General features: G+C 32.4%; 13 protein-coding genes across 15 annotated transcripts; 8 read left to right on the top strand and 5 right to left on the bottom strand.

The window, feature by feature from the left end:
- Positions 1 to 869: 869 nt before the first annotated feature.
- On the top strand, positions 870 to 29,423 carry LOC115890956 (glycogen phosphorylase). Its single transcript, XM_030911322.1, has 10 exons — positions 870 to 1,257; positions 11,242 to 11,452; positions 14,729 to 15,046; positions 15,676 to 15,902; positions 16,006 to 16,143; positions 17,486 to 17,751; positions 19,557 to 20,079; positions 21,085 to 21,334; positions 24,806 to 25,008; positions 28,899 to 29,423. Exons 1-10 carry the CDS (start codon positions 1,015 to 1,017, stop codon positions 29,067 to 29,069), a joined length of 2,550 nt encoding a protein of 849 aa, XP_030767182.1. The 5' UTR covers positions 870 to 1,014; the 3' UTR covers positions 29,070 to 29,423.
- Positions 29,424 to 33,754: 4,331 nt separating this feature from the next.
- Positions 33,755 to 39,316, top strand: LOC115891028 (mucin-5AC-like). Of its 2 annotated transcripts, XM_030911419.1 has the most exons (4): positions 33,755 to 33,995; positions 37,052 to 37,099; positions 37,455 to 37,505; positions 38,328 to 39,316. In XM_030911419.1, the coding sequence occupies exons 1-4, from the start codon at positions 33,902 to 33,904 to the stop codon at positions 38,837 to 38,839; spliced, it is 705 nt and encodes a 234-aa protein (XP_030767279.1). In that variant the 5' UTR covers positions 33,755 to 33,901; the 3' UTR covers positions 38,840 to 39,316. The 2 variants fall into 2 exon arrangements, with proteins under 2 accessions (XP_030767279.1, XP_030767280.1); XM_030911420.1 differs by lacking the exon at positions 37,052 to 37,099 and having other exon boundaries at positions 33,762 to 33,995.
- On the bottom strand, positions 39,310 to 59,817 carry LOC115891023. The gene is made up of 26 exons (XM_030911414.1): positions 59,579 to 59,817; positions 59,373 to 59,516; positions 57,440 to 57,570; positions 57,166 to 57,371; positions 56,873 to 57,084; positions 56,653 to 56,820; positions 56,480 to 56,592; positions 56,233 to 56,407; positions 55,965 to 56,146; positions 53,486 to 54,338; positions 52,222 to 52,577; positions 51,845 to 52,137; positions 51,183 to 51,790; positions 50,891 to 51,127; positions 49,977 to 50,134; positions 49,104 to 49,350; positions 47,806 to 48,064; positions 45,900 to 46,083; positions 45,628 to 45,838; positions 43,387 to 43,566; positions 43,209 to 43,322; positions 42,879 to 43,096; positions 42,663 to 42,816; positions 39,940 to 40,036; positions 39,731 to 39,877; positions 39,310 to 39,578 (listed from the first exon to the last, which is right to left on the bottom strand). The coding sequence occupies exons 1-26, from the start codon at positions 59,712 to 59,714 to the stop codon at positions 39,413 to 39,415; spliced, it is 5,949 nt and encodes a 1,982-aa protein (XP_030767274.1). The 5' UTR covers positions 59,715 to 59,817; the 3' UTR covers positions 39,310 to 39,412.
- Positions 57,655 to 59,368, top strand: LOC115891027 (RWD domain-containing protein 2A). The gene is made up of 4 exons (XM_030911418.1): positions 57,655 to 58,368; positions 58,634 to 58,808; positions 58,868 to 59,033; positions 59,089 to 59,368. The coding sequence occupies exons 1-4, from the start codon at positions 58,053 to 58,055 to the stop codon at positions 59,281 to 59,283; spliced, it is 852 nt and encodes a 283-aa protein (XP_030767278.1). The 5' UTR covers positions 57,655 to 58,052; the 3' UTR covers positions 59,284 to 59,368.
- Positions 59,818 to 60,157: 340 nt separating the features above from the next.
- LOC115891025 (ESF1 homolog) lies at positions 60,158 to 62,802 on the top strand. The gene is made up of 6 exons (XM_030911416.1): positions 60,158 to 60,896; positions 60,951 to 61,184; positions 61,250 to 61,441; positions 61,518 to 61,790; positions 61,849 to 62,465; positions 62,533 to 62,802. Exons 1-6 carry the CDS (start codon positions 60,452 to 60,454, stop codon positions 62,785 to 62,787), a joined length of 2,016 nt encoding a protein of 671 aa, XP_030767276.1. The 5' UTR covers positions 60,158 to 60,451; the 3' UTR covers positions 62,788 to 62,802.
- On the bottom strand, positions 62,775 to 63,675 carry LOC115891032 (anaphase-promoting complex subunit 10). Its single transcript, XM_030911425.1, has 3 exons — positions 63,407 to 63,675; positions 63,115 to 63,351; positions 62,775 to 63,058 (listed from the first exon to the last, which is right to left on the bottom strand). The coding sequence occupies exons 1-3, from the start codon at positions 63,513 to 63,515 to the stop codon at positions 62,847 to 62,849; spliced, it is 558 nt and encodes a 185-aa protein (XP_030767285.1). The 5' UTR covers positions 63,516 to 63,675; the 3' UTR covers positions 62,775 to 62,846.
- Positions 63,676 to 66,582: 2,907 nt separating this feature from the next.
- LOC115891026 (protein SPT2 homolog) lies at positions 66,583 to 69,082 on the top strand. Its single transcript, XM_030911417.1, has 6 exons — positions 66,583 to 66,788; positions 66,910 to 67,077; positions 67,209 to 68,285; positions 68,429 to 68,537; positions 68,594 to 68,806; positions 68,933 to 69,082. The coding sequence occupies exons 1-6, from the start codon at positions 66,729 to 66,731 to the stop codon at positions 69,016 to 69,018; spliced, it is 1,713 nt and encodes a 570-aa protein (XP_030767277.1). The 5' UTR covers positions 66,583 to 66,728; the 3' UTR covers positions 69,019 to 69,082.
- Positions 69,083 to 69,366: 284 nt separating this feature from the next.
- Positions 69,367 to 70,733, bottom strand: LOC115891030 (RING finger protein 141-like). Of its 2 annotated transcripts, XM_030911422.1 has the most exons (5): positions 70,558 to 70,710; positions 70,269 to 70,496; positions 69,991 to 70,212; positions 69,773 to 69,937; positions 69,367 to 69,720 (listed from the first exon to the last, which is right to left on the bottom strand). In XM_030911422.1, exons 2-5 carry the CDS (start codon positions 70,385 to 70,387, stop codon positions 69,555 to 69,557), a joined length of 672 nt encoding a protein of 223 aa, XP_030767282.1. In that variant the 5' UTR covers positions 70,388 to 70,496; positions 70,558 to 70,710; the 3' UTR covers positions 69,367 to 69,554. The 2 variants fall into 2 exon arrangements, with proteins under 2 accessions (XP_030767282.1, XP_030767281.1); XM_030911421.1 differs by having other exon boundaries at positions 70,269 to 70,733.
- Positions 70,734 to 71,216: 483 nt separating this feature from the next.
- LOC115891033 (40S ribosomal protein S10-like) lies at positions 71,217 to 72,230 on the top strand. Its single transcript, XM_030911426.1, has 4 exons — positions 71,217 to 71,353; positions 71,562 to 71,762; positions 71,820 to 71,999; positions 72,057 to 72,230. The coding sequence occupies exons 2-4, from the start codon at positions 71,563 to 71,565 to the stop codon at positions 72,157 to 72,159; spliced, it is 483 nt and encodes a 160-aa protein (XP_030767286.1). The 5' UTR covers positions 71,217 to 71,353; position 71,562; the 3' UTR covers positions 72,160 to 72,230.
- Positions 72,231 to 73,111: 881 nt separating this feature from the next.
- LOC115891024 (transmembrane protein 131) lies at positions 73,112 to 97,191 on the bottom strand. The gene is made up of 18 exons (XM_030911415.1): positions 96,987 to 97,191; positions 96,872 to 96,930; positions 96,726 to 96,817; positions 96,548 to 96,671; positions 96,378 to 96,491; positions 96,199 to 96,321; positions 95,973 to 96,136; positions 95,564 to 95,856; positions 94,231 to 94,490; positions 92,093 to 92,269; positions 91,805 to 92,029; positions 89,994 to 90,185; positions 89,062 to 89,278; positions 86,671 to 87,551; positions 82,933 to 83,984; positions 77,586 to 78,415; positions 75,159 to 75,376; positions 73,112 to 73,395 (listed from the first exon to the last, which is right to left on the bottom strand). Exons 1-18 carry the CDS (start codon positions 97,078 to 97,080, stop codon positions 73,303 to 73,305), a joined length of 5,208 nt encoding a protein of 1,735 aa, XP_030767275.1. The 5' UTR covers positions 97,081 to 97,191; the 3' UTR covers positions 73,112 to 73,302.
- A 35-nt stretch (positions 97,192 to 97,226) lies between these two features.
- On the top strand, positions 97,227 to 98,010 carry LOC115891034 (28S ribosomal protein S10, mitochondrial). Its single transcript, XM_030911427.1, has 4 exons — positions 97,227 to 97,347; positions 97,406 to 97,599; positions 97,651 to 97,852; positions 97,911 to 98,010. Exons 1-4 carry the CDS (start codon positions 97,345 to 97,347, stop codon positions 97,944 to 97,946), a joined length of 435 nt encoding a protein of 144 aa, XP_030767287.1. The 5' UTR covers positions 97,227 to 97,344; the 3' UTR covers positions 97,947 to 98,010.
- Positions 98,011 to 98,089: 79 nt separating this feature from the next.
- Positions 98,090 to 98,982, bottom strand: LOC115891031 (transcription initiation factor TFIID subunit 12). Its single transcript, XM_030911423.1, has 3 exons — positions 98,695 to 98,982; positions 98,373 to 98,629; positions 98,090 to 98,317 (listed from the first exon to the last, which is right to left on the bottom strand). The coding sequence occupies exons 1-3, from the start codon at positions 98,843 to 98,845 to the stop codon at positions 98,165 to 98,167; spliced, it is 561 nt and encodes a 186-aa protein (XP_030767283.1). The 5' UTR covers positions 98,846 to 98,982; the 3' UTR covers positions 98,090 to 98,164.
- A 300-nt stretch (positions 98,983 to 99,282) lies between these two features.
- LOC115890985 (leucine-zipper-like transcriptional regulator 1) lies at positions 99,283 to 107,650 on the top strand. The gene is made up of 11 exons (XM_030911363.1): positions 99,283 to 99,597; positions 99,650 to 99,802; positions 99,855 to 100,128; positions 100,182 to 100,342; positions 100,399 to 100,573; positions 100,626 to 100,756; positions 100,806 to 101,050; positions 101,143 to 101,299; positions 103,860 to 104,136; positions 106,013 to 106,228; positions 106,363 to 107,650. Exons 1-11 carry the CDS (start codon positions 99,464 to 99,466, stop codon positions 106,750 to 106,752), a joined length of 2,313 nt encoding a protein of 770 aa, XP_030767223.1. The 5' UTR covers positions 99,283 to 99,463; the 3' UTR covers positions 106,753 to 107,650.
- Positions 107,651 to 121,896: the final 14,246 nt, after the last annotated feature.

Here is a 121,896-nt window from a genome sequence, read left to right as displayed (position 1 = left end):
GGCATTTGTTTCGGCAATTTTATGATCATTATAAATTATCACAACATAACACATCGCCCAATTGGGTTCCTTTTCACTTAATTTTAACTACCCAAAACAGCGTTACATCACACAAAATACCTGAGAATTTTATAGTTTCCAATAAATGCACTAGTAAAAACTCTCTACAATTCTTAAACATATAACAAAACCACGATTTTAACATTATTTAAAAGCGATCAACATGAACGGTAACCAAAACTGCGTGAAATACGGAGCTGGAAAGTTCTGATTTCTGCCGCACTGTTGAAGCGCTGTTTTCGAAATTTAAAAAATCAACTGAAATGCACCACCATGAAAGAATGATAATACAGGGTGTCCTAGAAATAAATGCTAGTATTTTAAGGGGTTGTAGATTTCGATAAAAGAAACATATTTTCTCTTTATCGTTTTTCAAATAAGTCCAAAATAACGGAGTTATTTTGCTTTGAAAATTTTCAAAAAAATATATTTTTTGCTAAAATTTTGAGAAGCACTGGATCTTTTCTGGATTTTCTTTCTTGTAAATTTAATCTAATACCTATGTTACCATATTGTCAAGAAATTATGTTTTTTAACTAAAAACTAAAAAAATTTCCAAAAAATTTCGAATTTTCCAATTTTTTATTTCGCGAAAAAATCTCATAGGCGTGTTTCTGGGATTGAACTATATTACCAGTAAAAACACTTGCACTTATTTCTGGGACACCCTGTATTTAACCGTCTCTGCTTTGCTCTAAACATGTTAAGTATGAAATGCCCCTGATATAGGCTGTTTAACGAAATAAAATACATTTTAAGGAATATCTGTCCGCACAAACCGGCAACACCGGACGCAGGCGCCCGTTTCAGCAAATCAAGCGTCTACAAGGTGACCCCTGAAAGTCCAAAACAATTCAGTCTACTTGCCGGGTCGTCTGTAGTACATAACTGTTCCGAACGCCGTCTAGCATTAATAAAATTGTCGTAGATAACTGAGGGTGGCAAAAGAACAACATGGCAACACCCCAATCGGACGTGGAGCGCAGGAAGCAGATCAGCGTGAGGGGTATCGCCGAAATCGACGACGTGAACGAGATCAAAAAGACATTTAACAGGCACGTCCACTACACCCTGGTGAAGGACAGGAATGTGGCCACTTCCAGGGACTACTATTTCGCCCTTGCCCATACAGTGAGGGACCACTTGGTGTCGAGATGGATCCGAACCCAGCAACATTACTACAACATCGATCCCAAGGTATCCACAGACGATATAATTTTCTTTAATACACTGAATAGATGACAAAATATTTATTTACATTTTTCTTTATACTAACATTTTTATGCAATCAAAGTCTTTTAATTTTTAACAAAATAAATAGTGTCAAGAAAGTCAAAACTTAGTTGCAGCCAGGGTTCGGAAGTAGTTAACCCTGGTTGCAGCCGCCAGACTAATATTTTTTTTTAAATATAAATCACCCTGCATATAATACAGGGTCTCCCAGAAATAAGTGCAAGTATTTTAACTGGTAGTATAATTAAACCCCAGAAACAAAAAATTGAAAATTCGGAATTTTTTGAAAATTTTTTTGGATTTTTTTTAGTTTTTAGTTAAAAACATAATTTCTTGATAATATGGCAACATCGGTATTAGATTAAATTTACAAGAAAGAAAATCCAGAAAAGATCCAATGGTTCTCAAAATTTTAGCAAAAAATCATTTTTCTGGAAATTTTCAAAGTAAAATAACTCCGTTATTTTGTACTTATTTGAAAATTTGAAATTGTATTTCTTTTATCGAGATCTACCACCCCTTAAAATACTTACACTTATTTCTGGGACACCCTGTATATACAAGGTAATTTTTAATGTTCCAATAGTTTATACATATGCAGGATGAGTCTTACATAAGTACAAATAGTTTTAGGGGTGGTATATTTCGACCCCAGAAATACATCTACGAGTTTTTTTTCGCGAAAAAATATTTTGAAAATTTTGTATCTTATGAAAAAATTTTTGCAAATATTAAAAAACATAATATTATCTTGATATTGTGCCAAAAAACCTGTGGATTAAAAAAACTTGTGGATAATAAAAGATAGAAATCCAGCGGCTCTCAAAATTTAAATAAAAATATTTTTTTTTAGATTTTCAACGTAAAATAACTCGGTTATTTTGGATTTACTTTTTTCAATGTTGAAGTGGAAATATGTTTCTTTTATCGAGATCTACCAGCCCTGAAAATATTTGCATTTCAGACGCACCCTGTATAAATTATTTGATTTTGTTTTGATATAGACAGGGTGGTTAATAATATTCCAAAAGATCAAAAAATATTTATCAATCAAATATTCAACAAATCAACGCAATTATACCAAAAAAAAATAATGTCAAAAATGTCAGGACCTGGTAACAAGTGAGACTAAAAAAATAACATTAATAATAATTAACAACTAATAAATGCCTAGTGATTCTTCAAATAGTAATCCCTTTTTAGACTATTTTTGTCCCAAGTTCATAAAAATAATAATGTTGATATTTTATAATAATTGTTACTTTCTAAGAGAATAACAATGTATGCTTGAACTTGTTTAATTAAATTATTAAATACTAGAAAACCCAACTCTTATTTAAAAGTTTATAATTTTCAAAAAAATGTCGAGCCAGGTAAAGCCTTGACGCAATGTATTTTTGTCTGTACAAAATAAAAAGGGATTTTCGACCACACCTACCTAATAAAAGGTTTATACCTGGTACCTATAGTTCAATATTCAGGTAGATATAATTTAACTATATTAATCGTACCTGTTTTGTTTATTTAGGTCACTATACTCAAACATAACCTACACAATGATAGAAAATATTCTGCGAAAAAAATGTAGTTATTTATAGGAAAATAAATCAATGTGCTGTTAGAAAGTTTTAAATTAGGATCTGAATGACAGGATTAGTGCATTTTGTCTGTCCCTATATACAGAGTGACAATTTGAAAACGGACAGTATTTAATATTGTTTTATACCTCTACCGATGATAGTATATGAAAATTTGGCGAAACACGTCAATTTACATATCAAGGAGGACAATTTTTGAGGCATTTGTTGTCCTGTTACTTTCAACCCCTTGACCCCCAGGGCACCTACCCCTAAAATTTTAAATGGCGACCCCTATTTCTTTTACCATTTTTGTGTTCCTTATAAAATCCTCAAAAAATAATGCAGTTTATGTAGAATTCTATAAGAGACACAAAATTGGTAAAAGAAATAGGGGTTGCTATTTAAAATTTTAGGGGTAGGTGCCCTGGGGGTCAAGGGGTTGAAAGTAACACGACAACAAATGCCTCATAAATTGTCCCCTTGATATGTAAATTGACGTGTTTCTCGCCAAATTTTCATAGGATCATCGGTAGAGGCAATATTAAATACTGTGCGTTTTCAAATTGTCACCCTCTATGTGTTTCATATACAAACAAGGGGTTTTAGATCTTTGAAGGATGACATTTGAAAATAAAATATTTTCCTTAGTGGAACTTTTGAGAAACCCTGTATAGCGTAAATTTAAAAATAACGGTTCAGAGCATTATGCAGATATCTTGTACATGATTCAACTGTTTGGATTTGCGATAAAAAAATCTACATAACACGAGTTAATTAATGATAAAAAGTTTTTACAAAGCGGCTGAAAGAATTAGATAATCTTAAGATAAATATTATAAAATCACTGACCTTTACGATAAAAAGAAGTAATTATATATTTATATACTTCCTTTATTAATGTAATTTTAATCGGTTATGTAAATATTACTTCTTCTATTGATTGTCCCGATTCAATTGCATTCAAAATATACAAACAAATAATTATAAAAATGACACGTATATAGTAGTAGTTTAAAAATATTTGATTTTATTATTCAACTAGCAAATACAAATGATTTCGCAACATTCAGTTTCTGGCCTTAGTCCAAAAACGCGTTTAAAAAACGTGCAAATTATATTTTATATGTAGATACATCAATGATCTCATTTGGCAACAGGCATATTATACAGTTAGTCCACCTTGTCGTGGACTTGCTGTATTTCTTGCTTGTAAATTCTTCGAGCGAGAGATTCTTAAATTTTCTTGCTTCTAAATTCTTCGAGGCTGTAAAAGCAGTGTACGGCCCAACTAAGAAGGCAAGATGCCCAATCATGGCACAAAATGGCGAACTTCTAAAAGAGAAAGAGCAAATAAGAAACCGCTGGAAAGAGCATTACAGCCATATCCTTAACCAAGAAAACAACCCCAATATAGAAGCACTCAACGCAATACCTCAGTATAACAGCCTCGATATATTAGATATTCCAATAACAGAACAGGAAATAAAGGACCCCATAAAACAGCTTAAAACAATAAATCTGCTGGCTGTGACGCGATTCCGGCGGAAATCTATAAGTGTGCAAGTAAAGAACTTATTGGTCATCTTAAAGCTCTCTTCGATGTCATATGGGAAAGCGGAGAGGTACCTCAGGACTTTTGCAACGCGAATATAGTTAATATATTTAAGAACAAAGGAAGAGCATCAGACTGTGGAAACTACCGAGGAATTTCACTACTGGCTATCGGAGGAAAAATTCTTGGAAAAATTATGTCAAACCGCCTGCACCCACATATAGAAAAAATCCTCCCAGAATCGCAATCGGGTTTGATAATTGCTATTCATGGCAGCGCTCTCCATTATAGTGGACAGCAAACTGCAGGAGAGAGGTTTGGGCATTAGATACAAATACGACGACGGTCTGTTCAACATAAAAAGACTCAGGGCAAAAACACGTACAAGATTCATCACAGAACTTCAGTACGCTGATGATTGTGCTCTAGTTGCAAATACGTTACAGCAATTGCAAGAAATGTTGAACACATATACATGGGCATACGAGGCTTTGGGACTTAAGCTGAACATCAATAAAACTAAAATCATGGGCATCCCCCGGAGGATCACAACAATGCAATAAAGATCGGAGATGAACTATTGGAATATGTAGCGGAATTCAATTATCTCGGCAGTTTGATTTCGGAAAGGGCCAATATCGACTCTGAAATTCAGCACAGGATCAGCGGCGCCTCAAGAACATTCTGGAAATTAAAAGACAGGGTTTTCTACAATCATGACTTGAGCACAAAAACGAAACTTACAGTGTACCGAGCAATAATAATTCCCACCATGTTATATGGAAGCGAAACCTGGGTGCCGTACCGCCGACACATGAACGCATTAAACAAGTTGCAACAAAATCTTAGACACCTCTTAAGAATCCGGTGGTTCCATCATGTCTCAAACGTATCGGTCCTTGAAAAAGCTAACTGCGAGAGTATTGTAGTCATGATTACAAAGTCCCGCTTAAGATGGGCTGGTCACGTATGCAGAATGCAAGAAAACCGCATACCCAAATCTCTACTTTACGGTGAGCTTATAGACGGTAAGAGGAGGCCGGGTGGCCAACTCAAAAGGTATAAGGATGTTTTCCACGAAAACTTAAAGGGGATTAACAAGCAGAATGAGTGGGAAGAAGCAGCTCACAATAGAACGGAATGGAGAAGAGTTGTAAATTCAGTTAACAGCAACAACCAAAAAGTGAGGTGGCAACAGAGCAATGAAATTTTTGAATGTCCAGAGTGCAGTAGACAGATAACATCACGTATCGGGCTTTTCAGTCACAGAAAAGCTCATGAAAGGAAACGCCTTGCATGACCATCTTCTGATGCGTGTCAAATACTCGTCAGCGAGTAATGGCAGTAGTAGTAGGACTTGCTGTATAGTTTCTTGAAAAAAGTCCCGGTTTTTCGTCACTGCAAAAGAAATCTACAAAATAAAAAAATTGTGCGTGCACTATGTGCGCATATTTGCAGTGAAACCTCTTACTAACAGCTATTAAATTGAAGGATTTGAAGGACATGTCATTAAAATAAGACATTTTTATTTTTATTATTTTTTTAATTACTTACGACGCCATTGGGTACACAACTGGTTTATTATACATAACCAGTTATAACATGGTTATAACCATGGTAACCATTGGTTATCAATTTATAATCGATTTAAGTTTTCAGATAGCTTCCATAATAATTAAGATACGATACAAAAAAATAAATACTTTCAATTTATTTTGTTTACTTTAAAAAATTGTTTTTTTAAGTTTGCTAATACAAATGAATAAAATGAGTTACAAAATAATTTAAAAACCCAGTTTTCAATGGAATCTGAAATATGATTTTTATTCGTTTTATGTTTTATTAAGAAATATTTAAAAAAATCCAAATAGTTAGATATTTAAAATTTTCTATGTTTAAAACAATCACTACTAACTTTGAAAAATATGCTCTAAACAACCCAAAAAATATAACACTTTAAATTTGACCAAAAATTTCTCTAAACAAAGTTTTTTTGTATCGTATCTTAATTATTATGGAAGCTATCTGAAAACTTAAATCGATTATTAATTGATAATTGGTTATAATTGGTTATTGATAATAAACCAGTGGCGTCGTTAGTACTTAAAAAACTAATAATAAAAATAAAAATGTCTTATTTTAATAACACACCCTGTATCAATATTTATCAAAATTACAACTTAAGTATTTTCGGTAAGGAGGATTCATTATAATTTATCAGATTTGAAATAAATACTGTCCTAAGGGTAGTTTACTCTTGACTCGAAAAATATAAAACTCGATTAAAACGTACGTCTATGAGATATCGCATTTCTTACCCTGGGAAAAATGTACGTCTTATAACCATACAGCCTCCTGCCAAAAATGAAAAATATCGCTCAACAAACAATCAAGATATTGGCTTGTATCCATCTTAAGTGGGACACCCTGTACATGCTTTGGTTAATTTTTAAGAGCGAAATGAACTAATCACGATCAATTTGCAATTTTTTCAATTATCATTACTTTTTGATGTATTTTTGTAATATGATGAGATGGTTTATACGTCATAATACGCTGCATTGGATACTCTATACTAAATTAAAAAAAAAGTTAAAGACTAACGATACAGCCCGGGTTTTAATAAACATTAATAACGATAACAGAACTAACGATATTAAAAAAACATCTGAAATACTCAAGTATACAAACAGAAAAAAAAAATGTAAAAAATACCCTAATACTTTGTATTGCCTTCCTTAGCTGCTATAACTGCCTGTATAGGTCCGTTCATACTGTCATTGAGGCTGCATATATCATATTGCGTTACGTTTTCCCGTTTTTCTTTAAGGACCAAGCGAAGTTCATTTAATGAAGCACCGCTTCGCGACCTCCTCCTGCCAAGCATTTCCCAAACGTCGAACATGATGGACAGTTCACAGTAGTATATAGTTCACAATAATCACCAAAGCCGCCTTGTCATATTGAAAAATAACTTCAAATAGAAATAATTAAAAAAATTGCAAATTGTTTGAGGCAAATTCATTTGGCTCTTAAAAATTAACGAAGGCATGTATTGAAATGATCCAAAAAACAAAATTCTTAGGAGACATGGCTCTGACCGTAAAATTAAATTTTAGGAAAATTTACGCATGCAATTATTGTACAGGGTATTTTAAAGTTAAGGTAAAAAAACAACCCCTCGATTAACTTTGTATAATATGCCAAATACCTACCGAAGTTTATAAAAAAGTGAGTTTACGAATTAAAGTTGATATAATTATATACAGCTTGCTAAAAAAATCATGAAAATAGGGCTAAAAATAACAAAAATATAACACTTTAAATTTGACCAAAAATTTCTCTGTTGCGTTTTTTGTATGTAGGATTTTATTTTTAAAGGCTCATTTTAGTGACAAAATGGTGACAAAGTTTTCAGTAACAGTTAAATTAGCATTTTTATTTTAAACAAAAAATGTTTTTAAATACAAAATTAGAGATAAAGATAACTAAAATAACTGTGTTGACATGAAATCGTCCATGTTTTTGGGGTTAATAACCTGCGAAAATTTGCGAAATGTTTTTATAGGTCGCACCAGGCAAAATAAAATTCAAGATTAACAGCTTTTTTATTTGATATCTCAGTCTTTTTTAATTCCAAAATAATGAATTTTATTTTGGCTTAAAGATATTAAAATTAATTAGACTTTGAAACCAGACTATTCAAGTCTCTAAATAACTCTAAAACACATAACATTTTTGTAGAAAGTCTGGAATTTTCAAAATTTTATGACTATATCTTTCATTCTCTTTCATAGGTCAACGTGAAAGAGAACGAGTCAACGTATGAACGTATCAGCGTATTGCCGAATCCAGACCAAACAGACAAAACAACGACAAGACAGAAACATTCATGTTTTACGACAAAATTGCGACAAATCCAATACATTTCTGCGACATTTTTGTTTTGTTTCGAAATTCCAAGACTTTTCAATGTCCCGTCTCGAGTCGGTAAAGATCAAAGTGTCTATGTTTTGTTCGTATATTTTACAACAAGTTGTCGGCGCAGTGTGGATGGCGTGTGCTGCCAACAGTAGGAGACCAGTGAAATCACACATGGTTAATAAAACTCATTCGCAACAACTAAACTTTTGACTTTGTTGTATTTTTGTCCTTGCGGTGTAGACAATAATTTGTCTCAAGTTTGTCTTGTCAGAATTCCCCATTTTTTGTCGCCAGTTTGTCTTGTTTTTGTCTCAAAATCGTGTTTACTTTTTGTCGCGTTGGTCTGGACCCGGCATATACCTTAAACCTGTCTCAAATCTCGCAACTGATCAGTGTCGGTTACTCCATTTAATTTACATTGACGCCTCCCATGAAAACAATAATTTTAGTCAACAACATTTTTGACTAAAACTGTCTTGGGAAGGGATTGACGAAGGGATTGTAGACACGAAGGGATTGTAGAACGAAGGGATTGTAGACAGGTCGATAATTTTGGGTGTCGTTACTGTTAATGATCAAAATTTTTCTGCATCAATTTAGGCTAATGTTTTAACAACATAAATAAATAAGATTTTAGTTCGACATTAGAGTTATTGTTTCCAATTACTGAGCCTAATTGGTTAAATTAAGGACAATATTGTACTGGTTTTTATCGCCTTCTTTTACTAATAAAATTTTATTTATAGACATAAGCTGGTTATTTCCTAAACCTTCGTCTTATACAGAGTGCCTCAATTTGTTTTTAATAATAAAAAGTACATACTACATTTTGTTTATCTAAAAAAATATTATATATAAGTGCTCCTCTAAAATTTTCTCCACTGTATACCAGGTGCGTCTCAAACTTGGCTCACACCTATAACTTTTTTATTTTTACAGATAAATAAACGATATTTCGTTTATTCGACGTATTTAATTATTTTTGTGGGCACTTCCTGTTTCACTAGTAATATCTACAACTTTTGATTTTTAAATGACACCTTCGATAAAAAGACATTAAAAAGTGTTAAAATATTAACACCCTATTGCTAAAAAATCCCGATTTGTTCATAAAGTAACTAAGAAATCACTCACTGAAAAAAATAACTTAAAATATGAAATAACGAGTAACGATAAATATGAAATATTTTACGATAGCAACAGAGTTTTTTCAATAATATACATTTACAATAAAGGATTAATTGTCTTATATTTGTTTAAATATTTATGATTTATGATGTAGTATATCGATACCAACAGTAAAACAAACACTTTTCTAATATTAGATATTAAAACATAGAATTAATCATTTGTAATGGTGATGATAAAGCAGAGCAAGAATTTCTATTAACATACAAACTGGATAAAACTTTCTCACATTTATGTCAGCATGAGAAAAAACAATATGGCGATATTATTATATAACTTGGTAATATTTAAGGGGTAGTTTCATATCGTTGGAATTTGACTTTCGAAAAATCCGTTTGCCAAAAATAAGCTTTTTACGTCAAGCAGTTTAAGCAGAATCGTGGTTAATTAATTATCCAACTTTTTGGAACACCCTGTATGATTTTTTAAAAAAATTCAAAATATGTAAAAAAACAAAATAGATTATGCGTGTCCAAGCGTTTTCCAAGTGTTTGTTGTTTTAAATAACAAATATTGTAATATTTGAGGGGCGTTTTCACCCTCTTGGAATTTGAGATTCGAGAAACCCCTCCTTATCGAACCTCTACACCCCACAGTCAATCCGTTTGCCAAAAATCAGCTTTAAACGTCAAGCAGTTTAAGCAGAATCGTGATTACTCAATGGTCATATTTTATGAAACACCCTGTATAAATTTATAAAAAATCTTAAAATATGTAAAACAACAAAATAAAATATACGTGTTTAAGAGTTTTTCCGAAAAACTCACCGGTTTTTAAATAAAAAATATTTTAATATTTGAGGGATAGTTTCACTCCCTAAAGTCAATTCGTTTTCCAAAAATCAGCTTTTTATGTGAAGCACTTTAAGCAGGATCGTGATTAATCAATGACCAGATTTTTCAGAACACCCTGTATACATTTTTAAAAAATCTTAAAATATGTAAAAAACAAAATAAAATATACGTGTTTAAGCGTTTTTTCGGAAACTCGACCTTTTTTAAATAAAAAATATTGTAATATTTGAGGGGTGGTTTCACCCTCTTGGAACTGGAATTTCGAAAAATCCCTTCTTATCGAACCTCTACACCCTAGAATCAACCTGTATGCCAAAATTGAGCTTCTTACGCTGAGTGGTTTGAGCAGGATCGTGATTAATCAGTATGTCAGTCACTTAAGGATTTTATATATTAGTATAGATTATTTCACAAATTTTTGCTAGATTATATAAAATTAAACATGTGCCTGTATTGTAAATTTTATATTGTCATGTTCTTATTTCATGAAGAAATATTTATATTATTTTTATTAAGTATACAATGCTGAAATTATTTGTTAAATGTTTCAAAAAAGTATGCAACAAATATAAATATGAAGCAGTACAAAGTACAATGGAAATTTTTCGAAGATATATTTAAAGTCAAAATTTTGGAATTATTTATCACCATTTCTTGAACTTATTTATAGCATTATCCATTTATTATCAGATAAATAGTAATATAAAAATAAATGTTGTAATATATCTAATTATACAGGGTATTAAAAATACAACTTTAGTTATAAATATATTTGTATCAACCTGATGTATTTTCAGTTTACTTTTCTCTGCATATTTTATAAAAAAAAAATCATTAGAGTAAAAATTATTATAAAATATGATATCTAATATAATAATAAGTCTAATAAAATATTTCTCTTCGATTGTAGAGAGTTTACTACCTTTCTTTGGAATTCTACATGGGCAGAAGTTTGTCCAACACCATGATTAATCTGGGCATCCAGTCTTCCTGTGACGAAGCTTTATACCAGCTGGGACTGGACATCGAAGAGCTGGAAGAACTTGAAGAAGATGCCGGCTTAGGAAATGGAGGCCTGGGAAGATTGGCAGCTTGTTTCCTAGACTCTATGGCAACCTTAGGTAGGCTTTTTACTTTAAATGAGGTATCAAGCGTCAAAACCCTGTTTATCCATTTAAAAAAAATAGCGGACTCTCTATATAAACATAGTCTCAAGTCCCAAACTATAGCAAAAATCGCCTATTCCTATATAAATTTCGCTACAAATTACATTACTACAGCAAAATCCATCTTATCCACTTATATTTGCTTTTTTAAATTATTGTTGCAAATTCCGATTTTTTATAAGCGTTTTACACAAGTATAATATTACTACTGACGTCTTATACATTTCAAATCCTTACCTAATTTTAATAAAATAGCATATCAAATAAATCAAGTCAGGATGCAAATATCTTACTGTAGCAAAACCCGCAATATGCATCATACTGCAACAAAATCCTCCTTATCCGAATTATTTTTCTTTTTTTTTTCTTTTAAAAAATTAAATAGTAATTTTTATTTCTAGAAAAACGAGATATAAAACAATGATTCCACTCAATGGACACGTTTTTTTTTGTAAAATAACGCTTCAAACATTAGCTAAAACAGTTTTTGTATATTATCTCGAAACAGCGTTTTTGGGATAAGACGGGTTTTACAACTAAAATAAATGCATACTTTTAAAATTAAAACATCAAGTTCGAATTTTTTAAGCAACTTATACCAACTACACTAAACTGGAAATATTTTTAAAAGTTATCCCGAAATATCCTTAACTTAGGAGTTTATTACGCTGTACTGTTCGGGTGGCTCTGAGGGATCGGGTAAAGTGGGTGTGTGGCCGAAGGAAATATATATTATATTTCAAAAATCTGCCTAAGACTTAGCCCGATCCTGTTGTGTTAAACCACAGACAAAATTCCAAACACACTTGCTTTGATTAAGGTTTGCAGAGCTTCAGCCAAAGAATATTATAGTTAACACAATAGAAAACCCATCCCGTGTAAAACTTTTGGAACCAAAAAGGAGCCCGGCTTTTTGAGCCGAGATCCATCGAGGCGTCGCAACGTTAAAAAGCGATTCCTTGCTTGTCTATGTTGCCAAATCGTACGCCAAATGCTACCGGTACGCGCGGCGGCCCGACGGCGATCATCAAAGCCTTCCGTATTTCCGTATTCTCCCGGACATCGTTTTGAAGGCTTCGTGGTGTGCTCATTTTTTATTTTCAATTGTGGATTTTGCTTTATTATTTTGAATTAATAAAATTATTTTAAAATATGTCGAGCAATGTATGTCAATATTACGATTGTAGATTGCAGACTATCAAGGAGGGACATCCTAATTTAAAAATGTTTAGGTTTCCATATAAAAATCCAGGTATATGCGAACGTTGGATTTTAAATTCGGATAAGCCTATCAGTTCTTAATTAATCGATTTCAAGTCAACCGAAGCTACATATTTTTTGTACATTAAGTAAGGGAAAATATGGCAAAACATTTAGGTGATACATATCTATAATTTTTATTTATTAAGTTGGAAAATATTACTTTGTGTTTTAAGAGAAGTTTGCAAACGTGTTCAGTACTAGATTTTTTCTATTTTTAAAAAATTAGGAAACTAATAAAGAGGTTTATATAAAATTTAAGGAACTAATTACGGATTTTAAATATGTATGTATATACATAAATTTACTTTTTTTACATAAATAAAAATCTAATTATTTAAAAATAATATCTATACCTTTAGATTTTATATCAAAATATAAATATAAATAATAAATATCGGAAAAAGAATCATAATAATATAAATATAATATAAACAGGAAAATAATCTTTTTTTTTTTAAATAACTATTTTATTTTGTAGATTTTCTCACAGTGCTAGTGGGGAAATACCCAGAAATCTATTAATTAATAATATACATGTGCTTAAGAAAATCTCAGGGCGATTCTAAAACGTTTCAAAAGCCTTAAATTTTATTTCAATAGTTGCAAATTAATAATCTTATTTTTAATGTATTTTTGGTATTTTAATATACCGGGTGTTAATAAAAAGTGGCTTACTCTAGACTGAAATTTAAAATACGATTTTTTAAACAAAAATGTCAAAAGTTGATATAATAATGTATAATAACCAATAACCAAAATTTGACGTCGAGTGTTGATTACCCAATTCAAACAAGCGGCAGATGTTAAAAAGTTAAATAATTCCTTTTTTACCTTATTTATAAAAATTAATATAATATATAGAGTACCTAATTATATTTTTTGAAAGCCAATAGCAAGGCAAATCAAATGAAAAAATAATAAAGTACTAAATAGTGAAAACCTCATTTTTGTACCTCTGCTCATAAAAAATGAGAAACCCTGTAAAACACACGAAAATGGGACACCCTGTACATAACAATAAATATCAAAATGAAAAGTAAAGTACTTTGTTGTAAATGTTTTTCTCCTCTATATGTCAATACATTTAAAATTTCGTTTGATTTAACTAATTTTTAGATTGGTTAATCATTTAATTGATTTAACCTGATTTAACTAATTTTTAGATTGGTTAATCATTTAATTGATTTAACCTGATTTAACTAATTTTTAGATTCGACAAATTTTTATTTTGGTTCTTTGTAAAAATGAGTTTGGGTAGAGTTTGTTATCTATTAAAATATGTTTAGTGTTAGTATTTTTATTTCAAGTTAACCTGTATCGTATTTCCAAAAAAAGTCCAAAGATTAATGTCAAATTCAATATAATGTTCTAACTAAATAGATCTCTTCTAAAATAGAGTTATTGGCAACGTCGCGTCTCGTTCAGGAGGGTTTCCGCACGAAATATTAAAGTTTACGTGTGCATTGATGTCTTTTGGCCGGTTCCAGCCGTCCCATTTACGTGGGTTATCTATTCGTAGTAGAATTATCTTTGCTTCAGCATATGCCATAAAATAGCGAGCAATTTGTTACAAATCCACATAAATTATATATCACTGTAATCACAAAACTTCAATCTATTTCCGTATTGTAACGGAATTTTAAATTATGTCTTTATTTTCGAGAAAATTTAGTCCAAACATAAGGAATATTTTGTTGATGTTTAACCATAAAAATCTTAAAAATAAAGAAGTTCTCTAAATACGGATATAGTATAATCCTTTTTCTTTAATTTCCTTCTTTATTTGTGTAAAAATAGCTAGCCAGTTTTACATAAAACGTTAAATGCCGAACGCTTATTTTGCTACTTTTTCGGACTATTGAAATGGACTCTTAAAACATTCAAACTTGTATCTAATAAGTTATACTTCTTAATAAATTTTGTATGAAATACCCTGAAAAGATTTAAACTGAAATATCTATGATTTAGGTATGGCTGCTTACGGTTATGGTATCCGTTACGAATACGGTATTTTCGCACAAAAGATCGTCAATGGCGAACAACAAGAAGAACCAGACGACTGGCTACGGTTTGGCAACCCATGGGAAAAAGCCCGTCCAGAATATATGCTTCCTGTCAACTTCTATGGCAACGTAATAGACACACCCGAGGGCAAGAAATGGGTAAATACCCAGGTAATATTTGCCCTGCCGTACGACAACCCCATTCCAGGGTACAAGAACAACGTCGTGAACACTTTGAGACTGTGGAGTGCCAAAAGTCCTGTTGATTTCAACTTGAAGTTCTGTAAGTAGTTTTAAAATTTTTATTTTATTGATTTTAACAGTTAATAATCTAATAATCAAATTATAATCATCATTTTCAGCTTATTCAACCATTTCTAATTATGGTGTAGCTTCCCTCACATATTTAGATAGTCTCTTTGTAGATGGCCCATTGTTATCTACAGTTATTCCTGCTAATGTCCTAATATCATGTCACATCTGTGGATGACATCTATTACCTGAGCCTTTTGTCGTATCCACTCTATTCTTTTACGGTCTTTCTTGGTTATTTCCAGCAAATTTCGTTCCATTGAACGTTGTGCAACCTGCTGTTTTCTTATGATGTCCGTTTTAAGTGTCCAGATTTCACATACATAGCTCATGACTGATGGTACACATTGGTCGAATGTTTTCTTCTTTAGATAGAGTGGCATTCTAGATTTGAATATGATTATTGAATTTCTTCCATAAGTATTCCATGCTAACTTAATTCTTCTGTTGATTTCTGGTTGTAGAGATCCCGAGCTGTGTATTAGTTGTCCCAAATATATATAGAGTTGAGATATTCTCCATCTATTTTTAATCCTTTGCAAATAATACCCCTAAATACTAATAATATATGAAAAATATATTTTTTTTTATATATTTCAGTCAACGATGGTGACTATATCCAGGCAGTTATTGACAGAAACCTGGCAGAAAACATATCCAGAGTACTCTATCCCAACGACAATTTCTTCGAAGGCAAAGAACTGCGTTTGAAGCAGGAATACTTTATGGTAGCAGCTACGCTTCAAGATATCATTCGTCGGTTCAAATCTGCCAAATTTGGAACCAGGGCATCCACAAGGAACAGTTTTGAAGAATTTCCTGATAAGGTACTAAAATAATTCTTAAAAAAGTATATGTAACTATATGGAATAGTTGCATTCATAAGGTATGATTGGTATAGATGATTTATATTGTTGTATTTTATTTTAGGTTGCTATTCAATTAAATGACACCCATCCTTCGTTGGCTATTCCCGAACTCATGAGATTACTGGTAGATGTAGAAGGCTTGAGTTGGGACCAAGCATGGGACATTACAACAAGAACTTGTGCCTACACTAACCACACAGTAAGTGATATGAAAAACTGAATTGAAAATATTTATACAGGGTTATTCTCCAACTATTCTCTAGAAATATATTCTGAAAAGTCGATTAGTATTTTAAATTGAGCTCTTTTTCCATGGAAGAAAACTGTATGCAACATGTTCCAAAATTGAGATGGACATCATCAATTTTTTTAATAAATTTACATTTTACTGGATTTATTCAAAGTTAGAGAATCACCCTCTATATCCGCTCTTAAATACATATCAATCAAGTCGGATTAATATGGGAAATCAGCCCCCGCGGCTTTTTGACTCGCACTCAGCGGATCGATTTGTTGTCGAATCAAGATAATTCACCTAAATTTTTAACTCTTTAACTCAAACGGTTTTCGAGATTTTCAAAAAAAACTGTTTTTTTTCAATGTTATCTTTATTTTTATAATCAAACTCAAAATTAATTAATGACAATTTTTTTTCTAATTCTTAGAAGTCTAAGACATGAAAAAATAATATGATCATGATTCTTAAGAAAAAGCCGATTTTTAGCGGAGGAAAGAAAATTAAAATCTTCATTTTTTTAGCCTTCGTGAAATATGTCACTCACTAAAAATTGTCAGAAAATGTTTTTTATACTCCTTTATAGTCAGAAATTTTTTAGAATTTTTTGAAGTGGTGGAACGATATGAAAAAAATTAAAAACTCATTTTTTTTCTAAAATTTTGTCGGACTGATTTTTTTTATAAAAATCTTTATGTTTATTTCTGGCAAGTACGTATTTTTAATGAAAAAAAATATTTTCTACTCACTTTTTTAAACTAAACAAAAATATAAGTTAGTTAAAAACAGAAGATTTTAGAAAATAAATGAGTTTTTAATTTTTTTCATATCGTTCCACAACTTCAAACAATTCTAAAAAATTCTTGAGTGTAAAGGAGTATAAAAGACATTTACTGACGATTTTTAATGAGTGACATATTGCACAAAGGTTAAAAAAACGCAGATTTTAATTTTCTTTTCTCGGCTAAAATCGGCTTTTCATTTAAGAATCATGATCATATTATTTTTTCATGTCTTAGACTTCTAAGAATTAGAAAAAAACATTAATTAATTTTGAATTTTACTGTAAAAATAAAAATAAAATTGAAAAAATAGTTTTTTTTTAAATCTCGAAAACCGTTTGAGTTCAAGAGTTAAAAATGTAGGTGAATTATTTTGATTCGACACCCAATCGATCCCTTAAGTGCGAGTTAAAAAAGCTGCGGGGGCAGATTTCCCATATTAATCCGGCTATACCCTTTGTTCGTAAAAATACTACAGGAAATGTAGAAACCAAGAAACGTATTTTCAAAAAAAATATTTTTAGGTTTTGCCTGAAGCTCTGGAAAGATGGCCTGTTAGTTTGTTCCAGAACATTTTGCCCAGGCACTTGGACATCATCTACAAGATCAACCATATCCATTTGGAAAACGTGTTGAAGAAATGGCCTGGTGATTTGGAGAGGATGAGAGCAATGTCACTGGTGGAGGAAGACGGCGACAAAAGAATCAACATGGCCAATTTGAGTATAGTAGGAAGCCATGCTGTCAACGGTGTCGCCAGGATCCATTCTGAAATTATTAAAGACGATTTGTAAGTTGAAATTTGATTTAAACACAATTATAAAAAAGGTTTAACTAGCTTGTTACTAGAACGGGCCTTATTTTTCAAACAAATAGCGGGTGCGTCTCAAAAGTGGCTCACCCTTATAACTTTATTATTTTTTCAAGTAAAAAACCGAGATTTGGTATATTAGTATATAACATAAATTAGGATTAATTGACGTAAATTGTTTTTGGTCACTTCCTGTTTCACCGGAAATGACTACAACTTTTGATTTTTAAATTGCACCCGCGGTATATTTTTACTTTATTCTATAGAAAATCACACTCTGAATAAATGACATCATATGTCAACTTTTGATATTTTCGCTTAAAAAAATTGTATTTTAAATTTCAACCATGGCTGTATTAAAAATACTAATTTTTAATCAACGAGCCTTGGAAAAATAGATTTGATCGTCTAATGTTTTTCGTGTCTTGTCCTACCCGGTTAAAAGGTGCCCAAATCGTATTTTTAATCATATCTCATTTTTTTCAAATTGGCATATTTGGAAAAAGCATTTTTTTACAAATAATTTGGTACCACACACTTGGTATTTCGAGTCAAATTGTCGTTATGAACCGCATGTTACAATTTCAAATAAACCATATGTGCGAAAAAGTCAAAAGTTGACATATGATATATCGTTCTATTCAGAGTGTCATTCTCTATCGAATAGAGTAAAAAATACCGAGGGTGCCATTTAAAAATCAAAAGTTGTAGTCATTTCCGGTGAAACAGGAAATGATCAATAACAATTGAATACGTCAATTAATCCTAATTTATGTCAGGTACATACCAAATCTCGTTTTTTTTTATTTCAAAAAATAAAAAAGTTATAGGGCTGAGCCATTTTTGAGACGCACCCGATATATGACCACTAGATAAACATTTCTCTAATAAAGAGACTACCATCAATAATTAACTATCACGAGGATCGACTTCACATTTCACATAAGACGATTAATAAAAATAAGTCCATATGATGCGGTCTTTTATTTGTGACACTATACAGGGTGGTCCGAACTGTATTCCGGAAACGTCGGCAGCATATTCTGCTGATAAAAATAAGCAAAAAAGTTCGTAGAAAAGTATGTCCAAAAATGCTTTGTTTCGGAGATACAGGGTGTAGAAGTTTCATTTTTATTTCGACTTTTTCCAAATAATTTCCGAAGTAACGTCAATATTTGGATGAAAATTGGTGTCTGGGAGTTTTTTGACATGAGACATTTGATTTTGATGTCAATATGACTCATACTTGTAGAGGGTGCCATCTATACATTTTTATCTGGTTTGAAGAGTAATAACTTTTCGTTCGTACCTGTATAAAATTAATCAGTAAAAAATATACATTTACAACGTCTCTTGGTAAAAATCGCTACTAGGTAGTAATGGTTTTCAAGATATTTGGAATCGAAATTATCAATACCGGTCATCATTGACTTAAATTAAACATGTTGACTAAATAGTTATGAGACTGATATCATAAATTTGAAATATTTTTCTGCCGAAAGTTCAACAGAAACTGTTTTATCATCATTTTTTCGAAGAAAAATAAAAAGTTCCCAAATTTATAAAAAAGTTTTAGTTCCAAATATTGACGTTACTTCCGAAATTATTTCGAAAAAATCTGGAAATAAAAATGGAATTTCTACACCCTGTATCTCCGAAACTAAACATTTTAGGACATACATTCATAAGAACTTTTTTACTTATTTTTATCTGCAGAATATACTGCCGAAATTTCCGGAATACGGTTCGGACCACCCTGTATATCAAGAATTATTATTTTCTAGGTTTAAAAACTTCTACGAACTCTCGCCCGAAAAATTCCAAAACAAAACGAACGGAATCACGCCCAGAAGGTGGCTGTTGCTGTGCAACCCCGGCCTGAGCGACTTGATCTCGGAGAAAATCGGCGAAAAATGGATAGTCCACCTGGACGAACTGCAAAAACTCAAGGCCTACGCCAAAGAGCCCGCCTTCCAAAGAGCCGTTATGAAAGTCAAGCAAGAGAACAAGCTGAGACTGGCCCAAATCCTCGAAAGGGAGTACGGCGTCAAAGTGAACCCGGCCTCGATGTTCGACATTCACGTTAAACGTATTCACGAGTACAAACGGCAGTTGTTGAACGTTCTCCACATTATCACCCTGTACAACAGGATCAAGAAGAATCCTTCGGCGAAGTTCGCGCCTAGGACTGTGATGATCGGGGGTAAAGCTGCTCCTGGGTATTATACAGCGAAAAAGATCATTAAGTTGATTAACTATGTGGCTAATGTTGTGAATAATGATCCCATAGTTGGAGACAAATTGAAGGTATATTTTTGTTCTTCTACTTAAAATTAGATAGGGGTGGGGGTAAATTTCACTTTTCCGTGCTTTTTTTTAGCCGACTATACCAATAGGTATGGTAGGCTATTAAGATCGGCAAAAAAAAAGTTTTTAATTTCACTCAAAATGAGTTATTTGGGTCATAAATGACCTAAATACAAAATATTTTCATGGTGTCTGTCTGTCTGTCCGTCTGTAACACGATAACTCAAAAACCGCTAAACCGATTTTAACCAAACTTGGCACAAAAATACTATGGCACCCGAGAATCTGGCCATTAATTTTTGGTGGGGGTGGGGGATTGGTAAGGGGGTATGGGAGGGGGTTAAAAATTTTAAAAAATCGTAACTCCAAAATTACAGTAGCTAGCGAAACGCGGTTTTCAATTTAAGATTAGGAGTAATATTTGCAACAAAAAACTAAAAGAACTGCCTACCAACTTTTTATTAACATATTTTAGTATGGGCGGCTATAGCCCTTTTATGTGTAGTTAGTTTGAGATGGGTAGATTAAATGATACTTTAACAGCGAGGATAGGTTAAAAACTTTATTTCTTCTCGCACCTTTTTAATTGCTTCCATTTTTGAAAATTTTTGTATTCCTTTTCATAAGTTATTCGGGATTTAAATGGAAGTGGTTTGGATATGGCGTTTGTCGCCTCAGCCTGAATATCTGTTGGTAATTTACTTACTTCGTTTTGAACCATTTCTGGCTCCAATTCAATCAGCAATCGACACGAAAGGGAATTAAAAAATATTGACTCAAAACTGCCAACTAAAGAGACAGCTTTATTTATTTGTCAAATTGCATAGAAACCAACGCCAACCCAGCACAATATTTTTTCTACTCGTAATAAATTCCTTGAAATAATAATTTCTGGATATTTTTTAAAACGTAACTCGCTAACAATAGTTTTATACACGACGATAAAATTGCATTATCGTCTCCCGAAATTAATTCACAATTATATTTAATTCTACCTCAATTTAGGTGATTTTCCTCGAAAACTACCGAGTAACGTTGGCTGAAAAAATCATTCCCGCTGCGGACTTGAGCGAGCAAATTTCCACGGCGGGTACAGAAGCTTCTGGAACTGGTAACATGAAGTTCCAACTGAATGGAGCTCTAACCATTGGTACACTGGACGGTGCCAATGTGGAAATGGCTGAGGAGATGGGCAGGGAAAATATCTTCATCTTCGGAATGACAGTTGAAGAAGTTGAAGCCCTTAAACAAAAAGGTAAAGAAAAAGTCTAGTCTTAGTAGAAGCATAGATAAATGATACAAGTTTAGATTGGAAAGTGCCCATAAGGACAATGTAAATACTATTTGGCGCTATTCTTGCAACGGTCGCGACCCAAAGCTTGAGAAAATTTCGGAGCGGCTCGGCTTTTTCCGGAATTATGTCGCCAATTATTATTTATTCAAATTTATTATCATTTTCTTTTAATTTTATAAATAAAATACAGTGTGTTGCATACAAGAAACTTTATTTTATATAAGGACATGTCTAAAATACCTATGAAACATTGGAAACCGACTTTATGCCACGATCCACGATGGTTTTTGCAGTTCATAGTTCACAGCACAGCTTTTAAAGATGTTAATGCCACTTTTTCACAATTATCACGGGTTTGAGTAAATAAAACTTAATTAAACTCACAAGGTAGCAATAATTACTTTGAAAATGGACGTTTTAAACACTTCGTAATTTTTTCAATGAGAGCGGTTTAGGTTTTGAAACATTTTATAACTTTTGAAGATTCTGACTTTGACAAGAGAATATTTTTGTTTTTGTTTGCGGTTGTTCATAGCAACGACTATAGCAACGCCAGATCGCGTACAACGGTCGCAACCTTTGAATAAGAAGACTAAGGAAGGAGCATATCAAAAATCTTAGGTACACCGCGATGGGCCTCAAATATGTCCGACTTAAATTCCGGTTTATCAGTGTCGTTCTAATTTTATTTAAAAAATGTAAAACTATGATGTAGGGTAGACGTGGGGTAGACTCAATAATTTGTTGTTTTATTTTACGTTGTGAATAAATGTTGGTAGTTATAAAAATTGTTATAAAAATATATAATTCTAATAAAAATAGATAAGTTATAACTTTGAGTTATAATAAGTATTTATTAACACAAACATCCGATACGCTACTGAAGCAGGTAAGTCAAATTAACGTATCTAAATTCTTTGACATCTAATCTTTGACAAGTAATAAATAAAAACTGAAATGCAAGAAAAATATATAATTTAGTTAATTTAAGTGAATTTCATAAATGATCGGTTTACTACACGTATGTATATTATATAGTCACTTACTAGCGAAAAGTTGTTCCATTATTTCACTCAATTTTTGCCGAGATCTACCGCACGCTACACAACCAACTATTTTAGAGTCTTTTTCGATAAATCGCGATAGTGTCACTGTTAATTTAAGTTCTGCCACAATTTCCATCTAGATTTACTACCTTTATACAACTATCAGTAGTAGAATAAATAATAAATAACATAAAATAAGCTCCGTATAGACTGACAAATCCACAAAATTTCAAATCAAATTCAAATGTGTCAAATGAATCGTCAAACAGAACTGTCAAGGATCCCCACCCTAGAGTGCTTTTTCCGCCCACCATGCATGAATACATGGATAGCATTATGCTCCTTCCTTAGTCTTCTTATTCAAAGTCGCAACCCAAAATTTTGACGGGCATTCTAATCTAAATTTAGAAGTATTGCAACAGTTTTTTGGTACTATACAGGGTGCGTTTACTACGATGTTCTCTATGGGTATCTCGGACACTACTGGAGATAGAGAGTCGGTTAAATAGGGAAAGAATTGCAGTTTTGTGGGGTCATAAATATGCACCTTTCAGATTTTTGAAAAAGTTCATGGTTTACTAGATATTTCGAAAAAAACAAATTTCGGCTATTTTAAAAATTGTCTCTAATTCCATTATAAGCTATTTTAGACAAAAAGTTTTCAGATAAAAGTTGTAGATAATCACATCCTTAATTTAAACATCCGTTTTTTTCTAAAGCCTGGCATTTTTGACATATGACACAAACATATGTTTTTTTAAATAGAAACCATAGTTGGCCATGACTTCATAAAAAGCGCCTTTTTTTAAGCTTTTCAGCGATACGAGCTATAATATGTTTTCTTCGAAAAATTACTGAGTTATAGCCAATTCTTATCATTTTTAAACAATTTCACTTAGCCATGGAAACAAGTTTAATCGTTTTTGCTCTCATAAATGTGAAGCTGTTACATCCAAACTTTGTAAATTAAAATAAAAAAAAATGTAAATACGAATTTTTCAAATGAAGGAAAGCGTGTAGATACTCGTGCATCAATAGAGTGGTTCCAACATGACTTTCATTATGACACACCACCCCCCACCCTTCATAATGAAAGAAATGTTAAAAATTATTTATATCATAATTATACAAACGCAGGGATAGGAAGAGGTGGACTAATTGCATGGGCCTCCTCGATCACGTGACCTATCCATTTTAGATTTTTTAAGCGGTATAGTTAACAATAAGGTTTACAAAAAAACTTATGAATTAAGAGAGGCACTTGAAGTGGCGGTACGAGAAAAGTTTAATTAAGTCGACCGGTTCTTCTGTGAGAATAGGTAGTAATTCAGTTTTAAAAAGATGCTACTCAAAACAATGGCGGATTTTTTGAACCTTTTCTAAAATAACTTAAAGTGTATGTAGTGATATTAATTTTTTAAGTTTTAGTTTGTGTAATGTAAATTGTAAAGAACCGTATAGTAATATATTCTGACTTTTTATAAGTTATAAATCATAACAGAATAAGAATACCATGCAATCTAAGTGAAATTAGTCAAGAAAGATAAGAATTGGCTATAACTAAATTTAACTTTTCTAACATGTCTTGAAAACCGTTCTCTAAAAAACGTAACATTCACCGGTCAACGTATCCTCGAAAATGTATGGTCAAGAAAAGTTGAACCACAGGTTGAACCAATCATCCTACACACTTTTCTTCATTTGAAAAATTCATATTTACAATATTTTTGTTTATTTTAATTTATAGTTTGTATGTGACAGCTTCACATTTCTGAGAGCAACGGCCATTGAACTTGTTTCCATGGCTAAGTAAAATTGTTTAAAAATAATAAGAATTGGCTATAACTCAGTAATTTTTCGAAGAAAAGATATTATAGCTTATATCACTAAAAAGCTTAAAAATGGCGCTTTTTATGAAGTCATGGCCAACTATGGTTTCCATTGAAAAAAACCTATGTTTGTGTCGTATGTCAAAAATGACAGGAGGACACAGTCTCATTAAGGATGTGGTTATCTACAACTTTTATCTGAAAACTTTTTGTCTAAAATAGCTTATAATGGAAATAGGGACAATTTTTAAAATAGCCGAAATTTGTTTTTTCAAAATATCTAGTAAGCCATGAAGTTTTTCAAAAATCTGATAGGCGCATATTTATGACCCCACAAAACTGCAATTCTTTTCCCATTTAACCGACTGTCTATCTCCAGTAGTTTCCGAGATACCCATAGAGAACATCGTAGGAAACTCACACTGTATTATTAATACTAGACATTTTTTCTATAACAAACAGATGATTAAAAGTTATACTTAATTGTAATCATCTCCTGTTTGCTGTTTGTTTTTATTTCAACAATAAAATGTCTAAAATAAATTGATTATTTCCAGGTTACAACGCTTATGATTATTATAATTCTAATCCTGAACTGAAGCAAGTGGTGGACCAAATCCAGAATGGCTTCTTCAGTCCAAATAATTCAGATGAATTCAAAGATCTAGCCGACATTCTGTTGAAGTACGACCGATTTTATTTGCTGGCCGATTATGCCGCTTATATTAAGAAACAAGAGGAAGTCAGTACAACCTATCAGGTAAATTACTATACAAATTCTAGTCTGTTTCCAAAATCACATTGATACAAACATTACTTTGTTTGTTCGAAAATGTGTTTTTCAATTTTCAACATAATCTCCCAAATGTTTCCTCCTTTTGAATCCTTCAAAATAATGTATTTTGCATTTAGAAACACAGTAGGTGTCTGTCAATAGTCAATATACAGTAGGGTGGGCCGAAAATTTGAATTTTGGAAATTTGCTTTGGAATAGTGCGGAAAAGTTGCGTCTTGTTATTCCAATAAAAATGTTTATTACCGGTTTTTCAATTGTAGTGCGTCTTCTACCCCCTACCAGAACTTAAAAATTTCCAAAATTTTGAAAAATTTGTTTACGAAATTTTGATTTGGAATAGGGCGCAAAATTTTTTTATCTGATTCCAACAAAAATATTTATTTCCTGTTTTATTATTACATTACGTCTTCTGCCCCCTACCGGACCGGAAACACACCGGAAACTTTAAGAGAAAATAATAATTCATTTCTTTTATGGAAAAAGGTGTATTCTCTACGTTATAATTTGTACCTTTTAAATTATTAGCCTAAAAATTAGGAAGAACAAATAAGAAACCTCATTATTTAAGGTAATAAAAAAATTATAACAATAAATTTTCCAATCCATCCCTCTTTTTGGAACCAATTACTGATAACGAAGCTGACAATCTTTCCACCGTTTGGGTGTGACAAGGATAATGTGGAAACTCAAAATTTTTGTTCTGTACTTCTTTTATTATTTCTTTTAATTCTTCAACTTCTACGTTACGAAGTAGAGGGGGCGAAGTTATTGTGATGTTTTGCCAGTCTATTAAATTGGTATAATCATCTGCATCCAGATTTAGTTGCGGTATTATAAATGGACGAATTTCTCCTGGATCTTCCCTTTTCTTCGCATTTAAAATACGGCGCATTGCCAGCTCTCTAATGTAGTGGCGGGGGTCACTTATCATACATATTAACATGTTTTCCGGGTGTGCAAAAAAGGCATTGCGTTGTATGACTGGATCTACAATTGCTCGCAAATCATCCCTTAAATATCGTGTTAGTTGAATGGTTTGCCAAACATGTTTTGCACCATTTTCACAAGATGGGTTCGATTTAATTATAAACCACATCGGCGCATAAACTCTCAATATAAAAGTTGTCAAATCTTTTAAATTTGAGTTGGGCTTTTCGGTGGCAATATACAGCCGTAATAGGCCGTTTGCCAAAGTAAGCCATCGGGAATGACTGATTTTTCCTGGATTTTGGTTCGCTAAATCTGCAGAACATTGTCCAGAGGATATTTCACGGCAAATTTTGTACAGATATCTCTGATCCGTACTTAAGTCACAAACATCTAGTTCGGGTAATTTACAGTCAATTACTTCAAATTGAATAACTGGTAAATTTTCACATTGAACTAACAACTTACCCAGTGGCCCTGCAAACGCCTTGTGGTCGGTTGTTCGGCCATCAATATGCTGAAAAAGATGTCGTAATGGTAATTCATTTCCATGAAGCTGGCAGATAAATCGTCGAAAAGGACGTCCTAGCTTCACTTCAAGTAGAGAAATAACCTCGTTTTTTGATCCTGTGTTGACTACTGTTCCATCACACCCCACTGCTAGTATGCCTGACAATTCATGGTCATTTTCTTGTAAGAAGTCAACTATACTTCGAACTAGGTCTTTTGCTGATCCTGAAGAAGGCGTTGTATGGCCTAGAAACACTGAGCCTGGCTCTTGTACCACAATAATATGTTCTTCAACCAAGGTTTTTCTATGAGATCTCTCATCTTTTTTTTTCAATAATCAAAGTTTTGTCTTTCCGACCGTCAAAGTAAATTGCATTTATCGGTTCATATTTTAGGGAACCTTCAAGTTTATTTCTAACATTTTCTCTAGCTCTTCTTAACTTATTTTTGTCTATTACTTGTACTGAACTGTCTTTTGTTACAATTCCAACATCTTGTAAAACAGCGGTAGCTACCGCTGCTGCAGATCTGTCTGATAATCCATATCTGTCACATACTTCAGCAAGTGTAGGTAGTTGAAGTGTATTTTTAGTAGTTTGCATTTTAGTTATGGTGTGTTGAGAAGTAGAAGGTATTTGATAACCTGTATCGAAGTTAGAGAAGGAGGAAGCTGGCATATTAGTCAATATCGTCGAAGAAGTCTTTAACCGTTTTCAGGGCAAAAACTGTTGTATATTTTTTCCCTTTTCTGCATTTGTGTAATTCTACTGGCCCTATTTATAAGTTTTTTTGTCTCCTGTGCATCGATACCTCTTATGGCCATTTTTCTGGAAGTTCTCTGATCCACAAGAAAGGGGCGTTCTTTTGACGGTATCTGTAAAAATATTCTTCTGTTAGATAAGAAAAATGGTTAAACGAAACAAAAACATACCTTTTTTTCTTTGCTACAAGAACATTCCTCAAAGTTTTCACACTTACAGGCACTTATATCGAAAAGTTTTTTGTTACCTGTTTTAAAATTTTCAAGTACTAAAACATAGTTGTGATTCCTTTTAACTTTCGGGTACCACAAAAGCTTGACGTAAATATCATGATGCATTTTTATGAGTTGCAAAACACGTTTACGTGTCACTGTAGGGATTGACGCTTTCTCCCATAAACTTAGGATCTTATCAGCCAGAATGTTTGAAATTTCTGAAACTGTTGGTTCTTTTCCACAATTGGCAGGTTTTAAGCTATACCTTATCCATAAAAAGCACTTAAAACATCTTCTTGTGTAGGAAGAATGTTATCATTTAAATCTGCCGGTGATCCAACCAAAGGACACATGATGTCTTGTCTTGTATAACAGGACTTTGAGAAACTCATTACTTGATTATTTATAAATAACGAACACTAACAAATCACGAAACCACGAAACAAATACACGCCGCTATCATGTTTGTCTAACAACAGTTTGACACAAAGTCAGGGTCGTATTTAGGCCAGAAGTTTTCGTATATTTTAAAATGTTATGATTTAATAAGAGTAGGAGGCAGAAGGCGTAATGTAATAAAAAAACGGTAAATACATATTTTGTTAGGAATAATAAATGAAAAATTTTGAGAGATATTCCAAATCAGAATTCCAAAATTTGATTTTCAAAATTTTCGGAAATTTTCTGGTAGGGGGCAGAAGACGTATTACTATTGAAAAACTCATAATAAACATTTTTATTGGAATAACAAAAGGCAACTTTTCCGCACTATTCCAAATCAAATATCCAAAATTTAAATAAAAAAAAAGGCTTTTTCGACCCACCCTAATATACAGGGTGGTCAGAACTGTATTCCGAAAACTTCGGCAGCATATTCTGCAGATAAAAATATGTAAAAAAGTTCATATAAATGTATGTCCTAAAATGCTTAGTTTCGGAGATACAGGGTGTAGAAGTTTCATTTTTATTTCAATTTTTTCCAAATAATTTCTGAAGTGATGTCAATATTTGTATGAAAATTAGTATCTGGAAGTTTTTTGACGTGAGAAATTTGATTTTGATTATTTGTAGGGGACGCCACTTTGATTTTGTTGTCAATATGTTTCCTACTTGTAGAGGGCGCCATCTACATATTTTTTAACTGGTTTGAAGAGTAATAACTTTTTGTTCATACCTGTATAAAACTACTGAGTGAAAAAATGTACATTTTCGTGATTTTCTACGTAAAAAATGTCTCTTGGTAAAAATCGATACGAGCAACCGTTCTCAAGATATTATTATTTAGAATGGAAATAGTCAATACATGTCATTATTGACTAAAAATAAACATGTTGAGCAGATAGTTATTTGACTGAAATGAGAAATTTGGGAACTTGGGAACTGATTCGTACGGGTTCGTACGAACTAATTTTGGTAATATTCCTTCATAATTTCATTTCAGGATCAATCTAAATGGCTGGAGATGGCCATCAACAACATTGCCACGTCCGGCAAATTCTCCAGTGACCGTACCATCATTGAATATGGCCGAGAAATTTGGGGCGTGGAACCTAGCTACGAACAGCTACCCGACCCCTCAGTACCTAGAGAACTAGCTTTAAAAGACAATTAAACTTCCAACTTAAGTTAAAGACATCTAAATCAATAACGAAATAAGATCTTCGCTTCTTGGAATCTTAAAAGTGATATAATTTTGATAGATTGGGCATAATTTTTTATAAACACGCTGCCTCCTTTATATTATGGTGTCATCGAATGAAAATCGCGTCATAGTAGGCATAGAAATTACATTAAAGTTACTATTTAACACAGCTAAAATGATATTTCTATGTCCGTTGTGACGTTATACTTATTTGATCGATATTTGTAGATAAATATAACAAATTATAAAATTATTTTTCAAAGTTCGCACATATTGTATAAACGCATATAGAAATATTTATAGTATAAAGTTATTTTGTTCATTTATTAATGCATATTAATTAAAGCATCTCTCTTTCTCTCTCTTAGGGCGTTTACACACACGCCGGCAAAATCGGTGCCGGTGCCGGACCTGAAGTCGATTGCAATATAAATAAATTAGCTCTTTCACATATACTCCGATCCGGTAAAATAGTCGGGGACCGGCAAATACAATAGAATTAAATACAACTGTCGTAACGGGTGCATTTTGCCGGTGTGTGTGCAAGCGCTCTTATATAGTTAAAATTTTTACAATATATTTTTATCTAGTAACGTATCCTTTGTAAGGACATTATGTTCATTGTTAGTGTGTTCATTTTGATTTTTAACAGTATAAACACTGTGTTGTTGATTGTTGAACGTATATGAATTCTATCTAAAAATATGTGTTGGTTTGATGTTAAATTAATAGTTATAAAGACGAAGAAATATACGAAATAAAGATATAACAGAAGCCTTTAATTTTAAAGATCTAACTATTACTATTAAAATAGTTTTTTTGTATATTGATTAAGGCACTGCGATATAGAATGTATTTATAAAAATACTCACTAGTTTTCGATGCATGTTTGTTATAGATTTAAAAATTAAATAAAAATATAGAATACCTATTATAAAATAATGTGTTTTAATGTTTTACAGATTATTTAAATTATTTTATTCAAAATGGCTACCATGACGTCTCATCGGTCTTTAATGTATGACCTGTGTGTATGACTAAAATATTTTAATGATACAACATTAACTTTTATGTTTTTGGGCAATTCTATTACACGTAGATATACAGGGTGTTTTAAACATGTGCAAATATGTTTCGGGGTGGTATATTTCGGCTCCAGAATACGCCTATGAGAATTTTGCATTTTTCGATAAACAAATTAATTGGCTTTTTTTAAATTTGTAGTTGAAAACATTATTTAATATCTTGATAATATGGCAACACAGGTAGTTTGAATCAAGAAGAACAAACACCAAAAAAAAATCCAGTGGTGCTCAAAATTTAAGGAAAATAGTAGTGATGGGATAACTCGAGCGAAAATTCGCTCGAGTACTCCATTTTTGAAATAATCGACATCGCTCGATTATGAACGAGCGATGCAAGTGACGAATACCAAGCGACGAACGCAAGCGATCCTAGAATGAAATAAATTGAAATCCGATTTTAATGTGACATATTCGATAAAAAGCCGAGCGAATTTTCTACATACATTGCAGGTATAGTAAACGCCACGAATGTTTGGGAGTGATTCATCGCTTGATGAAGTTAGAATAGACACGCGCGCTATCATTTTTGCATTAAAAACGTAATTTTTTACCGCAGACGTAGGTTTTTAAAGGCCCGGTCTATTCATCTGCCTGCGCTCCTCCTTCTTATTCTAAAATGTTAGCGTGATTGACAAAGACGATACTATATCGCGTTTCTTTGATTGATTCGTTTTTGTGCGTCAGTCCATTGGAGTGCTTGCAGTGCGACCAATGGGGCATTCCATTTTATATTTATAACCAAATATATGTTTTGACAAGACTTTGACAGTTAAAACAACAAATTACAACAGATTATATATTGATCATTATATGACTTGAAACACCACGGCACTGGAATTAAGTTTTATGTGACCTTGATCAGATTAGTTCACATGGTAGCGACCGATGAATCACTCCCAAACATTCGTGGCGTTTACTTTAGCAAATTTATACGACGCCGTATATACCGGGTGCGTCTCAAAAGTGGCTCACCCCTATTACTTTTTTATTTTTTTAGATAAAAAATGAGATTTGGTATGTTAGTATATGACATAAATTAGGATTGATTGACTTATTCAATTGTTTTCTGACACTTCCTGTTTCACCGGAAATGACTACAATTTTTGATTTTTAAATGGCACTCTCGGTATTTTTTTACTTTTTTCGATAGAAAATGACATTCTAAATAGAATGACGTATTATTTGTCAACTTTTGACATATTCGCTTAAAAACAAATTGTATTTTAAATTTCAATCTAGAGTGCCATGGCTGTGTTAAAAACACTAATTTTTAATCAAGGAGCCTTGGAAAAATAGATTTGATCGTCTAATGTTTTTAGTGTCTTGCCCTGGCCGGTTAAAACATGCTCAAATCGTATTTTTGATCATATCTCAATTTTTTTCAAATAGCACGAGGGTGGCTCATTAGCATATTTCGAAAAAGATTTTTTTTGCGAATAATTTGATACCACACACTTTGTACTTCGAGTCAATGAGTCGAGCCGCATGTTATATGTGTCGTTATGAACCGCATGGTACAATTTCAAATAAACCATGTACGAAAATTTTTAAAGCCTTCCATAGCGAAAATGTCAAAAGTTTACATGTGATATGTCATTATATTCAGAGTGTCATTTTCTACCGAGTAAAGTAAAAAAACACCGAGGATGCGATTTAAAAATCCGGTGAAACCGGAAGTGACCGAAAACAATTGAATATGTCAATCAATCCTAATTTATGTCATATACTAACATACCAAATCTCGTTGTTTTATCTGAAAAAATATAAAAGGTATAGGGGGTGAGCCACTTTTGAAACGCACCCGGTATATTTATCCGTTGCGTATATGAGAGACAAAATTTTACGACCTACATCAACAATGCTTCGAAATAAACTAAATCAGGCGATCAAGTAAATCGCTCGCCGCTTACTACTTGCCGTTCATTACCGAAAGAATATGTGCCCTGCACACGCAGCTTACTGCTTGGCGTTAACAAGTACTTACAACATGCGACGGACAAAAACCGTATTTTTACAGTACTGTCCGTTCTGTAGCTACGGGGTATCCGTGAGAGGGGAAACGATATTCTCTCGATGTTTTTCGTAAAAAAATAGACGACGCTTTCCATCAATAAAAATTCAACAAATTTGCAAGTAGCCAATAAAATGAGTGGGCGGAGCGATTTGCGGTGACGCACTCGTCAAATCGACGAAATATATTGCTGTTTATTTAAATGTTTTTTGTCCGCATTCCTTTCATAGACACAGATCCAGCAGATGTACTGTAAATACGAGTGATATTTCGCTCGACTGATCACTCGGTTATTGCAATCGCTTGATACTCGAGTACTCGATTATTGAAATTAATAAAAAAATAATTAATAAATTAATGGGTTTTTCCAATCACATAGTATATTGTTTTATTAGGAGTAAAAATTACACTTTTTGTGGCGAGGTTGTACGTTTGACGTACACAAAAAGGCGAGGCACAAAAAGTCATTTTTACTCTGAACAGAACATGCTATTTTTTTTCAAACGTTACAAATATTTTTTTTTTCAAACGTCACAAAAGTATAATTTTTGCGACGGGATTGACAAGATAAAAAAGTAATTTTAACGCCTAGGCATTAAAGGAAAGCACATTTACGCTAAAAGCACAAAAGTATGATAATATATTATTAAACTGAGATAAGGTGTCAAATTCAACGAGCGTAACCATAGTTTCTCGATATATAATTACTTACAAAGTATTACTTTTAAATCTTTTTATATTATTTAAAAAGTTTAAAATTGTTTAAAAGATTATTTATGACGTTTGACAAAATACCGTATGATCGAAAAAAACGGCGTCCAGTTGGCTTGGAAATGACGATCTATGACATTCCCCATATAATTTTACTTATAAAATGACAAAACGGTGCCCGGTGGCGTAGAGGTACAGGCTCTCGTCTACTAATCTCGAGGTAGTGGGTTCGAATCCCACACTCGGCATTTCATCAGCCGACTATTTTTATTAAAATAAAAATAGTTTGGGTACCTACAGCCTTAAATAAGTACTTGAGATTCACAATCCTGAGGTAATAATAGGCGATTGAAGCGTAGTGCTAGCCACATTACCTTCCTTGTATACCGAACGGCTCTAGTATGACAAGCTGTACCTTGCTACTCCCAAGGCGTCAAACGCTATATACGGGAGCTATTATTATTATTATAAAATGACAGCGATCTTCATTTCATAGCCATCGCTGACGCCATTTTTTTGTACCATGTTCGGAGTAAAAATGACTTTTTGTGCCTTGCCTATTGTAATGTCAAACGTTTGTGTATTTTAGACTCACCCTGTAAACTTAGTGAGACATAAAAAAACTTAAAATTAAATTTTTGAGAAAAACCTTTAATCACTATATCAACCAACCTTGAATGAACTACTGTGCTTTCTATGACTCATTTTAACGCTTCTGGTTTAAAAGAAAGACACTTAAATCTACAATGCATATGTATATGTTATTGAAAAAATAAGGTATTTCCAACGAACCATGGCAGGGACCATTTCTCTTAAAATGACCTCAGTTGTAGCGCTTGTATTATTATAAATACGGTAATCGCTTAATTCCCAATCAGACTAAAATCCAAATCGAGTAAACATCTGCAAACCGCAAATCGTTCAACGAACGCTTATAAAAATAAGAAACAGATAATGTTAGAGCTTAGTTCAAGAGAACAAATAAGATAAAGAAGATGTCTCATAATATGGGAAAGTTGCAAGTGTTGATATTTCTTTTGGTTGTCGTATTTGTCGCGAACGTAAAACATGTTTCTAGTCGCGTATATGGTAAGTACCTATTTTTTATTTAATTCTATGGTCTATAAATATTCGTTTTTATAAATAATATCTATTCCTTTGTAGCAGTTTCATTTTTTTTAATCCTGGATATTTCGCCTCTGAAAGAGAAATCTAAATTAAAAAAAATTGCGTGTACACTATGTGCGCATATATGAAGTGAAACTGCTATTAAAATTGAAGGATTCGAAGGTCATGTTTGAAAAAGTGTAGTTTGAAATGTTGAAAAAGTAATAAATTAAAAATTAATAAATAATTAAATTCACTTTCACAAATTTAATTTATTAATTTATAGTTTGAAAATGATCGGGTGTATTAATATACACTCGGCACGTGGATAATTCCACGTGCTGGATACTCTCTGTATGTTTTGCAAATAATTTTAAAGTGTAGTTTTAGTGGTCGATCGATAATTCCATTACTCAAAATTTCCACAAATCTAATCATTTGGCTACAATGTGCTATTGTGCACAATGTGCAACTCTGTGTCGAATAGCTTGAACAACCCTGTATATATTTTAACTGATAACTAAAGTCAGGCAATTTTTCTACTAAAAAATAATAATGACGAAAGAGATCTTGTTAGTTAGTGGCGCGCGTAAAGAACCTAGAATTGTGTGAAGAATCCTAAAACTGAATTATACAGGGTGCTACAAATTCGAGGTACGAGCATTGGTATCTCGGTAACCGTAATAGATACGAAGATGGTTAAATTGGGACAAAGTTGCGCTTTGGGATGTTCACCAAGATACCATCAAAAAAGTTTTAAAAATTTCAAGGATTGCTGAGTTTTTTGGGAAAAACTGATTTTTTTGAAAATCAAATTTATTTTTTTCTGTCGTTACTTTTTAGAAAATCAAAAAACTAATTGCACATTCTCATAGCCACTTTATTAGGGCTATCTGATAGTATTTTTAGATTTTCAAATTAGCTGATAATTTTTGAGATACAGAGGCGAACTTAATTTTTTTAAATATGGACCTGCATTTTTAATTTCATATTTTGAAAGAAGTCTTCTGAGTACAATGATATGCCCCACTTAATATTTTTTTTGTTTTGACATTTGAACACAATTTATTTAAACTAATTTCAAGTCCGTCTCTGTTTTTTTTAATATATTTAATCTATTCATCGTTACAATATTGATAAGCTTTCAAACTTAACAATGACGTGGTGTAAAACATTGAATACGGAAAATCAAATGGAATAAGATAATTAATATAAATATAATATTATAATATAAACAATCAAATCATTTTCCCGGATGTTGTATTGGAAATGGTAGAGCAGTATAATGTCCAACGAGGTTCCTGGACCTATCGCCAAGGGGCTACATTATTTGACGTCATCTGTAAAAGTGAAATCAATTCATCTCAACATTTACAATAAAGAGTACAAAATGCATTCGGAAGTATAAGAAAAAAGTTTAAAGAGCTATAAATATAATTGAGCGAAAAATAAATTTGTGCAATAGGGAGGGTCGTAGAATGTCTTTCGAACATGTAGAACATTAGAAACTAGTTTGTAGAAGTTGATTTATTTATAATAACTACCATTAATATTATGCATATTATTAGATCTCACTCTGAAATTTCAAATTCACAATAAAAAAAATTAAAAATAATATCTTTAAATTACTGACCTGGATATTATTTAGTTGAATCTTCCAATTGGCTCAATTTTCCTTATTCAATGTTAATTAGTGCTGCTCAATATTGTTGCGATGAATATAATCTGATTAAATAATTTAAGAAACCAGACTCGGACTTGAAGTTATTTTAAATAATAATTAAATATTTTTGTTGCTGTTAAGGTATCCAGAACAAAAAAAGGTATAAAGTGTGGCATATCATTGTATTCAGGAGACAGAGTTCTTTCAAAATCTGAATTAAAAAGGGCAGGTCCGTATTTAAAAAAATTAAGATGGTCTCTGTATCTCACAAATTGTCAGCTAATTTGAAAATCTAAAAATACTGTCAGATTGCCCTAATAAAGTGGCTATGAGAATATGCAATTCGTTTTTTGATTTTCTATAAACTAACGACAGGAAAAAATAAAATTGATTTTCAAAAAAATCAGTTTTATCCAAAAAACTCAGCAATCCTTGAAATTTTTAAATCTTTTTTGGTGGCATCTAGGTGAACATCCCAATACGCAACTTTGCCCCAATTTAACTATGTTCGTATCTATTACGGTTACCGAGATACCAATGCTCGTACCTCGAATTTGTAGCACCCTGTATACAGAATGTCGTATTTAAAATAAGAAAGTTGGTATTAGTCGCTGCTACATGACGGACACTCTATGAAAAGTTTTTGTTGGAATAAATACACCACTAAAACAAAATACCAGTCGACATTTTTTTCCAAAACTTGACTATTTATTTCAAAATTTATTTACTATCCAATTTAATACACACTGTAGGTATATATTTTTCTGTCCAGTCAGTGATTTAAAGAATTTGTTATACTGATCCAAACACATGCTTCTTAAAACATATGATTGACTAAATAAATTCTTGGATTTTAAAAAAAATATTGAGCTTATTTAAAATAAACTAAATATTAGAATTGCCAGTGACTAAATATAAGTAATAAGGTTAGTCATTAAATGAATGAATAATAAACGAAAAACCAACCAGATTAAGTAATTATTTAGATCACTTATATTATTAATGAGCAATTTCCTATTATAGCCTTATTAATGCACTTCTTAATTACACATCTATTATTTTTATTTTTAAAAACATGTGTTCATTGTCTTTTTTTAAATTTAAATACAGCATGTATTTTTGTTTGTGAATAGTAATAAATACATTGTTAAAAAATAACATCTGTGAATAAACCAGTGAAACGTAAAAAATTAACATGTATTTCTAATGAATTTAGATATTATGCTAAATTAGTTTTATATCAACTATATAAACGACGTTCTAAAATAGAATTGACGTCTTAATATACGCAGAAGATATAATTTATCATTATTTTATCACTTATTAATGTTTAAAAAGTAGAATTTAATTCTATGATAAAATTAACTGCTTTTAGGTTTATACAACCCTGGACTAAAATTTGATTCTGACTTTAGTGATAGCGGTAAGTACATTTACATAAAATACGCTGAAAAAAAAACTTTAAACAGATATTAACTTAAATTCTAATAGCCATATATGTATTGTATACTGTAGACAACGGGAGGATCTCTGCTCACAGTGACAGTTGTATCTCTCATTTTAATTCACAGATAAATTGTATTTTCTGTCATTTTTTGGTTGTCGTCTGTCAAAATTTTCACTGAACCTCTGGACCAGACTATATTTACAATTTATCTATTTTCATCAAGTTATAATTTAACACAAAAAGCGCTAATTTTTCTCGGGATATAATATTTGAAAATATAAATTTATTAATATTATATTATTTTGCAAATATAAATTATATTTTTTTATAGATGATGAGTTTTCTGATGAGTTCGATGTCCATAATCACTGGGGTCGATTAGGTAAGTAGTTGATTTTTTTCCTTAAAACTACATAAACTTACAGTACGTCTGCTGGATCTGTGTCTATGAAAGGAATGCGGACAAAAAACATTTAAATAAACAGCAATATATTTTATACGTCGACTTGCCAAGTACGTCACCGCAAATCGCTCCGCCCACTCATTTTATTGGCTACTTGCAAATTTGTCGAATTTTTATTGATGGGACGCGTCGTCTAATTTTTTACGAAAAACATCGAGAGAATATCGTTTTCCCTCTCACGGATAGCCCGTAGCTACAGAACGGACAGACGTACTGTATATGTATAATAAATGATTTTACTTAATAAGTGCAAATATTAATTCTTAAATAAGTGCAAATATTTTCAAGGCTGGTAGATCTGGATAAAAGAAACATATTTTCTCTTTAGCGTTTTTCAAATAAGTTTAAAATAAGCGAGTTATTTTACTTCGAAAATTAAAAAAAATGATTATTTGCTAATATTTTGGGAACCACTGGATCTTCTCTGGGTTTCATTTCTTGTAAATATAATTTACTACTTATATTGTTATATTATAAACAAGTTATGTCTTTTAACTAAAAATTAAAAACAATTCCAAAATTTTTTCAAAAAATTCCAAATTTTCATTTTTTTGCAAAAAAACCTCATAGTCATGTTTCTGGGGTCGAAATATACTACCTCTAAAAATATTTGCATTTATTTAAAACTCACCCTGTATCTGTACTCCAGATGCAAACTATGTTAACTCACAAAACACAGTTTTGAGAAAAACTATTTTACTCTAACGAAGGATTACTTTGACGCGGTTTTTTCTTCAATAGGTTTTCACCACCACCGTCGCATTGACGATGACAGTATAGAATACCCTCCACACAAACATTTTGGGCATGGACACCATCACTTTGGTCATGGATGCAATCGTAGAAAATCGACAACACCAACTCCCTCAGAAACCACAACTCTATCAACAATTTCTACCATATCTACAACTGCATATAAAAAAACCACTGCCTCTTTCTATCCTAGTATAGATCCAAGAGTAACAACAATTACAGCACCAAAGGTAACATCAACTGATAGGAGTATTGTCCCATCCAGTGAAGAGCCAAGAGTATCAACACCTAGAGCACCAAAGACTGAATCAGCCGAAGAAATGACTGTTTCACCCAATGTAGAGCAAAAAGTATCAACACCTAGAGCACCAAAGACAGAATCAGCCGAAGAAATGACTGTTTCACCCAGTGTAGAGCGAAAAGTATCAACATCTAGGACACCTAAAATTGATATTAGAGTTAGAGAAGACCTACCAGATGATACAGTACCAACACAGTAGAATAGAGACAAACTACATAACCAACAAACTTTAATCATGAAACCTAAAAGATAAATCTGCTCTGATTTTTAAATCTTGAATATGTTTTAAATCCATTCATTTACTGTTAACCTTTAAAAATGTTTTTTTTCAAAACGTCACAAAAGTATTAACTTTTGCGTCTTGACTGACAATATAAAAAGTCATTTTAACGCCTAGGCATAAAAGTACGAATCCTCTTTTTATATTATTAGGAACATTAGGAACGTTTAAAATTGTTTAAAGAAATTATTTGTGACGTTTAAAAAAAAATAGCTTGTTCTATTCGGAGTAAAAATAACTTTTTGTGCCTAGCCTGTAATGGCAAACGTACAGCCTCGCCACAAAAGGTATCATTTTTACTCCTAATGAAACAATATACTATTTTTTTTAATTTCACAAAAGAAACAGAGAATATGACTGATGGTGAATATTTATCTAATAAAACAATATTTTTTCAAACAAAAATATATTTATTTCATATAAACATTAACATAAACAAAATGATAAATACAAACATACACTTAATAAGACGTGTGATATATACAATATTTTTTAAACCCTTGCATTACCTTTGACTATAGCTCCTAAAATCGTCATAGCCCTTTTTTGGGGTTCGATCACAAAAACTATGTTTTCATTGGACGAAACGCGTAGTACTGAGTTGGTAGGTAAAGCTACACCTCTTAGTATCATTTTGAAACCTCCCAATCCTTCATATCTAAAAAAATAACAATTAATTGGCCAGATTTTGAGCCAAACAATGATGGAAGCAGACGTGGTGCAAAAAATACCAGACACATTTTTCAAGAATAGTACTAATGTATTATGTAATTTTTACGTGTGAATGCCCAATCTATTCAGTGATATTACCTAAATGTTGGACAAGGTATATTAGAGTCACCAGAAGAAGCCAACAATAATGGTTCAAAGGACACTCCACCTATAAAATGGACATCTAAGGGAGATGTTAATGGAATATGTTGCCATTCTCTAAATTGTCTTGAAGCGGTGTCCAACCTATAAACAGATAATTAACGATATTTTCATAGCAAAATTTAAGTCATTATGCAAACAGGTACCTTTTAACTGATATTCTACCAACGTTAACTGTGCCTTCATTTGAAATGATCGAAAATGCTACAAATGGTACCCCATCTATTATGGCGGTGGCCAAACCTATTAAAACATTATTTAAATATTTGTTCAGATATTTTTTAGAGCGGGTTGTTGTACAGGGTGTCCCAAATTAGATGGTGATCAATGGAATATAAGAAACCATAAAAGACAAAATACAAAATATAAAAAAATGGTTAAGTGTGAGTCGGACTCGCGCACGAAAGGTTTCCGTACCATTCATTGTTTAAAAAAATTATTTGTGACGTTTGAAAAATATAGCTTTTTCTATTCGGAGTAAAAATAACTTTTTGTGCCTCGCCTGTAACGTCAAACGTACAGCCTTGCCACAAAAGGTATTATTTTTACTCCTAATAAAACAATATTTCTATATACAGGGTGGCGCACCTCATTCGCCTCGGTTGATTATAGGAAAACGGAAAGATGTAGAAACAAAATATTTTATGGGTATATGTGGGGAGGCAACGTGTACAATTTAAAATTATTTTGAAATATACAGGGTGTCTGAGAACTAATATCCATACCAAAGTTATATTTTTTTATGGAACACCTGGTATTTTATTTCATTTTTGGATTCTTGGGCCCAAAAAAAGGCATTTATTATAAGGGTTAAATATGTTTAAAATCATTGGTTTTTGAGATATTTAAAGATATTTAAATATGCATGCTACAAGAGAATTGATTATCAACACCCTGTACATTACTTTTCAGAATTAATTCTTGTGATGAGTTTAAATGTAAAGAAATAAACTTTACTGAAAAATGTTATTGTTTCCTTAAATTTATACAGGGGTACCAAAAATTAGTGATTTATTTTAAGGATTTATTTTACATAAAAACTTTATTTCAAATGCAACATGTATTTTTTTAAATAAATCGAAGCAGATTCAAATGCTCTTTCAAACTATATTAAGGTTTCCTATACCTATCTATCTCAGATTTTGAATAAAAAGCGATTTTTAAATAAAATGACAATCAAGATGGCTGGTTTTTTAGTGACAGTTAGTAACTATTTTCAAAATCGACATTAGTGACAGTTAGTAACTATTTTCAAAATCGACATTAGTGTATAGACATTATTATTTAAACAGTTTAATAAAATTTACCCACAATAGTTTAATAAGTAAGTATTCTTTATTTTACGAAGAAAAATAAAGCCATATCTGCAGGTGGAACGAATGGACATTCTAGGAATTTTATTTTCTGAGGAAAATTATTTCTTAGCCTCAAGAGCTAATGCTCAAAGATATCCAAATAGGAATCTTCCTGATAAGCGTTCCTTTGAAAAACTACTTGTCCTATTTCCTATTTCGCAGAATTGGTAGTGTAGTTTATAAAAAACCTATTAGGCAGAAACCTGTCGTTGGAAGTGAAGAAATTGAATTTGCCGTAATTGACTCTTTTATAAAAAATTCATATATCTACAAGTTATCGTAAAATAAAACAAAGAACTACTTCTTCGTTTTTCTTGATAGAATAATAAATACATATTAACAGTAGGTCAATTAAATAAAGGTAGTTAATTGTAGGTCAATTAAATAAAAGTAAACTGGTATAGATTTAAATAAAGTCTATAAACTAATGTCGATTTTGAAAATAGTTACTAACTGTCACCAAAGAATATCTGTCACTAGAAAATTGCCATGACGATACCAGCCATCTTGATTGCCATTTTATTTAAAAATCGCTTTTTACTCAAAATCTGAGATAGATAGGTATAGGAAACCCTAATATAGTCTGAAAGAGCATTTGAATCTGCTTCGATTTATTAAAGTTTATTTCTTTCCCTTTCCTTATTATAAACTTTTTTTTCCGATTTAGCTGAAATTTTGAATGCGCGTATAAGTAATTTAAAAAAAAATGAGGAAACACATTACTAAAAATTGTATTAATCAATAATAAATATGTAAAAAGTAAAAATAAATATGTAAAAATTTGTAAAAATTAAAAAAAAACGATTAAAAAAAACGCCGTGGCTAGGATTCGAACCTGCCTTACTACGGCTCCAACGTCATAGCAGCGTAAAGTCCTAACGCTTTAACCACGCGGCCACCGAAGACTTGAAAGATTCTATGTAAAATTCTTACTTAAAAGATAATGTTTAGTAAAAGTACTTTTATATTTATGAACATTTATTTAATTCTGTTTTTAGTATTTGTTCTTATAGCGGCAACATATTTACATTATCTGTAAAAATATAGCATTTTTTTCTGACTTTTGTGACAGACGGACGGATAGCGAAGTCTTAGTAATAGGGTTCCCGTTTTTACCCTTTGGATACGGAACCCTAAAAATGTAAAATGGTTTTCAATTTTTCATAGGTTTATTTGAAGAGCTATTCAAATATAAATGCCACTCCATCATTGTAAGTTTTTTTTCTCTTTAAGATGTTGCTGTTAATTGTCAAATCCAAAGTTTCGTTTATACAAATTTAAATATAGACTTGTAAGTTTTTATTGGGTAATTTTTTAAAAGCTTATGACCTTCCAAGTGTAATGATGTATTTACCAAACTTACCCAAAATATGTTGCCGACTCTTATACAGATATATTCAAAATGATCCGTGTATTTTCATTAATATACAATTTTTGGGTAAGAAGTGTCTACATCGTTTTATTGATGAAGATTTTCAATGATCACCATTAGATTTGAGACACCCTATACATACTGTTGGTTTCAGCTCCCTCAAAAATAGTTTGTATTTCCACGAAATCATCATTTTCACTTGAACTTTCCAAAACAACAATAGAGGGATCCGTAGTCTGTAATTTATGCCTTGCCAAGATCAAAAACAATGAATTTTCAGTTTCTATACTGGCAGCCTACAAAAAATGATTTGGCAATTATAAAATACAGACAATTTTAAGAAAAACTTCGATTTTACTTTGTATACACCAGGATAATTTAACTTTTTATATAAGTAGTAGGCGTGATATCCACTTTCATCACACAATATTTCCATCCCAATGAGATCCTTGGAAATAAAACCTAAACATGGCTGTTTTGTTTTCGGCAGCGTGAATGATATTAGAGAATTGGTATTTTTATTAAATGTGGCAGCAATTGTCACTGTTGTAGCGTTCCAAAATTGTATAAGTTTACCTAAAAATCAGCAAATAGTAGTCAGAGACGGAAATTGACCCTGTGAAATTATAAATAAGGTAAAAAAAATAATAACGAATGAACATCCTGTATAATCTAATAATATACCAACCATTTCCAAGTTGTTCGTCGACTATAGAATCAGATTCTATATAAAGATAATCAATCCCGTTCAAAGATACATGTTCAACAAAGCTTGGATTTTCATATGATTCAATAAGTACAACTACAAATTTAAAAAATGTATAATTATAATAACGCATTCTCCACCCTTGATTAATAAAAAATGCCTTTTTCGAAAAATTCAGTTTTCTTATTGTCCCATTCGTAGATCTTCATGTAATTAGTACCATTAGCGAACGAGAAAACTACTAATCTTAGTACTTCATCCATACAGCGGATTCCAAACACTCTGTCAACGTTATTCAGGTACATGATTTCTTTAAAATATTTAAAAAAGCCGTTCTGATCTACAAATAAATATTATACTAATATATAATACTATAATACTTTTGTGATATCGTGGCAACATTGAATTTAATTTTAGAAAAATTGCAAGAATGGAACGGCGCGGCGGCTCTAAAAATGTGAAGCTAAATCGGCAACACTGTAATAACATAGGCAGATAGGCAGCGTCTAAATTTCAAAGTTTCTTAAATAGTGATTATTGAACAAATAGTATAACTAAAGACAGAAATATTGCAGCACAAAACGAAGGTGCCAGGATATACAAACCATCAGATGTAAAAAAGGATAGTATGATTAAATGTACTTCAAATTTTTATAGTGCATCTTTATTAGTCATTTTTATCTACTGATTTATAAATATTTATTTGTTTCTGTTATCATTAATTCAAAATAATATCTCAAAAAAATCTTTCTTCAAAAATCATGTACGTCAGTATAATCACAGATTAGGTATCCTATAAGTATACAGATAAAAATCTTGTCCCTAATTCGTGGTACGAAAATTTTTTTTTATGACGATGTGCAAACGAGTAAAATTTCCTGTGCGCTAAAGTAAACTTGCGTAAAATAACAATAAACAGCGTAATAGAGAGATATCGCTAAACCGAATAGCGTGCATGGACGTTAATAAGGCCAGGTGTTATTTCCTTTACGTGAGGTGGTATTAACTATGTTCATTTATAGTTATCGGATCGGAAAGAATTCTGTTCGCGTCGCGTCCGCTATTTAAACCTAACCTAACTTTGAATTTAAAGCTTTGAAATTGTTTTGTTTACTAGGTATTTTCAAACTAAAGGGCTAAAGTGCTTATTTCCAGTGCTGTATTGTTCAGTGTCTGCCAGTGGGTTTAGGGCAACAAGCAACAAATTCTCTTAGAAGGGCTAAGTCGTCATCTGCTGTAAACCTAAGCCTCTTTATAGATTCTTTAATATTGGAAGAGGGGGATCCATATTTTGGGCCATATTTATTTAATTAAAACTAATCCCAACTACTTAAATATCAAATTACCTAATAAAACTAAAGTAATAATTCAAAACAATTCAAACATAACCTAAAATAAAAGATCTCGCCGGCCGGTCCCGGTTGTCAAATACCAGCACATGCCCATTTAAGCAATTTTTAAACGTTATTTAGAAATAGCGCTTGGTGTAATTGATCCACAAATTACGTCAGGCGGTAACGTTATTAGCGGGTGTTGCGTTAAAAATTGAGTCGCGCATATCGTAACCATGATAAGGTACGCGTAAATACTGCATGACGCTATTCGGTTTTCCGATATCTCTCTAATAACTGTGCCGGTCAGGCGCTGTGCACAATTTTAGAGGCCATAAGTGGGCGTGCTATGTGCGCAAACTAGTAACCTAACTAGTGCTCGATTCCGAAAATTGGAACCACAAAAAACAATAAAGAAAAAACAAAGTTTATAATCTGTATAATCTGTGGTATAACGAACCACTAATAAACAATAAAAAGAGTTCCATCACCAGGTAAAAAATGGTATAATACAATTTGATAGACAATTAAATTGTGCATCTGATTCTCCTAAAATATACAGGGTGTTCTATTTAAATTAAACAAGTTATTGCCGTTTAAACCTAGTAATTATTTAATATAAATTTTTAGACACTCTGTATAAGGTATTATTATTTTTATTATTGCAACACAAAATTTAGTAAATAGAAAAACCTCAATACAATATTCGATCGGTTTTAAAAATTTAAATACGCCTAGAGAAATAAAGTTATTAAAAAATTAAAATTATTGATAGTGCATTTTAACAAAATCGCAAATATTTCAAAAACCGTAAGATTAAAGTGCGGTAAACTTTAATCAAATTTACCTTTATTTTAAGTAGAAACTAAAAATGTTATAATATACAGGGTGTTACATTTAAAAAAATACAACTTTGAATTTTTTTCTTTATTTGGAACACTCTGTACCTTTTGAAAATAATTTCAAATTGTAGCTTTAGTAGTACTCGATCGATCTCATCACTCACAATTTCAGAATGTGGTGAATAATCCTGTATTAATACAATTAAGGAAAAAACGAATTATACTTACTTCGTACAGAATTTTCGATTTGTATTCCAGTTTCTAATAGATTTCCAAAATCTTCCCTAAATTTTTCCGCAGCACCAAACTGGGAAATATTCGATAATAATTCAGTAACGTTCACGTTATCGTACATGACATCCACATTAATATTCTCAACCGTAATGTTATTATTAAACGTAACCCTTGAGTTTATTTTATTATTCTTGTTTTTGTTTGCCTAAAAATAATATTTTCCTAGCAATTCACGGATATACATTTTATTATAAATATATATTTACATGATTATTTACTAGGTCTTGTAAATCTACATCATTTACTAATCCTTTTATTTTCAAATTTTTGAATCTTACACCTTCTTTAATTGGAGGAGAAAAACATTTTTTTCCTTTAATATTCTGAGGTCGGTCAAATAACATTACTGTATTTTCGTTAAACTGATTATCGTTTAGAACGCCTCTCAAACTAAAAAAAACAAATGGCCAATTAAACTTTTAATTATGTTAATCGAGGGCGCAATTTTTAAATTCATTGTTGCCAACCATAGACGTACTCGGCGTCGGGCTGACTAACTGGAATTTAAATTTCCCGCTGGGGATTCAGGTGGTAGCTCTGCTGTAGCCAAGCAATGTCAAGTTGCTGCATTTATTTCCTGAGATTGTCATTCGCCGTTTTGACACTTTAGTTTTGTATTACGCGTTTTTGGTTTATGAATGATGTTGATGAATTATGTTGTGATGCTTTAAGCTTAAAATTTTTTATTTAGATGCTTTAAGCTATTATTTTTTAGCAGATCTTGCAGTCGAACAATGTTCTTGTTAGAACCTCTTTTAGTGCGAAGTGTACAAGATAGCTTAATAGGCACTGCAAAAAACTCATCGCAACCTTGTTAGAATATTTTGAAAGGGAAAGCGGTAGTAATGGCCCTTTATGTCCCTTAAGTGCTGTTAAGAAGGTGAGTTCTGTTAATGTAAATAATAACTGCAAAATAAAACACTAAATCACCACATTACACCAAAACACTTTCGCTAAACCATGTTAGCATCATCAGCAGATGATTATAAACTAAAATACAATCTACAATTGGAGCGTTTATATACTCGCTCAGTGGGCACAGAGTGGGCGTGGCAAAATCTAGCCAACCGAGTTAGAACTCACCGAGCGTAACAGTTAGATTTCCGCCACTAGAGTAGTAGGAACAAAGAACTTGAAGGAATTGGACCGTTGTCTCTGTTCATACTATCTTTACATTTATTAATTCTGATGCTTTCATATGCATCTAATTGCCTGTAATTTGAGACTTGTTTAATTAATTTCAAGTTGTTAAGATCTATACAATGTTCTTTATCAACAATATGTTCGGCAACGCAAGATTTATCCGGTCTACCATATCTTATCTGAGCTAAATGTTCTTTAAATCTAGTTAATATTGATCTTCTAGTTTGCCCAACATATTTCTGATTACAATCTTTACAAGAAGTTTCATAAATACCCGACCTTTCCAGTAGAGGTGTTTTATCCTTTGGATTACCTAATAATTGTTGTAATTTATTATTAGCACTATATACAAGTTTATAATTGACATTCTTAAAAATTCCTTTTAGACCACGGGATAACTGTTTATCAAACGGTATTGAAAAATAGTTTATTAGTATCTGCTGATGATGCTAACATGGTTAGCGAAACGCGCATCCAGTGTAAAAGTAAAAGTGTATTGGTGTATTGTGGTGATTTAGTCTTTTATTTTGCTGTGTTAAACCAAAGGTTCCAACCCTCAACTGTAATAAATAATAACTGTTTGTATATTTATAATTGATTTAATTTTTTTCCTAAAATATGTTGATTAAAAGAAAATATGTAAAAGTGGGCAACGCTGTGCCGGTCAAGCTTAATCACGTGACTAAAAGTTTAATTGGTATGAACTATATTTAAAATACACCCTGTATAAGAAGCGGTCAAGGCAGGATGAGTTTAGTTTGTAAGTAATAAATCATGAAGTAGTAGCACTGGGAAATAAATAGTTATTTGTTAGCGTTATTAATATGATTTAAATTGTTATAAATTTATGTAGTCAACTGGTATTCCTGTAAAATCTAGGTGTAAAATGCAGCAAAATTAAAAAATGAAAAATAAAAGTGATGTTTTAAAACCCCACTAGGTTTACTTATTTCTCTGAGACGAAATTACCTTAAATTTTTCTGGAACGTAGCTCTATTAAATACTTTCTTCGCTGGAACTCTGAGACTGCCGTTTTTCAAAATGGCGTTCTCTAACCAGTCCAAAATCTTCACATTCTGAACGTACGAATCGTTACTGATCTTCAGATTGTCGATTTTCAAATTGTTAATGTTTTTCTCGCCTGTTACTATATTATTTCTGTCATACATCATTACATCCCTTGTCAAATCCAGATCGTTGACTAGATATGGACTATCCTGTTCTAAATCTTAAATAAGTAAGATCAAGTAGATTTAAGCATATAGAAAAAATAGTTTAAATAAGAAAAATTAAAAAAAAAATGCAGTAACCCAAGTTTTGAAAACAGCTCTATAATTTCTCTTCTAGCTTCGAGATTTTCGTTTGGGATTTTTATTCAAATATTTTGTATACAATATACCAGCTATACATATATACCGCATACTTTGTATAAAAAATATGAGGTAATGACCCGAAACCAGAAACCTCATAGTCTAAGATCTAGCAACGTTTTCGAGAAAGTATCTTAAGAAAGCTGGCTCTTTGATATACCTTTTACTATGCTCTCTGGAACAGCATGCTGCCCATCTGGCTGCCAATACCCGTTGCGTCCACTATTGCGCATCTGAAAAAGATCCTACATTTTTTTATTTAGTTCTTTAAATTTCAGTATTGAATACAAATCGAACAAGTCTCCATAGCGCAGCGCGTAGAGTTTCCGACTACGAATCGAGGATTCCGACTTCGAGACTAAGTCAGGGCAACAACTTTTTTATTTTAATTTCGTTTATATTCTGATAGTAAAGTATTAAATATTTTTTTTTTGATCACCAGAATTATTTAATACTTTACTATCAGAATATAAACGAAAATAAAATAAAAAAGTTGTTACCCCGACTCGGTCTCGAACTCTGACTCCTCGCTTGATAAGCCGAACCTCTACGCGCTGCGCTATGGAGACTCGTTCGGTTTATATTCAATACTAGAATTTAAAGGACTAATAAAAATATAAGATCTTCTTTCAATGCGCAGTAGGGAACGCAACGTTTACCGGCAGCCAGACGGGCCGCATGCTGTTCCAGAGAGCATAGTAAACGATATATTAAAGAGCCAGCTTTCTTAAAATACTTGTTTTCCTGACGTTGTTAGTTCTCGTACTATCATATAAAGCATGTTCTGAACACTGGGCCACCCTGCGAACAACTAACAGTTTTGGTACACATAACACATGTGATAAAACTAGTATATATATAATTGGCACCTAGTATAGTCACAAATTTGTTTTTTACCTTTTACTAGTACATCTTCGAAATATACCAGACTATCAAAAGTTTGTGTAACATTCTGCAGCAGAATTGTTTTGAGTAGTTGGTCTATATTCACTCCGTTGACTGGTCCGTCAGTTTCCATACGACTAGCGGATATATTCAAAAAAGTGACATTTTCAAAAGATAAATTTGACGAAATTGTTTGAACTTTCGTTTTGCTTAGATAGTTTTGAGAAAGCAGTTTTAAGTTGATCCCATCGATATATTCCTTAAAAAAACAATTTTTAATTAATTCACAATATACAAGGCAAGTCTTAAATAACAAATAGTTTTAGGGTAGTATATTTTGACCCCAGAAACACAAATATGAGTTTTTTTTTCGCAAAAAAATTTTTAAACATTTGGAGTTGAAGTTTTTTTTACTTTTTAGTTAAAAAACATAATTTTTTGATAATATGGCGACATAGATGCAGATTAAATTTACAAGAAAGAAATTCCAGAAAAGACCAAGCAAAAATTTACAAAAATATATTTTTTTTTGGAAATTTTCAAAGTAAAATAACTCGGTTATTTTGGACTTACTTGAAAAACGGCAAAGAAAAAATATGTTTCTTTTATCGAGATCTACCAGCTTTGAAAATATTTACACTTATTTAAGACTCACCCTGTATATACAAGGTGTCCCGTAAATAAGTACAAGAATGTTTAAGGACTCCAGTCACGAGATGCAAAAGACCGACAAAAATAACAGGCTTACGTTATACACGTGCCTAGTAAGCCTGTTATTTTTGTCGGTCTTTTCGGAGACCCAGTTTCGAGACGCGACCATAAATACGGGCCTCCTCGCTTACCGTGACATCGTTTTCACTCTAGAACACTCTGTTTTAGACTTACCTTAACATACAGTTCTTTTTTGAAAGTAGCGTTGTGCGAACGAACTGTTCCAGTTATGTTCACAAATTTATCACTAAACCATACGTTTTCCAGTAAAGAATTGAGACCGATGTCGTTGAATCGTTGTAGTATAGGGCCTTTAGAAAATATAGCATTTCCTGTAAATGAGCAATAAGAAAATATAAAAGTTAAAAAGTAAGATCAATAAGAACAAATTATAGATTTTAAATTCAAATTACACCTCATTGAATTTTATATTGAAACTTATTAAAGACGGAAAAGACGTCATGGTAGCCACTTTGAATTGATTAATTTTTGTGATTTCGTTTCCTATTTACAAATTTAATATTTTGATTTTCTGTGTTTATATTGATTTATTTCTTTCTTTGTTTATTTTATAATTCATTTTATGCAAAGTGAATAAATCTGGAAAATACTGTATTAAGAGTTGCAGTGAAATTATTGTGAATCTTATAGAATAACGGGTTCAAATTGAAGCATTTATAACTACTCGTAAAGAATAAGTAATTAGTAACCACTACTTTATACTTTAATATGTAAAATAATTGACACCACATACTATAACTGATTAACCGGAAATCAAGTCAGCCATATTAAAATCCCTTCGCAGTATACGTATACAGGGTGAGTCTTAATTAAGTGCAAATATTTTCAGGACTTGTAGATCTCAATAAGAGAAACATATTTTCTGTTTTTGCCGTTTTTCTAATAAGCCCAAAATAACAATTATTCTAGTTTGAAAATTAAAAAAAATGATAATTTAAGACTCACCCTGTATACTCCAATATTAGATGGCTCCAATTTCAATGTTTTATTCAATTTATGTTTATTTTATTTTTTCAATCAATCCGATAAATGTAGTTATAATATTTTTATTTAATAATTATTATTACCTTCAATTTTTAAACTTTTTAATTGAGAATCTTCACTAAAACGACAATACTTTTCTAAATCAACCCCATTCAATGTATTCTTCAGATTCAAGGAGCCATTCACAATTACATTTCTATAAAAAGTTTTGTCAGAGATCTCCAAAGGTTTATCGAGATTCTGAATCACCATATTATACAAATCTAAATTTTCTATATCTCCTTCTAAAAACAGAGTGTCTTCCACCAAAATACTTTCATCTGAAACTTGTCTTATTGTTTTATCAAAGTTATTTAAGAATATATATTTTAATACCAATTTCAGCATTTTGGAAATGATGATCTTCGTCGGTTTTAACAGTGTCGTTTGCGATAGAGTCCAGAGATTTACCACTAATTTTGTTATCATTAATGTAAACATCTCCCAAAACTACTATTTCGTTATATATTCCATGTTTGTGAGCAATAAAATCTTCTACTTTGTTAATATTATTGTTCATAACATTTTCAAAGTCTTTTACTGTGAGATTATTCAATGTTTGGATAAAATTAACATTTTTAACGCTTGTATTTTCGAATAATTCTAAATTATCTTCTATTGTAAAGATACCTTTATTGACAGTTTCAAAAAATCTCTTTAGATCACAAGTATCGTTATTAATATTCAGTTCTCCGACATGTATTTCTTTAAAGAATTTTTGGCCATGGATGTTAAATTTGGTGCCTTTTTTGACTAGATTTTTAATGATTTCAGTTATTTTTAACGAATTTAGTAAACCATGCAATTCGATGTTTCTAGCTTTAGTAAAATTGAGTGAGTATGATCCATTAACTACTTCAGTTTTTTGGAAGTTTTGGTTTTGCTTAAACAGAGTGGTCTCGTTCCATAAACTCGATCCAAAATACGTATTTGTGCTTTTTAATCTAAAATAGATAGTTTTAGGATATATTTATATTGCAATAATATTAATCACTTACCCTTCTGCTTCTAGGTATTCTACATTCCATATTCCCTCTATATCTTGGTCAAAATTAACATTTAAAGATTCTTTCTGTAAAGCCTGTACATCTACATCGTTTATCTTTAATGCATCAACGTTGCCAGTGATATTAATATGGTTTAAAAATATTTTTTTACCAGTTATAGTTTGAGAAGAATCTGATTTTTTTAGCAGCCAATTGTGTGGATCAAAACCGTTGATTTTGTCAGCGTAAGTGTCGATCATGTCCAAAGAATAGTTGAAAGTGAGATATGGGACTATACTGGTATCCTATTTTAAATAATATCTTTCAATAATAATTGTTAAAAAAGAATATTTCAGTAGTCTTCAAAATACATAGTCAGAAATACTTACTGTCAACTTTGCACCATTATTCAAAACATTTTTCAGGTTCATTCCTTGTTTTTCTTCAATATTTTCTACTTTGAGCCATTTTTTTACATCAAGTTGGCCTTCGACTATAACATCGCCATCTATTTCGTACGGCCTACCATCCAAACTAACTGGATTCATGTCCTGGATTCGCTTGTTCCTAATTTTGTGCCTCAAAGTCATCGGGTTGAGGAGTGACAACATTTCGAAGGTTTTTTTCGACGTAACCAGCTGAACGTTGGAGGAGTTTTTGAGGAGAACATCTAGATCGCCAGTGTCTTTTAGAACTGTGATATTTTGTAAAGAATTGAGAACCTCCAGCTTGTTCACTGTCAGTCCTAAAAAGTTTATTCAATAAAACTGGGTGTCTGAATATTTCTGAACATTTCTCGCGGAATTCATTAACTCAGTGGAGGTGGAAGATACCCTCGTACAACCGCTAAGTACTTCTACTAATTCTTGTCTGGAGTATACGAGCAATTGAAAAATAAGATTCTTCCTCAAAGAAAAAAATCCATAGGCGCAAAGTCCGGCGGCCCTGACGGCCAACCACTGGGACCTTGGTTAGCTATTCAATTATTTTCGAAATTGGCTGCAAAAAATTGCTGACAATTTCAGCATTGTGAGGCGATGCCTCGACTTGCTGGAATAATATGAGTTCCATTAAGGGAGGATCATTAGTAAGGGATCCAATGCCTATTAGTTAAAAATGGCGAACTTTATTTAAAAATTCTGTATTTCGAAGGGGACTCTAACAAAATATCAAGGGTGCTATATTTTTGGAAAGGTAAATTTAAGTTCTTTTGAATTAAAAATATATACAGGGTGTCCCAAATAAAAAATAAATTTTTCTGTTGATAACTCTTAAATTATTAATTAAAAAATACGTAAACCATTAAATTCTACGTAAAAAAATCCTTTGGAAATGTTTTCAGAAAAAATACAAAATTTTCCATAGCAAAAGAGTTACAGCGATTTATTAAAAATGCACTGCAATTTTTTAAAAACACCCCGTAAAATTGAGCTTCAGACAACGATATTAGTTTTTGTCTATCTCCCAAGTGTTTAATTTAGTCCACCCTGTATAATATACGTGGCAACATTGCTTCGACACCTTGAAAAAGTTTCAGGTGAATAAACCTGCGACACTAAAAAGTTTATTTTTAATTTCTCTACAAAAGATAAAAACACAATTTTTTCTCAAAATAGAACTATTTAGCTTTTTTCGATGTCTCAATAAACTTACCTTTTTCAAAATATACATTTTGGCCCACTGTGTATTCTTCGTCATTAATCAAAACAAAATCTTTTAAAATATTTTTCTCAGATATTTTTCCTCCGACTACCAAATTTTCTACATTCAAAAAATCAATTGATAAATCCTCAGATAATTCCTGGTCTGTTCCAAACTTCTTTAAAGCCTTTTTATATAACACTGGCACGCTAACATTGTTCAAATATCCATGAATTTCCAGATCTTTGACCATCAAAGTGTCTATTTGGCGTATTACATCGTGGTTTGAAGAAATATTTAAATCCAAACCATTTAGGAATTTAGTTGTTATGTTCAAAACCTCTATGTCAGTTAGGTTGAGATCATATAAAAATATTTGATCAATATTGTTTAATAAAATAGTATTGTTATCTACACTAACATCGTTGATAGTGTCAGTTATATTGACACCTTTTTTGAATACTACACTTTCATTTATTATCATATTTTTTACAGACAGATCTTTAGTTATGTCAGTATAGTCTTCCAGTCTTATATCATTTATTGTTTCTGGATGAACGGGGTTTTGTAAATTGACAATGTCAAATTTCATCAGTAAATCTTCCTCTATATGAAAACCATCTTCAATATTTAAAACATTATCTAGTAAACTATCAACTGTAATGTTGTTCAAGTATATTGTCTTTAGTGAATCTATAAAAGTACTGTTGTTAAAAATTATTGTATCTGCACTAATATCATCTTCAAGAATATATTCTTTGTTTCTATAAGATTCGGTTAGTGAAGTTTGTAAAGTATTAATGTCGTTATGTAGTTCGTTAAGGGCACTAGCAAGCCTAGTATCCTCTTGGACTGGTGATATTCTCTAATAAAAAAATATCTGCATTAAACTTTTATACAGGGTGGGTCGTAAATAAGTGCAAATAATTTTAGGGGTAGTATATTTCGACCCCAGAATCACAATTATGATTTTTTTTTCGCGAAAAAATCAATATTGGAAATTTTTTGAAAAATTTTGAGTGAAAAAGAATAGTCTACACTCAATAGGGTGGTGTACAGGGTGGTCCCAACTGGATTCCGGAAACTTCGGCAGCATATTCTGCAGATAAAAATAAGTAAAAAAGTTCCTATAAATGTATGTTCTAAAATGCTTAGTTTCGGAGATACAGGGCCGGTGTAGAAGTTTCCTTTTTATTTCGATTTTTTTCCAAATAATTTCTGAAATAACGTCAATATATGGATGAAAATTGGTTTTTGGGAGTTTTTTGACATGCGAAATTTCATTTTGATGTCAATATGACTCCTACTTGTAGAGGGCGTCACCTACATATTTTTCAACTGGTTTGAAGAGTAATAACTTTTCGTCCGTACCTGTATACAACTACTGAGTAAAAAAATATACATTTACGACGTGTTTTTTACATGTATTGACTATTTCCATTCTAAATATCTTGAGAACGGTTGCTCGTAGCGATTTTTACCAAGAGACATTTTTTACGCAAAAAGTCTCGGAAATGTATGTTTTTTTACTCAGTAGTTTTATACAGGTACGGACGAAAAGTTACTACTTTTCAAAACAGTTAAAACACATGTAGGTGACGCCTCCTACAAATAGGAGTCATATTGTACATTAAAATCGAATTTCTCATGTCAAAAAACTCCTAAACACCAATTTTCATACAAATATTGACGTTACTTCATAAATTATTTAGAAAAAATCGAAATAAAAATGATACTTCTACACCCTGTATCTCCGAAACTAAGCATTTTAGGACATACATTTATAAGAACTTTTTTACTTATTTTTATTTGCAGAATATGGTGCCGAAGTTTCCAGAATACAGTTCGGACCACCCTGTATATGTATAACTAATAAATATTTAATATAAAAACTATATAAATGTTTACCAATAAAAATGTTTATAAACTTATCTGAACATCTACAAATATTTCTTTTTATGTAAAATAAAATATCGCAGTGTTCAAATATAGCGTTCATTATAATAATCATGTCAAAATTAGGCAATAAATGTGGCAATAAATATTTTTTTATACAGGGTGTCCCACAATTAGTTAGTGCAACAAACTGAAAGGGGTTGTAGAGGGCATCAAAACAAGTCATTTGAGTATAGGAACCCATGTCCGGAAATGTGCTGTTTTGGCAGGAGGTGGAGTGAAACGTAAATGTCAAGTCGCATTATTTATTCAAAACACTTAGAAAAACTGCTCAAAGTATCGTCCAGGCGTGTGCATTTGTGTCTTCAACAGAATGGACGGCACTTTGAGCAGTTTTTGTAAATGTTTTGAATAAATAATGCAACTTGAAATTTACGTTTCAGTCTACCTCCTGCCAAAACGGCACATTTCCGGACATGGGTTCCTATATACTCAAATGACTTGTTTTGATGCCCTCTACAACCCCTTTCAGTTTGTCGCACTAATTGTGGGACACCCTGTATAGAAAAATCAGCAAAAATAGATATCAATTTACCTCAGTGAGATCTCCTCTCAAAGACTCAGCAACAAATTCTGATTCCCCTCTAGACTGTATTTCATTTAATTGGTCCTTGCACCAAATAAGCATATCTTTATGTAATTCCCTCATTGGATTCGAATGATTAAATGATACTGAGTATATATACGAGGTGTTCTTGCAATGACCACATACCGTGACTAAAAAAAATTGCTAAAATTAATTATCATCCCCAAACATAAGAGACAAATATAGCAAATTTTGCATTAAAAAATTAAAAACATACCTAAAAATTGACCTGTGCCATTACTAAACACGTGGAGTTTTTTAATATCATTTAGTTGACGAGACAGAGACTCATCTATTGTTATATCATCCATAAAAAATTGCCAACCATCATACTGGACTCCTTTTAGACCATTAGGCGATACTCCTATTAAAGCAGCATGTCCCTGTGTATCCTAAGGTTGAAGAAAAATTTATTGAAAATTACATTTTTGATATTATAATATTATATATATATATATATTTACCTTGAATGGCTGCCATTCCGTAACTTCACTATCGACACTTTGAAATGGAATGAAATATTGATCATCGTACTTATAAATCACAGATTTTGTGATATTTTTTAAGTTATTACGATCTTTAAAGAATTGAATTAATTTTAAATTAATTAAAAAATCAAAAAAACTAAATTTATTACCTGAATATAAAGACGAAGTTGTTATCAAAAAATGGTTTTCCTCATTATGAATTTTTGTATTAAAATATTTTATATCCATACAACATTCAGTTAGTAATCGCTGGTAAATCTTAAATTTCTTCTCGTGAATATCGTATTTAAATACATCAGAAAAGGATTTAATTTCATCTGGAAACAAAGATTCAATAGAATTTATAATAATTCTACAATAAAAATGTACCTTCAATTGGTCTACGTTTTACAGCAACCAAAAATGATGCTCCATGAATTGAAAACTGTGTTATTTTATTTATATTGTATAGTTCCAAGTTTTGTATGGAATCAAAATGTTTTCCCAACCATTTGTATATTTTTAACACAGATTTTTCACCTATTGCTTTTGTAGAATCGGGAGTATGTACAACAGATAGATAAGGAATGTGATCTTGCAACCTGTTAAATTATTAGTTATTTGAGTATATTAATGCATGTTGCAATATTTTATTAAACGAATACTAAAAATTATATTAATACCATATATGAATGTGCTTTGCGTTTTTGATCCTTATATTTTCGATTTTATAAATTTTGTTATTTCTTGGGATGTACCGTAATATTTCGATCTCAGTATTGTCTCCTACTACCACGAGAACAGAATAATCATCCAAAGACAATATTCCTAAATTGGTAGAATATTTTATATTATAAGTTCTTAAACTATCAATTCCATCGCTTCCGCCCTAAAAGACACAGCCGTTTTTAAATAAGAACAAATAAACTCATACCAAAACGACGCGACGGTAGGTACCTCCTCCCGATATCCGAAAAATACCAATTCATTTTTTTGTTGCAACGAGGCTGCTAACTTATAAGAATTATGTTCAAAAAACCTCACATCATCCGAATCTTTAGTAGGAATTTGTTCATGAAGGGCAATGCCTAAAAGATAAGAGATGAGAGAAATAAAGTTTAATAAAATATAAAAATTATAAAAGTTATTTTTTGCGCGCTTTTGAATTTAAAAAAATACTGGAGTGCCATCTCTTACTCGAGCTTTATGTTACTTTCCAAAGTAGTTTCCTATAAAACCATCTCAAAGTAAAAAGTGAAGTTAGTCAAAGTTGACGTAATTTTCAGACCACAGTTTCAGACCAAGGCAGACCAAGGTCAATTTCAGATTTTAGATACAAGAATTTAAACTTGCCAAAAAAAAATAAACAAGTCTGGGTGCAGCAAGAATAATTTAAAGAGAGAATTATCGAAAATATGATAAGGAAAAGTAAACAGGTTTTAGATTATGGGAATAATATTAACTCGATCCATTGGCAAATATATGTTAGATAATTTATCTGTAGTATTTATGTAGTAGCCCGAGCGTGATTTGCAGAAACTCGTTTTCTATTTATAAACAATCTCTGGAAATGGACGAAAAAACATTAAAAGAAAATCTGCAAGTGCAACTGGACGAACTGGAAACACTAGAAGCGATGTTTTACAATCCTGGAGAGATAAAAATCGAAGATCCATTAACTTTGTTGGAAATAAAGGAATATGTTGATGGTAATTCTGTAGATGTGCCACTTTGTCTCGATTATGCAATTAATTTAGTTATCGATGGAGCAAAATTTGAGCTATGTGTGAGTCTAAGTCATGAATATCCTTATATAGAACCAGAATTGTTTGTTCGAAATAATCAATTAAACAGAGACCAGCATATTAGTTTAAATAAAAAAATTGGTAAGTTTAATTTACTACCTTAAAAAATAGTCAAACGTTATTAGAGAATTGCAAGTCATATTTCTTTAAGTTCTATTACATTGTTTTATCAGATATGGAATTTATGTACATACTTCAATACTGAAGTAGATACTTAATTAAGATAAAAATAAGACTCCCTTATATTAAAATATGATTTGTCATGTAAACAGTGATAAATACTAAAAGTATATCAATGTTAAACAATTTTGTTTGGTTATTAATGAGAATGCATATTTTTTTGTAGGTGAATTTGTTTCAGACCTTCCTAAAGGTGAACCCTGCATTTTTACAACAATTTCATGGTTGCAAGATAATGCATCTGAATATGTAGAACTCGACTCAGATGAAACCACGTCACACACTAATGATAAAGATGAAGAACTTGTGCGCTACTGGATTTATTCTCATCATATTTATAGGTGAAGATGAGCGGTTAAGAGTATTTCAGAATGTGTGTAATAAATTAAACTCTCCTTAGTAAAACTAAGAGGAAAGCAATCATTGACTTGGCCAATCAGATGAAGATTACTGGGTTTGTTATGCCCGGTAAACCTGGGATAATATGTGTTGAAGGTGTTAGCTCGGATGTGGTTGAATGGTGGCAAAGTATCAAAAGCATGAATTGGAAGAAAATATTTTGCAAAGTAATTTTTTTTTAAGCTATATCAATTTATTTAATTTATTATTATTTTTTCCTAGACAACAGAAAGTAATAAGGAAGAACTTAAAGCTCAGAATTTTATTAAATTCCATGGTTTTATAGAAAAAGTTTTTGACAATCACGGGCCAAAATATAATCATATGGATATGGGAGAATTTTATAAGTATCTTGAAGAGCACGAATTGGGATATATATTTAAAGACATTTTTGGTGTTGAAGCTAAAACAACTTAAACTTTTCCTGCAAAAGATTATATCTGTTGTGTAAATATTTTATACTTACTATTTTTTTCAATAAAGATATTAAATTGTTATATACTTACGTATTGAAAATTGTGTTACATTATCATCTTTGATACTTCTTTTTTTTCTTGAGTATACAGCCTTTTGTTCTTGAAGAATTAGAGAATATATTTTTTCAAGTTTAGTATCAATAAATATTTTAGAGCTGTTCGAAAGCTGATTATCTAAATTTAAGATTAGGTTTGCAATACAATTACAATGTTACACATACAATAATTAACATTACCTTGCAAAAAAGGATCTTCTTTCAAATTCTCTAAAAATATATCCATAATCTCCAAGGGTTCATTTTTAAAGTTATATTCCACGCTAGTTAGATAATTGAATTGAATAAATAAAATTAGTACAAAACGAAGCCACATGTTGGTATTTATTACTTCAGAAAATGTTCAGGAACGAGTAGTAATATGGAATTATAAGAAAAAGTTATATTTTTTGTTATTTTTTTTTTAATTTGGCGGCTATATTTTCGTATCTACGTTTACATTGATTTTGCTAATAAAATATATTTAATCTATGGTAAATGTTCTTCTCTTCATTTTTTTATGAGCCATAATTGTTTGCTATGAAGCCAGGTAATGTAACTAGCATACAGGCGTGATACAGGTTTGGACCTTCTATATCTCTGGTTTGACCACAAAATTAAAAAGATGAATGTTATATGATAACCTAAAACTAGTATTAATCTGTGGTTATTATTCTTCCTTTTTCTTTTTTATAGGCCACTTGTTCTTATCCCGTATATGGCCATATATATATAGAAGAAAAGATAAATTTCTATTTCTAACTTAACCTAATATTTAGTCGGCCTTGTGGTCGAAATGATTGCGCCGCATTCTAGTAGACGCAAGGTCGCCGGTTCGATTCCGGCCTCGGACATGGGTGTTAAATGTGTGTGTGAGTCTGTATTTGTCCGATTTTAAACGCTAATTAAATATTAAGAAATAAGCTGGCTGAATGTCGTAATAGACAAGTGGCCAAAAATAGAAAAAAAAAAAAAAATTAACCTAATATTTATTTGTCACATTTTCATTTTCATTTTTATAATTACTTTGATTATAAAATAATTATATTATTGTAGTAATTCCACAAAAGAAAAATGGAAGATAAAAGATTTAGCCATATCGCCAAGGATCCAAAATTTCGCAGAATCCCAAAAAATGAAACTAAAGTCAAAATCGACAAACGGTTTCATTCTATGTTTACGGACAAGAAGTTTCAAGTAAAATATACTGTTGATAAAAGAGGCAGACCGGTAAAGCACCACTCTAAAGAAGATTTAAAAAGGTATTACGAAGTGAGTTCAGAAGATGAGGATTCAGATGAAGAGCAGGATTTAAATGAGTCAGGAAAATATGTTCGAGCATCTGAAAATCAGGAAATTAGTGATAGTGAAACAGATGTCAGCAAAGATAATGAGAAACAATTGAATTCAAAGCATATTAATGACAAAAAAGTATCCGATGATGTAAAAGCAAAACTAAGAGACTTGAATATTGATTATGCCAGAGGAGAACAGAACTTATATTCTGATAGTTCATCAGGTATGTATTAGTTTAATACTTTTATGTGTATTTTTTACTTTGGCTGATTTTAAGATGATGAAGAAAGTGATGATGAAGTATCAGAATCAGAAGAAATAGATCATAGATGGGGAGAGTTAGATGCAGATTCTGAAAAAACTGATGAAGTTACTGACAGATTAGCAGCATGTAATTTAGATTGGGATAGAATTAGAGCAGTTGATCTACTAATGCTATTTAATTCATTCCTGCCACCTGGAGGTATCATCCATTCTGTAGCTATCTATCCGTCAGAGTTTGGTAAACAAAGTGAGTTTCGTATTGATAAAAATATATTAGAGGAATATTAAATTAACCCTATAATCTTTTTTTAGGAATGAGTGAAGAGGATATTAAAGGACCTATTGAGTTAGTTGATTCAAAGAAAGAACATTCAGATGAGGAAACAGAAGAAGGTTCCAAATATCATATGGAAAAATTAAGACAGTATCAGTTAAATCGTTTGAAATATTATTATGCTGTTATAACTTTTGACAGTGGTACTTCAGCAAACAAAATTTATACAGGTTATTATAAAAAAATATATTATTGATAATTGTTTTATTTACTATTGTTGGTTATCAATATTCTGTTTAATTCTAGAGTGTGATGGTATGGAATATGAATCAAGTGCTACCAAGATAGATTTGCGTTTTATCCCAAACGACATGACTTTTGAAGATGATCCTAAAGAATTTGTTGATAAATTGCCTGAAAAATATGAACCAAGATTTTTCACTACAACTGCATTGCAACAAGCCAAAGTTGATTTAACTTGGGATGAAACCAATCCGGAGAGGTTAGAATTTACTGATAAACTGAATAGTGGTAAAATTGATGAAATTTCTGAAGATGCTTTACAGAATTTCCTAGGAGGTATTTTGTTTTATAGAAAAAAAAATTATTGATAATCTTAATATTACTTATTTATTAGGTAGTAATAGCGAAGAAGATTCAAATGAGAGTAGTGGAGACGAAAGTGAATCAGAAAATGTCCATTCTGAAGATGCAATACAGAAATATAAAGCTTTACTCCAAGATATTCAAGAAAAAGAAGACGAAAAGAAGAACAAGAAATTTGAGATGGAAATCTCATGGGACATAGATGCTAAAGCAAAAGCAGATAAAATTATTAAAGAAAAAACTGAAAACAGCGAAAATCAAACACCTTTTCAAAAGTATTTAGATAAACGAAAGGAAAAAAGAAAAGAAAAAAGAGAATCCAAAAAGAAATCTCAGGAGACTGAAGATTCAAATGATAGTGATTTTCCTTCCGACATTGATATGAATGATTCATATTTCGCTGAAGAATTTAATAACAAAGAATTTAGTAAAAAATCAAATAAAAAAGGGAAAGAAAAATATGTTGAGGATGAAGAAGATAAACAGAAACAAGCCGAACTCTCGTTACTTTTAATGAACAATGATGAATCAGAGAAAAGTCATTTCAGTCTAAAGAAAATTCAAGACAAAGAAAGTCAAAGCAAAAATAAGAAAAAGAAATATAAAAAGGAGAAAGTTCATGAGCCTCAACCAGAAGATAATTTTGAAGTAATATCTTTGTTTATTATATTAAACCATTTAACACACTATTCTTTTATGTTAATTATTCTTTTAGGTTAATGTGGAGGACAACAGATTTTCAGCCTTGTTCACAAGTCATCATTTTAATATTGATCCTACAGATTCGCATTATAAGAAAACAAAAGGCATGGACAAATTAATCCAAGAGAAACTCAAAAGAAGAAACGAAGATGCTATTGATAAAAATGTATCTAAAAAATTAAAAGTGAAAAATAACACGAAAAACTCAGAGCTAAGAGTATTAGTAAAGAATGTTAAGAGAAAGACTTTAGAATATAATAATAAATGAAATATTTTATTAACACATACTTTTTTCTGACTTATTTACAAAATGAATCTCCAAATATTTCATCTAATTGTTGCAAACTGTTGAAATTCTACAGTTGAGAAATTAGTGAAATTTTCTACACTTAAACCAGGATTTTCTATTGGACTGTGGAGTCTTATTTGCCTCATATGAGTGTCTCTGCCATTCTGATGATTGCTAGTTACAGCTATCTGTATCATAAATACTCTAATTGGTCTGTCACGTATATCTCTAATTGGGACATGCACCCATCCTAAAATGAGTAATTAAATATCTAGAAAATAAGTTAAAATGCTCTAAAAAGCTAACCAGATGGTTCTACTAATGGCACTACTTCAATTTCTTGAATATCATTAAAGTGTGTCCCTACTCTTATTGATATTCTGCTAGGCGTATAACTTTCATCTAGTTTGTAATCAGTATAAATATAAATATCACTTATTGTAGTCTTTTTCTGAAATTGAATATTAACGAGGTGCGGCAGTTGGCCATCTGACTGCCAATATGTATCAGCCCTATTATCTCTCAATTGATCAACGCCAAAGCCTACAAATAAATAATAAAAGTAATAAAACGTATGTACCAAGGAGTATCCTTTTACCTGGTTTACAAGAAGAAAGACTCCAAATTGCATGTGAACCTACTTCTCGTACATTGCCTGCCCTTTCATTTTTGATAGGATCAACGTCTTTCGATGTTCGTAAAGACATAATCTACTCTCTGTATACACAAAAATAAAAAATATTTTTCTTTTTTCAGAATTTGTAAAATTATAAACAATAAATAAACAGTTTGTGAGGTTTAGGGTTAAACCACGGTCGACCACGGCACGACCACGGTTAAACCACGGTTAAACCACGGCATCCACGGCATATAAAATACCCAGAGAATAGGTACATTAAAGAAATGCTAACTTCATGTTAAAAAATGGAAACAGACGCCACCTGGTGTCGCCTGGCAGTACTAGCTAAATTGAGGGGAATTGGAGGGGCGGGGCTTAAAAGAGGGGAAATTTTAAAAAAAAATATTTTTATAAGTATCACTGACTTACTGTTTAAAGTTAATAAACATATTTTTTATTACTTTAATATAATTTAATGTATTAAAAATATGTCTATTAACTTTACACAGCAAATCAATGATATTATTAAAGACTTATTATTTTCAGAGAAAATTCATAGTAAATAAATTACACATTAGTAAACAATATCATTTATTTTTTAGAGCTGCGATTTATATTACAATAATATTGAAATATATATGAGAACGGGGCTTTCTGCCCAGGATCCCTGGGTATGGTACAAAGAAAACAAGGTATGATCCATGGTATAAAGAAAACAAGGTATGATCGATAGCGGCTCCAATTTCGTTCAGTTTGCGCATACCACCTGTGACGTCATACGCCATACAAAAAATATCCATATTGTTCAATTGCCACTAATAAAAAAAGACCTAAAGTGGACCTAAAGTAGAGAAGAATTAGGACATAACCCCAAAAGTTATGTCAAATCATCGAGCTTGACATTTAAAAAATTATTTTCACATTTATTCTGTCATCTGTTTGACAATTTGAAATTGGCGCGCGGAGCCTGCCGACCAATGGTACCGTTTATCACCTGTGACGTAGTGACCAACCTGCGCAATATCATACCTTGTATTCTTTGTATCATGCAGGATCCCAATGTTTAAAATTTCTATAAAATTTGACCTTGAAAACACCATTATGGGTGCCGAGCTGGTGCCGAGTCAGGGGTGCGACCTATGGGTGCGACTTTGTTCAAGTTAGCAACCGATCGTTTAGAAGCGATGTCGAAACCATAGGTCGAAACCAGATCGAGGTAATGGTGTGGATCCGGTGGCTGACCTTGAAAGAGTTTTTGCTGCATATAGTCACAGACACTACGCATGCGCATATCTTCGATGTTGCCAGATTGCAAGTTATTTTGGAATTATTTTCAGTAGAAAACAAATATGTGCTTTTCAGTGTTTTTTTGTCAATATATACCGTATGATCGAAAAAACGGCGTCCAGTTCGATGGGAAATTACGATTGAGGACATTTCCCATATAAAATGACAGCGATCTTCATTTCATAGTCATCGCTGACGCTATTTTTTTCAATCATAGTACGCGGTATATTTATATTATTATTTTAATATTTCGCACAACACGTGAACTCTTTTATTATGTATTTTCATAGTCAATAAAATTAAATAGAAATAAAACTCTAGATTCTTATAATTAATCTAATTGCTCTAGATTATTATGCTACGTTTAAAAAGTGCTTTATTAAAAATTAGGGAAATTAAAAGGGATGTGTCCGAGTTTTTTCTTTTTTTAAATTTTTAAATGCTGTAGCTCCATGTCATGTTCATAATAGGTTTTTTTAACATTCCATCAAAACTATATACGGAGGCCTTAAAAGGCTTTTTAGCCTCCGTAATTAAAATTGTAGAATCAGCTTCAGCAACATTAACAGTTACCTTGTTTAATTCTTCTTATACATATATTGCATTAATTTTTCTGCTACCTTAAGATTTCTTTATTCTTACACCTAATTTATGTGATTTTCTTAGCATAATATGATTTATAAACCATATTTTTCCTAATGGAAGGATGGAATAGGATATGCAAAATTAAGATATTTTAACATTTATTTTCCAGAAAAAGCATAATATAGTATTAAGATTAAGACATAACAAATATTATAAGAAAGCTCTTAATATAAATCACAAACTAAGTCTTAATTTGGTCTTGTATAAACACAGGTATAAAACTAATAAGATCAAAACTCAACCTTCACCATATTGTCAAGATTTGGCATTATAGGAAACAAGAAATTACAGTAAATTAAGAAAAGAATATGAAAGTACACGATATTAAATACTGTAATGTATTCTACGACACAAACCATCTCACTTCTAACGAGAAAAAGATAAAACATAAAGCTTATTTTAGTCTTATCAACACACACTTTTTCGATAAAATATATGTCTAAAATTGCTATTAATCCACTAACTTGATATTTTTAAGAAATTATGATACAAACATTATAATCAAAGTATATTATATTAGTAACATTATAGGTAACATGTTACCTCCATCTCCCATTGACGTGTATTGTTTTATAAGACTCGTCATGGTAGTATTTTAAAACATCAATACATATAATCAAAACTATTTGTTGCCTGTAAATAACTAGAAATTAAATAACTTGAAAGAAATAAAATAATTCTAATAAGTTTAAAACCATTAAGAAAAAATCCATAAATGATAATTTTTAATTCTAATGTAAATATATAAATAAATGTTATTATTATTACAATTTTATATATTCATAATACTTTCATTTCACAATCTTCATTATCCTTCTTATCTTAATTTTGGATATCAAGATAAATTTAAAATTATAAAATTAATTATAGAATTTGTATTGTTATTGATTAACAGTCAAAAAAAAAATTTCAACTGCAAATAATTCGAAAATCAATGTCGAAAATAAACTGCAATGTCGCAATATCGACGATGTGCGCTTGCGTAATATCGATGATCAAATGCAGCAAATATGGGCTTCAAGGTCAGCCACCGGATCCACACCTTTACCTAACCATGATATGAGGACCGCAGTTCGGATTCCGCGTAAACAAAATAGGCCCCGTCCAGATTAGCCCTGGCAGCAAAAAGGAGACGTTAACTTGGTATACTTTTTTATATATTCTTATCTATGGTCATCCATCCATCATATGCAAATCATATGTTACATCTTCTGTCTTCTGTCACTGTCAGTTCAGTTCGCTGTTCGTTTAGTTCGCTAGTAAAGTGAAAGTTTACATAGTTACGTTTGACATTTTGTTAAGTGTGGATATTTTTCATAATTTAATTATAACATTCAACTAGTTTTAATTGAAATTTTCTTTATCAAGAATGGATTTTTGTAAGCTTTTACATACTGCCCAAAAAAACGACAAGAATAGCAGTGGCGGTGTAAGTTTTTCATTTGAACGATTGTGTCCTCAATTGAACCAAAATACAATGCCATTAAAATATGTCATGTATTTTTATATGCCATTAAAGTTTACTTTAAATTTGTATTTTTAATTTTCAGACCCGATATTATAGTACTAAATTTGAGCCACCAAAAAAGATTAAGAAAGAATCTAAACAGCTCTCCCAAAATATTAAAAAGTTTTTAGCCAAAAAAGAAGCTGAGGAACAAAAAAAGAATGAAGAAGCTCAAAAGAAGAAGGAAGAACTTTTGGCACTTCGAGCTCAAGTAAGTTAAATGGTTTTTTTTAACTTAAATACTAAATAAGTGGCGAAATACCTATAAGACTTTTTTGAAGAGATTAATCCTCTATAGAGTATAAACATTTTTTAATATTAAATATGTTATGTATTTTTTAGGACAAAAAAGCTACAAGGCGGGTTAACGTTATGTTAAAGAGAACCAAATCGGCTAATCAATCTGTAATTGAAGATGCAGTTGACAAGACTCATACAGCTGTTACTTTGGCCGGACCTGAACAACCTGATGAAGATGACTATGGGTATGTCTCACAAGAAGCATCAGCCTTTTATGAAAAGATGATGGAAAAATACAGCAAAATGCCTGAGGAGAAGAAATTTGATCCTTTCAAGAAAAAGGTTAGCACCAATTTAAGTTCCACCAAGGATAGAGTCAAAGCAGCTCTTGAGAGAGAAAGAGAGGAAGCTATGCAACCCCATCGAAGAAAGAGGAAGAGGAAGGAAGGTGATGAAGAGAAAAGTGACAGCAACAAACATACTGAAGAAGAAAAAGATGTTCTAGTTGATACAAAAGAGAGTGTTAAGGTGAAACCTAAGCCTAGACCTGCTCCTCCGCCTATGAGTTTTACAGATCTGTTAAAAATTGCAGAAAAGAAGCAGTTTGAGCCAATTGTAATTGAGCAGAAACCAAAGGAGGAAGAGAAGCTATTAACAAAGAGACAAAAAAAGGAGCAGGAAAAGGAAAGAGAATGGAGGGAAAGGCGAGAGGCTAGACAAAAAGAATTAGAAAATAATGAAAAATTAGAGAGAACTAAAGAAAAAGGAAAACATATTAATAAAATTAATAATAGTAGTACTAACGATAATAACAGAGAATCATCTAAGATTTTAGAAAAACAATTAACCAAACCACTCTCAAAGGAAAATAGTGATAGACCAAGAGTTTCCAATAATGGAAAACTACCTTCAGCAGGCCAGGCAGTGCAAAAGTCAAGCAGTGATAATAGCCAATTTAGAAAACCACTTTTGGACAGTAAAGTGACAAAAACAAATAAAGCTAGTGATTATAAATTGCCCAACCCATCTTCCAAGAGTGTATTAAATAAGAATTCAAGTTTGGGTTCTGCTAGTTCAAGTAAATCCAGTCAAAATTCATCTAGAGAGGAGGGTATGAAGAAAGGAGTTTCAGTAGGCAATGAAAAATTAGTTGGAAAATCTAAAGATCTGTTACATAAAGTAAGTAAGGCATTACCTACAATCTAGGCTTAGTAATTTTGAAGCTTATTAATTAATTTTGAAATAAAACATTTTTTATCCTACTGGGTGTGCCAAAAAGTGTACATCATATTTTAAATATCACTAATTGATTTTTTGTGTAGGGAAAACCTAAAGAGTTTCCACCAAGAGATTTGATGCCAAAACCTAAGCAGTTCCCACCTGCAGATGTGCGAGGAATTAAAAGAAAGAAGCCTATCATGCCAAACAAAGGTAAATCATTGTTTAATTTTTTAAAAATTCGTTTCTAAATAATATGATTATATTAGGTCGTATCTTGGACGATTCTGAGGAGGAATATGATTCAGAACTGGACGATTTCATCGATGATGGTCCCGAAGAAGATAATAATTATTCAAGTTACATCAAAGAAATATTTGGTTATGACAAATCGAGGTATAGAGACCGTGACGACGACGTTGATGACATGGAAAGTAGTTTTGCCCAGCAAATGAAAGAAGAAGTTATCAGCACCAAAATTGGTAAGTTTTTATCCAAATTAATATACAGTATGTGCCAAAAAGTTTGGTAATAGATGTAAAAAGGTGGTTTTTTGTGTTAGCTATCTCATATATTTTGTTTCTAATAAATTCTCTTTTTTATTTCAGGCATCATGGAAGATTTAGAAGATATAAAATTGGAGGAAGAGCACAAAAGGCGGAAAGCCATAATGAAGAAGAAAATGAAACGTTAAAATCTCTTTAAAACTAAAACATATTGTGATATAATGTAAAATATATTGTTTATATTTCTTTTTTCTACACAGAGTTTGTTTTTCAGATGAAGAGTATATATATATTGTTTTTTTTTTAATCTCATTTATACCTTATGTAATACATTATTATTATTATGCTAAATTATAGTATGGGTAAATTCTAATAGTAATATATTATATGAAAAAAATAGTAATTTATTAAAATATTCGTTTTTATATTTAATATTAATAATTGTGAAAATATTATCGTTTGGCAATAATCATAAAATATTTCTAAATAATTTTGTGAAACTGCAAAAACATTAGATTTTTAAAAGTGAAAATCAATTTGTTTATACTAGCTTATTTATTAGTGTGAATCATTCATTAAACTAATTAATAGAACATTGTCCAAATAAATACTATATTTAAAGCTTAACTTTTAAAAATAGTGTAAATACTATAATAAACTCTTATTAATATCATTTATAATATAACAAAAAAAATTGTAGATAGGAAATTATAATATGGATGCATTAAGAAGGATTGCATACAGGTGGTTTGTCCTCTGTTAGCTCTAATAGATTCTCCCGTATTTCATTACTAATTTCCTCGACATTGGGTACCTCAGATATAACCCAAGTATCATCTGTACTTTCTAACTTTTCTCTGCATATTGGACATGTATCGTGACTCTCATTCCTGAAACATTGTCAACATAAAACAGATAACATTACACTTTAGTGTAACTGACCATTCTTCAATGCACTGCGTACAGTAACTATGTGCACAAGGTAAGGTAACTTCTTGTTTTCTTTCAAAACATATTATGCATTCGTCACCTGTTTCAGCAGGGAAAGTTGTTAAATCTACATTATCCAAGATAGTAGACAGATTCATTTGACTGAAGCTGTTTGTGCTATAAATATCAAATTCTAAAATAAAATTAATTCCGATTTTATAGATACACACCTTTTTGATTGTTCCGCTGCTAAAACTTGACATTGAAAGGTTTTAAAGACTTTTAAGAATTCACTTAACGACAAAAGTCTATAATTTACAACTTTGCGACTTTGACAATCAATTTTAGCACAAGCTATTTGAATTGTCGCTTTCCAAAAAGCCGTATCGTCAGTATGTTTCTTCACAGCAAAAACTAGCTGATGTCCGTTTGAATCTAAACATTTTTTAGCACTGGAAAAGCAATAATAGATTTTAGTCATCAATCCTAAGATGTTGCTCTAACTTACAATGTATTTAATTCCCATAGTAAAGCTAAGAATTCTTCATAAGTTAAGTTACATATTTCGGATGTTAAGAGTGTATTGGAAGGTTCGTCACTAATAACTTGAGAAAGAACATCTCCCATCCTTAAAACGCTCGATTAATTTTCGTCATAAAATTACATTTTATATGTTTTTAATAGTTTTCGTTATGAATAATTTAACCTCCGGCAAATATTGATTATCGCCAATGACCTTCAACATTTTATCTGATTTTATCAGGAAATAATTATAATTTTAAATCTCTAAAAGTTACCAGAGGATAATACAAGAATTTCATACAATTACTGAAATTTGAGAAAATTATACACAATGATTATGAATTATACAAATTAGATGAAATTTTGTTGTTTATGTAATGAAATTCTGATTTCTGATGAAATTTTAAAAATTCACAAAATCATAAATTCATTCAAATTCCATAAATTCAATGACAGATTGTAGTGTATCTTCCTTGATTAGTTTTAAGCTCAAGCTGCCAGGACTAACCGGCCGCTTAGTATTATAAAAAAATATAGGTAGCAAAGTAGTAGCATGATAGTATATTTGTTTATTGGCAACAGCTACCAGAGCTATCCGGCCGATCATAGTCAAAGTACCTTCTTCTTCTTTATAAATTTTAAGGCCTAAGCTGCCAGAACTATACGGCCGAGTGATAGTTTCTTATACTTTCCAATTTTTCTAGGCTAAGACACAAAATATCTCTCCCTCCAAAAAAGTGTCATATACAGTATATGAGTGGAGGGGTGAAGGCGGATCCTGTCACAGTAACAGCATCGATTAACATCCAACCGAAGGTGGATAACCCTACTAGACCAGAGAGTTGTAGCAGCCTAGGGTTATAAATTAATTAAAAAAAGGGTTATCTAGACCCTTGATCTGGACCAGAGATTTCGCCTCTGGCATAGACTTCATAGACTTAAAACGACTAAAGGAAGACAAGTATGAAGGATGTCAAGTGTCAATGTCAATGGTGACATACAATTGACACTATTGACAATTGACAAACTTTCTTTTTCTCGGTAAACAGCCGTGTAAATTAGGTTTTCCAAGTAGGTTTAATGTTTTTTTAAATTTTTAATTCATCATTGAACCATATTAACCCAAATCTGTAAAATACAGTGAAATTTACATTCCCCAATATATTGTTGTTAATATTGTAGTGCAATTCCGGCGATATTTATTTTAATTTTCAATTATCGATAATTGGAAACACCTAACCTCTTACTGAATTATATGTTTATAAAACTAATTTTGTAGGATGTTGATGCCAAAAAAGAATAGAGTAGCCATCTACGAGTACCTTTTTAAGGAGGGTGCTATGGTAGCTAAAAAGGACTTTCATGCCCCTAAACATCCAGAATTGGAGAACATCCCCAATTTGGAGGTGATCAAAGCCCTACAGTCTTTGAAATCCAAAGGATATGTACGGGAACAATTTGCTTGGAGACACTATTACTGGTTAGTATAAATACTTAGAAACTTAAGAGTTGTGTTATAACTGGTTTGAATTTTAAGGTACTTGACTAACCCTGGCATTGAATATCTACGAAACTTCCTACATTTACCCTCTGAAATCGTTCCCTCAACTCTTAAGAGATTAGTCAGGGTAGAAAGTGCCAGACCAAGGCCTGCAGGATCTCTCAGAACTGAGGGTGGCCCATTGGCAAAGGGCGCAGAAGACAGAGCTGGATACAGGTATTTTTATTGTTTACTATCTTGTGTTTGTTTGTACAAAGGGTGACTTGTGTTTAGGAGAACTCCAGGCGGTCCAGGATCAGACAAAAAAGCTGATGTTGGTCCAGGTACGGGAGATGTGGAATTCCGAGCTGGGTTCGGTAGAGGAAGACCAACATAAGATGGAAATTTTATGTTTTTTAATTTTAAGGATTTTAAAAAACGAATAAACAAATAAATTATTATTTGATATAGTTTGTTTTCCTTTTGTTCTAAAGTGGAATTAAATTTGATTAGACAGTTGTTAGTCCAAGTCATAGATAAATGAAATGTCTATATAAATTTGTTTCTGATTGTTTTCTGAAAAGCTTTTAGAAATGTCTTTGTTAAAATAATACTGTATGATTGAGAAAAACAGCTTCAGTTGGCTTGGAAATGAGAATCGATGACATTCCTCAGATAATTTTACACGTTTTACATATAAAAAATGACAGCAATATTCATTTCATAACCATCGCTGACGCTATTCAAGTAAATGACAAATTGTTTGGATTTGTTCACATCAGAGTTCACATTTTTTTATCAGTTATTAAAGTGGCGCTTAAAGATTTGACTTTATTGTTGGTTGACTAAAATTTGCTTGTGGTTGATTGCAATTTTGCCATGTTAAAGTAACAAAGATATTGTAATTAATAATTTTAATACAGCGCTAGCTACGTAATTATATAGTTATAGCAGTCCTTTGCGATACAATATACGACGCCACACAAGTAGTCAGGTTTAGTACATAAGTAGGTAGTTTTAAAGTTTATGATTTTTAAATATATATTTGTATATTTTTCTACTAAAGTGATGGTTTCTTTTTCACGTTAGCCGTGAAGAATGTATGTTATATCAATTGAAGAGTGGAAATACCAAAGGGGGTAAGTGCCAAAATTATTTTTTCGAGATAAATGAGAAAAACAGTATACCAGCATACCTGTATACCACAAAGACTGCGGATATAAATAGAACACACTTGGTATGCTTATTTCTCCTAAGTAAATAAGTAGTAATACTAAGTTAGTAAGATTCTAGCAGTTAAAAAAAAAGTAAACAAATTCTAAGAGCCAAATAAAACACACTTCCTATGCTTTGTTCGTTTAAACATTTATTCAAAAAATTAAATCAAAAGGAACAAGGTCATCAACTTAAAAACAGGCCTCACAGTCGAGGTAGTCGAAGAGACGGGAAAAAATCACGAGTATTATTAATCTAACGCAGTCTTAAACAACACGACGACGAAGGGAGAAAATGGGTTATGGTAGGTACTGGTACCACAAAATCATTCCCACGGGTCCTTCTGCTCCGCCCAGGTACAACCGCTGCCAAAGGGACTGTAAGATTCACCTCTTTGTTGCAGTCTTCTTTGTTCTTCCTAAAAACAATTCATTTCCTATTAGTGCTAGTCAGATTAGGCTTAGATCATAATAATCTACGTGAATAAGTAAATTCGCTTTGTTCTTATTGATTTTATATTTTTTAGTCTAGCCAGTCTAGGCAAATAGTATTTTTTTGCGGTTTTTTTGCTTATAACTCCAAAAATTCGGCAATAGTGCGTCGGGCATCTGTAGCTCCTAGAATAAAAAAAAGATAGGTACTAGGATGTATTTAAGGAAAATATAAGTTCTATAGGCTGGCTCAAAAAAGTGTGAGTGGATCGGGATGACTTTTTTTAAATAGAACAACCTGTATATTATTGCATTTTTGGCTTCTTTTCAGATCACTTTACATAATCCTAAGATATGAGTAAATATATTTTGAGAATTTCAGAGTATTAATAAATAAATAAAAAATCGTTATATTTTTCAACTTCCCTTTAAAAAATATTACAAATACAAGAACTGTCCTGAAATCAAAACTATATTAGGTATTTAGTTTGGATGATCTATACTTACTTTGCTACAAATATAGTAATCTTAAATCATACAGGGTGTTCAAAATTCTACGCCAAACTTTCTAAAATATAATTTATTTTTTTTGTTTTTTTTTAAATGGAACACCCTGTTATTATTTTTTTAGATGAAGAGTTAAAAAATTACATTTTTTTGTATTTAAAGTACTTCAAAAATTTTAATGGTTAACACAGATACAAGCAGTATTATTTCATATGGCTCTTTCAACGGTAAAATACGAGAGAAATCATTGGGTGGCTTTGATAAAATTAGTTGTCGAAAATGCCATACGAAATATAAAATCGCGAATATCTGTGAAACCGTTAAAAATTTCGAAACACTCTAAATACAAAAAAAATCGTTTTTTAATTCTCGATCTACTGAAAAAAATTGACGAAAATATACATACAGGGTGTTCCATTTAAAAAAAAGTAGAATTTTTTTTTATTTAGAAAGTTCAGCGTAGAATTTTGAACATCCTGTATGATTTACAATATTTATTGCAAAGTAAGTACAGACCATCTAAAGTAAATACCTAATATAGTTTTGATTTCAGGACAGGTCAGAAAGGAAGCCAAAAATGCAATAATATACTTTTTTGAGCCACCCTATAGAAGTTAAAATATTCTTCTGAAATGCATCCTCGTGCATACTTTAGTTCTGCACTTGAACAAAATTCTCAATTTTTTAGTCTAGGAGCTACAGATGCCCGACGCACTATTGCCGGACCCTGTATACAAATTCCTTTATGAAAATCTTCGGTAAAAATACTTGAAAAAGACTACTAATATAATATTACATTTATAGAGCATTAATATTTATAATATAGTTGTTTAAGTCCTCCTGTTCTCCTACACCCACAATTGCGTTGAGAGCCTTTCTTGCATTTGCAAGAAATTTAACCCTCTAGCTCACATAAAGCCCGAGTTACGACTCCCCAAATACCCATCTCAACTTCCTCTTTTTCGATTACCACTTTTTCGATTGTTACCACTTTTCGTGAAGTTAGCCCGTGTGTCACGGTCTTGAAGTTTTACTACCAGGGCGCGTAAAATGTGTCACTTCAATATATTCACAATTTTGGTTTAATTCATATCTTCATAAAAAAATTAATGATTCACATTTTTATAAAATTTGTCTACACAGCAAAAAACAGCTGATAGACAGACAATTCATAGAAACAAAGTCGTGTATAGTACGTTAAATAGCATAGCTTCATTAATTTAAAGACAATAACTATTTTTACCTCTGTCCTCCTTCTCATTTGGATCTGCTCGTCGAACCCCGGCGGAGTTCTACGAGGTGTAGCAGTCGAAACGTCGGCGGGAGACCAGGGCTTCCACACCGGGTCCCACAAATACAAGGTGTTGCTTTCCAATCTTGGAGTCGAATCCAGAACATCGCTGAATGTGTTCGACCAGTAATCGGTCGATGAAGAATATGCCGTTCTGTTCCAAGGATCCTCTGAAAAAAGGGTTTTTGTGAACTATTTGGATCAACTACAAAGATTAAAAAACACTTCCGTGACGTTAATAACAGTAATTACATTAAGGACTAAAGAATACAAGGACATGTAATGCCCATATACAGGCTGCAACAGAATTTTTTACGTTAGACCCTTGTATATGAATTTTTAAAGTAGTTCAACCTAAGACGTTTATGGATGTAAAGCACCAGATGACGGGGCGGGAGACCTACAGAAAAATATTTTTTGTTACTCTGAATTTTGAAGCGACCAATAAAAACAGAGAAAATAAAAATCGATAATTTTCGGACTGTGCCAATTGGTTACTAATCGACCATATACTTTTTGTCTATTAGATATGCTATAAAAGCTGGTAATTATACAATTCGACCAATGTAAATACCCGACAAATTCCGCAAGGCCGACGAGGCCGATGCTTTTCACTGATAAGAAAAAAAATGTTTGTTTAGATAATTTTCGAAATATTTTTTCCTTCTGAATGCACATTTTTAAAGTATTTTATATTCTTTGTCCGCTTGATCTATTATACTGGTCGCACGTATCGAAGTTCTTCTGTTTAGTTTTAAAAAATGTTCTTATTTCTTTATAGTTGTAGTGGCTGTAGTGTAAAATTAGATTAATTTTATTAAGTTTAATTATAATGTTTAGTGTAGAATACCAGAAATAGTTTAGTAGTGTTTTTATAGTTTATTATTTTGTAGTTAAGTAGTAGGTGAAGGGATAATTTGGTTATTTTTTCTTTTTGTTTGATTAATTAGTAAGTTTGATAATTTTTTCAGTGTAAAATACAAGAAGTAGTTGTGTAGTGTAATATAAGAGATTATATTCGTTTATTTTGTAGATGAGTAGTAGGTGAAGTTATTTGGGTATTTTTTCTTTTTGTTTTTCTTCTAATTGTAGTAATTCTATTAAGTATTGTGCTGGATACATATCTTCCTTCAACTTCGTTGAAAAGTGCCTTATCATATAATTTTGGTTTTCTGGTAGTAGAATATACAAAAAAAAATCAGATTAAATTTATTTTCAATTAAATTAATCGACTCTTATTAATCAAATTAATCTAGTCAAATTATAATAATAGTTAGTTTCTAATACTATACAAGGTGAGTTTCCTACGATGTTCTCTATGGGTATCTCGGAAACTACTGGAGATAGAAAGTCGGTTAAATGGGGAAAGAATTAATAAATATATATATTATTAAATAAAACCTGAGTAATAAAATTTAAACAAAAATACACTTTTAATGAAATTATTATGGAATAGAAAAATAAGAAAATTAGGTTACTTTTCAGGTGTATTTACATTTAAAGTTATGATTACGACCTGTGATTATGTTGTATAAACGCATATTAAAATTGTGATTGTGACTGTGCTTTTGCTTAAGACTAAAATTATGATTATGAAATAATAATTGATTATAAAAAATAATATTCTGCTAAAAATTATTATAATGTAATGTTTAGTTTAATAGATATGTTGGTGTGCAAGTGTTTACTTAAGATATGTTGGATATAAAATACCGTTAAGAGTAAGCACTATAAAAATATTTATACGATACGATAAATGTTGAGGGAAATGATTGAAAATACCGTATGATCGAATAAAAACGGCGTCAACGATGGCTATGAAATGAAGATCGTTGTCATTTTATATGTAAAATTATATGGGAAATGTCATCGATCGTCATTTCCAAGCCAACTGGACGCCGTTTTTTTTTTCGATCATACGGTATTTCGTAATATGCCGAAAAAAAAAGCTGCTATAATGGTTTATTATTTAGAATTTCATTATTTAAGTTTACTAAACTGTAAAAAAGGTACCTGTAATAAGGTAAAAAAAATAAACTGTAATAGACGTTGCATCATAATACCTAATAGTAATCTACAATGATTCTTTTTTGCCAAAATTTAAAAATGTCAACTTATAACTTACAGAATGTGGACAACGTGGGAGGTGGCAACATTGCATCATCTCGAAGCACGATAAACAAATTTCCCGAAACTGAACAAGCGGCACTCAAAAGTTTTTCAATATTTTCCGAAAAATGCCAAGAAAAAAAATATTATTTTCAACATTTTTTTTCGCAAAAAAACCTCATTGGCATGTTTCTTGGGGGGAGTCGAAATATACTACCAGTTAAATACTTAAAACAGATGTTTAAAAAAAATTAATATATTTTGAATTACCTATAGGTGGCTCATTAAGTGGCATGTGATGCTTATCAGGCTCAACCAGTCTCTGAGATTGATCAATAACGTTGTTAAATACCGGCTGCTGCATCGCTGGCTGTTGATGGTTCCACATCTCCATAGGAGCCACGTTTTTGAATAAGTTACCCTCTGCTCCCTCCATACGCACACCCTGCGGCTGACTGAAGAAGCTCTTGTCGCTCGCCAGCAACGTGTTGTTGCTGATCGCAGCTATAACACTTTTGTCGTTCATCGGCGAGAACTCGACGTAAGCATTGTTCAACGCAGAACCCTGATGGTAGTTTTCCGCTAACAATTCGCGGTGTTCCTTAAAGAACAGATCCGGACTCTCAATCCCCGGGGTTCCCAGACGTTTCGAACCTATAGGACCCAAATCAACGGGCTTGTAAGGCTCGACGTACATAGTTGGTTTCATGCTCATTGGTTTGCTAGGTTGCTTCAGCGGACTATTTAGAGTTTCTACGTTCTGTCTGGAGTTCGAAATGTTATGCATGTGGAAGTAATGGTCTTCTACGGTGACTGGACCTATTCTGGGCTGTAAGGATCCGATGCTGGGTTCTTGAGACTGTTCGGTGCGAGCTACTACATCGCTGAACCTTGCTCGGTTTTCGCACCAAGCCGACGAGCATGTCGTGGTGGGCGCGGGGAACGGAATATAAAAACTGACGGGGCTTTTGGAGTGCTGTTTCTCCGAACCAGACTCGCTTTCGCTTGTTTTTGAGCGACGCTCGTTCAGACTCTTGTTGCGGTAGATGCATGATTTTTCTTTGCCTCCTTTTAGCTTATCGCCTCTTCTTTTGGACTCTCTGTAATTAAAACAAAATCGTTGATACGTGAAGACATAATATTTTTACTAATGACGGGAAAAACCGATTAATTTCAATAATCGAGTACTCGAGTTTCAAGCGATTGCAATAACCGAGTGATCGCTCGAGCGAAATATCACTCGTATTTAAAAATACGGGTTTTCACTCGTCGATTGCTGTAAGTACTCGTTAACGCCAAGCGCCAAGTAGTAAGTTGCGTGCGCAGTGATGAATGGCAAGCAGCAAGCTACGAACGATTCGCTTGATTTAGTTTATTTCAAAGCATTGTCGATGTAGGTCGTAAAATTTTGTTCCTCAGATACGCAACGGATAAATATATATACGGCGTCGTATAAATTTGCTACCTGCAATGTATGTAGAAAATTCGCTCGGCTTTTAATCGAGTATGTCACATTAAAGTCGGATTTCAATTTATTTCATTCTAGGATCGCTTGCGTTCGTCGCTTGGTATTCGTCACTTGCGTCGCTCGTTCATAATCGAGAGATGTCGGTTATTTCAATAATCGAGTACTCGAGCGAATTTTCGCTCGAGTTATGCCATCACTAATTTTTACCGTTAATTGAAAGAATTGGAAAGATACGCAACCTAATGGGCGAATTCGTGACAAGGCTGATTTGATTTACCCTTAATTCGTCTCAAGTGCTGTACGGTGGAGACACCACTCTTTCTGCGGCCAACGCATAAAACACTTATTTTCTCTATTTCGGCTAGCGAATGCATATCGAAGACGGTGTGGAAATGAAAGCGACAGTGTTGCCTTATTAAAATGTGTAATATCTGTAATACTGTTACGGATTCCGTAGGTCCACTCACGATAAAATACTTAACGATTTTATTTGTCTCACTCTGTACACACAACTTATACTATTTACAACACAATTTATGCAACTACTATTACTCTAACGGTACTGGCACCTTCGCCAATTAATTCATAATTTAAAACGCGGTATTATCAAACTTCAGACCTCAACTGTCCCAACTGCCGGTTACGCCGGCTTATATACTCTATTGACTGCTTCTCGAAACCTCTACAATTCTCGGAGAGCGTTCTACTTCATACTGGACAATTCCATTGTCTGATTCGCTTACTTGTCAACTTGATTAAAAGATGGCGCCTAAAAATGTATTTTACTTTCTGGCGGATGCGCCATTTTCCTTGACACGTTGCGGTTGTGCAAGCAACCAGTAATACATTTTAGCGCTACATACACTTTGACCTTGACAATACGTTTGACAAAAATATATATTCTTGAAAATTTATTCGTGTTAAACATAGAATAAACAACAAAAATAAAAATTCTTTTATAGGTACTGAATATGTCGTATGATCGAAAAAAGTCGTTTAGTTGGCTTGGAAATGACGATTATTGACACTTACCATACTATTTTTGCATATGAGATAACAATGAACTTCATTTCCGAGTTAACTTTGACGCCGTTCTTTGTATAATTATACAGAGTGGCCCATCGAAAACGTTCCGCAAGGCATAACGGCCAGGGTAATTTTTTTTTCAGAAAATTCAAAAATACGTTAATTTTGTTTGTGAGGGGGACAACTTTTGCCCCAAAAATGATTGCAAAATCTTCAACCCTCTGAGCGGGGGTGTCATCCCCCAATTTTTTTCAAATGGGAAGGGGGGTCAAGTGGTACCGCAATGAAAAGGGCTTTCTATTATCTATACTTTCCCGCTTCGTTTTTGAAAATCGGTCGAGTCATTGAGAAAATATGAAGGATTGAAATTTGAAAAGTTTATTTAAACATTTATCAGAGTAAATGATGAGGATAAATTTCTTCGACCAATTGTTTTTTGTTATTATTTCTAGATGTTTTCGCATTTTTTCACTTGCCACAAGGTTGAACGATCAGGTGCGGTAGTTGCTAGATAGCTGTTTTGTGACTTGTGCGTTGAAGTTCTTCTCAATATCGTTAAACTTTTTAACAATTATCACAACCTACTTGCAGAAAAAGTGGAAATAATCGAACTTTATTTTAAAAATAATGAATGTGGCAATCGCGTTGCGCAGATATTCAATGAACGCCATCCTAACAAACACCTTTATGGCAAAATTGTTCGCGAGTTAGTAGCAAAATTTCGCGAAACTGGTTCCGTTATGAATAAAAAGAGGCAGAGGGAAAATCCTGTAGTAAATGAAGCTATGGAGGTATACTTATTAGGCCAAGTTGCCAAGTACGCTGAGTACAAGAAAATTAGCCAATGAGACCGGCGTGAATCGTACAAGCGTCCAAAAGATATTAAAAAAAGTTCCACCCGTACCAAATTCAGTTGGTACAAGAACTCAACGAAGACGTTTTAAAATAGAGTAAAATAAAGTTTATTTTTAAAATAAAGATCGATTATTTCCACTTTTTCTGCAAGTGAGTACACCATAAATGTTAAAAATTTAACGATATTGAGAAGAACTTCAAAGCACAAGTCACAGAACAGCTATCTCGCAATTACCGCACCTGATCGTTCAACCTTGTGGCAAGTGAAAAAATGCGAAAACATCTAGAAATAATAAGAAAAAACAGCAAATTGGTCGAAGGAATTTATCTTTATCATTTACTCTGATAAATTTTTAAATAAACTTTTCAAATTTCAATCCTTCATATTTTCTCAATGACTCGACCGATTTTCAAAATGAAGCGGGAAAGTATAGATAATAGAAAGCCCTTTTCATTGCGGTGCCACTTGACCCCCCTTTCCATTTGAAAAAAATTGGGGGATGACACCCCCGCTCAAAGGGTTGAAGATTTTACAATCATTTTTGGGACAAAAGTTGTCCCCCTCACAAACAAAATTGACGTGTTTTTGGATTTTTTGAAAAAAAAAAACTCTGGCCGTTATGCCTTGCGGAACGTTTTCGATGGGCCACCCCGTATAATATTATATTAAATTGTTTAATGATAGAAAATCCGTATTATTAACGTACTGTATCCCAAATTCGTAAATCTACGGATTTATCAGTATTTCTGGCAACACCGTCTCCGGCAACCACCCACTCTGTCGACTGAAGGCAGAACTACGGTACAGTATTCTTTATCCGCTGCGCTGTAAAGAGGGCAGAGCTACATAATCGCCCATAAGGTCGCGCATCTTATTTCTTCAATCAACGCTTTTACCGATCAAAATGTTCAGTAAACCCGTTTTATCAACTAAAATTATAGTTATTTTTTATACAAGACGATAATGCAATTTTATCGTCGTTTATAAAACAATATTTTTTTCCATTAGCGAGTTACGTTTTAAAAAATATCCAGAAAATATTATTTCAAGGAATATATTACGAGTAGAAAAAATATTGTGCTGGGTTGGCGTTGGTTTCTATGTAATTTGACAAATAAATAAAGCTGCCACCATGCCTAGGAAACTCTTATGGAAGTGACAGGTTGTAGCCGAAGGTCCAGTACTAGACGCACGAGGGGGCGCAATTAGCAATAAAAAACTACAAAATTTAAAATTGTACCTGTTTTTACCTGGCTTTTACCGTCAAATGTAAAATTTAACCTGTCAACAGCTGTCAATTTATATTTTATTTTGCCCATTATCCGTAGATCGTGTTTTAAATTTGTTTTTATACGGCTCTGTTCTTGTGTTTTTTCATATTTTTTAACTGTAGACAATGGTTTTTAAGTGTTGTGTTACTGGCTGTAAGAATTACCAAAAACATGCCCAAATGCATATGTTTCCGAAGGATCAAATAGTAAGTGTTAACACGTCTTACATAGTATAAACCAAGATAGTTTCCCTTCCTTTAAGATTGTTAATTAATTGTAAAATAGGTTGCCCTAATTGTTATAGATCTAGATATATTTTATTATTATAATGTTTTGTATTGTTTTTGCTATTATATTCAGTTCAATAAAGATGGTTTCTTATAGTTTTTTTTGTGTTTTTGATATATCCCCTTTGTCATTTTAATTTAAATCCATTTATTCGAATAAATTGGTTCTTTCTTGAATCAATTTACTTGAATAAATGGAAAAATCCGAAAAAAATAGAAACTATCCGTTTTAAATTTATGTTTTATTTCGTTACTAGACCCACGAGATGGCGCCACCGCTCGGCCCGGACAAAATGTATTGCGTTTCCTATCTATTTTATATTATATAGTATCTTATCTATGGCTGCCACTTTAGTTGTCAGTTTTGAGTCAATATTTTTTAATTCTCTTTCGTGTCGATTGCTGATTGAATTGGAGCCAGAAATGGCTCAAAACAAAATAAGTAAATTGCCAACAGATATTCAGGCTGAGGCGACAAACGCCATATCCAAACTACTCCATTTAAATCCCGAATAACTTATGAAAAGGAATACAAAAATTTTCAAAAATGGAAGCAATTAAAAAACGTGCGATAAGAAATACAGTTTTTAACCTATCCTCGCTGTTAAAGTATCATTTAATCTACCCTTACGGTTAAAGTACTATTTTATCTACTATTTTTGATAGATATAAGGCAATTTTAACAGTTGCTATGGAAAAAAATAATTACCTGTTATGAGAAAAAATTCTGTCGCTAACCCCGTCATGTTCGTGCTGTTTCGTCTTTCCTTTTAGCTTGCTATTGACAAAACTGACGTGTTTGTTCTTGTACTCTGTCAAATTCACAGCAATTTCCTTTGGCTTCGCCGATTTTTCCAATTCAGTTTTTTTCTTTGGCAAACTCTTTATCGTCTGATTCTCTTTGTCCACCTCCTCGCAATTCGAACCACTGTTACTACTTTCCGTTGTCGTAGAAGAAGATTCTTCCTCTTGAGTCGATTTGGGTGTTTTTTTGTTTGAAACCGTCTTGTTTCTCTTTAATTCGGCTTCTTTTTGTTGAGCGTGTTTTTCTTTTCTTTCCTTTTCTTCCAGCAACTTCAGTTCTTTTTCGGTTTTGCGTTCACGAGATTTCAGCCGGTGTCTTTCGAACAAAAGATCTTTCTTCGTCTGTCTCTCTCTATTCCGATCTTTATCCTGTTTATCCGAGTTCTGTTCTTCATCAATGTTCACTTCGTCTTCATTAAAGCTATTTCTCTGAGCCAGTTTTCGCTTAGCTTTACCCGTAGTTGGTACAATGGCAGGTTCATTCTTTACCACTTCTTGTGCTTCAAGATCAACTACTTCCGAAGCTACTTCAACATCGGACTTCTTTTTGTCCTTAAACTGCATCTCGTCCTTGACCTGGCGACCAATCTTTCTCAAATCGAGAACCGGCAACATCGGGGGTGCGTTTGAAGTGATGAAAACATCCCAGGCCTGTCTTTTAATGGCTTCGGCGTCCAATACCGCTATGAACATGATGAGAAAAAACATGACCTTCATGAATACGATGGTGATGTAGCTCATGTAGAGTTCCCCAGGTGGCCGCGCTATGATTTTGTCGCACGCCTGGCAGTAGACGTAGGGAATAGTGGCGTAAAGAGAGTAATTGACGAAAGTGTTAAGGCTGGTGGTTAAGATTAGCGTGCGAGAGACTTTGGTTAAAGTTAGGTCTGATGTAAAGGCGATTTCGATTCTTTTCGTTGAGTTGGGTGGTAAGGTAAAAGGGTCACAGTTTAAAACCTGAAAATTAAGAAAAGTTTCAAATTATAAGACCGCTTTAGCAAACATGATATTTTTTTATTGTTGTGTATGTAAAAAAAAGATTACGCGAAATTTCTTCAACAATGTGCCACGGCTAGAGGTGTGTAGTTCGTGAACGAACTAGTTCCAATGAACTATTCCGACCCCGGAATGAAAGGAACTAGTTCCTGGTTTCTCAAAGAACTAGTTCCTCAGGACCTATTCCGGGATCGAGACTGTGCCCGATATATAATAATATGCGACGGCGACGAATCGGCCAGCGTGCGTAGCCCGATGGTAGGCAGGAGTGGGGAGTGCCAGCCGTAGGTTATCGGATTTGGACCTAGAGGAACTATATAAAAGAGTAGTTTACGTACGTACCGATCGGGCTAGGCAGGAGTGGGGAGTGCCAGCCGTATGTTATCGGATCCGGACCTAAAGGAACTAGAGCAACTAAATAAAAGACTAGTTTACGTATGGATCAGCCAGCGCGATTGATGCTAGGCAGGCGTGGGGAGTGCCAGCCGTATGTTATCGGATCCGGACATAGAGGAACTAATTAAAAGACTAGTTCACGGGAATCTATTCAGTCGGTAGATCCGAGATATAATACAAGGCGACGACGAATGATTCGGCCTTGTCTACTGCCACAGCCTAGCCGGCGCGCGGCGTAATTACCACAGAAAATTGTCCTGGATACTGTTTTTGATTTTTAGTTTGTTTTTTAAATATTTTATGGAAATGTTTCACTTTAGGTCCATAAAATTTAGAAATATCTTATAAAACGAAGTAGATATTTTGAATTTTTAGACAAAAACAAAAAGCTTGAAGTGAGGAGAAATGCAATTTTTCGTAAAATTTTTGTAATATTTGCTCCAATTGATTTGTGATATAATTTTGTAAACTCTGATTTGAGTTTTTTTTATCTGGATAGATTTATAAAACTTACGTTTAAAGTTATAATTAGATATTTTATATTATTTCAACAACAAACACATAATAGTACAGCGTAATGTTGATATGCAGGTCCAAAACAAAAAGTGCCGTTATATTTTTCAGTTTTCGTTGTCAGCCGCGGATGTTTCAGTGATTTTAGTGTTGTCAGATATTTTTATTTGCGAAATAGAAATATTGCGTTTGGATTGCAAAACTAAAAGTGGAAGTTTTATTGCAATGTAAGTAAGCGTTTGTCCATTTTATATTTTACTTTTTTCATACCTACGACAAAAATACATATATATTGAAATTTTATAATTATAATAAGCTTGTAATCCTGTAATTGACATAACTGTTATGTGATATATTCCATTTAAATGTAATATATTACATAAAAAAAGAAGAAGAAGAAAGGAAATAAATTTAAATTGGAATGCCTGTCAAAATTTTGGATCGCGACCGTTGTACGCGATCTGGCGCTACTATAGCAGTTGCTAAGAACAACCGCAAACAAAAACAGAAATAATCTTCTCTTGTCAAAGTCAGATTCTTCAAAAATTATAAAACCTCTCAAAATCTAAACCGCTCTCTTTGAAAAAAATCCAAAAAGTGTTTAAAGCGTCCATTTTCAAAGTTATTATTATCTTGTGAGTTTAAGTTTTATTTACTCAAACCCGGAATAATTGTGAAAAAGTGGCATTAAAAACTTAAAAAGCTGTGCTGTGAACTGAAAAATAACTAACCTAACCATCGTGGACCGTGGCATAATGTCGGTTTTCAATGTTTCATAGGTATTTCATACATGTCCTTATATAAAATAAAGTTTCTTGTATGCAACACATTGTATTTTATTTATAAAATTAAAAGATAATAATAATAAATTTGATTAAACAATATTTGGTGATAGAATTCCGGAAAAAGCCGAACCGCTCCGAAATTTTCAAAAGCTTTGGATCGCGACCGTTGCAAGAATAGCGCCAAATAATATAATAGTGTTTACATTGTCCTTATGGGTACTTTCCAATCTAAACTTGTTTAATTTATCTATGTGCAGAAGTAATTCTGCATAACACTTTTTTCAATACTTCAATAATATCAATAATAAAAATTTCCCCATTTGGTGTAATCTTTTAGCACACCTTGTGTATATGTCAGTTTTTAATAAATAAATCATTCAAAGGCCAGAGTGATCCCATTTTTTCAATAAAATTTTATGTTTTCAACAAAAAAATTCCTGGAAAAATTACTGAAAAAGAATACTAGTGTTAAGCTTGATTTTCATGCATCCGTTATACGTTGATACGTTGGTCCGACGGTGCTCTGATTGGTCATAGCATTTTTGCGCCACTTTCCATCCGTAAATATTTTACTTCAGCCCATCAACGGACCCGTTCATACGATAACGGACGCTTTGACACTTTTTTGACAAATTTTATCTAACTTGAATAAAAATAAGTAAAATAGCAAAATCATTATGGAAACGAACATATAAAATGACACCAACGTATATCCGATAAACGGAGGCATGAAAATGCAATAAATTTAAAAACTGCGTTGTTTTCTAACCAAACAAAGTATTTAAATTCTACCAATAAAATTAATATCATATCAACGTATCGTCGGACAACGGATGCGTGAAAATCAAGCTTTAAACTTAGAGAAATATTGAAAATTGATACCAAACGCATTAAATTAGTACTAAATAATATTAAAAAACTGAGGAACTCTAGTAAAAATGGGTATAGCTTACTTTAAATCCGAAGCCTTCACACTGATACCCGTTTATGTAAAGCCCATACACCTGCACGGGTATTTCCCCTAAATTCTTCGCCGATATGCTCCTCTTAACCGTCAAGTTCGGCACGTAATTCAAAAAATATCCGTCGTCCTCTTCCTTTACACAACCCTGAAGGCTCTTCTCGTTAATATCAAACAACAGCGGTTGTCCCGTCCCCTGTTTGCGGTTGCCTAACTTAAAAACGGGCACGCTACCCTTTCCCTTCAACCTCACCACCTCTAAAATTGTGAGGTTGTTGCGAAGTAATATTAAGCTCGAATAAGTCTTCGACTCTTCGGCTTCAAACTCCAAAAATATCTTTTTGGATTGGTTCGGTAGTAACAACACCGGTAGTGAGGTTTTGTGAGTGGGGATTCTCGAAATGTCCCAGAAATAGTCTCGTGATTGTTCCAGGAATCTACGGTCAAAGAAAAACCCCTTGTTAGGGTATTTGAACTCGGAAAATGGTACGAAATTTTCCGGTAGACCACTGAATAATTTTTCGGCTTCTGGATAGTCGAAATCGAACAAGATCTGAACGATGACGTTCTGATCGGATGGATTGTGCAGTAGTAGACTGCAGCGCGTGGTGTTGCCAACTTGGGCCAACGGAAACTCCAAGGTAGAATTATTTAATAATAAACTGTCGGATATCAGACTGGGCCAGATATATTTCACTTTGCTCTGGAAAAAATACCCTTTGATCTCCGATGTATCTAGTCTAAGTGAGATGTTGGTCCAGGGATTCGAACCTCGTTTCGTAAAGTTTAGATATCGATTGTAGAGTGTTTTGACTAGCTGTAAATCGTAGTCTAGAACTTGTTTGGTGATGGGCAGTGTCCGTAGCCATGAAGCTGAAAAAAATAATTTCACGTACAAACTTGTAAAAATAGTAGTCTAAGAGAGACAGCTCTAACTCCTTAAAGACGTAGTGCTACAGAGCGTAGGTAGTAATAAAAAAATTTAAAAATAAAACCCCGCTTTTATGTTGTTATCTGCCTAACAGGATAAATTGTAAAATGTACTTTGTAATTTATGCAAAAAATTAACAGTTAAAAACTTTGGTATTACGGAGAGCACAATCTCATTAAGGATGTGATTATCTACAACTTTTATCTGAAACCTTTTTGTCTAAAACTGGTTATAATAGAATTAGACTCTCTAGCTCCAGTAGTTTCCGAGATATCCATAAAGAACATCGTAGAAAACTCACCCTGTATAGGCTTGGCGCATTTTCTGCCGGTGCTGCCACCATCGGAGAATATCGTAAACAGCCGGCATATACAAATACATACACGAGTTTAAGTAGCGAGTGTACGAAAAATTTATTATTTAATTATTTTAAAAGTGTTTGGAAGTATAATTTGTGAAAATTCTAAAAATAAAATTAAAAAAGTAAATATTTTGGTATCCTCAGTAGGTCTAACATGTATTATAATTTATTATTGAAGCTAATACAAGTTTTTAGATGAGTTCAACTACCGGTAGCGAGCATAGTTTTACGCACCGGTTTTGCTAGTGGGGACATAACTTGGGCTATTTCGGCTATAACAAAAAAAATTGAAGGTACATAATTATAATTTTAGAAGATATTCATAAAAAAATTTAAGCACTAGTTGATTAAAAAAAGAGCATACCATTAATATTGCAAGTTATATTTTATTCTCTCATAGTATATGTCTATTTAATTTTATGATTATGTAATGGGCACTTTGTTTACTCACTTGTTTCGTCGAACTGCTTGAATCCATTTTTGCTTTAGATCAAATCGGTTTGAGAAGCTGTGAAGCTATAAAATATTGATTCGGGAGAGTTGAATATTCGGGAAAGTTGAGTTATTGAATGTTATTGCACCCAACAACCATATAATTACGCCCTCCTTTACGCATTAACATTTTTTCGTCAATTTTATTAATATCTGAAATTGTCAGAACACAACGCGACGCCCAGTTCGAGTTCTTTTTCACTTAATTTTTACTACTTGAAACAAACTACCTCAGTGTTATATTGTTTCAATTACTGCACTAGCAAAAACTGTAATACTTAAATATTACGACAAAGTCACGATTTCAATATTATATTAATGCGATCAACATGACCTGTAACCGCGGGACGGCCTGACATACATAGCAAAAATTTCTTATTTCTACCGTATAGAGCGCTGCTGTCGAAATTTTTTGAAATCAACTGAAATGCACCAAACCTATAACTAACTGTGAGATTTGACTTGGGGTAAAACGTAATAAAACTTGACTAAAAAGTCTAATTTGTGATTTTAACAAATGTTACAGCTGAAAAAATAAAGAATTCTACAACGGTATTTTTATCACTCGGTATATTAAGTTGGCGTACGTGAGTACTTACCGGAACCTTCGTTGAGGAACCCTACGTAACACTGCAAGCCACAATCCAGGTTCGGATTGAAGAACATTTGTCCAATAATTTTGTTCGCATTCGGCGTGACCGCCGCCGTAATAGAGGCGGACACTTTTTTATTTAAAGGTAACGCCAGTATATTTTCCACCAACATTTGTTCGGGAAATGTCGAATATACCTTCAGGAGGTGGCTGCAAGTTTTCGTCTAAAAAATCGAAATTGGCGAGCTTGCTGACTAGTTACCGAGAATGCAACTGACAATACACTGAGTCAACAAACCTGACGGTATCCATTTTAATGTTATGTTCAACCGTCTAGCAGCAAATCATATACATATAACTAAATATACTCAGCATAATCTCTAAAAAGTGAAGCCCAAAAGTGAAAGAGAAATATGGAATTCTGCATAAGTCTATTTGACCCGGATATTCATTTAACTGCACATGCCTTGCCTGAAGAAGTTTTCATTGGTCCGTGTTTTTAAAGAGAAGTGGTTGACTGACATTTCACCTAACCTTCAATTTTATTTATATTTTTATTATTTATAACACATTATCATGGGAGTTGGAAAAATATCAAAAAATAGTTGGAAACAATAAACTAAACAAAATCATTCTTTTGCGCGCACAAATAAAAAGTAATCCAAACAGAACTAAAACAACAATCAATCGGAGTTTGACGCAATCGCAGTTCAATCGATATCCGGGTGAAATAGACTTATGCAGCATTAATATGGAGCTGAGTTATGTTGTCTTTTTCTTATGGCACGGAAACAGCACATGGGGTTAAATAGGGAACACTGAGTATATTTAGTTATATTATGTATATGCAGCAAACTAGTAGAGCTCAGTGTAATGCCTTTTGCATATCTGTGAAGGTACCGCCTAATCGATATTTAAAAAATTTAGAAAAAATCTTACAGGAAAACATTTGTCAAACACGAGCTCATCAGTATCCAAGAGAAAAGTCCCAGAAGACACTTTGAAATGAACTGGAAGAGACAGGTTCTCATACGGAGTTTGAATTTGGACTTTCTCCCATACAGGACCTTGTGTGCTGCCAGTGGTGATGGCCATTTTAATGATTGCGAATCCGTAAGACGATATTCTATCCTATTTTTATAGGAAAATATATCGTTACTAACAAAGGTCGATACAAAATGGGTTTAAACATTTACAATTATTCAGTAATCTTTTCTGAGTGTATTTTCGCACAGTCATTAAAACAAGGAAACTTATATTTCCCTATTAATTTTATTTCCTGCATTTCCTTAAACTGGGAACTTACTTAATCCTTTTCTTTAAAATATAGACATATCATCAATAAAAAAATAAAACACTAAATCACCACAATACACCAAAACACTTTTACTTTTACACTGGACGCGCGTTTCGATAACCATGTTAGCATCATCAGCAGATGATTATAAACTCTGTGTGAGTCACAACCAAAGGTTCCAACCCTCAACTGTAATATCATCGATACCAAATAATTTTTTAGCTACGTCATCGAGGGCGCGATTATTAAATCCAACGTTGCCAACCATTCACATATTCGGCGAAGACCTGATTAACTGGAATTTAAATTTCCCGCGGGCGATTCAGGTGATAGCCCTGCTGTAAAAAAGGACAAGTTGCCATATTTATTTTTTTTGACATTTTAATTCGTTTTGACACTTTAATTTTGTATTACGAATTTTCGGTTTAAGTGAATTGGGTTGTAATACTTTAAGCTTAAAGCTTTTCGTTTTTTTAAGTCAAAAATTGTTCTTTTTAGAACCTCTTCTAATGCGAAATGTACAAGATGCCTAATAATCTCAACCTTATTAGAATATTTTAAACGGAAAAACGATAATAATTGCCCTTTATGTCCCTTAAGTGCTGTTAAGAAGGTGAGTTTTGTTGATGTAAATAATAACTGTTTATATATTTATAATTAATTCATTTTTGTTTCCTAAAATATTTTTATCAAGAGTCTATTACGCTGTACTTTCGGGTCGTTTTCCGGGGTCGGGTAAAGCGGGTGTGTGGCCAAAGGAAATATATATTATACTTCAGAAATCTGCCTAAGGTTTTAGCCCAATCCTGAGGTTAAGTCACATCCAAAATTCCAAGCACACGTGCTTTGATTAAGGCTTGATTAAGGTTTACAGAGCTTCAGCATTTGAAATAAAATAGTGAGCAATTTGTTACAAAACCATATAAATTATATATCACTGTAATTACTAAACTTAAATCTATTGCCGTATTGTAACGGAATTTTAAATTATGTCTTTATTTTCGAGAGAATTTAGTCTAAACATAAGGAATATTTTGTTGATGATTGACCATCAAAATCTTAAAAATAAAGGAGTTGTCTAAAAATGTGCTACAATACGGATATAGTATAATCCTTTATCTTTAATTTCCTTCTTCATTTGTGTAAAAATACCTAGCCAGTTTTACATAAAACGTTAAATGCCGAACGCTTATTTTGCTACTTTTTCAGACTTGTGAAATGGAATCTCAAAAGAAAATATGTAATAGTGGGCAACACTGTGCCGGACAAGTTTAATCATGTGACTAAAAGTTTATTTGGTATGATCTAGATATTTGTATTTCTCAATTTTCGTTCAAATTTACAATTTGGAAACTTTTCTCATGTAGCTAGTGAAAATATACTCAGAACGATTGCCTACCCCATGTTCAAACAAAATATGGAAATAAACATAAAATAATTTAATAATACTTACACAATCAGTGAGATTCTTGAAGGTATTAAGTAACAACATAGTTTTGTGGTCTCCAGTGCCACAACCTTTGATCCCTAGACCTAACAGAGGCGAGAAACTTTGAAGGCTCAACAGAGGCAAATCCACAGGATTCGGATTGCTGAGCATGAAGAATATTTCTTTGGTAGTTCCACTTCCCACTAGACCCACATTCAATGAGTAATCGTTGCTAGTGAAAGGTAAATGCTGTTTTAAAAAAGAGAAAAAACGTTAGAGAAAATAGTATAGATAAAAAAATGGTTGGCGTACAACTTGTACTTTTCCGTTGTAACTGAGGAGCGGTACTTGGACCTCCGAAACGTTCGTGATCAGTTTAATGTGGCTGCTCAGTTGCATGTTGGTCTTTTTAACCGCACTTTTAAGTCTGATGTTGAACAGGTGCTCTTTTTCCAGAGGTCGTACGATTTTTGGTGTAAAAGTTTCAATCTGAAATCATTTAAAACGATCGCGGTCATATATAATTTCGCCGGACAAACTATAGGGTAGCCTAAAAAGTGTTGGACCTCATTATGTATACAGGGTGTCAAAAAAATAGTGTATCTAACTTTGGTGGGTGATTCTACAGATGAAAATGAAACCAAAAAGTTCCTATGAACATATGCCCTAAAATGTTTCCCGAAGAAATTACAGCTCTTGAAAGGTTAAATAAAAATAATATATTTTATTTATATGTTAAATGAAAATTAAAACGAGGACTTTTTTATGTAAAAAGGTGCTCTTGTTTAGTTCGAAACAGTGAACGGTTTTCAAGATATTTGCGTTTAAAGGTTCCGATGCATCAATTTTAGCATTAGCGAAAACAGAAGATTAATTTATTTAAGATTTCTTTACATTTTATCATTTCACTAATACTAAAATCGATGCATCGTAATCTTTAAACGTAAATATCTCGTGGGAACATTATGAGATCTAGTACTAAAAACACCACCGGTGAAGGTGTGGGGAAGCCCCCTAGCGACACTGGGAACATTACAAATGAAAGTTCCAAGGGACCAAATTCAAAGGAAACTACAAGAGGGGCGGCTGACACTTGCTTAGGATCATCCTCCACAAGTGGCACACAAGCTACCGCCTTCTCCAGCAAGGGTCGGGAGCCTACCTCTAGACCCAATAAGCGACAAAAGCTACCGTTTCGTCTACCCGGCCTGGGTCAACCAGGCGGGCTAGATGATCCTCTGAGAGTAGGTCTTAGTGGAGCAGAAGCACAGATTCCTCCGACTGCTCCACGAAGGACTTGCTCCAGATTAAGCAAAAGAAAAAACACTCCTCCGAAAAGGGGAGAGTAAAGAAACCAAGAAACAACCTGACTCATCTCCATCAAAGGGCAAGAGAGGGAGCGAAAACCTCTCACCTCTTCTCCGGCAGGGAGAGAAAAAAGCCAGGATGGAAAGCCGTCCAACACCGGGAGGCAAGCAGGAACGTATCACCAGCTTTGCCGCTATCGCTGGACAAGTGAAAATGGCGGTGCTGCCAAAGGATTTCCCAGAGGTTGCTCTGACCACCGACCAGCAAACGTCTCTAGAAGAGGCTATACTGGACGAAGTAGTGGCGATCGGATCGCAACACAACGATCTACAAAATGTGGGCCAGCTGCGTTTTGCGAGGATACACTTTCGGGTGGGCATGATCCTCATAGATTGTGTATCTCAAGAATCGGCGAATTGGTTGGTGGAAATCGCACCTAAGCTTAGAAATTAGCAAGGGTCAGAACTGATTGCAGTGAAGAGAGAAAACATCCCTAAAGGGGCGGCCATCACGGTCTTTCTGCCAAGGAGGAAGGGGAAAGACACCACCTACCTGCTGAGCCTTATCCAGGGTCAGAACTTCAATGTAAGGACATCGAGTGGGCGAGTCAACTGGAGGGAGGAGGGTCATGGTCAGGTCCTCACAATAGGAATTGACCTCAAATCCAAGGAGGCAATAGAGAAAGAGGGACATATCCTCCATTATTGATGCGGTACAACACCCGTATCAGGTCTAAGGAGAGACCAAGTTAAAGAGGTGGATAAAATGGAGACAGATCCTCCAGCCTCCACCTCACGGGTTCCTCAGCCGGAGGCAAGTTCCTCGACTGTGAAGGGCGGCACGGAAAGCCAAACTCCAACCGTGGAAGGGTGTGACCCTCGGAGGAAGGACTGTTGTCAGAGGAGGATGGGAAATACCCTGTCCCCTCTACAACAGGGTTTTGATGGGTTAGACTGTGTGATGACTCAAGGAAGGAGGGCACAATAGATCTTTAAGGTCGCATAGTGATTAACCCTCTTACTCATTCTACATTCTTCTACATTCAAAGGAAATATTGCTGACAAGTACGCATGCAGAAAAAGCTATTTTGAGGTTGGAAACTATTTGGACTACCCTCGTAGTTACAATTAAACCAAACTTACTTTGAACGTCGAATCTACGTCAAATGGAAACTTGACGTCCACGATTTTGACAGGATGTAGAAATTCGTTCAGCACTTCGAATTTGCGCTCTGTCGTATCGATTTCCTTGTCGTTAAGAAAGTACGTGGTTGACAGCTTGTCATAGCTGAGCCCCCCTTTGAGGGCGGTGACGTAATAAGGTATTTCGGTGCGATTTTTGCCGTTGCGAAATTTGACAATTATATTGCCCGCAAAATCTTGATTTTTCCATGCATTTTTCCCTTAAAAAAGTCGTAAGAATTTTTATACAGGGTGCGTCCTAAAAGTGGGTCACTCCTATAACTTTTATATTTTTTTTAGATAAAAAACAAAATTTGGTAAATTAGGATTGATTGACGTATTCAATTGTTTTGGTCACTTCTTGTTTCACTAGAAATAACTACAACTTTTGATTTTTAAATGGCACCAACGGTATATTTTTATTCAATGGAAAATGACATTATGAATAGAATGACATATCATATGTCAACTTTTGACATTTTCGCTTAAAAAACCGTATTTTAAAGTTCAATCTAGAGTCCCATGTCTGTGTTAAAACCACTAATTTTTAATCAAGGAGCCTTGAACAAATAGATTTGATCATCTAATGTCTTTCGTGTCTTGTCCTGTTCAGTTTAAAGATGCCCAAATCGTTTTTTAATCATATATCAATTTTTTCAAATGGAACAAAGGTGGTTCATTAGCATATTTAGAAAAAGCATTATTTTACAAATAATTTGGTACCACATACTTGGTTTTTCAAGTCAAATTGTTCTTAACATGAACCTCATGTTACAATTTTAAACAAACCATATGCGAAAAAGTCAAAAGTTGACATATGATATGTCATTCTATTCAGAGTGTCATTTTTTATCAGGGTGCATACACACCATCCTAGAAAAAGCAAAACGGCGTATCAGAGTAACGACCTTGAATCGATTTATAGCAATTCTATTGGCTGAAATGAATCATCTGTCAAAAATTTCAGCCAATAGAATTACTGGAAATATATTCAAGGTCATTACACCGATACGCCTTTCCGCTGTTTCTAGGATGGTATGGACGCATCCTCAAATAAAGTAAAAATATACCAAGGGTGTCATTTAAAAGTCAAAAATTGGAGTGATTTCCAACAATTGAATACATCAATCAATCCTAATTTATGTCATATACTAACATACCAAATCTCGTTTTTTTATCTGAAAAAATAAAAAAGTTATGAGTGAGCTACCTCTGAGACGCACCCGCTATATTATTATTATAAAATGCCTTAGATAAAGTAGACATAAAATATACAAATATAGAAAACACTTACAATCAATTGTTAACGTTCCCACATTAACACATTTGTTCTCTTCTTCGTTACCTGGCCCGATCCTGACATTATAATATTGTGTCTTGATTGATTTTGACAACGTCGAAACGCTGTGCACCCGTACAGGTTTTCTTAAAGGATTGAACAGACATAGGCTAATCTCCTTGGGAGGATCCATCGATCCACCCATGCCAAAATCCACATGGCCCTGTGGATGGAATATGTTCTGGGCAGGAGTCACTTCAACTTCCAAAGGGACTATCAAAATTTCATCTGGATTATGAACTTTTATCCTAGAAAATTGTTTCAATCAATTTTTGTCCAGTTGATATTCACAAAAATGTAAAAAATATATATCTAAATAAGAAAAAAAATTCTTATTAGACTGATGGAAGCGGTGTGATTTTACCTGATGTAAGCGGTGTGATTTTCAGCAACTTTTGCTTCGAAGCGGACTCGAATTATAGCTTTGGTTTCTTGTGGTTCAATTTCCCATAAGTCATTGGAACCTTCATGTTGTCCACCTGGCAGCTCCAAGTGGAACCCCCCTCCACTACTGTATATTTCGACTATCTAAAATTTTAAACGAAAAATTAAAGAAAATTGTTGAAATAAAAAAATAACTGATGAAATACCTGGATAGGTTCAGAATGGGGATTGTGCATATATATTACTGGAGTGAATGTAGAATTAGCTGGCAGTTTCACACCGACTATAGGTCTTACTCTATATTTGCTAAAGATGCCAAATGCCTTGACCTGTCAAAGGTATATAGCTAGTAAACAATTATACAATTTCTTAAACATTTACTTACATTATATTTTAGAAAACCAGTTGAAGTGTGTAGAAATATAGAACTTTCAACTGGTCCCTCTTGGCGACCCAAGTACACAATTTTAAAAGTGGTGTTTCCATTTGGAGGTATGGTCTGTTTAAAATTAGTTTTAAAATTAATATTGTATAAATAATAACTGGTTAAATTACCTTATCTTCAAAAAATGAACTATGAAAATGAACCGTATTTCCAGATATAGACGTGAGATCAATTGTTTTGTTGTTATCTGTGTTAAACACAGTGACTGTTTCGGAATATGGAACTCCAAGAGGCCTAAAATTAACAGTACATTTACTTCAATTGTTGTTTACGGTAATTTTATGATACCTTTCACGGAAATCTAAGAACTCCGGTTCGAACCGAATATTTAAAGGTCCGGAAGGATTTAGATTTTCCAAATATCGTAAATATGAAATTTCCTAAAAGAAAACAAGAGTAAAGACCATTTTTAATTAGTTTCGGGTAATTTTTACCTCCTGAGTATACGATATATCATCGTCGATCAAGTATCGAGCGTTTTTCGTAATAAAGCCTAAAATAAAATAGTAAAAATGTAATAGATGAAAGAACTCTAAACCAAATCTTTACCGTGACTGCTGTCATGCAAAGTAAGATGGGTTAACGTAATTAATTTTAAGAACGTAAATACACTTATGTAACATGGCACTAATTTTTCAAACATAATCTCCTTTTCGTGCAAGTTTCGTTTTCTCAAAAGCTATACTTATTTTCATTTTGACTCGACATCCTCCGATATAGACTTGCACTTGTTATATTTTTTTGGCAATATTTGGCTTTGGCATTGAATTATTTTTGACACATCACTTGTCAAATTTTAGAAACGTCATTGGCCTATGGGCAGTTATGGGTTAATAAATTTTTAAGAAGAAGAATTATTTCCCATCCTTCTATGGCATCCTTCTCCCATCAATCCTGATTTTATAAAATGGTAAATTGTGGTAAATTAGTATATTAATTTTTCTAACGTACTAATATCGGCTTTTTAGATTCGTTTAACACGACTGCTCAATTTAGGAGGCAGGCAGTTCTCTACTCTTGCAGAAAATGCATCCTTACCAGAGTTAGATAAGCTATACAAAACTTTAGAACTGGAAGTTCGAGGTAATGATCCTGCAGTTCTTAAGAGTTTTTGTAAATTTGCTACTACAGCCGGAAATCATTTTGGACTGGAATCTAAAACGTGAGCTATCTATTGTTTGCATTACAAAATCTATAACATTACTAATTTTAGGTGGAATTTAAAAAAACCTGTACATGAGAGATATACGGTTTTAAAATCGGTACATATTTATAAGAAACACAGGGTTCAGTATGAAGTAAGAACGTATTTTGCCTTTGTACAATATAATTTGCTAACGGGTTCCACAGCTGACACTCTTCTAGAATATGTAGAAAGGAATTTGCCTGAAGGGGTTGCTTTAAAAGCTACAAAAGTATGTACAAAGCAGTTTTATTTTGATCAGTTGAATTAATTTATTTTTCTATTTTTAGGTTGAAATACAAGAACTTCCAGAACATATTAGTTGATTTAAAAGAAATTGTTATAGTTAATTTTAATATATAGTTAAGAAAACTTGTGTTTACTATTCTATATTTTGTTTTTTTCCTCTACATAATAATTTTTATGTGGTAAATAGTGTGTTTGATAAAGGAATTTCCAACACGGTTATAAAATACAATTATTTATTTCTTAATATCTAAAATATTTCAAAGTTATTTAAAAATAACACACAATTGTTTTTAATTTAGTATTTCTTCAAAGTTTTTCTGATAAGTGTTGATCTGTTTTTATGCGCTTCTGTAGTGAGACTTCTTTTGTAGGGTCTCAATTCATCTGTACCAAAGCCAGGTGTCCACATGTTATAGTTTCTGTTAAGGATTTGCTGGACATCTTTAACCTATTCAAATTTTGTTTATTTTTATTTATTTTAATATTTTTTTAATTGTTTATACCTCAATGCTGCTACAACCGCGGTGTTTTGCTATCATTGCAGCTCCTTCCAAACAGTGATCAACAAATTCATCAACATAAGCCAATAATTGCTCTTCTACATCATCTTCTAGATTTAAAGTTGAATCAATTTCTCTTACAAGATCTTGCAGTCTCTGTTTTGTTACAACTTGAACTTGGGGATCCACGGAATGGTTTATTGTGGAATTTGGCATTGCTTTTATCGAGGCATTAGCACCTTGTGGTACTGTTTGTACACCTAAAAATATATTATTCCCATATTTTAGACAATTATATTATGTTTATAAAACTTATTTCACAAACCTTGCATAGGTTGATTCTCTGCCAAGTTGTTATGTACAATTTGATTTTCGTGACCAATTGAATTGGTCACAATCCCATTATTCTGGGTCATAATGTGCCCTACTGGAACTTGATTAACGATAATATTCTGTCCTTGAAAATTATTTTGCATATTGGGGTGCAGAAATTTTACTGATATAAAAAAATTTTTAGTATACTGTTTATAAAAGCTGTGATAAAAGGTTTTTAAAAACAAAAGCTTGGCGAACAATTTTCAAGGTTATCTATACGAATTCTTTATTTTCGAAACGGGCTCTAGAAGTAAGGACATAGGACAAGCTATTAGTTTCATATATAATATTTTTGCTGCTAAATGAATGAAAAATAAATCATATATAATTTGTTACGGCCATAGCTGCCAAGATAATCAACATTAAATAACTATCAATTGTTTATGGCCTAATTTTTAAAAAAGAAGAAATTGTCATATAAATTTTACAGCAATGAATTTGCCGAATAGCCCTGGCAGCTCAGGCCCGAAAAACTAATAATGAAGTACGTTCTGAAAAACGTTCTGTGGAAGTTAAACAGGAAATTTTGTTAATTGACAAGTTTTTGATGACCAATGAAAATATAGTCCTTAATTTAATTTTAATTATATTTTAGTGATTTCTTAAATAGAAATTAGAAATATATTGATAAAATGATTACCCTAAATCAGCCTGAAGTTAAACATTTATAAGTTATCTGTTTTTTATTAATTTTGGAGATTCTGAAGAATTGTTTAACAATGAGTTATTTTACTTTAGTTGGTGGTGACGCGAATTCTGGACTTTCTGAGGCATTTACTCTGGAAATTGGACCATTTGAAGCTGTACACCGATGGAAGTCATTACCTGAATGTGATGAATTTGTTGGAGCTAGGTATTATATGGTGTTCTGTTGTTTTTTGTCATTAAAACTAATAATATTTTAGGCGAAGTAAGCATACCATGGTTGCTTATAACGATGCTATTTATGTATTTGGAGGAGACAATGGAAAAAGTATGCTAAATGATTTGTTGCGATTTGATGTCAAAGAAAAAAGTTGGGGAAGGGCCTTTGCAACAGGTGCTCCACCAGATCGAAGGTTTGATAAATGATAAAATATAATGATAACATATTCAACATTAAACTCTTAGATACCATCACTCTGCTGTTGTTTATAACGATTCCATGTTTGTATTTGGCGGTTATACCGGGGATATTCATTCAAACTCAAATTTGGCAAACAAAAATGATTTGCATGAATATAAATTTAAAACTGGTCAATGGCTAGAATGGAGATTTACTGGCAAAATGCCTGTGCCTAGGTCTGCTCATGGAGCAGCTGTGTATGATGATAAACTTTGGATTTTTGCTGGATATGATGGCAATGCTAGATTAAATGATATGTGGACTGTTTCATTAACTTTGGTGAGTAGAATTCATTAATTTACTATACTTATTTGTACAGTATTGCTTGTTAGGGTGACAGACAATGGGAAGAAGTAACTCAAAAAGGTGAATGCCCACCAACTTGTTGCAATTTTCCTGTTGCAGTGGCCAGGGAGTGTATGTTTGTTTTTAGCGGTCAGAGTGGAGCAAAAATTACAAATTCTCTATTTCAATTTAGCTTTAAAGAGAAGGTGTATGTAGATTTTATTATTTAATTTATATATAAAATTTATTCTTAGAAATTTTTAGCTGGACTAGAATATCAACTGAGAAAATACTGAGAGGCGCCCCACCTCCTCCTGCTAGAAGATATGGTCATACCATGGTTTCCTTTGACAGACACTTGTATGTCTTTGGAGGTGCAGCTGATGCAACTCTATCAAACGATTTGCACTGTTTTGACTTAGATTCTCAAACCTGGAGTGTAAGTATTGTATTAGTTTTAAAAATAAAATTTTAATTTACTATAAATTTAGATTGTTCTGCCTGATCCAGAATCACATGCACCTTCTGGAAGGCTTTTTCATGCAGCTGCAGTTGTCAATGATGCAATGTTTATCTTTGGTGGAACAGTGGATAACAATGTACGTAGTGGAGAGATGTACAGGTACAGCTACAAATGTCTTAATTTGATGTTTTAATGATTTTTATAAAAGATTTCAGTTTGCAAGTTACCCAAAATGTACTTTACATGAGGATTACGGAAAGTTATTGAACAAGGAGGAATTCAAGAGGTACAATGACATCTGTTTTGTAGTGGGAGAGAGAGAGGAAAAGATCTATTGCCACATTCCTATAGTGGCAGCACGTTCGGCTTATTTGAGAGATAAAATCAGACAAGCTAAGTTAGCTGCAGCCAAACTGAAGTCAGCTGCAGAGAAAGCCAGCGACGAAACATTGAGTAAGGTCTAAAGGGTCAAATAAAAATAAAAAATCTCATTTGTTGTGAATTCTTTGGCATACCCTGTATATTTTTTTAATTTTTATTTTTAGTCGGCCAAGAAGAGCAGCAATTTTTGGAAGTCTTACTTCCTAAAGCAAATTGTGATGCTTTTAAAATGGTTTTAGATTATATTTATACTGATTATATTGACCCGTCAAAATATATTACCAAAGATGAAACAGATCCAGAAAAAACTATTCTAATAAGGTAATAAATGTGTAATATTTTGTTTTTTTTGCAGACTTTTCGAATATATTTGCACTAATTTGATATTTTTTAAACGTGATTGGGACATAAAAATTGTGTCTGCTTTATGTAAAGACAATAAAAATAAAATTATTCTAAAATTGATATAAACTGTAAAAAAATATGATTGTTATTGTCACAGAAAGATCTATATTTACATATATTTACATGAAGGATGAAATAAATATGGAAGCAACACTAGGGATGTATAAAATATATCGATAGTTTTTGTGGTAGTTTTTAGTATGTATAAATGTTATACATACAGTACGTCTGTTCGTTCTGTAGCTACGCGGTATCCGTGAGAGGGGAAACGACATTCTCTCGATATTTTTCGTAAAAAATTAGACGACGCGTCCCATCAATAAAAATTAGACAAATTTGCAAGTGGCCAATAAAATGAGTGGGCGGAGCGATTTGCGGTGACGTACTCGTCAAGTCGACGTATAAAATATATTGCTGTTTATTTAAATGTTTTTTGTCAGCATTCCTTTCATAGACACAGATCCAGCAGATGTACTGTACAGGGTGGCGCACCTCATTCGCCTCGGTTGATTATACGAAAACGGAAAGATGTAGAAACAAAATATTTTATGGGTATATACGAAGAGGCAATGTGCACAATTTAAAATTATTTTCAAATGTACAGGGTGTGTCAGAACTAAGATCCATACCAAAGTTATATTTTTTCTTACGGAACACACCCGTTATTTTATCTCATTTTTGGATTTTTGGGCATAAAATAAGGCATTTATTATAAGGGTTTAATATGTTTAAAAGTTTTGGTTTTTGAGATATTTAAAGCTATTTAAATGTGCATGTTATAATAAAAAAGTTTGTCAACACCCTGTACATTGCTTTTCAAAATTAAACCTTGTGCTGACTTTTTAGCCGGAGAAATAAACTTTATTAAAACATTTGATTGCTTCCTAAAAAGTATACAGAGGTATCAAAAATTGCTTGTCTATTTTAAATATCTATTTTACATAAAAACTTCGTTATTTCAACTGCAACATTATGTATATTTTAAAATAAGTCGAAACAGATTTAAATGCTCTTTCAAACTATATTAGGGTTTCCTATAACTATCTGGTTCAGATTTTGAATAAAAAGCGATTTTTCAATAAAATGGCTATTAAGATGGCTGCTGTCGCCATGGCAATTTTCTAGGGACACTTAGTAGCTATTGTCAAAATCGACATTAGTTTATTGACTTTATTTAAATTTATTATAACAGTTTAGTTTTATTTAATTTACCTAAAATAGTTCAATAAGTAAGTATTTATTATTTTATCAAGAAAAACGAAGTAGTTCTTTGATTTATATTACAATGACTTGTAGATATATTGGATTTTCTATAAAAGAACCAATTAAGGCAAATTCATTTTCTTCGCTTCCAACGACAGGTTTCTGCCTAATAGTTTTTCATATACGACACTATCAGCTCTACGAAATAGGAAAAGTAATTATTGAAAGGAACGCTTGTCAAGAAAATTCCTATTTGGATATCTTTGGGCTATAAACCCTTCAGGCCAACAAGCAATTTTCTTCACAAAATAAAGTGTCACTAGAAAATTTCCATGGCGACACCAGCCATCTTGATAACCATTTTATTGAAAAATCGCTTCAAAATCATTCAAAATTTGAGCCAGATAGGTATAGGAAACCCTAATATAAATTGAAGGAGCATCTAAATCTGCTTTGACTTATTTTAAAATATACATAGTGTTGCATTTGAAATAACAAAGTTTTTATGTAAAATAAATATTTAAAATAGACCAGAAATTTTTGATACCCCTGTATACTTTTTAGGAAGCAATCAAATTTTTTAGTAAAGCTTATTTCTCTGGCTTAAAAGTCAGCACAATATTTAATTCTGAAAAGGAATGTACAGGGTGTTGACAAACGTTTTTTATTATAGCATGCATATTTAAACGTCTTTAAATATCTCAAAAACCAAAGGTTTTAAACATATTAAACCTTTATAATAAATTCCTTATTTTATGCCCAAGAATCTAAAAATAAAATAAAATACGGGGTGTTCCATAAGAAAAAGTATAACTTTGGTATAGATCTTAGTTCTGACACACCCTGTATATTTGAAAATAATTTTAAATTATGCACGTTGTCTTCCAACATATACCCATAAAATATTTTGCTTCTACATCTTTCCGTTTTTGTATAATCAACCGAGGCGAATAAGGTGCGCCACCCTGTATATGCTTATAAGTTATTTTGTGAATCAGCATTTTCGTAATCAACTATCGTAAATTTAACAGTACTGACCAGCGGAAACTGATAATTAAAAAGCTAAAATTACTGGTGTAATAATGATAAAAGATTATATTGTTTGAAGTAATCCATGTACTGTGAAATAAATCATCATGATGTATCGATATTTTTAAGATATTTGAAAATGTATCGATTTTTCAAATATCGATATTTTTAAATATCCTTAATCACCTAAATTTTTAAAATATTACGAAAAAACGTGAAAGTCGAATTATTTTTTTTCGTAAAGGGTTATGGATGTTTACCAGCTTGCTGAAGAATTCAAGATGATGCGATTAGAACATTTATGCGTGCAATTTCTAAACACCACAATTTGTTTAAACAATATAGTGGAGGCGTTGAAGAACGCCGACAAACTAAAGCTCGAATTTATTAAAGAACAATGCCTGAAATTCATAGTGAAGGAGACGAATTTTAATCATATAATCATGAGTGCGGAGTTTGAGACGCTGGACAGCAAGCTGATGGTTCAGATCATTCGTAGGAAACAGATACCTCCTAAGAAGGTAATGAAATTTTATTTTTTTACTCGCCCTGTAACTAATTATTATCATAATATGCAGCTACTACAACTGCTAATTGAGATTATTCCTTCATTTCAGCATGTATTTGATTGTTGAGTTGTTTTATGCTGTTTTACCACTGTGTTTTTATAATAGTTTTGATAATATAGTTTTGATTAAGAGTTTTCTATTACTATATCTAGTCCATATATATCATTACGTCGCAATAAGTTGACTACTTTCGTGACGCCATATTTATTTGTATCAAGTCTCTATCTTCGTGATGGTTGCGGTATTTCACAGAATTTCTGGGCAGCGTAGTCTATAGGCAGCAGGTTGCTATATTTGTAGGCGTGGTAAAAAAATGAGCAAGGCGGAAATAGAATAGCATTAATTATTATAGTTAATGTGACGCTATTACAACTGTAATAAAATATTAATTTTTATTGTTGATATACCGTATGATCGAATAAAAACGGCGTCAGCGATGGCTAAGAAATGAAGGTCGCTGTCATTTTATATGTAAAATTATATGGGAAATGTCATCGATTTTCATTTCATAGCCATCGCTGACGCCGTTTTTAGGGTTCCGTACCCAAAGGGTAAAAACGGGAACCCTATTACTAAGACTTCGCTGTCCGTCCGTCGCGTCCGTCCGTCCGTCCGTCCGTCTGTCACAAAGGTCTATCTTATGAACCGTTCTAGCTAGACAGTTGAAATTTTTACAGATAATGTATCTATGTTGCCGCTATAAGAACAAATACTAAAAACAGAATTAAATAAATGTTTATAAATAAAAAAGTACTTTCACTAAACATTATATTTTAAGTAAGAATTTTACAAAGTATCTTTCAAGTAGTCGGTGGCCGCGTGGTTAAAGCGTTAGGACTTTACGCTGCTTTGACGTTGGAGCCGTAGTAAGGCAGGTTCGAATCCTAGTCAAGGCGACTTTTTTTAATCGTTTTTTTTTAATTTTTACATATTTATTTTTACTTTTTACATATTTATTATTGATTAATACAATTTTTAGTAATGTGTTTCTTCGTTTTTTTTTAAATTACTTATACGTGCATTCAAAATTTCTAATGTTGTATAGATAATGAATGGTACGGAACCCTTCGTGCGCGAGTCCGACTCGCACTTGACCAATTTTTTATTCGATCATACGGTATTAAAGGGTCCACTAAATGCAGCAATACTACAGTTGATGCCAAATAAACTTTTAGTCACGTGATTAAGGTTGCCCGGCACAGCGTTGCTCCCAATGTTGTTTTTTATATTTTTTTTATATATTTTTATTATTTATATATATTCTTTTAATCAAAATATTTTAGGAAACAAAAATAAATTATTTATAAATATATAAAAAGTTACTATTTACATCAACAAAACTCACCTTCTTAACAGCACTCAAGGGACATAAAGGGCTATTACTACCGCTTTTTCTTTTAAAATATTCTAATAAAGTTGCGATGAGTTTTTTACAGCTATTAAGCTATCTTATACACTTGGCACTAAAAGAGGTTCTAAAAAGAACAATGTTTGACTGCCAGGTCTGCTAGTAAACATTTTCTGGCTTAAAGTATCACAACACTATTTATTTAAACCAAAAAGTCAATGTCACAAAATACAATATTTCCAGACAATGTCAGGAAATAAAGAAATAACTTGACTTTTTACTGTAGGGCTACCACCTGAATCTCTAGCCCGAAATTTAAATTAAGCAGTTAGTCAGCACTCCGCCGAATATGTTTATGGTTGGCAACAATGAATTTAAAAATCGCGCCCTCGATTGCTTAACTAAAAGTTTAATTGATATGAAATATATATGAAACGTTTACTTGTACTTCCTCCTAGGGTATATTTCTTGTCTTTTCAGACTTCTCACGAGACCGTTTTTGATCTAGCCAGAAATTCACTAGAATTCGATATGGAACGATTTCTGCTGGTTACCGGCAAAGAATTTTGCGATGTAGATTTAATTTTGGAGAACCAAGTCATTCCAGCTCATAAAGCAGTTCTTGTGGCCAGGTCTGGCTACTTTGAGGGCAGGTTTAGATCGTATATGCCCAACGAAAGTGACAAGATTGTTAACGTAAGTCATTTTTATTAATCTGTTTTTCATTCTTTTCCAATTTTTTCAATTCTTTGTATTTTCTTAAATAATGTTGAACATTAGTAGCCTCTTTGTTTATGTATATGTATTTAGATTTTTTCCGTTTCCTATAGATAAAAATCGGCGAGTTGACACCTTCGAGAAAATCCTTTGACACCCTCCTCCGCTACATCTACTATGGAGACACCAAAATGCCCCCCGAAGACTCCCTGTATCTGTTCGCGTCCGCGTTCTTCTTTAACTTCTCCAACATCCGTTTGCAAGCGTTCTGCAAGCAAAACCTCGAAAGGAACGTCACTCCGGAAACGGTGCTGGAAGTCCTGGAAGCGGCACACACTATCCAGGCCACCGACATGAAGAAGTACACGTTGGACTTCATCGCGATGAATTTCACCAAGGTGGTGAACCAGCCGAGGTTTGCCATGCTGGACAAGGCTTTGATGTTGGACTTGTTGTACGCACTGGCGGATTGTATGGGTGGTAACGTCAACACCGACCCATGACCACAGACGGGTTTCTAACAGATCAGGCATTTGCTACGGTATTTTTTATATATTACGTGCTTGATTTGTTGTGTGATAATGAAATCCACTCTTGGCTACTAAAATTCCTCGCTGTCGTCAGTGAGAAATGATTATCTGGATGAATGAATCTCTCTATATCTCCCCGCTCTCTGTTTCTAGTATTTGTCACTTTGAATATGCCAATAAACGTTTAGACATTGAAGTTATTTGAGGTTAGTTAGAGAGAGGTTATAATTTGGTTTGATTTTTAAGTCTACGTCTTCATTTCGCTACCACAGCTAATCTGAAACTTGATTTTGAATCAAATTGATCGTCGAAGTTCAAACATCTTTAACGTCGCCTAACTTTGACCAAGGAAGGAATTTTAAAATAACAAGGGACCGTTTTTTATTTGACTTGATGGAAGTTATGTCAAAAAGTTTATATTGATGTTTTGCATTGCATTAATAATATGCAATATATGTTACAAATAAATGATATAAAAATAAATGTATGCTGTCGATGTCAATCAAAACGTAATTTTGTTATATGTAAGATTAACACCAAGCAAGATATATTATGTATTACATTATGGTTTTATATAAATGCAGAGTTTATCATAGAGTGTGCCAGAAAGTTTGTAACAAATGAAAAAAAATTGTTATTGAGTTATTGAAAAAAAATATGTGGAATTTCTTGAGGATGTTTTAGGCTGTATTCCGTTGCAAAAACCGACCAAACCAACCAAAACCAGGCGAACCAGACCGTAAAGAGCGGTTCAACGGCAAACTACGGTACCAGGCAAACTACGGTAAAGAGCGGTTCCTGAAAACATCGGTTTGGTAAAATATTGTAAACGTCAAATCTATTATAAAATTTATCTCTTATGCATTTTTAATGTACCTATTCTCTGCTTTTACGTTTGCTTCTTCTTTTCAATGGAGTTTAATATTGAAAAGTACTTTTTTAATAAACTGTTAAACTCGTTAGACAGCCCAAGTGATGATTTGCAGGTCCAATATTAAAACAGATCAATAATAAATAAACAAATCTAATCAATATTTATATTTTTATAGCTTACAAAACATTCACGATTACTTGTTGTCTTGTTTTTCATGTTTTCTTTAAATGTTCCTGACTTTAAGAAACAATGGCTGCATGATAAGTTTAAATGGTCCTATAAAGTCATTTTATTTAGTTAATGAAATTTATGTACCTTTACTGCCTACCTCCATTGCTTTTATACATATTATTACAAATTATAGAAATTAAATTAGAATTTCATTCGAACTTCCAATATTTACTTGATTTCTGTCACATAAATGACATTGATTGACAAACAAAACCAGAAAAACTAGCCTTCTCGCGTTGGTTAGTTTGGTGATAGTTATAACCGAATTTTTCAGGAACCGTGTTCCGTAATAGGAAAACTTTCAGGAAACCGATAGAAACGGAACATAAAACCATAACCAAGGTGAGCAACAGAATACACCCTTAATAAAAAAAGTGACATATATCCATAGATAAATTAAACAAGTTTAAATTGGAAAGTGCGCATAAGGACAATGTAAACACTGTTTGGCGCAACGGTTGCAACCCAAAGCTTTTGATAATTTCGGATCGGTTCGGCTTTTTCCGGAATTATGTCGCGAGATATTACTTATTCAAATTTATTATTATTTTCTTTTAATTTAATAAATAAAATACAGTGTGTTGCATTCAAGAAATTTTGTTTTATATAGGGACATGTATGTGAAATACCTATGAAACATTGGAAACCGACGTTATGCCACGATCCACGATGGTTTTTGCAGTTTACAGTTCACAACACAGTTTTTTAGTTTTTAATGCCACTTTTTCACAATTATCACGGGTTTGGGTAACTAAAATTTAAATTAAACTCGCAAGATAGCAATAATTACTTTGGTTATGGTCGCTTTAAACACTTTTCGGTATTTTTTCAATGAGGGCGGTTTAAATTTTGAAAGATTTTATAATTTTTGTTTATTAAGAATATAATAGAATAGATGTTAGAAGAATAATTTGTTTATGGAAGATTCTGACTTTGACAAAAGAAAATTATTTCTGTTATTGTTTGGGGGTTGTTCTTAGCAACCGCTATAGCAGCGCCAGATCGCGTACAACGGTTGCGATCCCAAACAATTATATATTTTGACGGGCTTTCCAATCTAAATTTATTTCCTTTATCTATGCATATATCATGCGATAAATGTCAAGTTGTGTCAAAAAGTGGGATTAGGTGTTAAAATTAATATGACAGGTTAAAGTTTTTCTTGTCTATAAAGTTAACAAATTAACATTTTCAAATTTAACATTGTAACAAGTTTGGTACCTCGAAAATTTTAATTTTTGTTTTTTTTACGATTTTACAGCACAGTAATGAAAAAAAAAACTTTTGTTGGTTGGATTTACTTTGTTTTATGTATTTTTACCAAAAATACGATTTTTTGAAAATCGTTCTAAAATACAAAAAAATATTAATCATTTTTGTAAGTCCTTATATATTTAAGATAAACAGTACATAACGCGGAATAAAATTCCGAATAACTTTCTTTATGACTTTTTTTCGAAATTTTTGACCTAATCCAAATATTTTGCATATTGAAAGAATTTTTTTTTGATAGTTATGTTTAAAGTTTGACATATATGCTTGCGCAGATTTGTTTTTAAACTTTTTGATTGGAAATTTGTTTTTAAAATTTCTCCATTTGTTGCGAACTTTTTTGGCTCACTCTGTTTGTATTTAGCAAACATTTTAAAGAAATGCGGGATATGTTATAAAAGATGTGTTATAAAAACCATATATTCGTTGTCGATGTTATTCAAGAGGTAATTATATTATCTGTAAAATTAATATAGCAAAAATATTATAACAAGATATGTGTATTAAGTTATTGTTTTACATAAATACCGAACGTTTATTATTACAAAATATTCAATCATTCTACTCTAATACTTAACTTGATGTGCAAGAGTATATAATAAGTGTTTACACTATTCTACAGTCTAAATTAAGATCAAAATAAATGTATCTGAGCATCAACAATATTGACTTTTATTTCATTTGACACTGTACTATATATTTCCTTTAGTATTTCTATTATATATTTTTTTTGGTTTGTTTCTTATTATATGTCTAATCCGGTGCTTTCACGTATTTTTGTTATTATGGATAATAATCAATATTACAGTTTGTAAAAGGTAATGTTAACATTATTGATCCTATAGGCCAGTAAGCGAGGGTTTTAGGGTCCGAATTCTGAACATCTGTACCGATTGACGTGAAATTTTTACAGTGAATAGAGATATATGTAAGAAATAAAAGTTACATAGTAGCGATGTGTGCTTTCACCCTGGGGGTGAGTGTCACCCCTTCTCGGGGGTGAAAAATAAATCACCCATTTTAATTGCAAAAATCAATAGGGGGTGAATTTTAAGCAAAAAATGTTCTATAACATTTTTTCAGAAAATCAATATTTTCTTAGTTACTTAGGATTGAATATGTTGATTTTTCATTTAAAAACTGCATATTTTTCTGCCATTTTTTTATAAATTACTCGAAAACCTTGAGTTTTCTCGCAAAACTCGTTTAAAGTAAAAATGAAGCTTTTGGAATAACTAAACGATTAATTTTTTGTTGATTATCGTAGGTGTAATAATAACCGAGTTATCACTCTGTAAAGGTCATTTTTTATTTTTCGAAAACTAAATTGCAATATTTTACCGTAAAATAATGGCGAAAGAACACATTTTTAGAAGAAAATGAATTTTACCGTTTTTAAAGTGCTTGAAAAGACCTTTTAAATGCTTTTTTAAAAAAGTTCGTAACTCAAAACATCGCGGAGTTATGATAAAAATAAAATGGCCACCTAATTTTTTCTGAAAAAAAATTAACAACAAAATCTATGACCAAAATTATAAAAATAAAAACTAAGCGTAATACATGTACAGTTGGCTATATTTAGGTAGTAACAATGGGCTTTGCTAGTTCGAGCGGTTTATAATGCCTAAATTTGGAAAAAGTTGAAAATAATGAAAATTTTTATTTTTTATTTTTTAAAAAAAAATATTGATTTTGACATATCTCAAAAACTAAGCAAGATACGTAAAAATGCAACAGAGAATTGAAGATCTTTTTTTTGCAATATTTTTGCGATCTTTCAATTTTTCTGTAGATTTCTTTATTTCGTAGATATATATTACCCTTGTATATATATTTTTAAAGTAGATCAACCTAAGACGTTTATGGACTAAGACTACTAGATGGCAGGACCGGTTTCCCGACAGAAAAATATTTTTTGTTACTCTGAATTTTGAAGCTACCAATAAAAACAGAGAAAATAAAAATCGATAATTTTCGGACTGTGCCAATTGGTTACTAATCGACCAGATACTTTTTATCTATTAGATATGCTATAAAAGCTGGTAATTATACAATTCGACCATTGTAAATACCCGACATATTCCGCAAGGCCAACGAGGCCGATGCTTTTCACTGATAAGAAAAAAAATGTTTGTTTAGATAATTTTCGAGATATTTTTTCTTTCTGAATGCACCTTTTTAAAGTATTTTATATTCTTTGTCCGCTTGATCTATTATACTGGTTGCACGTATCGAAGTTCTGTTTCTTCTAGTTTTAAAAAATGTTCTTATTTCTTTATTGTTGTTGTGGTTGTAGTGTAAAATTAGATTAATTTTATTAAGTTTAATTATAATGTTTAGTGTAGAATACCAGAAATAGTTTAGTAGTGTTTTTATAGTTTATTTGCTTTGTAGTTAAATAGTAAGTGAAGGGATAATTTGGTTATTTTTTCTTTTTGTTTGGTTAATTAGTAAGTTTATAATTTTTTCAGTGTAAAATACAAGAAGTAGTTGTGTAGTGTTTTTATAAGAGATTATATTCGTTTATTTTGTAGATGAGTAATAGGTGAAGGTATTTGGGTATTTTTTCTTTTTGTTTTTCTCCTAATTGTAGTAATTCTATAAAGTATTGTGATAGATACGCTATATATTCCTTCAACTTCGTTGAAAAGTGCGTTATCACATTATTTTGGTTTTCTGGTAGTAGAATATACGAAAAAAAAATTGATCAAATTTATTTGAAATTAAATTAATCTAGTCTTATTAATCACATTAATCTAGTCAAATAAAAATAATAGTTAGTTTCTAAATACTATACAGGGTGAGTTTCCTACGATGTTCTATATGGGTATCTCGGAAACTACTGGAGAGAGAGAGTCGGTTAAATGGGGAAAGAATTGCAGTTTTGTGGGGTCATAAATATGCGCCTTCCGGATTTTTCGGAGAAGTTCAAGGCTTACTAGATATTTCGAAAAACACAAATTTTGGCTATTTTAAAACTTGTCTCTAATTCCATTATAATCTACCGTATGACCGAATAACCAACGCTGACGCCGTTTTTATTCGAACATGGTATTTTAGACAAAAAGTTTTCAGATAAAAGTTGTAGATAATCACATACCTAATGAGTTTGTGTTTTCTGTGTTTTTTTCTTAAGCCTGTCATTTTTGACATATGACACAAACATTATGTTTTTTTTTAAATGGAAATCCTAGTTGGCCATGACTTCATAAATAGCGCCATTCTTTAAGCTTTTCAGCGATATAGGTATAATATGTTTTCTTTCGAACAATTACAAGTTATAGCCAATTCTTTTCTTTCTTGGCTAATTCCCATACCAATAATACCATGCCAATTAGTTGGCATCAAAAATGTAAAAAGTTTTATGTTTTCAAAAAAAAAATATCATAAAATTCGTAAGCACTCAATTTAGAATAAAATAATCTAAGAATGAAATGATTCTTTTATAAACCTGCATTAAATCAAATTAAAATAGGTATGTAACTTTTTTTTAAATATTAATTAACAACAATTAGCATTATCATAAATTATAAATAATGTACCAACATATCGAAATAATAATTTTAATTTAATCTTTGTTAATACGGTTTAGAATTCTTAAAATAACAGTCAAAAATAATCCACAATTTACAATAAAATAAAAGTTTCGTTTAAATTTTAATCAGCTGATCATTATTAAAATTCCCAGAAACCCGGGCTATATTATTACATTACTCTGAGGAAAATAACGCAAATAATCGATATTTTTGACTCCGCCCCGAAAGGTTCACGATTTGTCCTCCAGTTGGCAGCACATTTTGTCTAGTCGGTTGAACAACTTTAACCCTTAACTGGTCCGGCGTCGTCTGACATACTACGCCAAATAATTAACTCATTCTCATTAGTTACTGGGGCCGCCTACAGGACTGGCGTTCCAGCTAATCCTCCCCTTCACGGTCAACAACTGATAGCCATATTTATACCCAAACTGGATTAGTTTTTTAGAAGTTATGGCAGAAGTTACTTAAGCCGTAGTCTCTCAGACGACGCCGGACCGTTTGTGTAAGATTTTGTGTGTGACAAACTTTTGTAAAATATAGCCGGGTCTTCGAAAAAATGCGTTTAGGAGACTCTAGTTATGAAGAAACTCTATTAAAATGATATGATGAGGACTGTGACAGTGACAATATGAGAATTTGCCAGACAAATGCATTTGACAATGTCAAATATTCCACGAGAAATACACTTTACAATTGGTAGAATATTTCCAATTCCTGTACAACCAGAAAATGCCCACGGAGATATTCTTATCCTATAGAGTTCTTATCCTAGTTAAAGAAAATGTTATGCCCTAGTTAATTATTTTTAATGCCTAGAATGTACGATTCCATTGTGTAAAACATGTTTAGGAAAACAATGAACTTTGCCTCATGCTGTAACTAAAATTTTTTTCTTAACTCCAGTTTTATAACTTATTTTTTTATATATATAGTATTAAAAACTTATTTCTATATTGTAATGACTGTTAGTAATTTGGTTTTATTTTTTAGAGCTTGGTAAAAACCTAATTGATTTTTTTTCAAATTTATATGTATGTTATTTTATTTTGTACTATATTTTCTTAAAGTTAATATTAATTGAACCCATTTTTGTCTAGATTAGTTCAATAATACGTAATATAATATATAATGAAATAAAAATTTGTTATTTTTTAGTTTTTCTGCGTTTTTTATACTTTTTAGAAGGCGTAGTCCCACAGACTACGCCGGACCGTTTATGATACATATCTATTACCGGACCAGTTAAGGGTTAAGAATATATAAACAAGGATATTACGTTTTTTAGTTTGACTTGCGTGTAAGGACCACCGTGTTTGAGCCCTTAAAACCCAAAAATCTCGTAAAAATGAAGAGTTCAGGACTGTTCAACTATATAGGTTAATTTGTAGCTCGTGTAGTTTCTTACAAATTAGTAGTTTTTATTTTTATGATTTTAGTCATAGATTTCTTTGTTAATTTTTTTCCGAAAAAATGAGGTGGCTATTTTGTTTTTATCATAACTACGCTAGTTTTTGAGCTACAAACTTAAAAAGACCTTTTAAAAAAGCATGCAAAAGGTCTTCTCAAACACTTTAAAAACGGTCATATTCATTTTCTTCGAAAAATATGTTCTTTCGCCATTATTTTACGGTAAAAGGGTTGCAATTTAGTTTTCGAAAAATAAAGAATCACCTTTACAGAGTGATAACTCGGGTATTATTACACCTACGGTAATCAAAATGAAAAAACGAATCGATTCGTTATTCCAAAAGCTTCATTTTTTCTTTATATAAGTTTTGCGATAAAACGCAAGGTTTTCGAGTTATTTATAAAAAGTGGTAGAAAAATATGTAGCTTTTAGATGAAAAATCAACATTTTCAATCCTAAATAACTCGGAAAATATTAATTTTGTGAAAAGATGTTATAGAATATTTTTGCTTAAAATTCATCCTCGAGAAGGGCTGATACCCCCAGGGTGAAAGCACACATCGCTACTATGTAACTTTTGTTTCTTCTATTCCCTGTCAAAATTTCACGTCAATCGGTGCGGGTGTCAATAATTCGGAGGTAATACCCTATTTTTATCCTCGCTTACTGGCCTACTATTGATATATCGGGTTCTGCATTACGGAAATAAGTTCTGTACTTAATAGTACTGAATACTAGAAATAAGTTCTTTACATACTTAACAATAAGAAAAATGGCAATTTTTTAAACAACTTTGGTATTACGGTGACCAAGTTATCTTGTTTTCGTATCTTTGGTTTCGCTTGGAGGTGAGAAGATGGGTTTGTCAGTTGGTCCTTCGATCACAACTCCTTTTGCGCCAAATGCAAATCTCAAAAACGGTCTCATGGATTCTAGCAGACGTTGAGCTCTCAAAGCGCTATTCTGAAAATTAAAATAAAAAAAAACCGGCGTGTATCAAAAGAAGACACTATTTGTAATATTTTTTTTGTTTTTTAACATCTGGGATTTATTTTATGCAAAATGGTTTTAAATTAACTAGACTTGGAAGCCAGGGTTGCCACCTTTTGTATTTAAAAAATCGGGACAGCATTAGTGCAACCTTTTTTCTTAAATGTAACATTTTACGTGCCCATCGGATTTTGAAACAATATTTTATGCCTTTTTGAGTTAACTTAAAAAAAACTATTCGAAATTTATAAATAATTAGGTAAAAATAAAAAATGAAAAGTTGAAAACAAAATTAGTATCTAAACAATCAATTAAATCTAAAACAACTAGGACAAAACCTAAACAAAATCGAAAGTTTAAGCTGTATAATCTGTATAATTGGCTTGATTAATTTATTTAATTATTTTTAAATGTACATTTTTTGGAAAAATAAAACACTAATTCCTCACAATATACCAAAACACTTTAAAATATAATATACTTAGTATACACAAGCATAAAAAGGGCTTAACCTCTACAAGTGCGCTAATTTCCATTAAATACTTTACTTTTAACAATGGACGCGCGTTTCGTTAACCAGCTTAGCATCATCAGCAGATGATGAAAACTGATGGTTAGCTTCAAATTTATGATTAGCGAAATGAGCGTCCAGTGTTAAAAGCAAACTGTTTTGGTGTATTGCGGTGAATTAGTGTTTTATTTTGCTGTTGTGACACCAAAGGTTCCAACCCCCAACTGTATTGAATATTTTTTATTTGTTTTGCTGCTGTAATAACAAGAGCCTTTTCAATTTTAATAAAATCCAAAAATTCTTATATGCGTATATTAAAATTAAATGAGATTTGAAGTTCCCTTCTAATGAACTTAAGTGAACATCTATTTCTAGCGTCGGTCTACTTTATCATCACACTTGAAAATACATAAATAACAACCTTAAACACTGAAGGCATATAATTTACTTTAGTTTTAAAAATACTTTATAATTTTATCTATAATTTTTATATCCTTTTTGACAAATTTCCTTTACCCTTTTTACGCAAGTTTTTATTATCGAATATTCATTAAACAGAGTATCAATATCTACATCTTTTAATTTTAAAATTTTTAAGATTTTAATTAATTCGTAGAAAAAAAACAGTTATTAAATACAAGAAATTAATAAACGTGTATTTTTAATAATAAATTTTACAATTTTATTGTTTAATAAAAATGTGGCTATTAAACAAATAAAAATCGGGACATAGGGCTTTGCGTGGGGACGCGGGACTTTTGGATCAAAATCGGGATAGTCCCGACAAAATCGGGACAGATCGCAACCCTGCTGGAAGCTATAAAACTTGGTGCTTCAGAGAAATAAATAAATATAGAGGAACTCTAAAAAATCGATAGATTTCGATATTACCGCACTATCGATAATATTGACAGTAACCTATCACTATTATAAAAAGATCTCTTTGTTTTGTTTTCTATCCCCTCTTAACTTTTACTACCCACAATCATATAATCTCCGATTGTATTTGACAGGTTGGTGACCAAGGTAAATGACGATCCGAACAACTGGTCTGGAATTTCTAACGATACCGGTTTTCCAGGGGTAAATTTCACTATGTCTTCTGTGGTAGTGGGCCCTTTGCGAGTTGTAGTGGTTTCCCAGGCAAATCCATATAAGGCTGATTTGGCTGAACGTTTCTGGAAAATAGATAATTATTTTATAAATACAGTTTAGGCACAGCCTACTCATTAGACAGCTAGTCGACTTTGCTAGTTTTTGAGTTCGAACATATGCAGGCATCAATTAAGAGTCTATTACACTGTACTGTTCGGGTCGCTGTCAGGGGTCGGGTAAAGCGGGTGTGTGGCCGAAGAAAATAAATATTATATTTCAGAAATCTGCCTAAGGCTTAGCCCGATCCTGTCGTGTTAAGCCACACCCAAAATTCCAAACACACGGGCTTTGATTAAGGCTTGACTAAGATTTGCAGAGCTTCAGCATTTGCCATAAAATAGCGAGCAATTTGTTGCAAAACCATATAAATTATATATCACTGTAATCACAAAACTTCAATCTATTTCCTTATTGTAACGGAATTTTAAATTATATCTTTATTTTCGAGAAAAATTAATCCAAACATAAGGAATATTTTGCTGATGTTGACCATCAAAACCTTAAAAATAAAGAAGTTGTTTAAAAATGTGCTTCTATACGGATATAGTATAACCTTTTATCTTTAATTCACTTCTTCATTTGTGTAAAAATACTTAGCCAGTTTGTGTAACATTTGTGTAAAAATACTTAGCCAGTTTTACATAAAATGCCGAATGCTTATTTTGCTACTTTTTCGGATTAATGAAAGTGGTACCGCAGGGTGTTACTCCGCGAGAAGCAGAAGAAGAAATTTCTCAGAACTTACGACCAAGAAAAATCAAGGATTTTCATTGATTTAAGTAAGAACAATCTTCGGATTGCCACTGGGTTTTTAACAGGACACTGTCTCCTCAACGAACACCTCAGTAGATTGAAACTAGGAAACAACTGCGAATTCAGATTCTGTGGGGAAAATGGGGAAACACCAGCATATTTCATCACTGAGTGCGCGAGCTCAGAATACTACTTAATATGACTTAAGATAAGTGTAAGCAAAAATCTGTGTAAGTAGGTCTGTGTAAGGCTGTCTAATGAATAGGATATGTGATTTAGGTCACCTACAAACAAAAATTGTCAAATATTTTTACCGTATAATCGAGAAAAACGGCGTACAGTTGGCTTGGAAATGAACAGGACATTCCCCATATAATTTTACATATAAAATGATACCGATACCGTTTTTTTTTCGATTATACAGGGTGGCCCATCGAAAACGTTCCGCAAGGCATAACGGCCAGGATATTTTTTTTTCAAAAAATCCAAAAACACGTCAATTTTGTTTGTGACGAGGACAACTTTTGCCCCAAAAATGATTGCAAAATCTTCAACCCTCTAAGCAGGGGTGTCATCCCCCAACTTTTTTCAAATGGGAAGGGGGGTCAAGTGGTACCGCAATGAAAAGGGCTTTTTATTCTCTATTCTTTCCCGCTTCGTTTTTGAAAATCGGTCGAGTCATTGAGAAAATATGAAGGATTGAAATTTGAAAAGTTTATTTAAACATTTATCAGAGTAAATGATAACGATAAATTCCTTCGACCAATTGGCTGTTTTTTCTTATTATTTCTAGATGTTTACGCATTTTTTCACTTGCCACAAGGTTGAACGATCAGGTGCGGCAGTTGCTAGATAGCTGTTCTGTGACTTGTGCGTTGAAGTTCTTCTCAATATCGTTAAACTGACCTACAATAGAATTTCCAAAAATACCAACCCACACGTTCAATTTCTGACGGTTTTGTGTGTGCACCTCGTGAAAAATCCTGGGGTTGTCCTCAGCCCAGTACCGAGAGTTATGCCGATTGGTTATTAAATAGGAAATTATTATCATTCGCCACTCGTTCACTCATAGTTTCACAAAATTGCAAGCGACGATCAAAATCGTCTTCGTTGAGTTCTTGTACCAACTGAATTTTGTACGGGTGGAACTTGTTTTTTTTAAATATCTTTTGGACACTTGTACGATTCACGCCGGCTAATTTTCTTGTACTCAGCGTACTATCCATGGCAACTTGGCCCAATACGAATACCTCCATAGCTTCATTTACTACAGGGTTTTCCCTCTGCCTCTTTTTATTCATAACGGAACCAGTTTCGCGAAATTTTGCTACTAACTCGCGAACAATTTTGCCATAAAGGTGTTTTTCAGGATGACATTCATTGAATATCTGCGGAACCCGACATTCATTCATTATTTTTAAAATAAAGTTCGATTATTTCCACTTTTTCTGCAAGTGAGTACACCATAAGTGTTAACAAGTCACAGAACAGCTATCTAGCAACTGCCGCACCTGATCGTTCAACCTTGTGGCTAGTGAAAAAATGCGTAAACATCTAGAAATAATAAGAAAAAACAGCAAATTGGTCGAAGGAATTTATCCTTATCATTTACTCTGATAAATGTTTAAATAAACTTTTCAAATTTCAATCCTTCATATTTTCTCAATGACTCGACCGATTTTCAAAAACGAAGCGGGAAAGTATAGAGAATAAAAAGCCCTTTTCATTGCGGTACCACTTGACCCCCCCTTCCCATTTGAAAAAAGTTGGGGGATGACACCCCCGCTTAGAGGGTTGAAGATTTTGCAATCATTTTTGGGGCAAAAGTTGTCCCCCTCACAAACAAAATTGACGTGTTTTTGAATTTTCTGAAAAAAAATTACCCTGGCCGTTATGCCTTGCGGAACGTTTTCGATGGGCCACCCTGTATATTGTACTGCATATTGCCCACAAAAAATATTTTTTTGTCACTATGAATGCATGTTTCAATATTTATAGTGGTATCCTGAACGAATGATTAAATGTGATATTTTTCAAAAAAAATTGTCCAATCTTTAGTATACGGGGTGAACCAGTATTTATATACAGGGTGAACCAGAGAAAAGTCTACAGTATAGGGTTCTCAATTAGATATTTTCACTGCCAATCTTTTTTAGAAAAATTGCGAAAAATATTGGCTCGTTTTAGAAATAAGTTTTTAGGACGATCCAAATATATTTTCGAGGTTGTAATTTTTTGAACGGACTGCTCGACAGGGTATCTCAAATTCTAGGGTGACCACTGATATCTTTGCCGAGATTGAGATGTTCGCATCCAAAATGTAGTTTCTATCTTTTATAAAGTCCATAAACTGTTTCCATACATCTTCTTCTTTATGTACCGTCTCCATATTGGAGGTTGGCTATCATCATTGCTATTTTGACCTTGGAAGCTGCGGCCCTAAATAGATCAGATGACGTGACATTAAACCATTTTCGCAGGTTTCTGAGCTAGGATATTCTTCTCCTTACAACAGATCTTTTTCCTATTATTTTTCCCTGGTTAACTCTCATGATATGACTGAGATATTGCAATTTTCTTTTTTTCACTTCCTTGAGGATCTCTAAGCCCTTCCCCATTCTTCTCAGAACCTCCACGTTGGTTACATATTCTGTACATGGTATTCTCAACATCCTACGGTATGTCCACATCTCGAAGGCCTCCAGTTTCCGCTCGTAAAGCTCGTTGAGGGTCCAAGCTTCCATAAGGACTGGGAATACATAACATTTGAGCATACGAGTTCTCAGATCTAGGCTCAAATCGCGGCTACAGAGCAGCTTCTTAATCTTCACAAAGGATGCAGGGGCCTTCTCAATGCGAATCTTTATTTCTGAACAATAATCCGCGGTGCAGTCGACACTTGTACCCAGGTAGTCATACCTCTCTACTCTTTCGAGCTCCTCGCCTTCCGCGTACATACTGGTGATTAATTATAGTGCTTTTCGGCTTTCTTTCGGCAACTTTTTCTTCAATTGCACTTAAAGAATCGTTTCCAAATCGAGACACTTTTCGAATACCTATTAAAAATAATTTACGTCTAAGTGACAAATGGGTCATTGTCACTTAGACATGCTGCGAGAAATTTTCGCCGGGTAATTTTCGATTTTAGCGGGCAATGTTCGCCGAAAATTACCCGCTTCATATGGAATTTTTTGTACATGAGTGAAATATTCCATCTAATTACCATTCCAAAAACATGCTGATGTCATATTGATTGTTTTTCGAAATATGACCATGTTTAGACTAAATTTAAGCTAGTACTTTTTTGCTTATGTCACGAATTAACAAATACCATAGGATCAAAAAAATACGGCATCAGCGATGGCTGTGAAATGAAGATCTCTATTATTTTATATGGGGAATGTCATCGATCGTCATTTCCAAGCCAACTGGACACCGTTCTTTTTCGATCGTACGGTATCATTTAATTTATTGGTTTGGGAAATAATCTACATATATATATATATATATATATATATATATATATATATATATATATATGCTTAATTTTCGAAAATCGAAAGTAGAGAAAAATTAAAAAAAAATAAAACTAAAAAGATCTCACCGACACTTTACGACATCGTCTGTAGATATAGAAAAGTTTTGCTTGCCGTATCGGTGAGAACCAGCCCCTGGACAGCCCACCTGATGAAGGGTAGGCCCAGAAACCGGTTGTGGGAGTGGAGCTTGGTTCCCCCCTTGACGACAAAGCAAAAACAATTTTCTTTGTTACTTTTTATTTTTTTTAAATTTGTTCTTCCTTCCTCGGATTTTAACGTGGTTAGAAAAATACCAACATAAAAACTACATTAAAATATTTTTTATTGATATACTAAAGCTGTAAGCATTTTGTTCATTCAACCACATATTTTAGCGGGCGGAAAAGCTCTTTAAATATCTTTGACGGGAGATGCACTAATAATTCACCGACATGTTACGACATCGTCTGTAGATATTAAAGAAGTTTTGCTTGCCAATCGGTGAGAACCAGCCCCTGGACAGCCCACCTGATGAAGGGTAGGCCCAGAAACCGGTTGTGGGAGTGGAGCTTGTTCTCCCTTTATGACAAGCAACACAATTTTCTTTTTTTTTTTTTTTTTTTTAATTTTTGCGGGCCGAAAACGCTCTTTACCATCTTTGACGGAGATGCACTAATATCTCACCGACACTTTACGACATCGTCTGTAGATATAGAAGAAGTTTTGCTTGTCGTATCGGTGAGAACCAGCCCCTGGACAGCCCAATCTGATGAAGGGTAGGCCCAGAAACCGGTTGTGGGAGTGGAGCTTGGTTCCCCTTTACGACAAGCAAAACAATTTTCTATATACTTTATTTTTATATATAT

Source organism: Sitophilus oryzae, unplaced genomic scaffold (assembly GCF_002938485.1).
Source record: "Sitophilus oryzae breed Bouriz unplaced genomic scaffold, Soryzae_2.0 scaffold_942_pilon_pilon, whole genome shotgun sequence".
Classification (NCBI taxonomy): domain Eukaryota; kingdom Metazoa; phylum Arthropoda; class Insecta; order Coleoptera; family Curculionidae; genus Sitophilus; species Sitophilus oryzae.
Note: the sequence above shows the minus strand (reverse complement) of the source record. Positions and strands in the feature narration are given on the sequence as shown.

Excerpts from the sequence above, each read along its gene's own strand:
- LOC115890985 (XM_030911363.1), top strand. The coding sequence starts at position 99,464 with ATGAGTTATTTTACTTTAGTTGGTGGTGACGCGAATTCTGGACTTTCT. Across the intron at positions 99,598-99,649 it reads GATGAATTTGTTGGAGCTAG|GCGAAGTAAGCATACCATGG; the intron begins GTATTATATGGT and ends ATAATATTTTAG. Across the intron at positions 100,757-100,805 it reads CGTAGTGGAGAGATGTACAG|ATTTCAGTTTGCAAGTTACC; the intron begins GTACAGCTACAA and ends TTTTTATAAAAG.
- LOC115891034 (XM_030911427.1), top strand. Across the intron at positions 97,600-97,650 it reads TTTGGACTGGAATCTAAAAC|GTGGAATTTAAAAAAACCTG; the intron begins GTGAGCTATCTA and ends TACTAATTTTAG. Across the intron at positions 97,853-97,910 it reads TTGCTTTAAAAGCTACAAAA|GTTGAAATACAAGAACTTCC; the intron begins GTATGTACAAAG and ends TTCTATTTTTAG.
- LOC115891027 (XM_030911418.1), top strand. The coding sequence starts at position 58,053 with ATGGACGAAAAAACATTAAAAGAAAATCTGCAAGTGCAACTGGACGAA. Across the intron at positions 58,809-58,867 it reads TATTCTCATCATATTTATAG|TAAAACTAAGAGGAAAGCAA; the intron begins GTGAAGATGAGC and ends AACTCTCCTTAG. Across the intron at positions 59,034-59,088 it reads GGAAGAAAATATTTTGCAAA|ACAACAGAAAGTAATAAGGA; the intron begins GTAATTTTTTTT and ends ATTTTTTCCTAG.
- LOC115891030 (XM_030911421.1), bottom strand. The coding sequence starts at position 70,387 with ATGGGAGATGTTCTTTCTCAAGTTATTAGTGACGAACCTTCCAATACA. Across the intron at positions 70,213-70,268 it reads CTATGGGAATTAAATACATT|TGCTAAAAAATGTTTAGATT; the intron begins GTAAGTTAGAGC and ends TTGCTTTTCCAG. Across the intron at positions 69,938-69,990 it reads GCAGCGGAACAATCAAAAAG|CACAAACAGCTTCAGTCAAA; the intron begins GTGTGTATCTAT and ends TGATATTTATAG.
- LOC115891025 (XM_030911416.1), top strand. The coding sequence starts at position 60,452 with ATGGAAGATAAAAGATTTAGCCATATCGCCAAGGATCCAAAATTTCGC. Across the intron at positions 61,442-61,517 it reads AGCAAACAAAATTTATACAG|AGTGTGATGGTATGGAATAT; the intron begins GTTATTATAAAA and ends GTTTAATTCTAG. Across the intron at positions 61,791-61,848 it reads TTTACAGAATTTCCTAGGAG|GTAGTAATAGCGAAGAAGAT; the intron begins GTATTTTGTTTT and ends CTTATTTATTAG.
- LOC115891032 (XM_030911425.1), bottom strand. The coding sequence starts at position 63,515 with ATGTCTTTACGAACATCGAAAGACGTTGATCCTATCAAAAATGAAAGG. Across the intron at positions 63,352-63,406 it reads TCTTTCTTCTTGTAAACCAG|GCTTTGGCGTTGATCAATTG; the intron begins GTAAAAGGATAC and ends ATTTATTTGTAG. Across the intron at positions 63,059-63,114 it reads GCCATTAGTAGAACCATCTG|GATGGGTGCATGTCCCAATT; the intron begins GTTAGCTTTTTA and ends TACTCATTTTAG.
- LOC115891033 (XM_030911426.1), top strand. The coding sequence starts at position 71,563 with ATGTTGATGCCAAAAAAGAATAGAGTAGCCATCTACGAGTACCTTTTT. Across the intron at positions 71,763-71,819 it reads GCTTGGAGACACTATTACTG|GTACTTGACTAACCCTGGCA; the intron begins GTTAGTATAAAT and ends TTGAATTTTAAG. Across the intron at positions 72,000-72,056 it reads GAAGACAGAGCTGGATACAG|GAGAACTCCAGGCGGTCCAG; the intron begins GTATTTTTATTG and ends ACTTGTGTTTAG.
- LOC115890956 (XM_030911322.1), top strand. The coding sequence starts at position 1,015 with ATGGCAACACCCCAATCGGACGTGGAGCGCAGGAAGCAGATCAGCGTG. Across the intron at positions 11,453-14,728 it reads AGACTCTATGGCAACCTTAG|GTATGGCTGCTTACGGTTAT; the intron begins GTAGGCTTTTTA and ends TCTATGATTTAG. Across the intron at positions 15,047-15,675 it reads TGATTTCAACTTGAAGTTCT|TCAACGATGGTGACTATATC; the intron begins GTAAGTAGTTTT and ends TATATATTTCAG.
- LOC115891024 (XM_030911415.1), bottom strand. The coding sequence starts at position 97,080 with ATGTTTGAAAAATTAGTGCCATGTTACATAAGTGTATTTACGTTCTTA. Across the intron at positions 96,818-96,871 it reads ATATATCGTATACTCAGGAG|GAAATTTCATATTTACGATA; the intron begins GTAAAAATTACC and ends GTTTTCTTTTAG. Across the intron at positions 94,491-95,563 it reads GGGAACGTTAACAATTGATT|GGAAAAATGCATGGAAAAAT; the intron begins GTAAGTGTTTTC and ends GACTTTTTTAAG.
- LOC115891023 (XM_030911414.1), bottom strand. The coding sequence starts at position 59,714 with ATGTGGCTTCGTTTTGTACTAATTTTATTTATTCAATTCAATTATCTA. Across the intron at positions 45,839-45,899 it reads AAGACCTAGTAAATAATCAT|GCAAACAAAAACAAGAATAA; the intron begins GTAAATATATAT and ends TATTATTTTTAG. Across the intron at positions 39,878-39,939 it reads GGTAGAATATCAGTTAAAAG|GTTGGACACCGCTTCAAGAC; the intron begins GTACCTGTTTGC and ends ATCTGTTTATAG.
- LOC115891028 (XM_030911419.1), top strand. The coding sequence starts at position 33,902 with ATGTCTCATAATATGGGAAAGTTGCAAGTGTTGATATTTCTTTTGGTT. Across the intron at positions 33,996-37,051 it reads TGTTTCTAGTCGCGTATATG|GTTTATACAACCCTGGACTA; the intron begins GTAAGTACCTAT and ends AACTGCTTTTAG. Across the intron at positions 37,506-38,327 it reads TAATCACTGGGGTCGATTAG|GTTTTCACCACCACCGTCGC; the intron begins GTAAGTAGTTGA and ends TTTCTTCAATAG.
- LOC115891026 (XM_030911417.1), top strand. The coding sequence starts at position 66,729 with ATGGATTTTTGTAAGCTTTTACATACTGCCCAAAAAAACGACAAGAAT. Across the intron at positions 68,286-68,428 it reads CTAAAGATCTGTTACATAAA|GGAAAACCTAAAGAGTTTCC; the intron begins GTAAGTAAGGCA and ends TTTTTTGTGTAG. Across the intron at positions 68,538-68,593 it reads GCCTATCATGCCAAACAAAG|GTCGTATCTTGGACGATTCT; the intron begins GTAAATCATTGT and ends TGATTATATTAG.
- LOC115891031 (XM_030911423.1), bottom strand. The coding sequence starts at position 98,845 with ATGCAAAATAATTTTCAAGGACAGAATATTATCGTTAATCAAGTTCCA. Across the intron at positions 98,630-98,694 it reads AGAGAATCAACCTATGCAAG|GTGTACAAACAGTACCACAA; the intron begins GTTTGTGAAATA and ends ATATATTTTTAG. Across the intron at positions 98,318-98,372 it reads GCGGTTGTAGCAGCATTGAG|GTTAAAGATGTCCAGCAAAT; the intron begins GTATAAACAATT and ends AAATTTGAATAG.